Source organism: Anomaloglossus baeobatrachus, chromosome 3, assembly GCF_048569485.1.
Source record: "Anomaloglossus baeobatrachus isolate aAnoBae1 chromosome 3, aAnoBae1.hap1, whole genome shotgun sequence".
NCBI lineage: Eukaryota > Metazoa > Chordata > Amphibia > Anura > Aromobatidae > Anomaloglossus > Anomaloglossus baeobatrachus.
The window spans coordinates 695087947-695223976 of NC_134355.1; the positions used below are offsets into that span (position 1 = coordinate 695087947).

Consider the following 136030-nt stretch of genomic DNA (forward strand, 5'->3'; position numbering starts at 1 on the left):
GGTCTTATGAACTATAACCGCAACACTGTCCTATCTTATGAATTATAATCTCAACACCGTGTATGCTTATGAACTATAACTGATTAACTCTGGCCACCATAATGTTCCTACTTCTGCTGTTTCTCTCCTGTCTCTCCTCATGTTGTTCTTATATCAATACTGTGCTCTCACACTGTACCCCTGTACTGCCACCTCTCTATATTATCTCCCCACTTTCCGCTCTATACTGTGCCGCCACATTGCCCCTTTCAATACTGTGCCAACTCTCATACTTTCCACCATCTACTTTGCCTTTTGAACCCATATGATATCTTCTCATTAACAGCCCTTCCCCACACCTACAATAAAATACCCCACAGAGCACTTACCTCCTCGTCATCCTTACTATTCTGTGCAGCAGTAGTGATGTCAGCAGTTTGATGGTGACATCATCATGCCACTTCTGCCAACCCTCATCTCTGCAACTGTATTTGTGTCTGAAAGATGTGTATGTGATTATATGTAGACAGTGTGGAATCACCACTCTACCTCATCTCTGAGCCAATTGTCGAACACCTGATAGATAGATAATAGACAGAGGGATAGAGGGATAGATAGATAATAGATGGATAGATGGATGGATGGATGGATAGATAGATAATAGATGGATAGATAGATAGATGGATAGATAATAGATAGATCCCACCCACCATTCCTAGGAGTAAGCAGCATCAAAGATGAGCTCCTGAGGTTTTCATAATTTATACCTTGTAATGAGCGAACAGTAAGACAAAACCTGGAAAAATTGAACTCCGTGGAAGAGAAAAGCGAGCTGGACTGAGCTGGACTAAAGATTTTTATGAAAAAAGAGGAAATAGAGGATTTAAAGGACATAAGAAAAAACCTGTTGAAGGACAGATTACATACAACAGGAGGCCTCCAGACTGACACCCAGAGATCTGCACATTCAAAGGTAGGACCATCCTCCATCCATACCACAACCTACAGACAGTGCTGAACTTACATCTCTGATAAATAAGGATTATTATAAAAATGGAAAATATAAATGTAGAACAAGAAATTGGGCAGAGAGCAGAGCTGGAGACACAGGACAGCAGGGGGTCAGACCTTCTGGAGATCACATACTCTGAGGGGCACAAGAGCATTCAAGCAAAGAAAGCCATAAAATATGCCAGAATTAGAGAACATCCAGAGACCCTCTTTGCTGATTTTACCTCTAAAGAGGAAGATAAAAGAAAAAACAATTTTTTATTCTACACAGACCAACCCTTAGCCTGGCACACCGCTCTGTGCAATCAATATAAGTATATATCCAAGAACGGCATTAATAAGGGCCGGCAGATCAGAATTAGAAACCAAAACGAAGACGATACCAACTCACTGACCATAAATCTGTACGATAATGGCAAAATCCTGGTACAATGGACTGAGGAAAACTTACAGAAATTTGAAGACAGTTTTTCTCAAATTAAACTCCAGGCACAAAATTGGAAGGAACAGCAAACCCCAGCAGCCACCATCACCTCTACAGAGACCTCCAGAGACAGAACTGCAGCCCCCAACACCTCACATCCCTCACCCAAGACCCTCAGAGACTGTTTATCTCAACTAGAAAGAGACTTTGTACAATTTAAAGAAGAGCTTCAAAGAAACCTTGGTGACATAAATGCAAGTGACCAAGTAATGAAAGAAATAAACAAACTGAAATGTGAATACAGGTCGGCTCTGCAGGAAATAAGAAGTGAAATGTATGAACTGCAGCAAAAAAATACCCGACTGAGACAAGAGATAACAGAGCTGAAGACTCCTGGACACCTGAAACAGGAGGACGCCATAGAAACACAGAGGAGTGAAGACAACATGGCCTCCACTGGCCAGGAGGGAGCTATGGTAACTAACACCAGTACAGACACCATGGCCTCCACTGGCCAGGAGGGAGCTATGGTAGCTAACACCAGTACAGACACCATGGCCTCCACTGGCCAGGAGGGAGCTATGGTAACTAACACCAGTACAGACACCATGGCCTCCACTGGCCAGGAGGGAGCTATGGTAGCTAACACCAGTACAGACACCATGGCCTCCACTGGCCAGGAGGGAGCTATGTTAACTAACACCAGTACAGACAACATGGCCTCCACTGACCAGAACACTGAGATACCAAATAACTCCAACAATATGAATGCTCCTGAAAATAACATAACTGAACCACAAACCAGAGAAATAGAAAAGAAAAGAGAACCAGCCACCAGCAAAATCTCCAGCACAGACCCCCAGCTTCACCCACGTACCCCACCCGTGACCTCACAAAGTTTTGATACCATCTTAATAATGGACTCAAATGGGAAATACCTGAATACACGGCGACTATTCCCAGGAACAAGGGTCAATAAAATCCGCTGTGCAACTATTGAGCATGTGACAGAAGTCATCAATAACCCACGGTAAGCCCAAATCATATTTTTATACACACAGGAACAAACAATCTGCCAGTCCAACACCAGCAGATCGCAGGACAACTGACCCAACTAGTAAAGATGGCAAAACTAAAATTCCCGGACAGCAAAATAATTCTATCATCTCTGCTCCCAAGAAATGATGTATCCAGCCAAACTACCCAGAGCATCAACACGGACCTGACCACCAGAATCAAGGCTGTGCCCGACGTGATCCTGGCACAACACCCCTCCATAAATCACCAACACCTCTATGACGACAAGCACCTAAACAAACAAGGGGTCAGCCTACTGGCCAAAGAGCTGAAGGACATTATACTAAACAGAGACCCCATGCCTGGACTCAACAACAACCAAAATCCCATGGAAAGACCCCCAACAATAAAAAGACAGGAAACCCCAATTTCATCACAGGATGCCAAAAACAAAGCCCTTCACCCAAAATCGGGCCCCCAGAGGAGGAGACCATCAGCCCCACACAGAGACATGTAGGGCAGAGATACTGAAGAGATTAGAACCCTGCTCAGCACATTGTGCAAGAAACTAATGTGACTGGATCAAACCTAACACATCTATAAACCTGTTGTAAATCCAGAGTGTCTTACACAGCCACACTTATTACAAGGTATATTGTCACGCTCCACGGGTCCTCGGATCCCCTCCCCGGGTCCCCTGCTCCGATCCCCGGGTCCTCAGCTCCGCTCCCCGGCTCACCTGCCACGCTCCCCGCTCTCCAGCCTCCGGTGCCCGCACTTCCCAGGCCCCCTGGTCTCCGCTCCCGGCGCCCGACGGCTTCCCAGTTCCTGGCCGGCTCCCCTGCGTCCTCCCTTCAGCTTCCTGCCCTGGCTTCTGGCACCCGGGCTGCGCGCACGCGCATTAGGGCGCGCGCGCGGTCACTGAACCTTTCTTAAAGGGCCAGTGTCAATTAACAGGAAATCATGCACTCAGGTACAGGGTATATAGGGGGTTAATGTCCAAGGGAGCGGGGCCTGTTCTTCATGTTTTCCCAAGCTAGGAGTCAGGTCTCCTTGTGTTCTATGAGATACTTACCTCTCTGTCTTCTAGAGCCGACCCTGCATCGCCATCCGGTCCTGCGGTACCTCGAACCCCGAACGCTGCCCATCTGCCATCCTGACAGTCCGTACCATCTCTGATCCCTGCGGTGACCCGTCATCTCGCTCCAACGGTTCCGGACCCCGCCTGACACCATCACGGCTTCCGAACCTGAGCTCCGTCACCCGGACCACCATCAGTGACCTCGTGGTCCCAGGGACTTCTCCATTTGCTCTCAGTGCACGGACTGTCCTGCTACCTACAGTGCTCCGGCTACCGGACTCCTTTCCCTCATCCGGGAGTTCGGCCCAGTGGATCCACCTCCAGGGTCTACCCGTCCATCTGGCCCTAACAGTAAGAACAGGCCATGGATCCCGCCGAAGCACTAGCGGCCTTGCATGAGGAACTCCAACGCCAGCGTGAAGTCCAGACCCGCATGCTGAACTTTATGACTTCCGTGGACACCCGCCTGACCACGCTACAAGCGGCAGTAACGTCTTCGACATCCCGAGCCTCCACTAGTCAAGCCACGACCCCCGCTCCCGTGGCCGCCTCTTCGGATGCTTCCAGACTGCGTTTGGCCTCACCACCCCGGTACACTGGAGATCCCAAGACCTGCAGGGGGTTTATAAACCAATGCTCCCTCCATTTCACGCAGCTGCCACATCTGTTTGCCTCCGACCAAGCCAAGGTCGCCTTCATCATGTCTCACCTAGAGGGCGAGGCACTGGCGTGGATGAACCCCTTGTGGGAGAAGGAGGAACCTATGACCAAGAACCTCCAGGAGTTCCTGCAGGCCTTTCGCAGCACTTTTGACGAACCCGGACGCGCCTCCGCGTCTGCGTCTTCACTTCTCCGGTTACGTCAGGGAACACTGACGGTGGGTCAATACGCCATCCGTTTCCGCACCTTGGCTTCAGAACTCGGGTGGAATAACGAGGCCCTAACCGCCGCCTTCTGGGAAGGACTATCGGGTCGAATCAAAGATGAGCTGGCTGGACGTGATGTACCGTCCACTCTGGACGCCCTGATTACCCTAGCGACTCGAGTGGACATACGCTTTCAGGAGCGGTCCAAAGAACTGTCCCGTGAGAGACGTCCGGTAAGGCATTCCTCTCCTCCACCGAAGCCCACCGTACTCCAGTCAACGGCCTCTGGTGTCTCCGTCCATGAGCCCATGCAGGTCGACCGTGTGCGACAGTCGGAACAACGTCGAGCAGAGCGGCTCGCCAAGGGTCTCTGCTTTTACTGCGGAGAGGGCACACACCTGCTACGCGCCTGTCCAGAGAGGCCGGGAAACTCCAAAGCCTAGGGTTGGTAGGAGAGGCCACCCTAGGTGCTGGAACTCTCTCAGACCCAGTTACATGGACTGTGCAAGTGACAACGGGAGAGACGCGGTTTACGGCTGAGGCGTACCTCGATTCTGGGGCAGCAGGCAATTTCATCCAGCAGGCCACGGTGGACAAGTACCAGGTGCCTGTTACTCCACTCGACAAGCCCCTAGTGATTGCCTCTGTGGATGGGAGACCCCTCTCTGACACCATCTCCTGGATCACCAAGCCGCTTGAACTGCGTATCGGTGCTCTGCACACCGAGAACATCGCTCTCTACGTCCTCCCACACATGTCACATCAAATCCTGCTGGGACTTCCCTGGTTGCGGACACACGAGCCTTCAGTCAGCTGGGGCACTGGCGATATCACTCGATGGGGGTCTTCTTGCCATGAGAGATGTCTGAAGACCATACAACCCATCCGGCGACCTCCGGTTCCCGAGTCCCTACCGGGACTGCCCTCAGCCTATTGGTCCTTCGTGGACGTCTTTGATAAGAAGGAGTCCGAAGTACTCCCGCCACATCATCCTTACGATTGTGCCATTGACCTGCTCCCGGGAACTACACCACCTCGAGGACGGATATATCCACTATCTCCAGCCGAAACAAGGGCTATGTCTACGTACATCACAGAGAGCCTGGCTAAGGGATTCATCCGGAGATCCTCCTCTCCTGCTGGAGCAGGCTTCTTCTTCGTAAAGAAGAAAGAGGGCGACCTACGCCCATGTATAGACTACCGGGGATTGAACCTAATCACCGTGAAAAACAAGTACCCCCTGCCGCTCATCCCCGAATTGTTTGATCGGCTCAGAGGAGCTCGTGTGTTTACCAAGTTGGATCTTCGGGGTGCCTACAACCTGGTCCGTATCCGTTCAGGGGATGAATGGAAGACCGCGTTCAACACTCGTGATGGGCACTATGAATACTGCGTGATGCCCTTCGGCCTGTGCAACGCACCAGCAGTCTTCCAAGAATTAGTGAACGATGTGTTTCGGGACCTTCTCTACGTCTGTGTGGTGGTATATCTGGATGACATCCTTGTCTTCTCTCCGGACCTCCAGACCCACCGAGAGAACGTGCAACTGGTTCTACAACGACTGAGAGAGAATTGTCTGTACGCCAAGTACGAGAAGTGTGTCTTCGAACAGTCTTCTCTCCCCTTCCTGGGGTACCTCATCACCGATACCGGACTGCAGATGGATCCCAAGAAGGTCTCCTCCATTCTCAACTGGCCTCCTCCTTCTGGACTGAAGGCAATCCAACGTTTTCTGGGATTCGCTAACTATTACCGCCAGTTCATTCCTCACTTCTCGGCTCTGACTGCTCCTCTCTCCGCCTTGACCAAGAAGGGGGCTAATCCAAAGGACTGGTCACCTGCAGCCGACGCCGCGTTTGGCGCTCTAAAGCGAGCCTTTGCCTCCTCTCCTGTACTCCACCGTCCAGAGTTAAACCGCCAGTTCACCTTGGAGGTTGATGCCTCCTCCTCGGGAGCCGGAGCAGTGCTCATGCAGAAGTCCTCCTCCGGGAAGATGGTGACGTGCGGTTTCTTCTCCAAGAGCTTCTCCGCGCCTGAACGCAATTACACCATCGGTGACCGAGAGCTATTAGCGGTCAAACTGGCTCTGGAGGAATGGCGCTATCTTCTGGAAGGAGCAGTGTACCCTGTCATTGTTTACACGGACCACAAAAACCTGGAATACCTGCGGACTGCTCAGCGACTGAACCCACGGCAAGCCAGGTGGTCCTTGTTCTTTGCCCGGTTCGACTTCCAGCTTCATTTCCGACCCGCGAACAAGAATGTACGCGCTGATGCCTTGTCTAGGTCTTTCGTGCCCCTGGAACAGGAGGAAGAGACATCTCAACCCATCATCTGTCCAAGTAAGATTATTCCGGTGGCTCCTGTCACCCTGGCCCAGATACCACCTGGGAAGACTTATGTCTCTGAGGCTGACAGGCAAAAAGTGTTACACTGGGGCCATGCCTCGAAAACAGCCGGTCATGCAGGTCAGAAGAAAACATGGAGCGCTATTGTACGTCATTACTGGTGGCCATCCCTGCGCACGGACGTCGCCTCTTTTGTCTCTGCCTGCTCCTCCTGTGCCAGGAACAAGACACCCAAACACCTGCCATACGGCCGTCTTCTGCCTCTGCCCATACCCTCAGTTCCCTGGCAACACATAGCGATGGACTTTATTACGGACTTGCCATTATCCTCCGGACACACAGTTATATGGGTCGTGGTGGATCGGTTCTCTAAAATGGCCCATTTCGTTCCTATGGCTGGACTGCCCTCTGCTCAGGAACTCGCGGACGCCTATATACAGCACATCTTCCGCTTGCATGGCTTTCCATCACACATAGTGTCCGACAGAGGAACCCAGTTCACCTCCCGCTTCTGGAGGGCTCTCTGCAAACATCTGGGAGTGACTCTGGACTTCTCCTCAGCCTACCATCCTCAGTCGAATGGCCAAGTGGAACGGATCAATCAGATATTGACCTCTTTCTTGCGTCACTACGTGAACGCCCATCATGACGATTGGTCCACGCTTCTTCCTTGGGCTGAATTCTCCCATAATCACCACGTCAGTGAGTCCTCCTCCAGCTCTCCCTTCCATGTCGTCTACGGACTTCAGCCGTCTGTCCCATTGCCTGTATCCTCTTCCTCGGACATCCCTGCTGCTGATGCAGTACTCCGTGACTTTACATCCATTTGGGACTCAGTTAAGGCCTCCCTTGCACGTGCCTCCCTGCGGATGAAGAGACATGCGGACAAGAGACGTCTGGATCCTCCGTGTTTCTCTCCGGGAGATCTCGTCTGGCTTGCTTCCAAATACATCCGACTGAAGATACCATCCTACAAGCTGGGACCTCGCTACATCGGACCATTTAAAGTCCTCGGCAAGATCAATGAGGTCTCCTACAAACTGCAGCTCCCGGCCACGATGAGAATACCCAACTCCTTTCACGTCTCTCTGCTCAAGCCGGTTGTCCTTGGTCCCTTCTCCGCTGCCGCCAGTCCGGCCCCTCCTCCTATTGCTGAGGACGACATCTATGCGGTAAGAGATATCGTGGCCATGAAGACCGTACGTGGTCGACAGTTTTTCCTGGTGGACTGGGAAGGGTATGGTCCTGAGGATAGATCCTGGGAGCCCAGGGAGAACGTGGGCACTCCTCTGATCCGTGCCTTCCTGTCCCGGTTGCGGGGAGGGGGGCGTGGGGGGGGAGGTACTGTCACGCTCCCCGGGTCCTCAGATCCCCTCCCCGGGTCCCCTGCTCCGATCCCCGGGTCCTCAGCTCCGCTCCCCGGCTCACCTGCCACGCTCCCCGCTCTCCAGCCTCCGGTGCCCGCACTTCCCAGGCCCCCTGGTCTCCGCTCCCGGCGCCCGACGGCTTCCCAGTTCCTGGCCGGCTCCCCTGCGTCCTCCCTTCAGCTTCCTGCCCTGGCTTCTGGCACCCGGGCTGCGCGCACGCGCATTAGGGCGCGCGCGCGGTCACTGAACCTTTCTTAAAGGGCCAGTGTCAATTAACAGGAAATCATGCACTCAGGTACAGGGTATATAGGGGGTTAATGTCCAAGGGAGCGGGGCCTGTTCTTCGTGTTTTCCCAAGCTAGGAGTCAGGTCTCCTTGTGTTCTATGAGATACTTACCTCTCTGTCTTCTAGAGCCGACCCTGCATCGCCATCCGGTCCTGCGGTACCTCGAACCCCGAACGCTGCCCATCTGCCATCCTGACAGTCCGTAGCATCTCTGATCCCTGCGGTGACCCGTCATCTCGCTCCAACGGTTCCGGACCCCGCCTGACACCATCACGGCTTCCGAACCTGAGCTCCGTCACCCGGACCACCATCAGTGACCTCGTGGTCCCAGGGACTTCTCCATTTGCTCTCAGTGCACGGACTGTCCTGCTACCTACAGTGCTCCGGCTACCGGACTCCTTTCCCTCATCCGGGAGTTCGGCCCAGTGGATCCACCTCCAGGGTCTACCCGTCCATCTGGCCCTAACATATATACACATGAGGTATATAGAAAAAAAAAAATGACCTCATTCACAATCAGCAGCTGGAACATCCAAGGCCTGAGCACCTCGGCCTTTGGATGTAAAACAAATGACCCCGACTTTATTCAAAGACTCAAAAATATAGATATTCAGATCCTCCTGGAAACATGGGCCAGAGCTGAAAACGAATCTCTGGTTCCAATCGGATACAGGGAAATCTCTGTCCCTGCCCTGAAAAATAAAAACATCAAACAGGGCCGCTGCTCAGGGGGAATATTGATCTGGTATAAAGAAGAGCTCCACCAGTACATCAAACCAGTGAAGAGAGGAGGCAGCCACATATGGATCAGAATCAGCAGCTCCATCCTCACCTCTCAGTCCGATGTCTACCTCTGCGCCACCTATATACCACCGCCAGAGTCCCCCTACTTCAATCCAGACAGCTTTGAGACCTTACAAGAAGAAGCCACCCATTATCAGGTCCTGGGCAAAGTTCTCTTCTTTGGAGACCTCAATGCAAGAACAGGGAGAGAAAAAGACTTTCTGACCACAGATGGAAACATCTACATATTTGGGGCAGAGAATGACAGTCACGAGTCAGAACACTCAGAGAAAAACAGCTATGACAGTACAGTCAACAAAAGTGGCAAAAAGCTCCTGAACTTATGTAAAAGTTTAGGTCTTCATATTCTTAATGGACTTACAAAGGGAGACTCACTGGGAAGATATACACTAAACTCCCATGTAGGAAGGAGTGTAGTAGACTACGCCATTACAGATATGGACCCGGCAAATATTAGCGCCTTCATAGTCACCCCACAAACGCACCTGTCAGACCACAGCCAACTCCTCCTGTACATGAAATCTACAGAGAAACCATCCACACAAAAGCCACAGCAGAGCAGCCTCTACAAGCGACCTCCATCCTATAAATGGTCCAAGACGTCAGAAATAAAATATAAAGAGGCTCCCAACAGACCGGAATTACAGGAGATGCTCCACAACTTCTACAGCTACAAATACAAGTCAAACCCAGAAGGAGTGAATCAAGCTGCAAAAGACCTCAACAAAATATTCCACACCATGGCCAAATTGTCCGACCTCAAACAAGTCAACTACAAGAGGCCAAAAGAAAAGCAGATCAATGGTTGGTTTGACAAAGAGTGTAAAGCTGTTCGAAAGACCCTGAGAACAGCCTCAAACAATAAACACAGAGACCCCAACAACCCAGACCTGAGGTAAGCCTATGACACCATACAAAAGCAGTACAAAACCATCCTCAGGAGGAAGAAGCAGAGCTACATCTCTACCAAACTTAGCCAACTCCAAGATGCCCTCCAAGACAACTTCTTCTGGGAAATATGGAACCACATGGACACGAAGAGCAAGAAAAAGAATGACACCCATATCCAAAATGGCAACATCTGGCTCCAGTACTTCAGAGACCTCTACAAAGACATCCCAAAAGAAGGACTAAGCCAAGAGCAGGAAAACATAACATCAAAACTAAAGGCAATGGAGGAGAAAATCAAAAATTTCCAAAACCCACTGGACACACCAATTACATTACAGGAAGTTGCAGAGAAAATCACTTCCATAAAGTGTAAAAAATCTAGTGGTCTGGATGGAATCCTCCCAGAGATGCTGAAGTACAGCCCACCAGAAATTCAAGCTGCAATGGTTAAACTTTTCAACATTGTGCTGAGTGCTGGCTACTTCCCTCGTACCTGGAACCAAGGACTCATTACACCGATCCACAAGAGTGGGGACAGGTATGACCCTGCCAACTACAGAGGCATATGTGTCAGCAGCAACCTGGGAAAACTGTTCAACAGCATCCTAAACAAAAGGATCATCAGTTTCCTTACCGAGCACAATGTCCTGAACAAAAGCCAAGCAGGGTTCGTGCCAAACCACCGCACCACGCCTTGCACAGTCTCATTCAGAGCCACGTCCACAATACAAAGCATGGGAAGATATACGCCTGCTTTGTAGACTTTAAAACGGCCCTTGACTCAAGTGTGGCATACGGGCTTGTTCTTGAAATTGCTGGAGAGCGGAATAGGAGGAAAGACCTACGATGTCATCAAAAGCTCCTACACCGAGAACCTCTGCTGTGTGAGTGTGAACGGTACAAGAACGGCCTATTTCCAGCAGAGCCGAGGAGTCAGACAGGGCTGCAGCCTAAAGGTACCGTCACACTAAGCAACATCGCTAGCAACATCGCTGCTGAGGCACAACTTGCTAGCGATGTTGCTTAGTGTGACATCCAGCAACAACCTGGCCTCTGCTGTGAGGTCATTGGTTGTTGCTGAATGTCCTGGACCATTTTTTAGTTGTTGCTGTCCCGCTGTGAAGCACACATCGCTGTGTGTGACAGCGAAAGAGCAACAACTAAATGTGCAGGCAGCAGGAGCCGGCTTCTGCGGAGGCTGGTAACCACGGTAAACAGCGGGTAACCAAGAAGCCCTTTCCTTGGTTACCCGATATTTACCTTCGTTACCAGCGTCCGCTGCTCTCAGCTGTCAGTGCCGGCTCCCTGCTCTCTGCACACGTAGCCGGAGTACACATCGGGTAATTAACCCGATGTGTACTGTGGCTATGTGTGCAGGGAACAGGGAGCCGGCACAGGCAGTGTGAGAGCGGCGGACGCTGGTAACGAAGGTAAATATCGGGTAATCAAGGGAAGGGCTTCTTGGTTACCTGATGTTTACCGTGGTTACCAGCGTACGCAGAAGCCGGTTCCCTGCTGCCTGCACACGTAGCAGAGTACACATCGGGTAATTAACCCGATGTGTACTGTGGCTAGGTGTGCAGGGAGCCAGCGCTAAGCGGTGTGCGCTGGTAACCAAGGTAAATATCGGGTTGGTTACCTGATATTTACCTTAGTTACCAAGCGCAGCATGCTTCCACGTGTAGCGACGCACCAGCGATCCCTGCCAGGTCAGGTTGCTGGTGGGATCGCTGGAGCGTCGCTTAGTGTGACATCTCACCAGCGACCTCCTAGCAACTTACCAGCGATCCCTATCAAGTTGTTTAGTGCGACTGGGCCTTTAGTCCAACGCTCTTCAATATCTACATCAATGAGCTGGCTACTGCTCTGGAATCTTCACCTGTTCCAGGTCTCACACTCCATGACGCCCAGGTGAAATTCTTGCTCTATGCAGATGACTTACTGCTGCTGTCACCAACCGAGAAAGGCCTCCAAGACAACCTACAAATCTTGGAGAAATTCAGCTCCACATGGGCACTACCGATCAACCTAAAGAAAACCAACATCATGGTGTTCCAGAAGAGAAAAAGGAGATTTGACCAGCATCCTCCATTTGTCCTAAACAACTGCACTCTAACAGGAACAGACAAATACACCTACTTGGGCCTGGAAATTCACCAGTCAGGGAGCTTCAAACAAGCCATAGAGACCCTGAAAAACAAGGCCTCCAAGACCTTCTATGCCATCCGAAGGAAACTCTATCATCTGAAGCCTCCAGTGAGGGTCTGGCTAAAAATCTTCAATTCCAACATCGCCCCAATCCTCCTGTATGGCAGTGAAGTCTGGGGCCCTCACACTTACCCAAATTGGTCAAGGTGGGATTCCAGCCCAACAGAAATATTCCACCTGGAATTTTGTAAGCACCTTCTCCAGGTCCATTGAAGCACTTCCAACAGCACCTGTCAGGCCGAGCTGGGCAGATTCCCTCTACACCTAGCGGTTCTGAAGAGGGCACTATCATTTCGGGCTCATCTACAGAGTAGCAATCAAAGCTCCCATCACCACAAAGCTCTGATATATATACGTGGTCCAGATGAACCAGGACCCCTGGCACAGCTGTCCCAAACCCAACTGGACAAAATAACCAATCACAGCAGCCTGACAAGAACCAGAATCAGGAAGATAGTAGACGAGGGCCAGGAGAGGTGTCAGTGACTGGAGGACCGACATCAACACCTCACAGAAACTGACCACGTACCAGAGACTACAGAGAGACTACAGACTGGCCCCATATCTGGAAAAACTCCCGGACCCCAGAGACCGCAGGACCCTGAGCCGATATAGACTCAGTGCCCACAGTCTAGCCATCGAATCCGGCCGACACAAGCAGAGCTACAAGCCCAGGGAGGACAGACTGTGCCAACACTGTGACCTGGAGGCCCTGGAGGATGAAACCCACTTCCTGCTACACTGCACCAAGTACTCAGCAGTGAGGGACACTCACTTCAGGAGACTCTCCCATCTCTTCCCGGATTTCAGCTCCATGAAGGAGGAAGAGAAAATATATATCCTGCTGGGGGAAGAAGAGAGCGCAGTGGAGATAGCAGCGCGGTATGTGAGCGAATGTCATAGACTTCCAGAAAGAGAACTATGATAAGCCATGGACTTCCATAGCCCCCAACGTCCCCACCCTAGATGTGCCCCCATCCTTCCTTCCTACAGTCCCCACACCGGATATACCCTCATCCATCCTTCCTACAGTCCCCACCCTGGATGTGCCCCATCCATCCTACCTACAGTCCCCACCCTGGATGTGCCCCATCCATCCTTACTATGGTCCCTACCCATCATCCCCACAGTCCCAGTCCCTAATGTACACTTGCTTTGGCAAAACTAATTTGTATTTGGTCCTGCCAATAAAGCTTATTTGATTTGATGGATAGATAGATAATATATGGATAGATAGATAGATGATGGATAGATAGATAGATAATACATGGATAGATAGCTGGATAGATAGATGACTAGATAATAGATAGATAGAGGGATAGATAGATGGATAGAGGGATAGATAGATAGATGGATAGATAGAGGGATGGATAGATAATAGATGGATAGAGGGATAGATAGAGGGATAGATAGATAGATGAATGGATAGATAGAGGGATAGATAGAGGGATAGATAGATAGATGATAGAGAGATAGATAGATAGAGGGATGGATAGATAGAGGGATAGATAAATAGATAGATAGATAGATAGATAGAGGGATATATAGATAGAGGGATAGATAGATAGATAGATAGAGGGATAGATATAGGGATAGATAGATAGATAGATAGATGGATGGATGGATAATAGATGGATAGATAGATGGATGGATAGATAGAAAATGGATAGATAGATAGACAGATGGATAGATAATAGATGGATAGATGGATAGAGGGATAGATAGATGGATGGATAGATAATAGACGGATAGCTAGAAAGATAACAGATGGATAGATAGATAATAGATGGATAGATAGATGGATAGATAGATAATAGATAGATAGATGGATAGATAGATAATAGATAGATAGATAGATGGATAGATAATAGATGGATAGATAGATAATAGATGGATAGATAGATCGATAGATGGATAGATAGATAGATAGATAATAGATGGATAGATAGATAATAGATGGATAGATAGATTGATAGATAGAAAGATAATATATTGATAGATAATAGACGGATAGCTAGAAAGATAACAGATGGATAGATAGATAATAGATGGATAGATAGAAAGATAATATATTGATAGATAGATGGATAGATAAATAATAAATGGATAGATAGATAATAGATGGATAGATAGATGGATAGATAGATAATAGATAGATATATAGATAGATAGATGGATAGATAGATAATAGATGGATAGATAGATCGATAGATAATAGATGGATAGATAGATCGATAGATAATAGATGGATAGATAGATCGATAGATAGATAATAGATGGATAGATAGATAATAGATGGATAGATAGATGGATGGATAGATAGAGGGATAGATAGATAATAGATGGATAAATAGATGGATGGATAGATAGATAATAGATTAATAGATAGATAATGGATTGGTTGATAGATACTACAGCTTTTATTTATGATGAATGTGTTTCCCCGCCCCGACAGTATTTCTCATAGAGCAATGACCCTGTGGGACCTTGGGTCTGAGTTCTCGCAGGGTCACTGCCTGTCGGTGACGTCACTCTATTTCTCATCGACCGTGAGAAATGACCTAGAGTTACCTCTGCAGCCTTGTTCACGGGGTTGCATTGAGTGCTATGTCAGACACCGCTGGATCAGTATGCAAGCATCGTGGGACATCGTGTGGATTACACCGGACCTGGAGGGGTATTTGGGAATTTTAACAAAGTGGTGAAAGAGGGGGATTTTTTGTGTTTTATTTTAAATAAAGGATTTTTCGGTGTATGTGTTTATTTATTGTCACAGATTAGTCATGGCGTGTCATAGACGCTGCCATTACTAATCTTGGACTTAGTGGCAGCTATGGGCTGCCATTAACTCCTTATTACACCAATTGCCACTGCATCACGGCAATCGGGATGAGTCGTGTAGAGTCCCGGGACTGTCACATCTAACAGATGCGGCAATTCTGGGCGGCTGCTGACTGATATTTTTAGGCTGTGGGGCTCCCCATAACGTGGGTCTCCCCATCCTGAGAATACCAGCCTTCAGCCATGCGGCTTTATCTTGGCTAGTATCAAAATTGGAGGGGACCGCACGCCGTTTTTTTAAAATTATTTATTTATTGACTGCACGATATAGATTCGCCCACCGACGGCTGTGATTGGTTGCAGTGAGACAGCTGTCACTCAGCGTGGGGGCTCGTCTGAATGCAACCAATCACAGCCACCAGTGAGCAGGAAAGGCGGGAATATGTTATGAGGCTAATGAGCGGCGGTTCAGGAAGATGAAAGAGCTGCCGCGGGAGCAGTGTGACAGCCGCCCGGTGATCAGTAAGTATGAAGCGCTTGCTCCTTACTCCTTTGCGCCCGATTCTGGTCCCCATAGACTTTATATGGGGAGCAGTATCTGGCCAAATACCAGCCCTCCGAATGTATGTTGCCTGATTTCTATGTGTCTGTGTATGATACATGTACAGTACAGACCAAACGTTTGGACACACCTTCTCATCTCTAGAAAAACTATTAAGAGGAGACTCTGTGCAGCAGCCTTTATGGTAAAATAGCTGCTAGAAAACCACTGCTAAGGACAGGCAACAAGCAGAAGAGACTTGTTTGGGTAAAGAACACAAGGAATGGACATTAGACCAGTGGAAATCTGTGCTTTGGTCTGATGAGTCCAAATTTGAGATCTTTGGCTCCAACCACCGTGTCTTTGTAGAAAAGGTGAACGGATGGACTCTACATGGCTGGTTCCCACAGTGAAGCATGGAGGAGGAGGGGTGATGGTGTGGGGGGGCTTTGCTGGTGACACTGTTGGGGATTTATTAAAAATTGAAGGCATACAGGGCCAGCATGGCTACCACAGCATCTTGCAGCGGCGTGCTATTCCATCCGGTTTGTGTTTAGTTGGACCATCATTTATTTTTGAACAGGACAATGACCCCAAACACACCTCCAGGCTGTGTAAGGGCTATGTGACTAAGAAGGAGAGTGATGGGGTGCTACTCCAGATGACCTGGCCTCCACAGTCACCAGACCTGAACCCAATCGAGATGGTTTGGGGTGAGCTGGACCGCAGAGTGAAGGTAAAAGGGCCAACAAGTGCTAAGCATCTCTGGGAACTCCTTCAAACTGTAAAACCATTTCCGGTGACTACCTCTAGAAGCTCATCAAGAGAATGCCAAGAGTGTGCAAAGCAGTAATCAAAGTAAAAGGCGGCTACTGAAGAACCTAGAATATAAGACATATTTTTAGTTGTTTCACACTTTTTTAAGTATTTCATTCCACATGTTTTCGTTCATAGTTTTGATGTCTTCATTGTTAATCTACAAATTTTAGAGTCATGAAAATAAAGAAAACTCTTTGAATGAGAAGGTGTGTCCAAACTTTTGGTCTGTACTGTATGTGTCTGTGTGTGAGTGTGATATGTGTGTGTTTACTGTCTGATCAATTTGATATTCCTCTTCTAGTGACATCACTTCCTTGCAAAACGCAGGGAAGTGATGATCATTACGTCCCGAAAAATGCGGAATAACGCAGGAAAACGCAATGAAACGCACAGAATTTGCTACCTACGTTATTTCCTGCGGTATTTCAGGATTACATTACAGTCAATGGAGTGAAATACCGCAGGGACCTGTGGAAAAGAATTGACATGCAATTCTTTTTGCTGCAGAAAACATGCAGCAAAACCTGTAGTTGACAAAAACCGCAGTGTGCGCACAGCATTTTTTTTTACCATAGGTTTTGCTGGGGAAAGATTGCAGCAAGGTTATGAACCGTTTCTGCAGCAAAACCGCGGCAAAAATCGCAGCGTGCGCACAGGGCCTAATGCTCATCTTGCCTTATGGTAGAAGCAGCCATGACTGGTATGCCGGCAGGTACTCATGATATGGTTATTATGATGGTCACGTTTAGATGGAGCACCATGACTATCACTGTTATTGGACACTTTAGATGTCACCGTTTTAGGGGATACAGTTGCTCTCACATTTAGGAGGCACCATGATTGTCATTGATTTTGGTAAAAAGTAGTTAGGCCTGGCTCAATTGTCTGTGTGTGGAGGTCGCCTGAGCTATAGCTTGTTTGCTCAAACGTAATAAGAATATCTGTGTATATAAATAATCAAAATGTAGATGTAGATGCATAATTATCTGTCTGTCTATGTAGCCATCGCATGGACCCATAGTATAATTCAAAGTTTTATAATCATGAAGGAGTTAACCAGAGATGATGAAGCCAGAATGTGAAGCTGTAAAAGTGTTATCAGTAATGTTCACACAGAAGGAATGTACGGGAGGGCAGGCAATGTGATGTGAGAAATTGGGGAGTGAAAGCACTCCTTGTTAGCTTCAAAGTTATTCATGCTTACTTACTGTATAATTGGATCTATCGAATTAAACTAGCTCAGTTGATGACGCTGGCCAAGAGAGAGCATGTCTGTGTGTTCATTGTCTTATATACATTGATATATATTGGCACTGATATACAGCTAATACGGCACCGTCTCTGGATATCCCAAACGAGGACTCCATTAGCAGTCTTCAACCAAATTCCTCCCTTGACATGTATAGGTGCTCCGAAGTAAAAAATACTGGATAGATCATGATCCATAGTCCTGGATTCATGCCTTTGAGCATATATCACAAATAAAGAGCAAACTAAATAAAGATATCTTCTCCATTCCCTTCTTACCTTCTGAGTGACGAAGTTAACGATTTATGATGTCACTGATTTTTGGGCCTGTTGGATGGGCCTTACAACTTTTATAAGGTACAGTGGATATCAGTGTTAGAGAAGCTTTGTGGTGCTCACAGATATGATGGTACTTATGTAGGTATTGAGGCTTTCATTGCTATTGAGGTACAGTTGTTGACAATGTTTTAGGAGCATCGTTGATTGCACATTTTGCCATTTTTGTCTTAGGCACCCAGAGGGCTGGTCTTGTCATAACCCATCTACGTCTAGTAGACTAGTTATCAACTGAACACTTACCTTAGGCAGATTCAGAGCAGTCTTCTTGGTTAAAAGGCTACTGTTGTAGGTGAAGTTGACAGACAGGTGTCCTGGTGACATTTCTGCCTTCTCAGTAGCTTGAGTGAGAATATTCCCAAGACTCACTGAAAGAAGTTCAGTTCTAATAAGTTTCATAAGTTTCTACACCGATTCCTGGAACTGAAATGTCCCATCCGACTCCACGTGGTTTCCTGAATGCCAAAACCGTCCTTCCAGTTCCATGGAATAAAGCATTAAGACCCCACCAAACTCACTGGACTCTCATATCCAAGATGCAGTTCACATGAAATGAGCACCATCATGGTGGCATCTGCGACATACTGCTTACTCGTGACACTGTGGTGGTATGCAGAAGAACTATCACTACATAACGAGGTGGTAGCAGGATCTCATCTTATTCTCTATCAACAAAACAGGTAAGAAGTGTGTGATCAACGATGGTTAAGGGGATCTGACCACTGGGACCCTCAGGAGGTCACAAAAAGGTTCTAAGATCAATAGGGCACAGGGTCCAGCATGCATACTGCTGATCCTGTCATAGTTTATAGAGGCAGACGGCACTGTACTCCGCTATCTCCATCGGTACTACAGACTTTTCTTGGTTACCACTCCATTTAAACATGGGACTATAGAACTGTACTGTTAAAGAAGCAGGTCCACTAAGTTTCTTATTCATCTAATGTGTGTGTATGTGCTTGTATTGTAGTGTAAGTGTATTAATATTCAGCCGGTTAAATAAGTATTGAAAACGTCATAACATTTCTAAGTAAATATATCTCTAAAGGTGCTATGGACATGAATTTCTCACCAGATGTCGGTAACAACCCATCCAATCCACACAGGCAAAGAAATCACCAGAGATGTCCATAATTGTAGTGATGTGTAATAATGAGAAACGACACAGGGAATAAGTATTGAACAAGTTACTGAAATTTATTGAATACTTGGTGCATTCTTAGTTGGTGATGAAGCCTCCAAACTCCTCATGTATGGAGACACTAGTCTCCTGCATTTCTCAGGTGGATTTTGGCCATTCTTCCACACACACTCCTCACATCCTGTATGGAGACACTAGTCGCCTGCATTGCTCAGGTGGATTTTGGCCATTCTTCCGCACACACTCCTCACATCCTGTATGGAGACACTAGTCTCCTGCATTTCTCAGGTGGATTTTGGGCCATTCTTCCGCACACACTCCTCACATCCTGTATGGAGACACTAGTCGCCTGCATTGCTCAGGTGGATTTTGGCTCAGGTGGATTTTGGCCCAGTCTTCCGCACACACTCCTCACATCCTGTATGGAGACACTAGTCACCTGCATTGCTCAGGTGGATTTTGGCTCAGGTGGATTTTGGCCCAGTCTTCCGCACACACTCCTCACATCCTGTATGGAGACACTAGTCGCCTGCATTGCTCAGGTGGATTTTGGCTCAGGTGGATTTTGGCCCAGTCTTCCGCACACACTCCTCACATCCTGTATGGAGACACTAGTCACCTGCATTGCTCAGGTGGATTTTGGCCCAGTCTTCCGCACACACTTCTCACATCCTGTATGGAGACACTAGTCGCCTGCATTGCTCAGGTGGATTTTGGCCCATTCTTCCGCACACACTCCTCACATCCTGTATGGAGACACTAGTCACCTGCATTGCTCAGGTGGATTTTGGCCCATTCTTCCGCACACACTCCTCACATCCTGTATGGAGACACTAGTCTCCTGCATTGCTCAGGTGGATTTTGGCCCATTCTTCCGCACACACTCCTCACATCCTGTATGGAGACACTAATCACCTGCATTTCTCAGGTGGATTTTGGCCCATTCTTCCGCACACACTCCTCACATCCTGTATGGAGACACTAGTCTCCTGCATTTCTCAGGTGGATTTTGGACCATTCTTCCGCACACACTCCTCACATCCTGTATGGAGACACTAGTCGCCTGCATTGCTCAGGTGGATTTTGGTCCATTCTTCCGCACACACTCCACACATCCTGTATGGAGACACTAGTCACCTGCATTGCTCAGGTGGATTTTGGCCCATTTTTCCGCACACACTCCTCACATCCTGTATGGAGACACTAGTCTCCTGCATTGCTCAGGTGGATTTTGGTCCATTCTTCCGCACACACTCCACACATCCTGTATGGAGACACTAGTCACCTGCATTGCTCAGGTGGATTTTGGTCCATTCTTCCGCACACACTCCTCACATCCTGTATGGAGACACTAGTCTCCTGCATTGCTCAGGTGGATTTTGGCCCATTCGTCCGCACACACTCCTCACATCCTGTATGGAGACACTAGTCACCTGCATTTCTCAGGTGGATTTTGGCCCATTCTTCCGCACACACTCCTCACATCCTGTATGGAGACACTAGTCTCCTGCATTTCTCAGGTGGATTTTGGACCATTCTTCCGCACACACTCCTCACATCCTGTATGGAGACACTAGTCGCCTGCATTGCTCAGGTGGATTTTGGTCCATTCTTCCGCACACACTCCACACATCCTGTATGGAGACACTAGTCACCTGCATTGCTCAGGTGGATTTTGGCCCATTTTTCCGCACACACTCCTCACATCCTGTATGGAGATACTAGTCTCCTGCATTGCTCAGGTGGGGTTTGGCCTATTCTTCCACACACACTCATCACATCCTGTATGGAGACACTAGTCCCTGCATTGCTCAGGTGGATTTTGGCCCATTCTTCTGCACACACTCCTCACATCCTGTATGGAGACACTAGTCATCTGCATTGCTCAGGTGGATTTTGGCCCATTCTTCCGCACACACTCCTCACATCCTGTATGGAGACACTAGTCGCCTGCATTGCTCAGGTGGATTTTGGCCCATTCTTCCACACACACTCCTCACATCCTGTATGGAGACACTAGTCTCCTGCATTTCTCAGGTGGATTTTGGCCCATTCTTCCACACACACACTCCTCACATCCTGTATGGAGACACTAGTCGCCTGCATTGCTCAGGTGGATTTTGGTCCATTCTTCCGCACACACTCCTCCCATACTGTATGGAGACACTAGTCTCCTGCATTTCTCAGGTGGATTTTGGTCCATTCTTCCACACACACACACTCCTCACAGCCTGTATGGAGACACTAGTCACCTGCATTGCTCAGGTGGATTTTGGCCCATTCTTCCGCACACACTCCTCACATCCTGTATGGAGACACTAGTCACCTGCATTGCTCAGGTGGATTTTGGCCCACTCTTCCGCACACACTCCTCACATCCTGTATGGAGACACTAGTCGCCTGCATTGCTCAGGTGGATTTTGGCCCATTCTTCCGCACACACTCCTCACATCCTGTATGGAGACACTAGTCGCCTGCACTGCTCAGGTGGATTTTGGCCCATTCTTCCGCACACACTCCTCACATCCTGTATGGAGACACTAGTCGCCTGCATTGCTCAGGTGGATTTTGGCCCATTCTTCCGCACACACTCCTCACATCCTGTATGGAGACACTAGTCGCCTGCATTGCTCAGGTGGATTTTGGCCCATTCTTCCACACACACACTCCTCACATCCTGTATGGAGACACTAGTCGCCTGCATTGCTCAGGTGGATTCTGGCCATTCTTCCGCACACACTCCTCACATCCTGTATGGAGACACTAGTCGCCTGCATTGCTCAGGTGGATTTTGGTCCATTCTTCCGCACACACTCCTCACATCCTGTATGGAGACACTAGTCACCTGCATTGCTCAGGTAGATTTTGGCCCATTCTTCCGCACACACTCCTCACATCCTGTATGGAGACACTAGTCTCCTGCATTGCTCAGGTGGATTTTGGCCCATTCTTCCGCACACACTCCTCACATCCTGTATGGAGACACTAGTCGCCTGCATTGCTCAGGTGGATTTTGGCCCATTCTTCCACACACACTCCTCACATCCTGTATGGAGACACTAGTCTCCTGCATTGCTCAGGTGGATTTTGGCCCATTCTTCCGCACACACTCCTCCCATTCTGTATGGAGACACTAGTCGCCTGCATTGATCAGGTGGGATTTTGGCCCATTCTTCCGCACACACTCCTCACATCCAGTATGGAGACACTAGTCGCCTGCATTGCTCAGGTGGGATTTTGGCCCATTCTTCCGCACACACACTTATCATATCCAGTATGGAGACACTAGTCGCGTGCAGTGCTCAGGTGGAATTTTGGCCCATTCTTCCACACACACACTCCTCACATCCTGTATGGAGACATTAGTTGCCTGCATTGATCAGGTGGAATTTTGGCCCATTCTTCCACACACACTCCTCATATCCAGTATGGAGACACTAGTCGCCTGCATTGCTCAGGTGGAATATTGGTCCATTCTTCCACACACACACACACACACGCACACACACACACACACACACACTCCTCATATCCAGTATGGAGACACTAGTCACCTGCATTGCTCAGGTGGATTTTGGCCCATTCTTCCACCCACACACACACACACACACTCCTCACATCCTGTATGGAGACACTAGTCGCCTGCATTGCTCAGGTGGATTTTGGCCCATTCTTCCGCACACACTCCTCACATCCTGTATGGAGACACTAGTCACCTGCATTGCTCAGGTGGAATTTTGGCCCATTCTTCCACACACACTCCTCATATCCAGTATGGAGACACTAGTCGCCTGCAGTGCTCAGGTGGAATTTTGGCCCATTCTTCCACACACACACACTCCTCACATCCTGTATGGAGACATTAGTTGCCTGCATTGATCAGGTGGAATTTTGGCCCATTCTTCCACACACACTCCTCATATCCAGTATGGAGACATTAGTTGCCTGCATTGCTCAGGTGGATTTTGGCCCATTCTTCCACACACACGCACACACACACACACACACACACTCCTCACATCCTGTATGGAGACACTAGTTGCCTGCATTGATCAGGTGGAGCTTTGGCCCATTCTTCCATACACACTCCTCATATCCAGTATGGCGACACTAGTCACCTGCATTGCTCAGGTGGATCTTGGCCCATTCTTACACACACACACACACACACACACACACTCCTCACATCCTGTATGGAGACACTAGTTGCCTGCATTGATCAGGTGGAATTTTGGCCCATTCTTCCATACACACTCCTCATATCCAGTATGGCGACACTAGTCACCTGCATTGCTCAGGTGGATGTTGGCCCATTCTTACACACACACACACACACACACACACACTCCTCACATCCTGTATGGAGACACTAGTCACCTGCATTGCTCAGGTGGATGTTGGCCCATTCTTACACACACACACACACACACACACACACACTCCTCACATCCCGTATGGAGACACTAGTTGCCTGCATTTATCAGGTGGGATTTTGGCCCATTCTTCCACACACACTCCTCACTCCTGTAGGTCCCGGCTCCTTCTATGATCTCTGAGCTTTACTTCCTTCCAGACATTTTCTATTGGATTCAGCTCCAGTGATCGGCTCGGCCATTCATGCAGCTTTATTTTCTCTCCGAAACAAGTTGAGAGTTTCCTTGGCTGTGTGTTTGGGATCATTTTCTTACTGGAATCTCCACCTTCGTTTCATCCTCATCATCCTTGTAGATGGCAGCAGATTTTTATCACGAATGTCTCAGTACATTTTTCCATTAATCCTTTCTTTAATTATATGAAGGTTTCCAGTGCCGTCTGTTGAAAAAAAGCCTCACACCATGATGTTCCCACCTCCACACTTCATTGTTGTTATAGTGTTTTGGGGGCAATTTGCCTTTCGGCCTCAAAACATGTTGAGTTCAACTTTGGTCTCATCACAAAACAAGGAAAAAACGCACAGCTCCTAATAACAATGTAATTAATATCAGGGGGTGCTGAAATGCTAAGTAAATGATTCAGAACAACGAAAAACAGCACTTAGCATATAAGAATAGTACTCACTCCAGGCGGTAATAAAAGATACTCAAATTTTATTAGTAAAGCAAATAAAAAAACCCACATAAAGACAAACACATGTATATCAAAACAGATGATTTTGGTCTCATCTGACCAGACTATATTCTCCCAGTATTTCACAGGCTCGTATAAATGTTGTTCTGTAAACTTTAAATGTGCTTGAACCTGCTTTTTGTTCAGTAATGGAATCTTGCGTGGTGAGCGTCCATACAGCCCATGGAGAGGGAGTGCATTACTTGTAGTGCTCACAGGGAGAGCAAGGGATTAGTGGACCCACTGGTCCAGAGCACACAGAAAACCTAAAGGAGCTTGACTACGGAAACACCTGTTTTTCACCAGAACCTCTGATGGTGAGGGTGTTGAGCTGCAGGTGGCAGACCGGGTGCCACTCAGGAACACTGATGCTGCGACAGCCGGCCCCAGGGGTACGAACACTAACAGTCTCTAATGGTAGAAGCAGCAGCCGATGTTGTGAATATGGCCAGGATGGATGGATGGATGAAGAAGCAGCGGCCAGCATGGATACACTGTAGCTGGCGGTGAGTATAGTTGCAGCAGCAGCAGACTTGTCATGCACTGAAAGACAGGTAGGAATCAGCAACAGCACAGTCACAGCAGCGGCAGCACAGAGGGACCTGAGAACTAGCAACGAATAGAACTCGTTGCCCAGGCATCTTCCATAAGGGGAATGTACCTTAAATACCTGACACCTCTTAGCCGAGCTGAGAGGCACTTCCGGGTAATGGCGTACTGATCCTTTAAGAAATAGGGCGTGTCCGTGCACGCACCTTATGGGCATTCCCAGGACGCCTGTGTGGCATGCGTAGGCCCTGGGAGATATCAGCAGGGATAGGGGACAGAGCAGCCCCCGCTGTGCGGCTAGGAAGTTGAGAGTGCCGACGTTACACCACCTTTTCCAGGAATCTCTCAAGAAGAAGAGGGACATTAATATTCTCCCTGGGCTCCCATGACCTCTCCTAGGGGCCAAACCCCATCCAGTTCACCAAGAAGTAGGTTTTGTCTAGGAACCTTTTCATAGCGACGATGGATTTTAACTCAGAGGTGTACATCACCGACTGAAGGAGGCAAGGCACAAATCCCTGTAGTAGCGGCTCCGGATGACAACTTTCAGAAGCAACACATGAAATGACTTGGGACTTTATAAGGAGGCCGGGAGCTTCAACTTGTAGGATACCTTGTTAATTCACTGGACCACCTTGATGGGACCGATAAAGCGAGGAACCAACTTGTAGGAAAGCAACTTGAGGTGGAAGTACTTAGAAGAGACATGTTTCTGTCCACCCATAAATTGGAGGGGTTTTTTTTATCCCAAAGAGAGGTATTAGGATAGGCAGGGACATAACAAAAAGAGGTTGCTTTGCTGTTGGGCTCACATAAAACTCGCCATTTTAGTGTGACAAGTATCTCAGTTTTTACATATTTTTCATAGCAATAATGCAAGTCTATATTCTCATATATGATTCACATATCTTAGCACTGCAGTGTGCAACTGTCTCCTTTTTGTTACTATGTTTCATGTTCAGTTTGCAACTGTTCACATTAGAAAGGTAGGATGTGATGTGGCATCAGTCTTTTTCTTAGATTACAGAGTCATACCTTCTGATTGAGCACTCCTGCTCTTCAGCCTCAGGCGATTTTAATTTTTCATTTGCGGGTTCCTGTCCGCCCATAAATTGAAGGGTTTTTATAACCCAAAGAGAGGCATTAGAGTAGGCAGGGACCCAACAAAAAGAGGCCACCTTGCAGTTTGCTGTTGGACTCACATAAAACTGGCCATTTTTGTGTGATAGGTATCTCAACATTTACATGTTTTCCATAGCAGTAATGTATGTCTATATTCCCATATTTGCTCTACAAAGTACAACTGTCTCCTTTTTATTACTATGTTTCATGTTCAGTTTGCACCTGTTCCCATTAGAAAGGTAGGATGTGCCATCAGTCTTTTTCTTAGAGTACTTGGAAGAGAGTCGTACCTTGTCTCCGGGCTGGAATTTGTCCACATGCCTCTTCATACAGATGGAGGATTGTTCCAGGGAGGACTTGGTCTCTACCCAGATATCGGAGAAAGTTTTGACGAGGGAATCGGCAGTAGTATTGTCGGAGGTGAGCGCCACAGGGAATGGGATTTTGGGTCGCTGTCCATACACTATGTGAAATGGAGACTTGGCGGAGGATTCACTCACGATTCTTATACGAGAACTCCGCCCATGGAAGGAACTTGACCCAGTCGTTATGGTGCTCATTGATGAAGTGCCACAGGATGTTTGTCAGGAGCAGATTAATCCGTTCCACTTCGCCATTAGACTATGGATATTTGGCCAACAAGAAGTGCAAGGTGACATCGAGTAGCTTGCAGGTGACCCTCCAGAACTGAGACGTAAGTGAACTCCTCTGTCAGACACAATGTAGATCGATAGACTGCAGCCGGAAAATATGCTGAACTAAGTGCTCAGCAAGCACTGATGCAGAGTGCAACCCAGTAAGTGGCGTGAAATGGGCCATTTTTTGAAAAACTGTCTATTACCACCTAGACGGCAGTGTAAGAGGAGGACATCGGCAGGTCGGTGATAAATTTCATATAAATATGTTGCCAAGGAGCAGATAGCACTGGTAGAGGAAGCAGTCGCCCAGCCGGAAGCTTCTTTGGGGTCTTCTTGAGGGCACATGAAGGACAGGCCGACATAAACTCCAAAACATCTTGTCGCAGCTTAATAATGCAGAGAAATCAGCTGAAGGGACGACTTCTGTCCAGCATGGCCGGCCAGTTTAGAGAAATTACTCCACTGAAGAACTCGCTTTCTGTCTGCTTCAGCAACGAACGTCTTACTGGGATGGACTCGAGATATGTTTATGGGAGCCATCAACAGCATCATGGAACGCTCAATAATATGCTGAGGTTCCTCCTCTTGGTCGGCCGACAGCAACGACTGAGACAGCGCATAGGACTTGACATTCTCAACAGGGTGGATATGTACAAAGAAATCAAAATGGGCGAAGAATAATGACCACCGGGCTTAGCGCGGATTCAACCCCTGAGCCGACTGTAGGTAGGCCAAGTTCTTGTGGTTGGTGTAGATGATGACTGGATGCACCACTCCCAGGAGCAGATATCGACATTATTCCAGAGCCAACAGTGCTCGGTCGCCCATCGGGTAGTTTGGCTGGGAAGGAGAGAAGGCCCTGGAAAAGAATCCACAAGTTACTGTCTTACCAGGAGGCATTGGAGGATGAAAAATCTACTTCCAGGATGAACGGCTTACTAGTCTCTGGTATATGCAGCGCTGGAGCCGAAAAGAACGTCTGCTTGAGGGTGACAAATGCGTCTCCTTCTTCTGGAGTCAACACCTTTGGATTCTCCCCGTTGTGGGTCAGAGCCGACATGGGAAGAAGTTGGAATGAGAATTGCGGGATGAACTCCCTATAATTGGTGAAACTGAGGAACCACTGGATCGCTTTCAAACTGTCGGGCCTTGGCCACTTCAGCACTGCTGATACAGTCATATGAAAAAGTTTGGGCACCCCTATTAATGTTAACCTTTTTTCTTTATAACAATTGGGGTTTTTGCTATTTCAGTGTCATATATCTAATAACTGATGGACTGAGTAATATTTCTGGTTTGAAATGAGGTTTATTGTACTAACAGAAAATGTGCAATCCGCATCTAAACAACATTTGACCGATGCAAAAGTATGGGCACCTCAACATAAAAGTGACATTAATATTTTGTAGATCCTCCTTTTGCAGAAATCACAGCCTCTAGTCGCTTCCTGTAGCTTTTAATGAGTTCCTGGATCCTGGATGAAGGTATATTTGACCATTCCTCTTTACAAAACAATTCCAGTTCAGTTAAGTTTGATGGTTGCCGAGCATGGACAGCCGCTTCACCTCATCCCACAGATGTTCAATGCTATTCAGGTCTGGGGACTGGGATGGCCATTCCAGAACATTGTGATTGTTCCTCTGCATGAATGCCTGAGTAGATTTGGAGCGGTGTTTTGGATCATTGTCTTGCTGAAATATTCATCCCCTGCGTAACTTCAACTTCGTCACTGATTCTTGCACATTATTGTCATGAATCTGCTGATTCTGAGTTGAATCCATGCGACCCTCAACTTTAACAAGATTCCCGGTGTTGGCATTGGCCACACAGCCCCAAAGCATGATGGAACCTCCACCAAATTTTACTGTGGGTAGCAAGTGCTTTTCTTGGAATGCCGTGTTTTTTTGCCTCCATGCATAACACCTTTTTGTATGACCAAACAACTCAATCTTTGTTTCATCAGTCCACAGGACCTTCTTCCAAAATGTAACTGGCTTGTCCAAATGTGCTTTTGTATACCTCAGGTGACTCTGTTTGTGGCGTGCTTGCAGAAACGGCTTCTTTCGCATCACTCTCCCATACAGCTTCTCCTTGTGTAACGTGCGCTGTATTGCTGACCGATGCACATTGACACCATCTGCAGCAAGATGAAGCTGCAGGTCTTTGGAGGTGGTCTGTGGATTGTCCTTGACTGTTCTCACCATTCTTCTTCTCTGGCTTTCTGATATTTTTCTTGGCCTGCCACTTCTGGGCTTAACAAGAACTGTACCTGTGTTCTTCCATTTCCTTACTATGTTCCTCACAATGGAAACTGACAGTTTAAATCTCTGAGACAACTTTTTGTACCTTCCCCTGAACAACTATGTTGAAAAATCTTTATTTTCAGATCATTTGAGAGTTGTTTTGAGGAGCCCATGATGCCACTCTTCATAGGAGATTCAAATAGGAGAACAACTTGCAAGTGGCCACCTTAAATATCTTTTCTCATGATTGGATACACCTGCCTATGAAGTTCAAAGCTCAATGAGGTTACAAAACCAATTTAGTGCTTTAGTAAGTCAGTAAAACGTAGTTAGGAGTGTTCAAATCAAGAAATTGATAAGGGTACACATACTGTTGCACCGGTCAAGTTTTGTTTAAATGCGGATTACACATTTTCTGTTAGTACAATAAACCTCATTTCAATCCAGAAATATTACTCAGTCCATCAGTTATTAGATATATGAAACTGAAATAGCAAAAACCCAAATTGTTATAAAGAAAAAAGGATAACATTAATAGGGGTGCCCAAACTTTTTCATATGACTGTACCTTGTCTGGATTCTTCCTCAGGCTGGTATCTGAGATTATATAGCCTTGGAATGGTAGGGGAGATTGCTCGAAGAGGCACTTTTCGTATTTGGCATAGAGACTATTCTCCCTTAGTCTCTGCAGCACCTGGCTAACATCTCTCCTGCCTGTGGGAAGATCGGAAGAAAACACCAAGATATCATCCAGGTACATTACCAAGCATAAGTAGAGCAGATCTCAGAATATATCGTTGACAAATTCCTGGAAGACTACCGATGCATTGCTAAGCCAAACGGCATGACTCATAATGGCTGTTTCGGGTATTGAAGGCCGTATTCCATTTGTCACCCAACCATATCTGCACGAGGTTATACACATTACGGAGGTCAAGTTTGTTGAAAATCCTGGAACCTCGGAAGTGGTCGAACAATTTCAGTATAAGTGGCAGCGGTATTTATTCTTACTGTAATTTGGTTGAGACCTCTATAGTCAGTACATGGCTGAAGAGACCCGTTTCTTTACAAAGAAGAATCTGGCTCTGGATAGTGAGGAGGACTTTTGGATGACTCTTGTTCCAGATTCTCCTTAATGTACAGTCTCAGCCTGAGACAGAGGGTAGATACGACCACGAGGAGGAGTGGAACCGAGGAGGTCAATAGGACGGTCATACGACCTATGTGGTGGCAAGATCTCAGCCTGTTTTTTGTTGAAAATGTCTCGTTGAACACCTTGTGGAATGTTGACAAGAAGGCCGGCAGGTTCTGGATCATTGTCTCACTTCTCTCCCACAGTGGGTTAATTCAAGCCAGAACTTTGCCACTCAGGTGCGATATCATAAAGGCCACTTTGGTCCGATCTGAAGAGAACAGATGTGACAGCAGCTCGAAGTGCAAGGATCACCGGTTTATGAAGCCTCTGCATAATTGGGGATCAACATCAAATTGTGGAGGAGACAACAAATGGAGCTGGATTTGTTGCTAGAGTACGAACCATATCCGATACCGAGTTCGACAGAGAAATGGCTTGGAAGCGGGTGTCCAGTGACCGAAGATGAGATGGCAACCGGTCCTATTGTTCACGTTGCTGGACCAACTCTTGCTGCAGGAATTGAGCAGCACTGGGACTAGCGAGATCCATGGCCTGGGCAAACTGTAGTGCTCGCAGGGAAAGCAATGGATTAGTGGACCCCTGGGGCCACAGCACACAGAAAACCTAAAGGGGTTTGACTATGGAAACACACCTAGTTTTCACTAGAGCCTTTAATGGTGAGGGTTTTGCGCTGCAGGTGTGAGACTGGGTGCCACTCATGAAGACTGATTGTGCGACAGCTGGCTCCAGGGGAAAGAACACTGACAGTCTCTGACAGTAGAAGTAGCAGCAGCAGCCTGTGTCGTGGATTCGACCGGGATTGATGAAGTAGCAGCAGCAGATGTGGATACTTGCAGCAGAGGATATCGTAGGAGGCAGGCTGGTGTAGATACTTGCAACAGCGGATATAGTGGAAGCGGCTGGCAAGGATAGTTGCAGCAGCAGCAGACTTGTCATGCACTGAAGCACAGATAGGAATCAGCACACAGCACAGTAACAGCAGCACAGAAAAGGGACCTGAGAACTAACAACGTATACAACTCATTGCCCAGGCACCTACCATAAAGGGGAAGGTGCCATAAATACCTGATGCCTCTCAGTCGAGATGAGAGGCACTTCCGGGTCAGAGCGTACTGGCCCTTGAAGAAAAGGGGCGTTTCCGCGCATGCACCCTACGGGCATTCTCAGGAGCCCTGTGCGGCATGCGCAGGCCTTGGGAGACAGCAGAAGGGAACGGGGACACAGCAGCCACTGCGGGCGTTAGAATTACGTATTGTTTCCTTTAAAACAATTGTATGTGCTGATTCCAGGTCTTTCTGTAGCTCTCCACATGTAGTTCTTGGCTCTTGGATAACTCTTCTGATATTTTTTTTTTACTTCTCTCTCTTGTGGAGAGCTCCTGGTCGTGGCCAGCTTATGACGAAATGATGTTCTTTACACTTCTGAATTATGGCCCCAAAGTGCTCACTGGAGCCTTCAGTAGTTTAGAAATTCTTCCGTAACCAATGCCATTAGTATGTTTTGCAACAATAGGGCTGCGAACGGCTTGAGACAGCTCACTGATTTAGCTCATTATGAGATGTTTCTTGTGTGGCACCTTGATAATGAGACACCTTTCAATAGGCCATCAGTTAAACCAGCTGATATTATTTTTCACTAAGTGACAGAATTGCTTTCTAATTACTGATAGATGTCAGCTGGTGTCAGGACTTTCCAGGGCTTTTTGCACCTCTCTTTCTTCATGTATTCAATACTTTTTCCCTGTGTCATTTCTCATTATTATACATCACTTAATTTATGACATCTATGGTTTGATTTATTTGCCTGTGTGGATTGGTTGGGTTGTTAATGACAACTGGTGAGAAATATATTTACATAGAAAATTGGTGATGTGTTTAATAGAGATGAGCGGACCCGTGGAAGTTTAGTTCAGCCGGACTCTAATGTTCGGTTTGGGACTCGGATTTGACCTGAATCCCAATGGAAGTCACTAATTGGGCAATTCAGGTCTCCGCCCACATGCATCCAGCCATAAACAAATCACTGCCAGGGGCAGGGTTTATCCATTATTTTTTTTTAGTGCACACTACATCCGATCATGCTGTTGTTACCCACAGCGCAAGCCACTTAAACACTGCAAGTGGCTTGCACAGGGCTGAGTACCGAGCATACCAGAGCACAGCGATGCTCGCGCAAGTGGTGTGCATGTATAATGCACCTGAACTCTTTATTTTTGGGAAAAGTCTGTGTTCGGTATGAATACTGAACCTCGGGTTCACTCATCTCTAGTGTTTAATACTTATTTCCCTCACTGTACTTGCCTACCGATGCGGTCTTCAGGATCTAGCGACATTCTTCACCACTCCTCTGTGACGTCACTTCGATTGCGACTAACCGTCTCACTCTATACCCTATGCGTGACCCAGAAGTGACACTTACAATATAAGCCTTCAAGCTGTAAGTCTCGTTCTGACGCCGCTTAGGCCTACTTTGTGAAAGTCACTTCCAGGTCAGGCACAGCGTAGCGTAACCTGGACAGTCTGCACAGCGGTGACAGGAGGAGAAGATTCTGGAAAAAGCAGCGGTAGGTGAGCAGATTAATACACACACACTACATTACATGCGCATACACACACATTTAATGAATAAACAATTAGTAGGAGTGCTTCTTTAAGGTCAGAGGAGGTGTCTGAATTTGGACGTTTATCAATCACACTTATCACATATCCAGTTATACGTCAAACACTGACTTTAGGGCCCTTTTACTGTAGAGCCCACAGAAGGGTAAAATTAAGTTCTTGGATCCAGTATTTAAATTTTAACTTTCCCCCATGTACCGTTTATAATATTGATGTCTTCTATGGCAGGGACCCTTTAGCACCAGGACCTGAATGAGACTGCTACATCTGCCTCCAGTAGACGTACGGTACAATGCCATAAGAAACAAAAACCACAAATTCTATTCTTCTCCCACATTCTTACAGGCTGAACAGGTTTTGATATGCCAGAACAGGATCCTCTAAATTAGGGCTTAATGATTTCCCAAAAACAATGGGGCCATGAAAAAACACTCTGAACTTAGTCATATGCATGTCAAAGTGTCCAATGGTAGGAATCTGGAGATGTTTGCCATTAACCGTTATTGTCAAGGATTGGCATGACTTTATGGCTGGAAATTTGTACCGATCTTTGTACAAAATATTTTGAATCAGACTTGAAATGAACTTTGGTGAAATTAAGGAATCTCCACACTATGTTTCAATTCAAGATCCCACTCTCCCCAGAAAAGACCCCTAGTCCCGAATCTTTTCTACTAGAAGTTCTGCAGCCTACTGCCTAGATGGGTCCGCTGGTGAGTCTTTAGATGATGTGACTGGACGAAACTCTTAGAGCACTGGGTGCACTTGTAGGGTCGTTCTCCTGTGTGAATTCGCTGATGAACCTTCAAGATCGAGTTCTTGATGAACTTTTTACCGCACACGGTGCACTGGTACGGCTTTTCTCCAGTGTGAACTCTCTGGTGAACCATGAGCTCATAGGGTTGTCGGAATGTCTTCACGCAGTGACGGCAGTGGTATGGTCTTCCCCCTGTGTGACCAATCTGGTGTCTTAAGAAACGGGATAAGTCTGAGAAAGTTTTAGGACATTCACTGCACTCATATGGCCTGTCTCTTCTGTGCTGGGGCAGAGGAGATAGGATGCCAACGTGATTGTGCAAACTGCTCCACCGATAGAGTGAGCCGTTGATGAAGCAATGTGTGTCAGCTGGCTCATCCACAGTCGTCATCTCTTCTCTGTTCTCTGTAAATATAAGACACCACTCTGTTATAGAGTATACACTCCCAGCCCATTCAGGCCCCCAAAGCTACAAAGAAGAAAATCCGTTGTATGATTTGGCATGATTGGGCAAACCTGGTCACAGTTTAATAACCTGGAATGGTTTGGGTGTGACTGGACAAACTGGTGCACCTTTCTAACACATTAGCTGACTTGGGCATGGTTTAGGCATATCTGGCCATCAAGCCAGACCTGGACATGACTTGGGCACGGCTGAGTATGAATAGTGTTGAACTGACTAGTTTAGGCAGTAATGGCTGAACTTGGCCTTGGCTTAGGTAGACGAGTTTAGGTGGACATGGACATATGAGCTAAAATCAGGCACCAGCTTACTACATAAGATTGGGATATCATTGGGTTTTACTGGGTATAGTTTGGACAGACATATGCATCCTGGAAGCATAAGTATGCTGTTGGCAGGTTTGGAGGTAATGGTTATGGTGTCTTTTCATTCACCTTGGTTGGAATATTCGGCAGTTTCTGTATCTTCCGAGGTTTGGTTTATCCAAATGTCTGTCATCTCTTGTATCCTGGAAGCTGAATTACTGTCTATGGAGCAAGAGAGAAGAGCAGAAGATAAATTATCTGCAGGATAATAGTCAAAAGGGGCAAAAGTCGTCTTGGAGAGGAGTCAGCAACCGAATTTGTCACTTTAAGTCGACCTTTAACCATTAGACATCAATAGCACTTGATTCTTATTGTCCTGATTTTACCAAAATATGCTTTAAAGAAACTCTCCAATCCTTACAGATCATTTTAATTCACTTAGCTGACCCAAGGTCCTGAACTTAGCACTCGGCTCTTTTTAAAGGGTTGCCGTCTCTCACTATTTTCTTAGTTTACAATCAAAGTATGGATGCAAATCAGGTCAGTGGAACGAAGAATCAAAAATAACAATGAGCACCAAGACCCCTTTCATTACGGGGGTAGAAAGCATAACAAGGCTGTGGTTTTCTTTTCATTACCATTTTCCATTGGTAAGATCAAAGATGGTTTTATTAATGAAAAAGAAGGGAATGTCCAACATCAGGGCCTTGATAATGCTATGATCAAATGTCTTGGCTGTGTGCACCAACAATAAATCTCCATACTTTAAATAGAAGGCTTGATTTAAAGTAAATGAACCATAGAAGGATTATATCTCCGTCACAATATAATCAGCACCAACTGATGACTATTACCATAATTTTACACATCAGAATCGCATTCCAGGATGTAACACCATTAGTCTATTACATTGTCAGCTGGTAAATAGTTTGATAGGGAAAATCACTGCAGCAGGCTAATCCGCAGAGAGCCAAACCAAATGTAGAACCAAAACTTCCCCTCAACTAAAGCCAAGAATAAAAAAAAATGTCCATCCCATGAAGAACCTAGCTCCAAGCTAGGCTTCACCTTATGGAAAACCAAACTTCAACCCATGAAGAGCCAAATTCCAACCCATGAAGAACAAGACTCCACCGCATAAAGAACCAGACTCCACTGCATAAAGAAACATTCTTCAGTCCATGAAGAACCAAACTCCATAAAGAACCACTCTTCAGCCCATGAAGAACCAAATTCCAACCCATGAAGAATGAAACTCCACCGCATAAACAACCACTCTTCAGCCCATGAAGAACCAAATTCCAAGCCATGAAGAATGAAACTCCATCGCATACAGAACCAAACTCCACTGCATAAAGATCCAAACTCCAACCCCTGAAAAACAACTCTCCAGCCCATGAAGCATTACATCTCATTAGGGAGATTGGAGCACACAAATTGGGTTGAAAACATTCACAAAATATTTCTGTGTAATCAGTAAGCAGTCATAGTGAATATAAATGTGAGATATTGGTTGTGACTCCAGGATCATGTGACACATTGGGCCAGGCAGGAGTTGCTGAATTCACCACCACTTGGGCATGTATAGGATAGGCTAAAGACGACAAAAAAACTGGGTCTTTAACCGCTAGCTACATCATCAAATATGTACTGGATGATGGGCAGGACAAGTGCCAACTTTAAGACAGAAAACGATATATTTTCCAAGGTGGCCAGCTAACGTTTGTAAGCCCTTATCTTGACCTGAAATTAGCTCCGTGGTCCCTGCTATAAAGCCCAGAGCTAGTAGTACTTAAATAATCAAACAGTGCATCAGAAAAGACAAGTTGAGCAGAGAGGATCACAAACGAGTGGTGCCCTAGGACAGAATGGTGAATACTGGCCATTTTATTGTCATAGTGTTGGAGATGCTGAAGCCACTAGAAATGAGGCCCATATGACCACAATCCTGTCCAAGTCTAAAATTAGTACAGACTAGATCTCTGTCTGGCACATTATGGCAGGTACCATCAGTTGCGCACAAATTTCACTAGTCAGATGGGCAACTAGAGCAGTAACCCTGGCAGGGTAAATGAGCTTCTCTATCCTCATCCTACACATTAGGCACTTGTACCCTACTATATTCTGAAAAATGCCATGGTATTTAAGGGGACTCATCAGCTCACACAACGCTTTCTCTCCATCATTCGCTAAACACGAGAAATAAAAAAATTCTCATTTGTTTTTAAAACTTGTTTATTTTAAACAACAATCAAATATTTTTTTAATTCATAGACATTTCTAAAAAATAATCACCAGAACCCCCCCAAAAAACAATGAAAGTGAAACCGATATATTTATGAGGTTGGGTAAGGCGTTGACTAGGTAATTTTTCTTTTGGGAGGAACAGGCTGATCGGCACGGCTTATGGTCATCAACTGCCGCCGCAGACCTGTGTGGACATTGGGCTGCTCTGTGGTCCGATCATTGGGCGATGTACATGAGGAAGGGCGTATGACCTCAATGCCCCTTTGTATAATATTGCCCAGGGTGGCCAGTCCATCTGTCTGTTGGATCTGTAGAAGATTCAAAGAATATGCAATCTGAGACAAGATGGCATTCTGCTCCTGCATGAGGAGGTTAGACTCCCGTTGGTGAGAGGTCAGGTTGTGCAGAGTGCTGCTTATAGTGGACAACTGGTGGTGGTCACGTGGCTCGGGGCTTAACTCCGCAGAGGTCTCTCTTACTCCAATTACATCCGTGGGCTGATGCTGACTGTCTGGTGATATGATGGATGGTTCTTCTGAAGAGTCTTTACTGGAGTCCTCAGCTGCATCCTGGCATTGAGGAGAAAATCTGCAGGCCGCTTCTGAATGGACGCATTCGATGGGCTCTAAACACAGAAAAGTTATTGCGTTACTATAGGAAAGAATTGCAAGTCAATCAACTCTTCACATCGTTGTCAGGTTTCAACCATTCCTCTAATCCCAAGACAATTACAATTTCTACAAATCCTATATGATTGAGACACTGGCATCTTCTATGGCATCTTCACTCATTTCATTCCATTCGTCCCAACATGCAGTCCTATAATCTTACTGGATCAGGTAGCATGTAGGATTAGAAATTCTGGCTATAACATAATTCTTTTGTTGTCATGTTTCTGTAATCCTAGACCTTCATCTTCACCATCTCTGACAATCTCTCCAATCCTATAACTCCAAAGTCTGGATTCAACTAATATTATTATTGCAAATCTTTCTTTAAAAGGGTATTCCCATCTTGTACATTTATGGTGTAGTGACAGGACACGCCACAAATGAGTGATACCTTTGCCGAGAAAGTGAGAATTCTCCAAGCTCCGATAGAAAGGAATGGGACAAGCTGCACAAAGACAACCACTACTTCATTCCTGACGACAGGGCCTACTTTTCTTCATAGATGAAAGTCATATCCTTTAAATAAATGCCATAAATGCTCCAGATGGGACAACTCTCTAATGCAGCTAAATCCCAGTGACCTGCACAATTCCCCTTTATTCTGCTGGAGTCACAGTTCATAACATTAAAGGGGTTGCCCACTACTAGGACAATCTCCCAGATGTTCTATGCTTCCCTTCAGTGTTGGTCCCGTTCCAGCGTTTTGATGTCACACGAGCCCAGTGTCCAATCAGCATCTGCTTTGGCCTCCCTGCCTTCGGACGAAACAAGCAATCAACAGGAAGTGAGCACAGCCACAGCGCTCACTTCCTGTTGATTAACTCGTTTGGTCCAAGAGACAGAAGGTGGCACTGATTGACACAGCGCTCGTGTGACGTCACAAGAGCGAGACTTATGGAGCTCAAACTGTGTCACCACTGGAAAAGCGCCGGTGTGGAAAGTCAGTATAGGCTTTATTATTTTACCTGGGAACATAGGGAATCAGAAGGGGTTGTTCTAGTAGTGGACAATCCTTTTAAGCTTCTCTCATTCCAGTATTTCCACAATCCCGTGTATGTCAGTGACCCCCATTATTTTCAGTTCCTTCCCTCCCTCTACCACAATGTCAAATATTTCACATATTGTACTTCCACACATTATAATTCTTGATGTTCATCCTTGCCTGTACGAGCTGTTGAGATGAACCCCAACTTTACGACTCCTAACTCTGGCTATGCAGTAGAGACTTTCTTTTTGAATGACTGGTTGACCTGTGAAGGTCGATATCTTGGTCAACAATGTGCAATGCCTTGTTACAATGGCAAAACACACTGGCGGCCGTTACGGTGATCTGTGTCCTGGTTTGGATCTCCACTGATGGCATAAAGATTTGTTTTGCATAACCAAACTGCTGAACGCAAGCCAGCAAAATTGGAAAAATTTACTGACATCTTGTTCAATCAAATCACAAAAAGGTGCAAATTGGCAAAAAAAAATAATATTGATTGAAATCAACCTTTTTGGCTGCTAAAAACTTCTATTATATCAGACTACCTTAGGTCCAGAAGGAACAAGGATTTCCTAAATACATACTGAATCCTGCACAGCCCTTTGTTAGTTACAATCTGCAGCCCACAGGTAACTTGTTTGAAGGAATAAATGCACTAGATACCAAAGAAATAATTATTATCCCTGTATTTTGTTGGTTTAAATTTATTTACAAACCCACTACAGGTACTTAATATTATCCCTTGTGTTTATATCTAGTGAGTTAATATCAACTGACTAGATAATAGAGATATAATTCTGAGCTTAGGCCCCAGAGATAATCTCATATACTTAGAAAGCATGAGTATCACTAAAGGTCCAGTCACACTAAGCAACTTACCAGCGATCCCAACAACGATAGGAATTGCTGGTAAGTTGCTAGGAGATTGCTGGTGAGATGTCACACTGCGACGCTCCAGCGATCCCACCAGCAACCTGACCTGGCAGGGATTGCTGGAGCGTGGCTACACGAGTTGCTGGTGAGCTCACCAGCAACCAGTGACCAGCCCCCAGCGCCGCGTGGAAGATGCTGCGCTTAGTAACTAAGGTAAATATCGGGTAACCAACCCGATATTTACCTTGGTTACCAGCGCACGGAGCTACACGTGCAGAGAGCAGGGAGCAGCGCACACTGAGCGCTGGCTCCCTGCTCTCCTAGTTACAGCACACATCGGGTTAATTACCCGATGTGTGCTGCAGCTAAATGTGCACAGAGCAGGGAGCAGCGCACAATGCTTAGCGCTGGCTCCCTGCTCTCCTAGCTACAGCACACATCGGGTTAATTAACCCGATGTGTCCTGCAGCTACATGTGCACAGAGCAGGAGCCGGCACTGACAGTGAGAGCGGCGGAGGCTGGTAACAAAGGTAAATATCGGGTAACCAAGGACAGGGCTTCTTGGTTACCCGATGTTTACTGTGGTTACCAGCCTCCGCAGAAGCCGGCTCCTGCTGCCTGCACATTTAGTTGTTGCTGTCTCGCTGTCACACACAGCTATCTGTGCTTCACAGCGGGACAGCAACAACTAAAAAATGGCCCAGGACATTCAGCAACAACCAACGACCTCACAGCAGGGGCCAGGTTGTTGCTGGATGTCACACACAGCAACATCGCTAGCAACGTCACAAAAGTTGTCCGTTAGCAGCGATGTTGCTAGCGATGTTGCTTAGTGTGACGGGGCCTTTAAACCCTCAGAGACACCAGGAATATTAATATTATCTTAATAGAAGTCCTAGTTAGTATATCTAACCCTCTCGATACCAAAAATATAATTATCCTAGGAGAAAATATGTAGCATATGTAATGCCAGCATCCCTGCACAGCTCTTCTCTGCTCCTTGCCTCTGCTCCATTCGGAGAGCTTCCTTGGCCCCGAGTTACCACGGACCAAAATCTGCACACGTCGCGCTGGTCTCCTGGTATGATCCTTAGCACATGCTCCCTGCCTATTAAAGGGACAAGGCGTGCACATTCTAAAATGTCCCCAGCCTATGGCTAGGAGTCTGTGTATTTAAGGCACCTTCCCCTGTAGAGAAGTGCCTGAGCAATTAGGTTCCTTGTGTGCCTAGACCTGCTAGTACTCTAGTCTGTTGTTCCTATCCCGTATACAGTACTCACTCTGTCCCGCCTGCCCTTCTGTTCTGTTCCTCAATCCTTGACTCTTGGGTCAGCTCCTGCAGTACAGAGGACTGCCCTGCAGTGGTAGCTCATGTCCAACGGCAGCCCAGTCCATTCTCATCATCAGAAGTTCTGACTTCTTAAGTCATGATTAAGAGCAAGTCTATTGCTCGAAACACATAGACGGACATCTGGTCTACATATGCTTTAAAGATGAAGTTGTCATACTGTTTTTAAGGATTTTTTTTTCATTAAAGCTATGTTTTAAACTTATTAAGCAGATGCTGGATTTTTCCTACCAATTTTCTGCAGTGAGTCCACACCCAGTAGAGTGACAGCTTGCTCAGGCTATGGACCGCGCTGACTCCAATCCCCCTCTGCTCTCAGAATTATTTTGTTGACCCGCCAACGAAAAACAGCAAGATCAAATCCTATCCATCCTGCAAATGGTGAATGTCCGTTTGAACGACCTGACCACAGTCGCACCCCTACTCCACCAGTCCTTGCCGGCACCAGCCCCGGCTGTTACTGCCCAGTCTGTCCTATTCGCTCATGGATCCAGTCCACTTCTGTCTGCCCCTCCACAACTCAACGGTGATTCTAACCTATGCCGAGGTTTCATCAATCAGTGCACATTGCATTTTGAACTGCTGGCCCAACAGTTCACCTGAGGCTGGTTTCAGACGTTTGTGTTTCAGGTACGTGTGACATCCGTTTTTAACACGGATGCCACACGTACCCATGTTATTATTTGCTGTTACTCACACGTCCGTGTTTTCACACGGACCGTGTGACCCCGCACGCACACACTCAGGCATGTCCGTTATTTCTCCGGCAGCACGGGTGTCACACGGATCGCGAACTGATGTGATCCGTGTGACATCAGTGTGACACGTACCGGAGTAAACACGGGTCTTTTTAATAAAAATATTTTCTATATTTAGCGATGCTCTCTCCGGCTCTGCTGCCTCCCGCTCCTGACCCCAGCTCATTATACTCACTGAATATTCAGTGCCCTGTGGAGCTGGAAGCAGGAGCAGCAGGGGGACATCAGTGCCGGAGAACCGCACCGCTGGGTGGGTATACAGCAGAGTGTGTGTGTGGGTGTGTTCAGTGTATACATGCATGTGCACTGTGTGTATGTGCTCGGTGTATCGATGTGTGTCTGCTATGTGTATATACATATGTGTTTATATGTGCTTAGTGGATACGTGTGTGTAGTGAGAACCTGGAAGCCGGAGCATAACGGGAACAGCATCGGGGACTCATCACAGTTCCTAATGAACTCTGATGAACCTGTGAAGCTGTAGCGCGGGTGTCATCAGGATGTCATCAGAGTTCATTGGGAACTCCGATGACCTCCTGGATGTCCCTTTACTTGCAGAATACTCACCTGTCCCCGCGTTGCTGTCCTCGGTGATGCTGTACCCAGCGCTGTCCCAAGTGCTGCTCCAGGTTCCAGGTCCTGAGTGCGGTGAATAATCAATAAATATAATGAGCGGCGGTTAAGAGCGGGAGGCAGCAAAGCCGAAGAAAGCAGGTAAATATGGAAAATCTTTTTATTTCACAGACCCGTATTTTCTCCGGTACCTGTGTCACATGTATGCAAACACTGATGTCACACGTGTGACACACGCGTGACACTCGTGTGACACATGTATTACACACACACATATGACATGTGTGACACACGTATGAAAATAACCATGCATGTGACATGTACCTGATTAAACACGGACGTCTGAAACTGGCCTCAGACCGAGCCAAGGTGGCCTTTAGAATGTCCCACTTGGACGGAAAGGCTCTTAACCTCCTTTGGGAGAAAGAAGACCCTATCACCTCGGACATTTGGGTCATCTTGGAGGCCTTCAGTAAGGTCTGATGTCTTGGGTTGCGTTTCCTCTGTAGCATTTTTCCTTCTCAGGCTGCATTAGGGTAGCCATTCTGTGGGACAATATGAGATATACTGTGGAATTCCGTACCTTTTCCTCTGAACTTAAATGGAATAAGGAGGCGCTGGTAGCCACCTTCTGGGAAGGTCTTTCCAGGAGGATGAAGGACGAATTGGCTGTGTATGATACCCCTGCTAATCTTGATGATCTAATTTCTCTGGCTATCCGGATCGATCTCAGATTCCAGGAATTGTCCATAGAGGTCACAAGTGAGAGAAGACTTCTAGAGACCGCTAACTTCTCAGTCATTTGTGACTGCTTCAGAACCGATGCAGGTAGACCGTGTTAAACTAACCTAGCAACAGGAACACAGTCGTGCCAAGGGCCTGTGCTATACTGCGGTAGCGTGGGACATCTCACCCGTTCAGGTTCCATGAAGTCAAAAACTTACAAGCCTAAGGCGGGCTTTGCACGCTGCGATGTCGCACGCGATAGTCTCCGCCCCCGTCGCAGGTACGATATCTTGTGATAGCTGGCGTAGCGAACATTATCGCTACGGCAGCTTCACATGCACTCACCTGCCCTGCGACCGTCGCTCTGGCCGGCGACCCGCCTCCTTCCTAAGGGGGCGGGTCGTGCAGCGTCATAGCGACGTCACACGGCAGGCGACCAATAGCGGCGGAGGGGCGGAGATGAGCAGGATGTAAACATCCCGCCCACCTCCTTCCTTCCGCATAGCCGCCGGCGGCAGGTAAGGAGATGTTCCTCGCTCCTGCGGCTTCATACACAGCGATGTGTGCTGCCGCAGGAACGAGGAACTACATCGTACCTGTCGCGGCACCGGCATTATGGAAATGTTTGAGAATACACCGATGATATGCTCGTTAAATGTATCATCTAGCATTTACACACTACGATGTCGAAAGTGACGCCGGATGTGCGTCACTTTCGATTTGACCCCACCGACATCGCACGTGCGATGTTGCAACGTGCAAAGCCGCCCTTAAGCCTGCTGGAAAGGTTGAAGTGGATGAAAATAATTCCTCTCCGCTGACTGACAGTTTTGTTTGGTGATACCTGATTCTATGAGATGGAACTATGGGATTCAGGATTGGCAGGAAATTTCCTGCAGCAAGCTGTGGTGCATTGGTATCAGATTTCTGTTCGATGCCTCCAGAGTCCTTTGATGGTGATGTCCATCGATGGAAGGGCCTTAACCAACTCCGTACACTTTGCTACTGAACAAGTGGAACTACAGATAGGAACTTTGCATACGAAGATGATCTCCATTCTGGGGCTTCCAAACTTGTCTCGCCCTCTCCTCCTGGGACTGCCTTGGCTCCGTACCATGAACCCGACAGACTGGAGCTTTAGAGAGGTGCTCTGTAGGGATCAATCCACTTACAAAGGGTGTCTTATCTCCATACAGGCAGTCCGACTTCCTGCAACGCTATGTAACCTACTGGGCTTGCTTCCTGTCAGGTCGGTCATTTGCGGACGTCTTCAACAAAGATGAAGACTGAGATGTTGCCTCCACACAGGCCATACGATTGTCTCAATTGCTTGCTTTCGGGCTCCTCGCCCCCTAAAGGCAGTATCTACCCTCTTTCACAGGTAGAGAACCAAGCCATGTCTGATTACGTCAAAAAGAATCTAACATGAGGGCTCATCTAAAAATTGTCTTCGTTGGCAGGAGCGGGTTTCTGCTTTGTGAAGAAAAAGGATAGAATTCTACGGCCTTGTATTAATTACAGAGGTCTCAACCGGATCATGGTGAAGAACAAAATATCCATTGCTAATATTCCCGGAATTGTTTGACCATCTAAGAGGGGCTAAGATCTTCACAACTTAATTTTAATTCTTCAAGGAGATAAATGGAAAAAACTGCTTTTAACAACCAGGACAGGTACTATGAATATCCTGTTATGCCATTTGGGCTCAGTAATGCTCCAGCTATTTTTAAAGGGTTCATAAATGACATCTTTAAAAACCTGCTCTACTCTTGCGTGGTTGTGTATATTGATGATATCTTGATCTTCTCACCAGATTGTACCCCTCATAGAAGGAACATCCACCAGGTCTTGCAAAGACTTAGGGAGAATCGACTATGTGCCAAATTTAAGAAGTGCATCTTTGAACAGTCTTCACTTCTTTTCCTAAGCTAAATTATCTCAGACACCAGTCTTAAGGTGGATCCTGAAAAAACTGTCATCAATTCTCATACGGTCCTGTCCTTCTAGCATTTAAGCAATTCAATGCTTTTTAGGATCTGCCAACTACTGCTGCTAATTTCTTATTTCTCGACTCTTATGCTCCGATCTCAATAATGACCTGCAAGGGTGCAAATCCGAAGATTTGGATTATGGAGGCTAACACTGTATTTCTCTCCCTAAAACAGACCTTCGCCTCTGCTGCCTTGCTTCATAAATGCGAGATGAAAAAACAGTTCTTCCTGGAGATAGATACTACATCTTCTGGAGCTGGGGCGGTACATAAGCAGAAGTCACCCTCTGGCTGAACGGTCACCTGTGGCTTTTTCTCCAAGCTTTCTCTGCTCCTGAGCGCAACTATTCGATTGGGGATCGAGAGTTGCTGGCAATAAAAATGGCTCCGGAGGAGTGGTGATACCTGCTGAAGGGTGCCATTCATCCAGTTATTATTTACGCAGATCATGAGAACCTAGCCTATCTTCAGTCTGCACAGAGGCTGAATCCGTGCCAAGCTAGATGATCTCTGTTCTTTGCTCGTTTTAACATCATCCTTCATTTTCGTCCAGCAGACAAAAGCATCAAGGCAGATGCACTCTCTAGTTCCTTTCCACCCACCAACCAGCGGCAGGAGCTCCAACACAAAATCGAGCCCACCAAAATGATTACTCTGGCTTCAGTGGACTTGTCACAAATTCCCCCTGGCAAGACTTTCATGTCTGAAGCTGATAGAAAGGAAATCTTATTGTGGGGTCACTCTTCTAAAATAGCTGTTCATGCTAGGCAGAGAAAGATCATTCAAATTACCACACGACATTACCGGTGGCCATCCATGTGAATGGACATTCTGGAATTCGTTTCTGCTTGCCCTTCTTGAACTCTGAATAAGACTCCCAAGCAACGACAGTCTGGATTGCTTCCACCACTTCCTGTTCCTATGGCTCCCTTGCAGCACATACCCTGTTTCCCCAAAAATAAGACACAGTCTGATATTTTTTGCCCCGACAAAAGCACTAGGTGTTATTTTCAGGGGAAACATGGTTGGGGGGTAAGTTTACCCCCCCCCCCCAAAAATGCAGATCCCCTTTCCAGGATCGTCATACTTACCAGATCCTGGGCATCTGCGTGGCTCCCAGGTCCTCCTGCGATCTCTGGTGGGAGCTCCAAGAAGGAATGCTGCGCGCCGTCCTCCCCTCCTTCTGGCCGACACTCACACATCAGATCACACACACGAGATCGCACATACAATCGCGCAGCGCACGCTCACCACATCCGGTGATATCACTTGTTTCCAGCCAGCAGGGGACTCTCTTCTCTTGTCTCTATGACGCGTTCCACCCACAGGTCCTGGAGCTCCACTGTACAGCTTCAGCGTCACAGGTTCTTATGCCGCCCAAAAGCAAATCAGTATAGCTAGATGTGGTGACTGTGTGTGTGCAATCTGATGTGTGATCTTTTGCGTGTGTGTGATCTGATGTGTATGGGTGTGCGTCCCAGCACAGGTCCTTGATGCGTTCCACTGCTCCCGGTCGGCGTCTGGTGAGTATGATCGCAGCATCTTCTCTCTTCGGTCTTCTTTCTTTTAGGGGTGTCTGCTGTCTATAATGAAGTGTCCTGCAGTATTCTTTAACTTTTTTTAGCTGCATGGACGCTTCATTATTGAACTGTGACTAAGTCTTATTTTCGGGGGTAAGGGGGGGGTGTTTTCTTATATTTAAGCCTTGTTAAAAACTCCCACTAGAGATTATTTTCAGGGAAACACAGTAGCAATAGATATTATTATGGATCTTCTGGTGTCCTCTGGGTTTTCCGTCATCTGGGTGGTAGTGGACCGCTTCTCAAAGATAGCTCACTTTATCCCACTGCCTGATCTCCCATCAGCTTTCGTGCTTGCAAAGGAGTTTATCTAGCATATCTGCCGTCTTCAAGGGTTCCATCTTCATATCGTGTCCGACAGGGGCATCCAGTTCACTTCCAGATTTTGGAGTGCCACTTGTAGACTTCGGAACATGTCCTTGGATTTATCATCCGCTTACCATTCAAAGTCCAACAGCCAGGTAGAGCGGATCAACCAGATTCTGACAACTTTTCTGCGGCATTTCACGAATGCGCACCACAAAGACTGGGATAAGCTATTGCCATATGTTAGCAAGGCTTCAATTAAGTCATCTTTATAGTTTATGGTCAGGAGCCTAACATACCTCTCTCTGTGTCAACTATCGCTCATATTCCAGCAGCAGACAGTTTCTCCAGGGCTTTCTCTAAAATCTGGGAGGTCACTAAAACTGCTCTTAAAAAATCTTCAGAGCAGATGAAGAAACATGCTGACAAAAGTAACAGACTAGATGCCTTTTACGTCTTGGGGATAAGGTATGGCTCTCCTCAAAATATACTCGACTCAGGGATCCATCCTAGAAGTTCGATCCATGCTTCATCGGTCCCTTCAAGATCATCAAGCAGATCAACACTGCATCCTACAAGTTTCTAACTGCTTTACGTGTGCCCAATTCCTTCCCTGTATCCTTACTGAAGCCAGTCATCATGAACCACTTCTTCAAAGATCCTTGCTTGAAGCCTATTTCGGTCTGTTCTGAAAATGTCTTTGAAGTGCAGAATATCTTGGCTATGAAGAAGGATAAAAGTAAAACTATTCCTGGTTGACTGGAAAGGATTTGCTCCCGTAAAGAGGTTGTGGGAACCCAGAGAGAAAAGAAGGCACCAATTCTTTTGAAGAAATTTTTGGGAGGCATGGAGAAGAAAGGACATAAAAAGGGGGTACTGTAACACCAGCGTCCTTGCACTGCCCTGTGGTATCTCCCTGGCAGGGATGTTGAGATGTTCACCGCCGCAGCTGGCCGTCAGAGTTCTCTCGGCTCCTTGCCTTTGCTCCGTCTTGGGAGGCTTATCGCGCAGATTTCTTAGTATAAAGGCCGCTTTACACGCTGCGATATCGTGACCGATATCGCTAGCGTGGGTACCCACCCCCATCGGTTGTGCGACACAGGCAAAATCGCTGCCCGTGGCGCACAACATCGCCCAGACCCGGCACGCTACTTACCTGCCCTGCGACGTTGCTGTGACCGGCGAAACGCCTCCTTTATAAGGGGGCAGTTCGTTCAGCGTCACAGCGACGTCACAGCTGTGTCACTGAACCGCCGCCCAATAGAAGCGGAGGGGCGGAGATTAGCGGGACGAACATCCAGCCCACCTTCTTTCTTCCGCATTGCGGGCGGGAGGCAGGTAAGGAGAGTTTCCTCGTTCCTGCGGTGTCACACGGAGCGATGTGTGCTGCCACAGGAACGAGGAACAATTTTGTTACTGCTGCAGCAACGATATTAGAGAATGGACCCCCATGTCACCGATGAGCAATTTTGCACGTTTTTGCAATGATGCAAAATCGCTGAAAGGTGTCACACGCAACGGCATCGCTAAAGCGACCGGATGTGCGTCTCAAATTCTGTGACCCCAACGAGATCGCTTGAGCGATATCGCAGCGTGAAAAGCGGCCTTTATGTTTAGGGCACACGCGTGCTCCCTGCTTCAAAGGAATAGCGTGCGCACATTCTGAAATGTTGCCAGCTTATGACTGGGAGTCTTAGTGTATTTAAGGCTCGTTCCCCTTTAGAGAGGTGCCTGAGCAATTAGGTTCCTAGAGTGATTGTACCTGCTAGTACTCTAGTCTGTTGTTCCCATCTAGTCTAGTCATTCTCTGGTTCAGTTTCCTTCAGATTGCGCCGATCCAGTCCTGCTTGTCTCCAGTACCCGCTCTGGCCTGCCTGCCATTCCATACCTGTGCCCCTGACCCTTGGGTCAGCTACTGCAGTATCAGGAACTGCCCTGGAGTGCTACCTAGTGTCTACTGGTAGCCCAGTCCATCCTCACCATCAGAGGATTTGGTAAAAACCCAGTAGGCACTTAAGCGGGCTTTACACGCAGCGACATCGCTAGCGATGTTGCTGGTGAAAGCACCCGCCCCCATCGGTTGTGCGTCATGGGCAAATCGCTGCCAGTGGCGCACAACATTGCTAGGAGCCGTCACATGTACTTCCCTGCTTAGCGACGTCAATGTAGCCGGCGAACCGCCTCCTTTCTAACTGGGCGATCGTTCAGTGTCACAGCGGCATCACTAAGCGGCCGCCCAATAGAAGCGGAGGGGCGGAGATGAGCGGGCGGAACATCCCGCCCACCTTCTTCCTTCCTCATTGCGGGCGGCCGCAGGTACGGTGGTGTCATACATAGCGATGTATGCTGCCGCAGGAACGATGAACAACCTGCGTCCTGCAACAGCAACGATAATCGGGATTAGAACGACTGGTCAACGATCAACAATTAGGTGAGTAATTTTGATTGTTAACAGTCGTTCGTGAGTTTCACATGCAACGACGTCGCTAACGAGGCCGGATGTGCGTCACGAATTCCGTGACCCCAACGACATCTCGTTAGTGATGTCGTTGCGTGTAAAGCCCGCTTTAGTCACACCCCTCCAGGGTGAGACCGTTACGTGGTGCAAGGATCCACACCCGATAGTGTGATAGTATAAATAATGCACTAAACATCAGGGATATTAATATTAACCCTCTGCACTCCAGGAATACTGTATTATAGTGTAAAATATGGGTAGTATTATCAAACCTCTAAACATCAGGGATAGCATTACTAGCACACTAGAAAATATAAGTAGTATTACTAATACTCTAGACAGTGATATTCCTTCCAGACTCAAAAACATATACAGACCCATATACTGTTAACCTACTAGAAAACATGTTTAGCATTACTAATTCCCCAGACATCAGGGCTATTGTTATTATCTAACTAGAAAACATGAGTAGTATTTTTTATCCCTCTGGATAATACATTTTAAAACATGGGTAGTATTACTAACCCTCTAGAGACAGGGATATTATATTATATAGGGTAATTATGCTAACCCACTAGATTAAGGGGACAAGTCGTGCGGCGTCACAGCAACGTCACACGGCAGGCGGCCAATAGCAGCGGAGGGGCGGAGATGAGCAGGATGTAAACATCCCGCCCACCTTCTTCCTTCCGAATTGCAGCCGGGACGCAGGTAAGGAGATGTTCCTCGCTCCTGCGGCTTCACACACAGCGATGTGTGCGGCCACAGTTACGAGGAACTACATCGTACCTGTCGCTGCACCGGCATTATGGAAATGTCGGACCCTACACCGATGATACGATAACGACGCTTTTGCGCTCGTTAATCGTATCAAAAAGGATTTGCACACTAAGATATCGTCTGCGACGCCGGATGTGTGTCACTTTCGATTTGACCACACCGACATCGCACCTGCGATGTCGTAGTGTGCAAAGACCCCATAAGAATGATAAAAAGCTGGATGGTCCCTGTCCTTGACAAGCTGGATGGTCCCTGTCCTCGATAATAAGCTGGATGGTCCCGGTTCTCGATAAGCTAGATGGTTCCTGTCCTCAATAACAAGCTAGATGGTCCCTGTCCTCGATAACAAGCTGGATGGTCCCTGTCCTTGATAATAAGCTGGATGGTCCCTGTTCTCGATAAGCTAGATGGTTCCTGTCCTCGATAACAAGCTAGATGGTCCCTGTCCTCAATAACAAGCTGGATGGTCCCTGTCCTTGATAATAAGCTGGATGGTCCCTGTTCTCGATAAGCTAGATGGTTCCTGTCCTCGATAACAAGCTAGATGGTCCCTGTCCTCAATAACAAGCTGGATGGTCCCTGTCCTTGATAATAAGCTGGATGGTCCCTGTTCTCGATAAGCTAGATGGTTCCTGTCCTCGATAACAAGCTAGATGGTCCCTGTCCTCAATAACAAGCTGGATGGTCCCTGTCCTCGATGATAAGCTGGATTGATCCCTGTCCTCGATAAGCTAGATGGTCCCTATCCTTGATAACAAGCTAGATGGTCCTTGTTCTCGATACGTTGGATGGTCCCTGTCCTTGATAACAAGCAGTGTCCAGGGTTTCCAAAAATATTTTCACATTTTGATTGATCTGACCACAGAACAGTTTCCCATTTTGCCTCGGTCTATTATAAATGAGCTTTGGCCTAGAGAAGGCAGCAGGGTTTCTGGACTGCGGTGATATTTGTCTTCTTTTTTACCTGATAGAGCCTTCACTTGCATTTGTGTATTGAACAATGTTTTCAGATAATAATTTCTGGAAGTTTTCCTGAGCCCATACAGGGATTTGCACAACCAAATTATGCCTGTATTTAATGCAGCGAAGCCTGAAGGCCCATAGATCATGAGCATCTAATATTGCTTGCCGACCTAGTCCCTTGTGCACATGGTTTTCTCCAGAATCTGAATCTTTTTATATTCTGCACTACAGATGGTGAATGTTCAAAAGTCCTAGCAATTTTATGTTGAAGAACATTTTTCTGAAATTCTTCCAAAATGTGTTCACAGTCGGTGACCTCTGACCATCTTTGCTTTTAAGAGACTCTGCCTCTCACTCTTTTTATACACATTGCTTAGTTGAATAATGTCCAACATTCAACTTCTGATCTGTGGTCTATGTTACATTATATGGCAATAAGAGATTTCTAAGTCCTTACATTCTTGGTTTCATTCCATTTTACACAGCAGCCCAACTTTTTGGGGAATTTGAGCAGTATTACCATAGTGGAAGACATTGGTAGTATAACTAAACCTCTCGATTACAGGAATATTATCAACCAACATGGGTTTTATTACCCACCTTATACACCTCAGGGATATCAGCTTACTAGAAAGTATTCATAGCATACTAACCCAATAGACGCCAAGGACAATTCTGATAACCTATTATTACCTGCTAGAGACCAGAGGTGTTGTATTGGACATTAATGACTCTGACGTGTGGCGCCGGGGTAACCAGTCATATATTGTGGTTATGATTTTAGTAAAATGTTCCATAACCCAACGTCTCACATTTGGTCATTAGACTCTTGCATTTCATAAGGAGTCTACCATAACAATATATAACAGAATTCTCAGAAACAACAACTTCTACACAATACAGAAAATAAGACTATTTACCGGCTTCCACCTCCTCGGGGAGATCTTCCTTGTCTCGGTTCCAGTCAACCTCTTTGCTGTATTCTGGCTTGAAGAAATCTCTCAGTCTCTGCTCGTACGGTGCCAGCCTCAGGTGCGGTGGGGGTCGGCGCCCCGTTTCGGCAAGATGAGCCACGGCTTCACTCAGCTTCTCATTCATTTTCCGCTTAGCATCCTTCCACCTCTTCTTGACTTTATCGCTGGTGCGTGAAGCCACCCCTACTGTGCTCACCTCGTTGGCTATGGCCTGCCACATGGCATTCTTCGCCATATTGGAGGTAATATCAGCTTCGTTGCCAAAAAGCTTGGAGTAGTTTTCTATCACCAGGTCCACAAGGACATCGAGTTCCTTCTCAGTGAACTTTACAATTCGCAGACGCGGGACTCCGGAAGAGGGAGATGAAGCCGATTGAGATCCGAAGGAGTTCGAGACCTGAGTCACGGGGAATTGTGAGGGCGACGCAGTATCACAGATATGCAAGATCGGCTCACCTGTATCTGTCATTTTGGTACAGAACAAAGTAAATTTTAGAGTTGGTGGGCACATTCACCTGTACAGAGGACAATCACTATTGAGACCACCATTGGTGAATCTGTCCTGGTGAGATAGTGTGAGGGGCCACAAACTATAACAACATATCAAAACGCATCAACTTTCAAACCTCAATCAAAAATCATACAAAAGACACTGGCAAGCCTCTGGTCCATCAACACATCGCTCTAATGATGGACACCATTTATGGATTACAGCACAGATAAACCACCATCCACTCTATTATGTCCTTACATTCTCTACTTCTATGGCCAACACTAACGTTTCATTACTAGACTGAGAAAGCGCAAGGAAGGAGAAGACAACCAAGGAAGAAGGTGAGCAACATACACTTGAATCTGGGATGTATAAGGAGTAAACCCATCTGTTAGAGATGACTACCAAGGAATAATTACTCTTGTGTGTGGTGGTCAGAGATTATTAATCCATCAATGGAAGGGTTTCTGCCTCCATGGCTTAACCTAGCCACAGAATTGGTGACAACTTGCAGGTTGCTCTTACACTCCCACCCTCCCCCCAACATCCCGGAGATGACCTCTGAAGTGCTGTCTGAATACAGCAATAGTTGTAGAGTTATATGCAAATTAATAGCAGTCTAGCTTCACTAATGTGTTTAATCTTTCTTTTTGGGAGAAAAAAAAAATATCAAACAAAAATGATAAAAAATTCATTGCTAGGTATATGCGAGTAATGGGCGACCAACAGTACACTGTGTGCAGAATTATTAGGCAAGTTGTATTTTTGAGGATTTTTTTTTATTATTGATCAACAACTATGTTCTCAATCAACCCAAAAGACTCAAATATTAAAGCTTAATATTTTTGGCAGTTGGAGTGGTTTTTTTTTAGATTTGGGTATTTTAGGAGGATCTGTTTGTGCAGGTGACTATTACTGTGCAGAATTATTAGGCAACTTAATAAAAACCAAATCTATTCCCATCTCACTTGTTTATTTTCTCCTGGTAAACCAATAGAAATAAACATTTCTGACATGCAAAAACAAAACCGCCAAAAATGAGTGCCCAATTTCGCCCCCTTTCTTTCTGATGACACTCAGCAGCCGAACATCCATAGATTCTGTCATTGCTTGCTCTGTTTACGATCAACATTGCGTGCAGCAGCCACCACAGCCCCCAGACACCACAGCCCCCAGACACCACAGCCTCCAGACACCACAGCCTCCAGACACTGCTCCCAGAGGTGGACTGTTTTCCCTCACTGTAGATCTTACATTTTATGAGGGACCACAGGTTCTCTATGGGGTTCAGATTATGTGAACAAGGGGGTCATGTCATTATTTTTTCATCTTTTAGACCTTTACTGGCCAGCCACGCTGGGGAGTAGTTGGATGCATGCGATGGAGCATTGTCCTGCATGAAAATCATGTTTTTCTTGAACGATAACGACTTCTTCCTGTACCACTGCTTGAAACTGGCAGTAGATCTGGGAGTTGAGCTTCACTCCATCCTCAACCTGATAAGGTCCCACAAGTTGATCTTTCATGATACAGCCCATAGCAGTACCCCACCTCCACCTTGCTGGTGTCTGAGTGGGAGTGGAGCTCTCTGCCCTTTACTGATCCAGCCTCTGGCCCATCCATCTGGCCCATCAAGAGTCACTCTCATTTTATCAGTCCATAAACCTTTGAAAAATCAGTCTTAAGATATTTCTTGGCCCAGTCTTGAGGTTTTATCTTATGCTTCTTGTTCAGAGGTGGTGGTTTTTCAGCCTTCCTTACCTTGGCCATGTCCCTGAGTATGGCACACCTTGTGCTTTATGATACTCCAGTAACGTTGCAGCTCTGAAATATGGCCAAACTGGTGGCAAATGGCATCTTGGCAGCTTCACGCTTGATTTTTCTAAATTCATGGGCAGTTATTTTGCAAATTTTTTGCCCAATCCCCTTCTTGCGACCCTGTTGGCTATTTGCCATGAAACACTTGATTGTTCGGTGATCAGGCTTCAAAAGTTTGGCAATTTCAAGACTGCTGCGTCCCTCTGCAAGACATCGCACAATATGGACTTTTCAGAGCCCGTCAAATCTCTCTTCTGACCCATTTTGCCAAAGGAAAGGAAGTTGCCAAATAATTAAGCACACCTTATATAGGGTGTTGATGTCATTACACCAGACCCCTCCTCATTACAGAGAGGCACAGCACCGGATTTACTTCATTGGTAGTTGGCTCTCAGCCTATACAGCTTGGAGTAGGACGACGTGTATAAAAAGTATCATGTGATCACAATACTCATTTGCCTAATAATTCTGCACACAGTGTAATGACATGAACGCTGTTAATTGGGTGAAGTGACTTATTTAATGAAATCGGCTGCTCTTATTAATAGCAGGGCTATTATAGAGGTAATTAATTCTGAGAAGAGACAGGTGTCAATTATGACCCTTATTTAAAAGGAAACTTCTCACCAGATTTGGGTCCTATAAGCTGCGGCCACCATGATGTAGGACGTATCATGCACACCGGCTTCAGAAGAAAGAAGACCAAGATAGCCGAAAGAGGAGGCGCCAATCCCGGAGAACGGTGCCACCCATCTGACGCTGTGCACCGGAGCGACCGCCTAGGTGAGTATTATAAAGTGTTTTTTATGTTCTATACAGCGGCCTGTGCACTTATTTACAGCATGTTAGATTGCTGTATATAATAGCCCACTGGTGCTGGCCGCAGCTTATAGGCCTCAAATCTGGTGACAGGTTCCCTTTAAAAAGGAGAGGAGCCAATGTTGGACTTGCTGGTTTTAGCCTTTGCTCAGTGAGTAAAATGGGTCGTTACAGAAATTGTATTGAAGGAGAGAGAACTTTGATCAAGAACACAGAAGATCTTCACTTACTTGAGTCCTGCAACCATCAGAAGACGCCGACGTGAACTCTAAACAAAAAACCCTAGTAGAGAACCATTGCTGAAAAAAAAGACGCGTATGGCCGCTCTCACATCAGCGGTATTCTGCCGCAATGCCGGATCCGGCACAAATGCGTTTCACTTCAATGCATTTCCTATGGACTTGTGGCAAGTTCCGGTCACATGTGGTTGCGTGCGTCATACCCAACCGCATGTGACCGGGACTTGCTGCGAGTCCAGAGGAAACGCATTTGTGCCGGATCTGGCATTGCGGCAGAATACCGCTGATGTGAAGCCCGCCTAAAAAAGGTTTTAGTTGGCCAAAAAGCACACTGACTGGCCTAAAGAGAAGAGGAGCCACATTGCATGGACAGATGAGAGAAGATAGTTCTAAAGGCCACTTTACAAGCTGCGACATCGCTCAAGCGATCTCGTTGGGGTCACGGAATTTGTGACGCACATCCGGTCGCTTTAGCGATGTCGTTGCGTGTGACACCTTTGAGCGATTTTGCATTGTTGCAAAAACGTGCAAAATCGCTCATCGGTGACATGGGGGTCCATTCTCGAATATCGTTGCTGCAGCAGTAACGATGTTGTTCCTCGTTCCTGCGGCAGCACACATCGCTCCGTGTGACACCGCAGCAACGAGGAACCTCTCCTTACCTGCCTCCCGCCCGCAATGTGGAAGGAAGGAGGTGGGCGGGATGTTCGTCCCGCTCATCTCTGCCCCTCCGCTTCTATTGGGCGGCAGTTCAGTGACGCTGCTGTGACATCGCTGTGACGCTGAACAAACCGCCCCCTTAGAAAGGAGATGGATCGCCGGTCACAGCGACGTCGCAGGGCAGGTAAGTATGTGTGAAGGGTCAGGCCGATGCTGTGCGCCACGGGCAGCAATTTGCCCATGTCGCACAACCGATGGGGACGGGTACCCACGCTAGCGATATCGGTCACGATATCGCAGCGTGTAAAGCGGCCTTTACTGGGTCTAAAGACAGTTTTTGAGACATCCCAGGAACACCGAATTTAGCCACAGACACTGTGAAGACTGGAAAACATGGAGTAGCCATCAGATACCAGGCACCATGGACCAGTGTGAATGTATCAAAATACTAGAAGGGGGCTTGTTGCCTTTTGCGGTGGAAGAAATTACTTTGAAAAGGGTGTTTCGCCAGGATGACCCCCGCAAGTGGGCAACATCCTGGTTCCAGGACAACAAGGTTGATGTTATGAAGTCAGGTGTTGGTTGACTCCGCGCAGATGTAAAAGGTTATACAACCAAAAATTAGGTCAGTGACTAACAGAAAGGCAAAGTCTGGAAACAAATTTCAGTTTATACTGTGACTATTCGAGTTTGCAATTGAAGATATAGACACCGCTATTTTTTGGGAATAGCCTATTATTCCTTTTTTTATTTTGTTCATGGCTTCATTTGGAATGGAATGCACAGCGCTCCCAGTGCCTTTGTGTAAAAGGGAAATAAATGCTATTAGGAGGATTGAGCCTTTTCTCAGTTGTTTTAAACACAATGCTATTATTTTGCATATAACTGTTGACTATGGGATTGTTGAAAATAACCAAGTGCAGCAGTTTGGCACACAGCTGGTTAACCAAACTAACATCTCACTGCTCGCTTCTCCGGCCACCTTCGGGGGTCGCTCTCCTATTTATAGTCCTCTGCATATCATCAATTGCTCCATGTTCTGGTCGCAACTAGGCTTGAGACGATCCTGCACGTCCTGGGCGCGTTCTGGCCTAGTCACAGCCAGAAGATCTGGCCTAGTGTGCATGTCATAAGTTCACAGAGCACATTATGATTAGAGATGAGTAAACCTTAGATTTGGGCTCAGAAAATTTACATGAAAATCACCAAGGTGAATCAAAAGCGCTGTGCTCCTGTGTGAGTGAGGTGCAGCATTGTGTGCGCTGCGGTTGGCGTTTGTTCGGCTCAAATTTGGCTTACATTCAGCTATCTCAGGTGTCTTGTTAATGGAGATTTTTAAAAAAAACAAAACAAAAAAGAAACAAAACCCCCACCCACCTTCGGAAATGTTTGGCTATGGGCTAAAAGCAAAACACTTCCAGAGGTAGGTGGGCGGTGGTTTTTTTTTTTTTTTATTCTTTGTAAACAAAACATCTGAGAACACTGAATGTAAGCCAAATTTGAGCCAAACAAAGACTAACCACACTGCGCACAGTGCAGGGCATCACTCACACACGAGCACAGCGCTTGACTCACCTTGGTGATTTTCATGTCATTTTTCGAGCCCATACTTAAGGTTCACTCATCTCTAATAATGTTGTCACTGCAACCTCATAACACGTATGCACAGAAGACATCTCAGGCCCCTGAAGTACAAGACACTAAATCCTGGGCCTAGCAGTGGCCAGAACTCCCAGTCTGGAGTGCAAGACACTCAATGCTGGGTCTAGCAGTCGCCAGAATTACCAACCTGGAGTGCAAGACATTCAATCCCAGGCCTAGCAGCAGCCAGAAGTCCCAGCCTGGAGTGCAAGACACTCAATTCCAGGCCTAGCAGCAGCCAGAATTCCCAAGCTGGAGTGCAAGACATTCAATTCCAGGCCTAGCAGCGGCCAGAAGTCCCAGACTGGAGTGCAAGACATTCAATCCCAGGCCTAGCAGCGGCCAGAAGTTCCAGCCTGGAGTGCAAGACATTCAATTCCAGGCCTAGCAGCGGCCAGAAGTCCCAGCCTGGAGTGCAAGACACTTATTCTCTGAAAATCTGGAGTTTCAGAGAAAATATACTTTATAGATCCAACTAGGTAACACAGCCGGAGACCAGACAAGTCTGGCTCTTCCAAGTGCTGCCGTAAATCACTGACAGGTCTCTGCGTACCCGGTTTCACCCGAAAATGAGCCCTAGCAGGATTTTTTTTGGAGTATTCTTAAAATATTAGCTCTACTCCAAAAATAAGCCCTAGTTGTGATTCAATAAAGGAAATGTCCAAAATACAGTAGGACTCTTCATCAAAGAAAGCAGACACCCCTAAAAGAAAATAGACACCCCTCCCCCCCAAAAAAAAACATTTGCACTCACCAGACCCCAAAAATTACAGTTGATAAGTGGCGATGGTGGATGGGCTCTCACACAGAGATCTGCGTCGCTGTCAGGTTCCTCACCGTTCCAGCTCCATTGCACTGCAGCTCTCAAAAAACAGATCGGGGACAAGTGTAACTCTGCGTGAGTGATACCGCTTCCAGTCATCGGGGAAGCCAACCGCTGTAGAACGCAGGGGGAACCGACAATGACGCAGATTTGTATGTGAGAGCCCATTCACTTGCCAACTCTAATTGTTTGGCGGCTGGTAAATGTGATTCTTTTAGGGGGTGTCTGCTTTATTTGGGGGGGTAAACTTAGTAGTACATAGAGAATAATACAATTTAAGAAGGTAATTTATACCATTGTAAATATGGTATGTACCCACCACTGTAGGACTGGTTCTGCACCATGAATACAGAAGATCAGATAAGAATATGTGCATCTGGCCTGTAATAGGATGAACACAAAATTTTGATGTTCCAGAATATGATGACGTTATATTTGATATGTGGATTGTTGTTCATGGGAAAATGTAAGACATCCACTGAAAATAAGCCATAGCGCATGTTTCGGAGCAAAAAAATAATATAAGTCCCTGTCTTATTTTCGGGGAAACATGGTATATACTGTTTGTGCACACGATGGGGCAATGAGATGCCTGCCAGACACAGTGCTGATCCAGCCACAAGTCTAAAGTATACCTTCTCTGAAATGCCAGAAGGAGTTAGTCAATAATGTATGCTCCATCAGTCACGCGGCGAGGCCATGCTGCCCACTGTTTGGGCAGAATGAATCAGATGACAGATTCCCTTTAAACAGTTTTGCACCTTTTGGCTTCAAAATTTTTTAATGAACCCAATTAGTAGAAAAAAAAAACTGACTGAAAGTGCGGCATAGTAGGAGGAGAGGTCTTTGAATCGGCTGTGAGGAGGTGGGGGGCTCTGGCAAGTCCAGGAGGGGAGGGGGTGAAATGACCTGAAGTCACAACAGCAACATCTCAGTGATGACTGACGGAAATAATAAAGTGATCTGTGCTCCCTGGTCTAGGACATGACCAGTAATGTCCAGAGGAGTCGCGTGTCTACGTTAGATACGTTCTCGATGGTTTCTTACCTCTTGTTGGCACTGTGGTATTGAGCGGCCCTTGGCCTCCTACTGACACCTTGACGTACTCCGGTTCCTCTTGTTTGATCGGCTTTGTGGTCACCGGGCCTGGATACATAACCAAACAACACATCACCAGGGACCACCAACGAAAACGTTTCTCATAAGTAGGGAGCATTAGAGGGGTCGATCTGGAACGGAGCCATCAGGGCTTCGGGGGGAGCACAGCTACTATAAAATTACCCCAAACTCACCAGTCAATCCTTTATGTTACTTCGTTACTATTGTCAAATGATAGAATATATACTTCTGTGCGTCTATGTATGTATATATGCATTGTGTAAGTGTATATGTATCAAAAATTAATTCAATACCATGCTGCAATAATTAGTACACCCCGATGAAACGTAAGGTTTGGACTAAAAAATTCTAATTAAAAAGAATTCATCCAGAGGTCAGTCTAATTCTTCATTACACTGGTGTCCAGCAAACGGAAGACTATAAAAGGGTGATTCTTAAAGAAAACACCTTCCCATTACATATCAGATATGGCACCACATGGAAGAGAAATGTCACCAGACCTGAGAAAGAAAACAATTTCTGTACACAAGAAAGGTGAAGGCTACAAGAAGATCAGCAAAGCTTTATTTATCAGTCAGATAGTGGAGCAAAAGTGATACAAAAATTTAAGAACGATGGAACCAAAGAGACAATCGACAGGAGCGTCTGGTGATGAGAAGGGGGGAAGAAAATCTATATGCAAAATTTATGCAGTTAAGTAGAAAGCCAAATAGGGTGTGTTTCCAGTGGCATAATACAGCGCACACTGCAGATGAGTGGTGTGTTTGGGGGGGGGGGGGTGTCATCCACGAAGAAAGTAGCTCCCAAAGCCCATGCACACAAGGCCGCCTACAAATGTGCCAGTGCGCATGTTAAAAAATATGAAGACTAGTGGTACTATGAACAGAAAAGACCAAGACAAATGGCATCGCAAAGGTGCGGAGGACAAAGAATACCTAGTGCCTCCAGTGAGAACGGGTGGTGCCAGTTTCCTTATGTGGGGCACGCGACCTGTCAGTGTCCAGAAGGCACATGAGTTGCCAGTGGGCACAAGGGTTGCCAGTGTCAGGGGTGGGGGGCACATGAGCTGCCAGTATCGGGGTGGGGGGGCAGTGTCAGGGGTGCACATGAGCTGCAGGTGTTGGGGGGTGGGGGGGCACGTGAGCAGCCGGTGCATCAGAGGCACATAAGCTGCCAGTGTTGGGGGCACATGAGCTACTGATGTGTATGTTATATGAAACTCAGCCTTTTATAAAAAAATTTTTTTAAATGACTTGATTACAATCTTACTGGTCATAGGGGGTGTACTCATTTATGATCACCACTGTTTATTGTGTAAATGTGTTTATGTATATATGTGTATCTATGCTCTGTAAAATGAAGAGAATACATGGCTGTGATAATCTGGAAATCTCATTGCCATAGTTTAGTCACACAGGACCCAGATCAGAAGTTGAGCGTTGGACATTTTTCCATTTGGTAGTGAAAAAATTAACTAATTTAGAAATTGATGGTAGAGACATATCTCAGACCAGCTGTGCCCGGGCAGTGTCCACCATTCTGCCCCGTTACCTTTTGTTCTTACACCAGTCTGTAAACATTGGGGAAGAGAGGAGACAATTGTTGGGAGATGAATGTTGCACTGTTCTTGTACGATGTCAGTTCTTGCTGCTCCACAGTTCGGATCTTTGCCGGATTTTTTGTTTCATGATGTGCCAAGTGTTTTGGAACGGTGACCAGTAGGGACTCCAGGCGGCCAGCTCATGACCTGAATTCTCCATCTGCGGAGCCATGCTGGTGTGATGGATGCAATATGTGATATACCAATGTCCGTTTTGTCCACATTGAGTTTTACAAAGTGCGATAAACCGATCGCTGCGGTGGATGTGGCTCAGATGGGCGTCTTCGTCCTCCGGTGCCGGCACCGCCTCTTTCGGCCATCTGCCGTCCTTCTGAAGTCGCGATGGATGACGCGTCCGACATCCGCGTCCCTGAGCAGGGCAGATCAAAGTATGGTACTGCGCATGCGCGGGATCAGCGAGTGTGTATGACGTAGTCACATCATGCACCACGGCTTCAGAAGGCGGACAACGATGGCCGAAAGAGGCGGCGCCGGCACCGGAGAACGGAGATGCCCATCTGAGCCACATCCACCCCAGCGACCGATTTAGGTGAGTATTATAAAGTGTAATGTTGTACACAGCGGCCTGGGCTCTTATATACAGCATGTTAGAATGCTGTATATAAGAGCCCATTGGTGGTGGCCGCAGCTTATAGGGCAAATAAGTGGTGACAGGTTCCCTTTAATGTGGTGCTGCCTGAGGAGGCCCCATAGATAATGAGCATCCAGTATATTGACAATCGGCCTTGTAACGGGCCAATGGACTTCCTCAGAATCTCTTGATGATATATGCTGTAGATGGTGGGATATTCAAAAGCAATTTGTAATTTTTCATTGAAGAATATTTTTTCGGAAATTGTTTCAGAATTTTTAGATGCAGTTGTTCATGGCATGGTGACCTCTGACCATCTTTGTTTCGGAGAGACTCTGCCTCTCTCACTTGCTCTTTTTAAGCACAGTCATGTGTCTTAGCTGAAAATTGACCCTCCGGTTGCTTTTCATTAGTATACTTACTTTTTCAGCCTTTGTTATCCCTGTCCCAATTGTTCCAACATGTTTCGTTACCATAACTTTCTACATTATTTTTTAGCAAATGAAATGGACAAATGTCGATCATTCAACTTCTGATCTGTGAGCTACACTAAACAAAAATATAACTGCAACACTAGTTTTGCTCCCTGCAATACTGTACTTAAGGGAGACGCTGAAGCTACAGTGTAGCTTCAGAGTGCAGTTGGCGGGCAAACCACCAGAGAGCAGTAGTCAGTGAGCCGTGTCTGCAGCGGGAGGGCTCGACAATGGTACAGGGATAATCAAATCGTGGTCAGGTGATAGCCGAGGGTCAGAAGCCGAGAAGTCAAGGATTTAGCAGGACGGAGAGCCAGAGGCCGGAGTCAGGAACATGGATACAAGTCAGATGCCGGGAAGTCCAAGTACAAACAAGGAAAGAAGACAAACAGGCTGGGACCGGGATAAGACAGACAGGGAAGGGTACACTGTACACAGGAGCAGGTAGTCAGGGCCCGGTTGAACGGACGAACGGAGGGGGGTACGAGTCAGAACAAGGTACCGGGGAGGCAGGATAGATCTGTTAACTCACCAGAGCCAGTAACATACGCAGGAGAGCATAAACTATCACTGGCGCTGAATAGGAGGTGCAGCGCCAGGACATAGTGTCCCGGAAATCGGAGCGAGGCAGGGAGGAGTTAACCCCTGACGTGACCAGGCCAGAGCTGAGTGGAATAATAAAACCACAGCGGCCGATGCAGGCCTGGATCATGACACTCCCATTTTTCATGAGCTGAATTCAAAGATGTAGGACTTTTTCTCTCAAATACTGTTCACAAATTTGTCTAAATCTGTGTGAGTGAGCACTTCTCTGTCGAGATAATCCATCCACCTCACAGGTGTGGCAGATCAAGATGCTGATCGGACAGCATGATTATTGCACAGGTGTGCCTTAGGCTGGCCACCAGAAAAGGCCACTCTAAATTGTCCAGTTTTACAGTATTGGGGTGGATTCGGTTGGTGGCTGGTGTGACCACCATTTTCCTCATGCAGTGTAACATGTTCACCAGGTGGTTGATTGTGGCTATGGATTGTTGGTCCACTTTTCTTCAGTGGCTGCGAAGTTGCTGGATATTGGGTAGGAACTTGAACACGCTGTCATATACGCCAATTGAGAGCCTCACGAACTTGCTCAACGGGTGACATGAGCGGTGAGTATACCATATATATGGGCAGAGAATTATCAGCTGCAACATGAGGTGATGGTCATGGATGAGACACAACAATGGTCTCAGGATCTCGTCACGATATCTCTGTGCAATCAATATGGCATCAACAAAATGCACCTGAGATGGTTGTCCATATCATATGGCTGCCCATAACATAACCCCACCGCCACCATGGGCCACTCTATTCACAATGTAGACATCAGCAAACCGCTCACCTACGCGATGCCTTACATGAGTCTGCCATCTACCCTGTACATTGAAAAGAGTTATTCATCCGTGAAGAGAAAACACCTCTCCAACATGCCAGACGACATCGAACGTGACTATTTGACCACTCAAGACGGTTACAATGACCAAATGCAGTCAAGTGGAGACCCCTATGGAGACGAGAAGCTGCAGTCAGGTGGAGGCCCCGATGAGGACAATGAGCAGCAGATGAGCTTCCCTGCGATGGTTTCTGACAGTTTGTGCAGAAATTCTTTGGTGTTGCACCGATTGTACCAGCAGCAGTCTGGGTGGCTGGTCTCAGACGAGATTTGGAGGTCCTGGGCTGGTGGTCTGCGGTTGTGAAACTGGTTAAATGTTCTGCCAAATTCTCTGAAAAAGCCTTTGTAGACGACTTATGGTAGAGAAATGAACATTCAATTAATGGGAGCAGCTTTGGTGACATTCCTGCAGTCAGCCTAGTGCACACTGCCTCAGAACTTGGGACATATGTGGCATTATGCTGTGTGATAAAACATTTGAAAGTGGCCTTTTATTGTGGCCGGCCTAAGGCACACCTGTGCAATAATCATGCTGTGTAATCAGCACCTTATCTGCCACACCTGTAAGGTGGATGGATTATCTGCAGAGGAGAAGTGCTCACTAACAGATTTATACACATTTATGAACAGTATTTGAGATAAAACGGCCTTCTATTGTTGAGGGTAAGAACTGAGTAACCTAAAATACTTAATTCAGCCATTTCACAGACTCAGATGCATAGTTTAGTTGATGTAACCTAACATACAGTTAGGTCCAGAAATATTTGGAGACAGTGACACAAGTTTTGTTATTTTAGCTGTTTACAAAAACATGTTCAGAAATACAATTATATATATAATATGGGCTGAAAGTGCACACTCCCAGCTGCAATATGAGAGTTTTCACATCCAAATCGGAGAAAGGGTTTAGGAATCATAGCTCTGTAATGCATAGCCTCCTCTTTTTAAAGGGACCAAAAGTAATTGGACAAGGGACTCTAAGGGCTGCAATTAACTCTGAAGGCGTCTCCCTCGTTAACCTGTAATCAATGAAGTAGTTAAAAGGTCTGGGGTTGATTACAGGTGTGTGGTTTTGCATTTGGAAGCTGTTGCTGTGACCAGACAACATGCGGTCTAAGGAACTCTCAATTGAGGTGAAGCAGAACATCCTGAGGCTGAAAAAAAAAGAAAAAATCCATCAGAGAGATAGCAGACATGCTTGGAGTAGCAAAATCAACAGTCGGGTACATTCTGAGAAAAAAGGAATTGACTGGTGAGCTTGGGAACTCAAAAAGGCCTGGGCGTCCACGGATGACAACAGTGGTGGATGATCGCCGCATACTTTCTTTGGTGAAGGAGAACCCGTTCACAACATCAACTGAAGTCCAGAACACTCTCAGTGAAGTAGGTGTATCTGTCTCTAAGTCAACAGTAAAGAGAAGACTCCATGAAAGTAAATACAAAGGGTTCACATCTAGATGCAAACCATTCATCAATTCCAAAAATAGACAGGCCAGAGTTACATTTGCTGAAAAACACCTCATGAAGCCAGCTCAGTTCTGGAAAAGTATTCTATGGACAGATGAGACCAAGATCAACCTGTACCAGAATGATGGGAAGAAAAAAGTTTGGAGAAGAAAGGGAACGGCACATGATCCAAGGCACACCACATCCTCTGTAAAACATGGTGGAGGCAACGTGATGGCATGGGCATGCATGGCTTTCAATGGCACTGGGTCACTTGTGTTTATTGATGACATAACAGCAGACAAGAGTAGCCGGATGAATTCTGAAGTGTACCGGGATATACTTTCAGCCCAGATTCAGCCAAATGCCGCAAAGTTGATCGGACGGCGCTTCATAGTACAGATGGACAATGACCCCAAGCATATAGCCAAAGCTACCCAGGAGTTCATGAGTGCAAAAAAGTGGAGCATTCTGCAATGGCCAAGTCAATCACCAGATCTTAACCCAATTGAGCATGCATTTCACTTGCTCAAATACAGACTTAAGACGGAAAGACCCACAAACAAGCAAGACCTGAAGGCTGCGGCTGTAAAGGCCTGGCAAAGCATTAAGAAGGAGGAAACCCAGCGTTTGGTGATGTCCATGGGTTCCAGACCTAAGGCAGTGATTGCCTCCAAAGGATTCGCAACAAAATATTGAAAATAAAAATATTTTGTTTGGGTTTGGTTTATTTGTCCAATTACTTTTGACCTCCTAAAATGTGGAGTGTTTGTAAAGAAATGTGTACAATTGCTACAATTTCTATCAGATATTTTTGTTCAAACCTTCAAATTAAATGTTACAATCTGCACTTGAATTCTGTTGTAGAGGTTTCATTTCAAATCCAATGTGGTGGCATGCAGAGCCCAACTCGCCAAAATTGTGTCACTGGCCAAATATTTTTGGACCTAACTGTACATATTTATGAATGCTTTTGTATTCTACTAACACATATAAATATATTCAGTGATTTTCCTTAACAGAAAATGCCAGCACATGTAACTCAAAGATGGCACCTGCATCGTGGACAACGCCTAAGGTGATAAGGAGATGGAAAACATCCAAAGTTTGGAACAACCAATCCAGTAGAGACAATGCAAACTGCTACACGCCCCGAGCCCGACCTGCGATATTTGATTGGACTACATTTTATTTTGTCTACACCCTTTTCTTATCTAGAACTATAAAAGTTTTGTGACCAATAAACGAGCAGAATCTCACTGGCGTTCGTCATGAGAGGAAGCTATTAACCGACCCGCAGTCTGTTATTTCTCTCTCGTGTGCACACATGACATTCCAGATAATCTGAAAAGGGCAGTCAGACCTTGTGAGACCCCCCTGGTGTCTCCCCTGAACACTGTGTCTTAGATCTTAAAGTTCAACTTATGAAAAATAGCAGCAAAAACAAAAAAAGTGTTGTGTTTAAATTTTTGTTCAGTTTGTGTTCGGTAGCGAAAAAATATTTCGGTAAACGATTTCCAGATTATTGCTTTCTTGTTTTCTTTATACAGTCATATGAAAAAGTTTGGCCCCCCTATTAATGTTACCCGTTTTTCTTTATAACAATTTGGGGTTTTGCTATTTCAGTGTCATATCTAATAACTGATGGACTGAGTAATATTTCTGGATTGAAATGAGGTTTATTGTACTAACAGAAAATGTGCAATCCGCATTTAAACTAAATTTGACCGGTGCATAAGTATGGGCACCCTTATCAATTTCTTGATTTGAACACTCCTAACTACTTTTTACTGACTTACTAAAGAACTAAATTGGTTTTGTAACCTCATTGAGCTTTGAACTTCAGAGGCAGGTGGATCCAATCATGAGAAAAGGTATTTAAGGTGGCCACTTGCAAGTTGTTCTCCTATGTGAATCTCCTATGAAGAGTGGCATCATGGGCTCCTCAAAACAACTCTCAAATGATCTGAAATCAAAGATTATTCAACATAGTTGTTCAGGGGAAGGTACAAAAAGTTGTCTCAGAGATTTAAGCTGTCAGTCTCAACTGTGAGGAACATAGTAAGGAAATGGAAGAACACAGGTACAGTTCTTGTTAAGCCCAGAAGTGGCAGGCCAAGAAAAATATCAGAAAGGCAGAGAAGAAGAATGGTGAGAACAGTCAAGGACAATCCACAGACCACCTCCAAAGACCTGCAGCATCATCTTGCTGCAGATGGTGTCACTGTGCATCGGTCACAATACAACGCACGTTGCACAAGGAGAAGCTGTATGGGAGAGTGATGCGAAAGAAGCCGTTTCTGCAAACACGCCACAAACAGAGTCGCCTGAGGTATGCAAAAGCACATTTGGACAAGCCAGTTACATTTTGGAAGAAGGTCCTGTGGACTGATGAAACAAAGATTGAGTTGTTTGGTCATACAAAAAGGCGTTATGCATGGAGGCAAAAAAACACGGCATTCCAAGAAAAGCACTTGCTACCCACAGAAACATTTGGTGTAGGTTCCATCATGCTTTGGGGCTGTGTGGCCAATGCCGGCATCGGGAATCTTGTTAAAGTTGAGGGTCGCATGGATTCAACTCAGTATCAGCAGATTCTTGACCATAATGTGCAAGAATCAGTGACGAAGTTGAAGTTACGCAGGGGATGGATATTTCAGCAAGACAATGATCCAAAACCCCACTCCAAATCTACTCAGGCATTCATGCAGAGGAACAATTACAATGTTCTGGAATGGCCATCCCAGTCCCCAGACCTGAATATCATTGAACATCTGTGGGATGATGTGAAGCGGCTGTCCATGCTCGGCGACCATCAAACTTACCTGAACTGGAATTGTTTTGTAAACAGGAATGGTCAAATCTACCTTCATCCAGGATCCAGGAACTCATTAAAAGCTACAGGAAGCGACTAGAGGCTGTGATTTCTGCAAAAGGAGGATCTACAAAATATTAATGTCACTTTTATGTTGAGGTGCCCATACTTTTGCACCGGTCAAATTTTGTTTAAAGGCGGATTGCACATTTTCTGTTAGTACAATAAACCTCATTTCAATCCAGAAATATTACTCAGTCCATCAGTTATTAGATATATGAAACTGAAATAGCAAAAACCCAAATTGTTATAAAGAAAAAAGGTTAATATTAATAGGGGTGCCCAACTTTTTCATATGACTGTATTTTACACAGCAACCCAACTTTTTGGGTGGAAATGGGCTTGGGCTTATCTGTATGGATAAACGGTATGTCTTTGTATGCATTGTGTATTGACGTGTCTATGCATGTGTGCTTTTGCTTATGCGTATGTGTATTTATTTCACTCGTTTATACAGAACCATTAATCAGCGCTTTCCAGACATCACTGTCCTCATTGGGGCTCACAATGTAAATTCCCCAATCAGTATGTCTTCAGAGTGTGGAAGTGAATGCAGAGAGAACATGGAAAACTCCTTGCAGATGTCATTGATGGGATTAGAACCCAAGGTCTCATATCTGACATCGTGTCTCCGCCTCATAGGTGGCTCAGGTAAGGTATCACCACCTAACATATGTCTTTCTGAGTTACAATTCTGTTCCATCACCATTACTGCTTAATTGGTTCCCACAGTTCCTCCTGTTACCGACCAGCCACAACCGCCTCTTTAGTTCTGAGGTCGCCCCTCTGCATCAATATCATCAGTTCATGTTGAGCATCAACTGCTCTTGCAGACCCTGTAGCATCAAGGGTCCACTTCACCAGGTGGGACATACCAGAATGCTCAAGCTGTGGCTCACAACAGTGCGAAAGGATGGACCTTCCTTTTAAGTGGTCTTGTGAAATTGTCTGGACAAGAAACTCTTCGAGTCAATGGAACCTCAGGGTTCAGGAGGTCCGTGACCTGGCAGTACTGATGGATACTCAAGTCCAGTAGTATCCCCACCTCCACTTGCGCCCAAGTTCACAGGAAACCCTGTTCTGTGCACTTTGAACATATAAGTTTCCTTCTGATAGGTCTAGGGTGGCCTACGTCCGCTTTACTCTGGAGAGTGATTAGTAATTTGGGACTGCTGTGGTTGAGCCAAAACTTTCTGGTTTTTGATGCTCTCCTGATCAGATGATTGATGGGGGTTCTTTCTTTCTGTGCGGTATTTTGGGTAGTCCTCATCGTTGTTCCATGTTGCTCTGTTCAGCCTGCTTAGTGTCTACTATTACAACTCAAAACCAGGACTTTATAGATGTGATTACCAAACAAAGAGCCGAGACTCTGCCACCTCCACCCCCATACAACTGTGCAATTACTCATCGTCCTGGGTGAGAACCAACTTATGTCTATTCTTTACCCTGAAACAGGTCTCCTTATTAGAGTTGATTGAATGCCCAAAAATCCGGTACCGACGGATCACTGCCAGATTTTAAAAGGTGTCCGATCCGCTCCGGAATCCGGTGCCCATATAAGTCAATGGGGACTGGAATACGGAGGTTAAAAATGTTTGTGGAGGGTATAGGGAGGTAGGAGCAAGCGCGGCATACTCACCAAGGTGCTGTCATGGCGGCACACTCCTTGCGGGTCACGCTATTCCCTTCCGGAGCCTACAATTCAATATTCATTGTTTTCCCTGCCCACCGGCGTGTGTAATTGGTTGCAGCTAGACACGCCCCCATCCTGAATGGCAGCGTGTCAGCTGACTGCAACCAATCACAGGCACCAGGATGGCCAGTGGGCGGGGAAAACAGTGCAAGTGTCTGCCGGTAAGCATGGTGGTAAAAAATAAACACTCGGCAGCACAGATATAGCGTGCAGCTGCAGCCCCAGATGTCGGGCTGTATCTGTGCTGTGTATCCAGTCCCACGTGCGAGGCTTTGCCAGGTGATGCCATGGCAGACTCGCGCGAGTCCGTTACATGTGTAACTCTGGTGAAATCGCATGCGGCTTTTTTTTTTTTATTTAAATAAATAATAAGAAGAAAAAAAACAAAAAAAAAAAAAACTTTGTGCGGTTCCCCCTACTCTTCATCCCCAGCCAAGATAACGCCGGCTGGGAGCTGGTATTCCAGCCCACAGCTGCCCGGTATTGCTGCATCTATTAGATCTCACAATCCCGGTGCAATACCAGTGGCGTGATGCGGAGCCAATCGGGGTAATAGCAGGGGTTAATAACAGTACACAGCTGCTACTAAACCCTAGGTTAGTGATCAAGAAGATAAGGGAGAGTCCAGCTCACCAAGGACTGACCTGCTGGTTGCAATCAGGGATCCTGCGCAGGAAATGAGGCTCGGTAACCATCCAATTGAAAATAGAAAAAGAGGTTTCCAGCGCCAGGAATAAGTTAAAAATCCTTTTTTATTGAAAATAAGGTAATAAAAATCCAGCAGATACCATAATAGATGTCAGAAAGATGGCAGAACAACGCGTTTCGACGCTTCAGGTCTTAGTCATGTTCTAAGACCTGAAGCGTCAAAACGCGTTGTTCTGCCATCTTTCTGACATCTATTATGGTATCTGCTGGATTTTTATTACCTTATTTTCAATAAAAAAGGATTTTTTAACTTATTCCTGGCGCTGGAAACCTCTTTTTCTAGGTTAGTGATGGTACAGGCGTCTATCAGATACCTGCATCACACAAACCTGTACATGAATGTAAATAAACACAGACACAGAGAAAAATCCTTTATTTGAAATAAAATACAAACACCCCCTCCTTCACCTCTTTATTAACCCCCCAAAACACCCTGCAGCTCTGACGTAATCCACACGAGGTCCCGTAATCCACACGAGGTCCCACACAAGTTCAGCTCTGCTACATCTGAATATCACAGAGAAAGGCCATAGAGCATGACCGCTCTCTGTGATCTCCAGAGAATGAATGAGCTGCGCATTGAGCGGTGACGTCACTCAGGTAATTTGCGGTCACAGCTGGAGGTTCCCACGGTCCTTCATCTGTGATCGCAGGTAACCTGACCTCAGGTGGAGGTCACTGAGTTCACAGACTTGCATCTCCTAGCAGAAAAATTGCAGTTTTTTTGGCCAAGAGATGCAAATTTGGTGTTGAAATTTTTACACCAAATTCCTGCATTCAATCTACACCTCCTGGAAAAAACCTCGGTGTTTTGACACATTTTTTTTGCCGCAGTTATTTTTCTGCGATTTTGGCTAGGAAGTACTCATTTGGTGCTGGAGTCATCTGCACCAGCTTTCAGCACCAAATTTCCACTTGCAGGCAGATTTTTTTTTTCTTTTTCCAGCCTGAACATCCAGTCTCTGAACATGAACTGCATGTACCTAGAAACACATGCACGCTCCTGTCTGTCAGAGGAGTGCTGCTGTGCCGGTGATGTCAGACTCGTGCGGGTCTGCCAAACACGACATCATCCGGCACAGCCTGCTGTTCTCTGAGGATGAGCATGCATGTACCTAGAAACACATGCACGCTCCTGTCTGTCAGAGGAGTGCTGCTGTGCCGGTGATGTCAGACTCGTGCGGGTCTGCCAAACACGACATCATCCGGCACAGCCTGCTGTTCTCTGAGGATGAGCATGCATGTACCTAGAAACACATGCACGCTCCTGTCTGTCAGAGGAGTGCTGCTGTGCCGGTGATGTCAGACTCGTGCGGGTCTGCCAAACACGACATCATCCGGCACAGCCTGCTGTTCTCTGAGGATGAGCATGCATGTACCTAGAAACACATGTACGCTCCTGTCAGAAGTGTGCGGCTGTGCTGCGATGTCAGACTCGTGGGAGTCCCTCACAAGTGTGATGCGGTTACATCAGTTTTTTCCATCAGGCACAATACGGAAAAAACGGATCCGGCGCCGGATCCATTTTATCCCCGTTGATTTGTATTAGCCCCAGGTTGTGCTGGATGGCATTGCGTTGCGGCATAATTGGCTAAATGTGGCAGCCGGATGGAACGTCTCTTGTTATGTTATTTTGTCTCTGATAAAAAAACCGCATTGCGCCGGATCCAGCGCCGTACGGCTTTTTTTTTATAATGGAAGCCTATGGGGGCTGGATTCGTCGTCATCCGTCATATGCCGGAAACCGGCGCCGGTCTCCATTTTTTGTTTCTGGGCATGCCCAGACATTGTGTAAATAGTCTCTCTCTGTCGGTCGGTCTCTCCCTCCCTCCTTTATACGCACCGATCACGGGCGCGGCGCTGCACAGCTGTCACACTGCTCTGGCGGCTTCTCCTCTTTTGAAAATGCCGGCCGCTCATTATTCCATCTCGTATTCCCTGCTTCCCCCGCGCACCGGCGCCTATGATTGCAGTCAGACACGCCCCCATGCTGAGTGACATGCCGACGTCCGGACCCTTCTAATTTTGATAAAGCTAATATAGCCAGGTAAAGCCACATGGTTGAAGGCTGGTATTCTCAGGATGGGGGAGCTCCACGTTATGGGGAGCCCCCCAGCCTAAAAATATCAGCCAGCGGCAGCCCGGAATTGCTGCATCCATAGATGCGACAGTCCCGGGACTCTACCCGGCTCATCCCGAATTGCCCTGGTGCGGTGGCAATCGAGGTAATAAGGATTTAATGGCAGCCCATAGCTGCCACTAAGTCCTAGGTTAATCATGGCAGGCGTCAATGAGACACCCCCAATGATTAACCTGCAAGTTAAAGTAAATAAACACACACACCCGAAAAACCCTTTATTTGAAGAAGGGAATTTTGTTACTTACCGTAAATTCCTTTTCTTCTAGCTCTTATTGGGAGACCCAGACGATTGGGGTATAGCTACTGCCCTCCGGAGGCCACACAAAGCACTACACTAAAAAGTGCAAGGCCCCTCCCCTTCTGGCTATACCCCCCCGTGGTATCACGGGTTCTCCAGTTTTAGTGCCAAAGCAAGAAGGAGGAAGCCAATAACTGGTTTAAACAAATTAACTCCGAATAACGTCGGATAACTGAAAAACCGTTCAACATGAACAACATGTGTACCCGCAAACAACCAAGAAATCCCGAAGGACAACAGGGCGGGTGCTGGGTCTCCCAATAAGAGCTAGAAGAAAAGGAATTTACGGTAAGTAACAAAATTCCCTTCTTCTTCAGCGCTCTATTGGGAGACCCAGACGATTGGGACGTCCAAAAGCTGTCCCTGGGTGGGTAAAGAGATACCTCATGTTAGAGCTGCAAAACAGCCCTCCCCTACGGGGATGTCACTGCCGCCTGCAGGACTCTTCTACCTAAGCTGGCATCCGCCGAAGCATAGGTATGCCCTGATAATGTTTGGTGAAAGTGTGCAGACTCGACCAGGTAGCTGCCTGGCACACCTGTTGAGCCGAAGCCTGGTGTCGTAGCGCCCAGGACGCACCCACGGCTCTGGTTGAATGGGCTTTCAGCCCTGAAAGAACCGGAAGCCCTGCAGAACGGTAGGCTTCAAGAATTGGTTCTTTGATCCATCGAGCCAGGGTGGCTTTAGAAGCCTGCAACCTCTTGCGCGTACCAGCGACAAGGGCATCGGAACGGCGTATGGGCGCCGTGCGGGAAATGTAGATACTGAGTGCTCTCACCAGATCTAGCAAACGTAAATCATTCTCATACCGGTGAACCGGATGAGTGCAAAAGGACGGTAAGGAGATATCCTGATTAAGATGAAACGAGGATACGACCTTAGGGAGAAACTCCGGAATGAGGCGCAGCACTACCTTGTCCTGGTGAAACACCAGGAAGGGAGCCTTGGATGACAGAGCTGCCAGCTCAGACACTCGCCGAAGCGATGTGATCGCAACGAGAAACGCCACCTTCTGTGACAGGCGAGAAAAGGAAACTTCCTTCAGAGGCTCGAAAGGCGGCTTCTGGAGAGCAACTAGAACCCTGTTCAGATCCCATGGATCTAACGGCCGCTTGTACGGGGGTATGAAATGGCAAACCCCCTGCGGGAACGTGCGCACCTTAGAAAGACGTGCTAGACGCTTCTGAAAAAACACGGATAGTGCTGAGACTTGCCCTTTGAGGGAGTCTAGCGACAAGCCCTTTTCTAACTCCTATTGTAGGAAGGAAAGAAAAGTAGGCAATGCAAATGGCCAGGGAGACACTCCCTGAGTAGAGCACCAGATTAAGAAAATCTTCCACGTTCTGTGGTAGATCTTAGCAGACGTGGGCTTCCTAGCCTGTCTCATGGTGGCAACGACCCCTTGAGATAATCCTGAAGACGCTAGGATCCAGGACACAAAGGCCACACAGTCAGGTTCAGGGCCGCAGAATTCCGATGGAGAAAACGGCCCTCGGGACAGTAAGTCTGGTCGGTCTGGTAGTGACCCCGGTCGGCCGACCGTGAGATGCCACAGATCCGGGTACCACGATCTCCTCGGCCAGTCTGGTGCGACGAGTATGACGCGGCTGCAATCGGATCTGATTTTTGCGCAGTACTCTGGGCAAGAGTGCCAGAGGTGGAAACACATATGTGAGCCGGAACTGCGACCAATCTTGCACTAAGGCGTCTGCCGCCAGAGCTCTGTGATCGCGCGATCGTGCCATAAATGCCGGGACCTTGTTGGTGTGCCGAGACGCCATTAGGTCGACGTCCGGCACCCTCCAGCGGCAACAGATTTCCTGAAACACGTCCGGGTGAAGGGACCATTCCCCCGCGTCCATGCCCTAGCGACTGAGGAAGTCTGCTTCCCAGTTTTCTACGCCCGGGATGTGAACTGCGGATATGGTGGATGCTGTGTCCTCCACCCACATGAGGATTCGCCGGACTTCCTGGAAGGCTTGCCGACTGCGTGTCCCTCCTTGGTGGTTGATGTATGCCACCGCTGTGGAGTTGTCCGACTGGATTCGGATCTGCTCTCTTTCTAGCCACTTCTGGAAAGCTAATAGGGTAAGATACCCTGCCCCGATTTCCAGAACATCGATCTGAAGGGTGGACTCCTGCTGAGTCCACGTCCCCTGAGCCATGTGGCGGAGACAAGCTGCTCCCCACCCTGACAGACTCGTATCTGTCGTGACCACTGCCCAGGATGGGGGCTATGACAATGAGGTGGGAATAAGCCACTATTGCAGAGAGTCCTCGGCCGTCAGTGAAAGGGAGACTTCCCTGTCCAGGGAGGTTGACTGCCCGTCCCTTTGGCGGAGAATGTCCCATTGCCGTTGGCGCAGAAGAAACTGCGCAAAGAGAACTGCCTCGATGGCTGCCACCATCTTCCTTAGGAAGTGCATGAGGCGCCTTAAGGGGTGCGACTGGCCTTGACGGAGAGACTGCACCTCTGTCTGCAGTGAACGCTGCTGGTTCAGCGGAAGCTTCACTATTGCTGATAGAGTATGAAAACTCCATGCCGAGATACGTTAGTGATTGAGTCGGAGACAGATTTGACCTTGCCAAATTGATGATCCACCCGAAAGTCTGGAGAGTCTCCAGCGTAACATTCAGGCTGCGTTGGCATGCCTCGAGGGAGGGTGCTTTGACGAGTAGATCGTCCAAGTACGGGATCACCGGGTGTCCCTGAGAGTGCAAGACTGCTACCACTGCTGCCATGACCTTGGTGAACACCCGTGGGGCTGTCGCCAGACTGAATGGCAGAGCTACGAACTGAAGATGTTCGTCTCCTATCACAAAACGTAGAAAACGTTGGTGCTCCGTAGCAATTGGCACGTGGAGATAGGCATCTTTGATGTCTGTTGAGGCAAGGAAGTCTCCTCGAGACATTGAGGCAATGACGGATCGGAGGGATCCCATCCGGAACCGCCTGGCGTTCGCATGCTCGTTGAGCAGTTTCAGGGCTAGAACAGGACGGAAGGAACCGTCCATTTTTGGAGCCACAAAGAGATTGGAGTACAAACCCTCGCCCTCGTTCCTGAGGGGGGACAGGGATCACCACTCCTTCTGCTCTTAGAGCGTCCACCGCCTGCAGCAGGGCATCTGCTCGGTGGAGAGGTGGGGCCGTTCTGAAGAATGGAGTCGGAGGACGAGAACAGAACACTGTCCTGTGCACGTGAGCACAATGTCCGTCACCCACCGGTCTGTGACCTGTGGCAGCTAAATGTCGCCAAAGGCGGGGGAGTCTGCCATGGTAGCGGTTCCTCCGACTGCCTTCCTTGGGCGAGATTGAGCCCGGCCGGAATCTGAGCCCGTCTGAGGTTTTGTAGCCCTTTTGCACGAGGACAATTGGGACCTGCCGGAGCTTGGGAAGGACCGAAACCTCGACTGTACTTTTAGGACAGTATTAACAGGGTAAGTCGCAGTGCAGACATTGCGGGGTTACGGACGCCTCTGCGGTACAGATGTCCCTGCTCAAGGTCAGCTGCGCAAGAACAGCTGAAAAGGTTAGGTTGCCAATACGGCTGTGGATGCCGGAGCAACCGACACGCCGATAGCCTCCTAGACAGATTTCAACCAGAGTCCATCTGTCTGTGAATGGCATCTTTAAGTGAAGCCCCATCTCCAGTGCAACTATGGCTCTAGATGAAAGCCTGGAGATTGGAGAATCCACCTTTGGACCCTGGGTCCAGCGCTGACCACGTCAGGGGAAAAGGGATAACGTGTATCCTAAAAACGTTTGGAGAAGACGCTTATCTGGTAAGCGTGGTGTTCCTGGACTGCTTCTCTGAAGTCAGCGTGGCCAGAAAAAGACTCAATATCTGCGTGAGATACTGAAAAGGAACTTCTCCTGTTCGTCTCCTATCTCCACTGGGGGAGCTGAGGGAGAAAGATCCAACCTTCCATTGATGGACGGTATAGGATCATTCCGTATGGTGTTACCACCCGGTGTATCCGGATTGAGAGCGATGTCAGTATCAAAGCCCTGAAGAGCTGCCTTTTGGTCAAGTAGATTGCCCATGGGTGCAAGTCTCTATATTATGACTACTCCGTCCCTGTCCATGGACAGGGTTGACAGGAGGTTTCTTTGGCCACAACTAGTAGAGCCCCGGCAGACGAAGTGCTAGAGACCCCGGCAGACGACGTGCTACAGGGGAGCATGCACACAATGGGACGGTGTCATGAACAGCATCCCATGTAGTAAAAACAGCACTGACATCTGTGTTGCTTTTTTGCCGCTGCCGACTAGCTATCTAGAAGTATATAGCCAAGATTGGTGACCGTACAGTGCAATGTATAGCATACAGGCATAAAGTACAAATGACCACTGCAGCACAAGCAATACAAGCAGCATAGAAGCCTGTGCCCTGGCACCCCTGCTCTTCTGCTGCTGTATACTAGTCATCTAGGGGAATATAGCCCAGAAGAGTGACCCTACAGTGCAATGTATAGCATACAAGCACAAGTACAAATGAACACTGCAGCACATGCAATACAAGCAGCATAGAAGCCTGTGCCCTGGCACCCCAGCTCTTCTGCTGCTGTAGACTGGTCATCTCGGGGAATATGGCCCAGAAGAGTGACCATACAGTGCTATGTATAGCATACAAGCACAAGTACAAATGCACACTGCAGCCCATGCAATACAAGCAGCATAGAAAAAAACCTGTGCCCCAGCACCCTTGGTTTTCTGCTGCTGTAGTCTAGCCATTTCATGAGAATATAGCTAAGACTAGCGACTGTACAGTGCAATGTATAGCATATAAGCATAAACACAAATGAACACCTCAGTCGTGCAATACAAGCAGCCTAGAAAGCCTGTGCCTTAGCACACCTGCTTTCCTGCTGCTGATGTGTCGCTCCCCCAGCGGGCATATAGCGACCTATGCAGTTAAAAACAACACATGTACACACTGCAGTTATATCGTGGTCAGCACTATGTGTGCCGCTTACCGCCCGCCTATAAGCGGGTGTATGATCGCCACCGTCCTGCCTTGGTGCCGAAAGTCCGAGCTCGGACTGCAGTAATGGCTGCCGGCTTCTTCCCCAGCTCGTGTGAGGAGGGGCGGGCCGTGGGCGTGCCCCCAAGGCAGAGCGGGAATCCGGCGTCCGACAGTGTGCAGTGAGAGGGCTGGAGCATGTAAAAAGGCTCCAGCCCTCGGCGCTGCTGATTGCTCAGCGCCTGTCCCCTTCCCTGAGTGACAGGGAGGGGGCGGGAACGAAGCGGCACTAGGCCGCAGAAGCCGGGGACTGGATTTATAAGCGCCGCCGCCGTAAAAGCGCGGTCGGCGCCCAGTCCCCGGCGAACTACAAGTCCCAGCCGCGCCGCCGCTCCCGGAGCGTCCGGCGCGGTAGTTCCCAAAACACAAAGTCACTCAGCAAAGCTGCAGTGACTGTAACCCATTACTGTCCCCGGCGCACTAGCACACCCAGCAAGTCTGGAGTGTGCTGTGCCTGTGTGTACGGGGACACAGAGTACCTGTAATGGTGCAGGGCCATATCCCTGAACGGTACTCCAGCTCCGTATCCAGCAGGTTCAAATGGGTCTGTGGATGGAGCCCGGCGTCAGAGCTTTGAGGCCGGCAGGATCCCACTTCCACAGAGCCCCTCAGGGGGATGTGGAAGGAAAGCAGCATGTGGGCTCCAGCCTCCGTACCAGCAATAGGTACCTCAACCTTACAACACCATCAACGGGTGAGAAGGGAGCATGCTGGGGGCCCTATATGGGCCCTCTTTTCTTCCATCCGAAATAGTCAGCAGCTACTGCTGACTAAAATCTGTGGAGCTATGCGTGGATGTCTGACCTCCTTCGCACAAAGCTTGAAAACTGGAGAACCCGTGATACCACGGGGGGGTATAGCCAGAAGGGGAGGGGCCTTGCACTTTTTAGTGTAGTGCTTTGTGTGGCCTCCGGAGGGCAGTAGCTATACCCCAATCGTCTGGGTCTCCCAATAGAGTGCTGAAGAAATAAAAGACAAAAAACACCCTCATTCACCACTTTATTAGCCCCCAAATACACCTCCAGGTCCTACGTAATCCACACAAGGTCCCGCGACGCTTTCAGCTCTGCTACATGAAGCTGACAGGAGCGGCAGTAGAACGCCGCCTCTCCTGTGAGCTCCACGCAGAAACTGCAGTGAGTCGCGCTGTCTCCGCCCAGTAATGCCTCCTCCTACTTGACTAAAAAGAAATCTGCGTAAATGAGCGGTCAGTCAAGACGAAGGCTGGGGAGGGCAGAGGCGTGGGGGAAGGGGGGGCTTGGGTTAGCGCCAAAAGCACTTCAGCCTAATTTAGCAATTTCTCGGTAGCAGAGAAAAGGACTATTTGGTATTGATGGACTCGTAGTTACAAGTTAATTTGGAGGGAGGAATCCGACTGACAGATTCCCTTCATCTATTCTGCAGATCTGGTCTGGTCTGCATAATGGGGGTGTATTCTTCTTCTTTAAAGTGGACGCCTCTTGTAGCCATTCCTGATGTTTATTCTCCTCAAATATTCTGCTGTTGATAATTGTTCCTTTGAAGAATGAGAATTCCTATTAAATTCACCTCGCAGGAGCGGAGACGTCGTCTGGAAAGAGCCAAGTTACCGCGGACAATTCATATCGGCAAAGAAAATCTCCAATATCCTGAAACATGTATGTATGTGTATATGTGAATGCTTGTGTGTATGTATATGTGAACACATGTATGTGGTGGTAATGGAGGACTGGGAGCAGCGTGCACAATGAATGCAGCCCTGATTAATATACTGGAAACCAATGCAACAGACCCTGGCAGACCAGTCAGTGGCCGCCCTGCTGCATGGCTCAGGATGTCCCCTAGGTCAATGGGTTTAAGACTTGGGGTGCTGCCACTAATGATGTAGGTCCAGGGCTGGTCTCACCTCTGGATGTGGCCCCAGTACGGTCTGAGATCAGGCCGCCCGCTGACACCTTCATATAATCCAGCTCTTCATTATTCACCATTTGCAATGACTGACGACCTGTAACGAGAGGAAGAAGGGGAGTCCCACACTGAACCCCAAGAACCTGAACTGCTAGAGCTGCGGTGCCTCCGATACCGGAGCAGGAGGACAAGTCAGTCCCAGAACTGCAGTCACAATCCCACCTGTGTCATGCTGTATCTCACATCCTCCTGGTTTACAGCACATAGGAGTAGGGATGATGGGAGTGATACACTGAGTCAGTGGGGGTTAGATCGTCAGCTCCTGTGGTTAGGGATGATGGGAGTGATACATTGTTAGACAGTGGGGATTAGATTGTCAGCTCCTGTGGTCAGGGATGATGGTGGTGGAGTCCCTACTCCTGAAGATGCCAAACGTGTTCCTTAGAGACTATATTATATATCTGTATTATAAGATATGGAGTAATGTTATGTAGGAAAGTATAGTGAAAGGTATTGTAATGTATAAGATGTAGCAGAGTTGAGAATGTTCCTATGTGTCGGTGCAGCAGTGCTGATGATGTAGTGTATGTGTATTGGTATATGGTGTAATGTTATGTAGTATATAATGTACAATGCTTAGTAAGGTATAAGTGGTGTTATAGTTATGTAGGTGAAAGGTTAAATCTGCTCAGCAACAGACAGTTGGGATTTTGGGATTAGCCTATAGGAGAGGAGCTAGTGCTGAGGGAGAGAGACGGTTTCTGTGGTAATGTCAATCAGGGTCCGGCCTGTGACCTCAGGTCTGAGGAGCAGCAGAGCCACATGACGTGGGTGTCCTGAACAGAGGGAGCAAAGTTTATATTGTTCAGTAAAACTATGTTTTTAATGAATTTGTGGTCTCCCTCAATGACCTGTGCACCATCTCATCCTGGCCAGACAAAACCAAACCAAACCAAACCATCGGCAACAGGCGGCCTACAAAGATGCATTACCTCTGTAGTGCAACCCACACACCCATCCAAGACCTCCATCTTCATGTAGTGCGGCAGACGATTACTTCGTCCACGACTATCATCCCGCGCCACGCTACACTTGGCGTAGGTAGCAGGATCGGGCCTTGCGTCAAGAAAACCAGCATGATGCGGGGAAGGTTCGATCCACAGTGAAAACTGCGACCGTTTCGTGGTCAAAGATGCGCACTGAGCATAGGCACTAAGAAGGCAGATGATGGCGCAGGTCTAAAAGAAGACCCCACTCATTCTGGGTGGAAACAGAGTGGAAGCATTGCAAGGTCCACGCAGCCCTCCAAAAGGCTGTGCCTGAAAAAGGGGCGGCGTACCTGAAGAAATGGGCAGTTAAGGCTGAAGAGGCAGAGCAGAATAGAAAAATGCCTGCAACAGAGCAGGATGACGCCATTGTGGGAGAGCGTGTAGGAGAAAGAAGGAGTCGGTATGCCAAGATCCATGTTGCACACATTGTGCCTTGGGATGGAGGAACAAAAGTCCAGGACTCCTCTTGGCCGAAGATGGCTGATAATTCGGTTTGTTTTTTCCCTTGTTTACTCTTCTACTGGATTAAAGAACTGTGGGCTGTGAGTATGTACTACGCCCTTCACATGGACTTTACCTTATCCATGCATGGACTCTGTTCCTATTGCTCACATGGACTCAATCAGTCCCCCATATGGGCTCCCCCCGGTCCACTTCAGACTCTGCCCCACCATCATGGCCAATGTTGGGACACATTACGGTGGAAGCATGTCACTCTCCTCAGGTTGAGGACGGGTGGACAGTTCTTGACGAGAAAGGGATTAGCGGAAATGCATAACCCGATGTGCCTGCTGGGTCCATGGTTTCAGACTTTGGCTTTTTTTCAAGGAAGGACTGCAATGTGCAAATCCTTGGGACTTTTGGGCTATTGTGAAATATTTAAGGTCTGTGCCCTCATCTTGTGCTAGATGGGAGAGCTGGACTATGGCATACATTTAAAAAAAAAAAAAAAAATGGACACTTGCTCCGGGGTCCCAACCCAGTGGGACCAGGCACGTACCGATCTGAAAGAGGGGGGGACCCCTCTTCAGTATCCAGAATGGAGAGTGTCATTTTTAGTGTTTATGTATGCTTGTTGTTTGGGGTTTTACAGGTCGAGACATTGACGGGGACGACCATGTTCAAGAGGGGAGGAATGTAAGATGGTGGTCGAGTTCCTACCACTGAAACGCCAAATGTGTTCCTTATATATGTGATAAGATATGGAATAATGTATGTAAGAAAGTATGGTGTAAGGTATTTTATAAGATGTAGCAGAGTTGACAATGTTACTCTGTAGAGGTGTAGCAGTATTGATGATATAATGTATGAGTATAAGGGTTGATGTTATGTAGTATATAAAGTAGGATAGTTAATAAGGTATTATGAGTGTTATAGATATGCAGGTGAAAGGTTAAATCTGCCCGGCAACAGATAGTTAACAGTTGGGATTAGCCTATAGGGGAGGAGCTAGTGGTGAGGGATAGAAATGGTTTTTGTGGTAACGTCAGTTAGGGCCAATCCTGTGACAGAAACAGACCTCAGGTCTGAGCAGCAGCAGAGCAGCATGACGTGGGTGTCCTGAAGAGAGGGAGCAAAGCTTATGTTGTTCAGTACAACTACGTTTTTATGATCTTGTGGCCTCAATGAACTGTGCACCATTTTGTCCTGGCCGGCCAAAACCATCAGCAATAGGTGGCCTGCAAGGGCGTATCGCCTCTGGAGTGCAACACCACACACCCAGCCAGGACCTCCATCTTCATGTAGTGTGCCGGGGTGCAGCAGACAATTACCTCGACCACGTCCACCATCCCACGGCACGTATCAGGAGCAATACACTGTGAGACAGTGGGGGTTAGATCGTCAGCTCCTGTGGTCAGGGATGATGGGAGTAAAATAAGAAGAGGAGACCATCATCTCCAGAGGATGAGAATCAGCAAACTGTGATTGGGTGTCTCAGGACTGGACCTGCCTGCCGGACGTTGCCTGACCTCACCTGTGGGGGGCGCTGTGCAGCAGTCTGACACTTCATCGCCTACTGACACTTTGATGTAATCCGCCTTCTCTTGTTTGATAGTTGGAGCAGACAACCGTCCTACAAAAGGAGGAGACAAGAAGCAGAAATAATGAGCAGTCGCGGTCCAGAGCCCCCAACTGTAGCCATAGCAGCCGCGGCACAGAGCACCCAACGGTAGTCAAAGCAGCCGTGGCATAGAGCCCCCAATTGTAACCAAAGCAGCCACGGTACAGAGCCCCCAACTGTAACCAGAGCAGCAGCGGCACGTAGCCCCCAACTGTAGTCACAGCAGCCACAGTACAGAGCCACCAACTGTAGCCACAGCAGCCGCGACACAGATCCCCCAACTGTAACCACAGCAGCTGTGGTACAGAGCCCCCAACTGTAGCCACAGCAGCCACGGTACAGAGCCCCCAACTGTAGCCACAGCAGCCACGGTACAGAGCCCCCAACTGTAGCCACAGCATCCACGGTACAGAGCCCCCAACTGTAGCCACAGCAGCCGCGACACATATCCCCCAACTGTAACCACAGCAGCTGTGGTACAGATCCCCCAACTGTAGCCACAGCAGCTGTGGTACAGAGCCCCCAACTGTAGCCACAGCAGCCGTGGTACAGAGCCCCCAACTGTAGCCACAGCAGCTACGGCACAGAGCAACCAACTGTAGTCACAGCAGCCGTGGTACAGAGCCCCCAACTGTAGCCACAGCAGCCACGGTACAGAGCCCCCAACTGTAGCCACAGCATCCACGGTACAGAGCCCCCAACTGTAGTCACACCAGCCGTGGTACAGATCCCCCAACTGTAGCCACAGCAGTCGCGGTACAGATCCCCCAACTGTAGCCACAGCAGCCGTGATACAGATCCCCCAACTGTAGCCACAGCAGCCGCGGTCCAGTGCCCCCAACTGTAGCCACAGCAGCCGCGGTACACAACCCCCAACTGTAGCCACAGCAGCCGCGGTACACAACCCCCAACTGTAGCCACAGCAGCCGTGGTACAGAGCTCCCAACTGTAGCCACAGCAGCCGTGGTACAGAGCTCCCAACTGTAGCCACAGCAGCCGCGGTACAGAGCTCCCAACTGTAGCCACAGCAGCCGCGGTACAGAGCTCCCAACTGTAGCCACAGCAGCCGCGGTACACAACCCCCAACTGTAGCCACAGCAGCCGTGGTCCAGTGCCCCCAACTGTAGCCACAGCAGCCGCGGTACAGAGCCCCCAACTGTAACCACAGCAGCCGTGGTACAGATCCCCCAACTGTAGCCACAGCAGCCGTGGTACAGAGCCCCCAACTGTAGCCACAGCAGCTACGGTACAGAGCAACCAACTGTAGTCACAGCAGCCGTGGTACAGAGCCCCCAACTGTAGCCACAGCAGCCGCGGTCCAGTGCCCCCAACTGTAGTCACAGCAGCCGCGATACAGATCCCCCAACTGTAGCCACAGCAGCCGCGGTACAGAGCCCCCAACTGTAGCCACAGCAGCCGCGGTACACAACCCCCAACTGTAGTCACAGCACCCCTGGTACAGAGCCCCCAACTGTAGCCACAGCAGCCGCGGTACAGAGCCCCCAACTGTAGCCACAGCAGCCATGGTACAGAGCCCCCAACTGTAGTCACAGCAGCTGCGGTACAGAGCCCCCAACTGTAGTCACAGCAGCCGTGGTACAGAGCCCCCAACTGTAGCCACAGCAGCCGCGGTACAGAGCAACCAACTGTAGCCACAGCAGCCGTGGTACAGAGCCCCCAACTGTAGCCACAGCAGCCGCGGTCCAGTGCCCCCAACTGTAGCCACAGCAGCCGCGGTACAGAGCCCCCAACTGTAGCCACAGCAGCCGCGGTACAGATCCCCCAACTGTAGCCACAGCAGCCGCGGTACACAACCCCCAACTGTAGCCACAGCAGCCTAGCCACAGCAGCCGCGGTCCAGTGCCCCCAACTGTAGCCACAGCAGCCATGGTACAGAGCCCCCAACTGTAGCCACAGCAGCCGCGGTACAGAGCCCCCAACTGTAGCCACAGCAGCCGCGGTACAGAGCCCCCAACTGTAGCCACAGCAGCCGCGGTACAGAGCCCCCAACTGTAGCCACAGCAGCCGCGGTACAGAGTCCCCAACTGTAGCCACAGCAGCCGCGGTACAGAGCCCCCAACTGTAGCCACAGCAGCCGCGGTACAGAGCCCCCAACTGTAGCCACAGCATCCACGGTACAGAGACCCCAACTGTAGCCACAGCAGCCGCGGTCCAGTGCCCCCAACTGTAGCCACAGCAGCCGCGGTACAGAGCCCCCAACTGTAGCCACAGCAGCCGCGGTACAGATCCCCCAACTGTAGCCACAGCAGCCGCGGTACACAACCCCCAACTGTAGCCACAGCAGCCGCGGTACACAACCCCCAACTGTAGCCACAGCAGCCATGGTACAGAGCCCCCAACTGTAGCCACAGCAGCCGCGGTACAGAGCCCCCAACTGTAGCCACAGCAGCCGCGGTACAGAGCCCCCAACTGTAGCCACAGCAGCCGCGGTACAGAGCCCCCAACTGTAGCCACAGCAGCCGCGGTACAGAGCCCCCAACTGTAGCCACAGCCAAAGATGCACATCCCGCTGTATTACTGATATCATAAAGAAATACACTGGGATATGGGGATCTGATGAGAGTATGTGTGACCCGCAGTCCCATGTAACACCACAGAGAACATAGTGATATCTCTCTGAGTACAGATAATGTAGTAGATGTCACCTGCAGTCCCATGTAACACACAGATTGTGTGTCTGTACTATTACAGGGATGTGCTCAGTGCAGTTATGAACAGGTTAACACTTGGAGGCGCCGTCCTCGGATGGATATATGGATAATGACAGCCTGTGCCATGTCCCCGAGGCGGCAGCGGGTGCTGATGTCTCTATAATCAGCCGGCAGCTCTCGGCAGGCACAGGCCGGCGTCCCAGAAGATGGCGCGCGCCTCCCCTGTGCTCCAAGGCTCAGCTGCTGGATGGAGAGGTAAACATGGCGGTCAGCAGGGACGTCCGCCCACCGCAAACAAGGATAAGTGAGGAATACACCTGAGAAAGCAGCAGAAAATAGCTGCACATCCTGGCGAGCAGCACCGCAGAGGTCACCTATCCAACACCCGGAACATAACAGAATAAAACAATACCGCATAATGTACGAGCCGCAGGGCTCAGCATAAATAAGTACACCTCAACTTTTTATTTCCTTTCTGAACATTTTCTGTTGGATATCATACTACAGTAAACTCCCAACTCCTACAAACGTCGGCCATTGATTGCAAACAAGGCTTGGTATTTTACATCCAAAAAAGTTAATTTCCTAAAAAAATTCTTACAAGATCATATTGCAAAAATGAGTACACCCCAAAGAAGAAGGGAATTTTGTTACTTACCGTAAATTCCTTTTCTTCTAGCTCTTATTGGGAGACCCAGACGATTGGGTGTATAGCACTGCCTCCGGAGGCCACACAAAGCATTACACTAAAAAGTGTAAGGCCCCTCCCCTTCTGGCTATACACCCCCAGTGGGATCACTGGCTCACCAGTTTTAGTGCAAAAGCAAGAAGGAGGAAAGCCAAGAACTGGTTTAAACAAATTCACTCCGAAGTAACATCGGAGAACTGAAAACCATTCAACATGAACAACATGTGTACCCGAAAAACAACCAAAAATCCCGAAGGACAACAGGGCGGGTGCTGGGTCTCCCAATAGGAGCTAGAAGAAAAGGAATTTACGGTAAGTAACAAAATTCCCTTCTTCTTCGGCGCTCCATTGGGAGACCCAGACGATTGGGACGTCCAAAAGCTGTCCCTGGGTGGGTAAAGAAATACCTCATGTTAGAGCTGCAAAGACAGCCCTCCCCTACGGGGAGGCAACTGCCGCCTGCAGGACTCTTCTACCTAGGCTGGCGTCCGCCGAAGCATAGGTATGCACCTGATAATGTTTGGTGAAAATGTGCAGACTCGACCAGGTAGCTGCCTGGCACACCTGTTGAGCCGTAGCCTGGTGTCGTAATGCCCAGGACGCACCCACGGCTCTGGTAGAATGGGCCTTCAGCCCTGATGGAACCGGAAGCCCAGCAGAACGGTAGGCTTCAAGAATTGGTTCTTTGATCCATCGAGCCAGGGTGGCTTTGGAAGCCTGCGACCCTTTGCGCTTACCAGCGACAAGGACAAAGAGTGCATCCGAGCGGCGCAGGGGCGCCGTGCGGGAAATGTAGATTCTGAGTGCTCTCACCAGATCCAACAGATGTAAATCCTTTTCATACCGATGAACTGCATGCGGATAAAAGGAAGGCAAGGAGATATCCTGATTAAGATGAAAAGAGGATACCACCTTAGGGAGAAACTCCTGAATGGGACGCAGCACTACCTTGTCCTGGTGGAACACCAGGAAAGGAGCTTTGGATGACAGCGCTGCTAGTTCAGACACTCTCCGAAGAGACGTGACCGCTACCAGAAAGGCCACTTTCTGTGAGAGTCGAGAAAGTGACACATCCCTCAGAGGCTCGAAGGGCGGCTTCTGGAGAGTAACAAGGACCTTGTTTAGATCCCACGGATCTAACGGCCGCCTGTACGGAGGTACGATATGACAAACCCCCTGCAGGAACGTGCGCACCTGAGAAAGTCGTGCTAGACGCTTCTGAAAAAACACGGATAGTGCCGAGAGTTGCCCTTTAAGGGAGCCGAGCGACAAGCCCTTTTCCAACCCAGATTGTAGGAAGGAAAGAAAGACAGGTAACGCGAATGGCCAGGGAGATACTCCTTGTGCAGAGCACCAGGATAAGAAAATCTTCCACGTTCTGTGGTAGATCTTAGCAGAAGTGGACTTCCTAGCCTGTCTCATGGTGGCAACGACCCCTTGGGATAATCCTGAAGACGCTAGGATCCAGGACTCAATGGCCACACAGTCAGGTTCAGGGCCGCAGAATTCCGATGGAAAAACGGCCCTTGGGACAGTAAGTCTGGTCGGTCTGGTAGTGCCCACGGTTGGCCGACCGTGAGATGCCACAGATCCGGGTACCACGACCTCCTCGGCCAGTCTGGGGCGACGAGTATGACGCGGCTGCAATCGGATCTGATCTTGCGTAACACTCTGGGCAAGAGTGCCAGAGGTGGAAACACATAAGGGAGCCGGAACTGCGACCAATCTTGCACTAAGGCGTCTGCCGCCAGAGCTCTTTGATCGCGAGACCGCGCTATGAAGGTCGGGACCTTGTTGTTGTGCCGAGACGCCATTAGGTCGACGTCCGGCACCCCCCAGCGGCGGCAGATTTCCTGAAACACGTCCGGGTGAAGGGACCATTCCCCTGCGTCCATGCCCTGGCGACTGAGGAAGTCTGCTTCCCAGTTTTCTACGCCCGGGATGTGAACTGCTGATATGGTGGAAGCTCTTTCCTCTACCCACATGAGAATTCGCCTGACTTCCTGGAAGGCTTGCCGACTGCGTGTCCCTCCTTGGTGGTTGATGTATGCCACCGCTGTGGAGTTGTCCGACTGAATTCGGATCTGCTTTCCTTCCAGCCACTGCTGGAAGGCTAATAGGGCAAGATACACTGCCCTGATTTCCAGAACATTGATCTGAAGGGTGGACTCCTGCTGAGTCCACGTCCCTTGAGCCCTGTGGTGGAGAAAAACTGCTCCCCACCCTGACAGACTCGCGTCTGTCGTGACCACTGCCCAGGATGGGGGCAGGAATGATCTTCCCTGCGTTAATGAGGTGGGAAGGAGCCACCATAGCAGAGAATCCTTGGCCGTCTGAGAAAGGGAGACTTTCCTGTCTAGGGAAGTTGTCTTCCCGTCCCACTGGCGGAGAATGTCCCATTGAAGTGGACGCAGATGAAACTGCGCGAACGGGACTGCCTCCATTGCTGCCACCATCTTCCCTAGGAAGTGCATGAGGCGCCTTAAGGGGTGCGACTGACCCTGAAGGAGCGACTGCACCCCTGTCCGTAGAGACCGCTGCTTGTCCAGCGGAAGCTTCACTATCGCTGAGAGAGTATGAAACTCCATGCCAAGATACGTTAGTGATTGAGTCGGTGCCAGGTTTGACTTTGAAAAGTTGATGATCCACCCGAAAGTCTGGAGAGTCTCCAGCGCAACATTCAGGCTGTGTTGGCATGCCTCTTGAGAGGGTGCTTTGACAAGTAGATCGTCTAAGTAAGGGATCACCGAATGACCCTGAGAATGCAAGACTGCTACCACTGCCGCCATGACCTTGGTGAAAACCCGTGGGGCTGTCGCCAGACCAAATGGCAGAGCTACGAACTGGAGATGGTCGTCTCCTATCACGAAACGTAGGAAACGTTGGTGCTCTGTAGCAATCGGCACGTGGAGATAAGCATCTTTGATGTCTATTGATGCAAGGAAATCTCCTTGAGACATTGAGGCAATGACAGAGCGGAGGGATTCCATCCGGAACCGCCTGGCGTTCACATGCTTGTTGAGCAGCTTTAGGTCCAGAACAGGACGGAACGAGCCGTCCTTTTTTGGAACCACGAAGAGATTGGAGTAAAAACCTTGCCCTTGTTCCTGCAGAGGAACAGGGATCACCACTCCTTCTGCTTTTAGTGAGCACACCGCCTGCAGAAGGGCATCTGCTCGGTCGGGATGTTTGGAGGTTCTGAAGAACCGAGGCGGAGGACGAGAACTGAATTCTATCCTGTACCCGTGAGACAAAATGTCTGCTACCCACCGGTCTTTGACCTGTGGCAGCCAAATGTCGCAAAAGCGGGAGAGCCTGCCACCGACCGAGGATGCGGAGGGCTGAGGCCGAAAGTCATGAGGCAGCCGCCTTGGAAGCGGTTCCTCCGGTTGCTTTCTTGGGGCGTGACTGAGCCCGCCAGGAATCTGAGCTCCTTTGCTCCTTCTGAGTCCCTTTGGACGAGGAGAAATGGGTCTTGCTGGAGCCTCGAAAGGACCGAAACCTCGACTGCCACTTCCTCTGTTGAGGTTTGCTTGATCTGGGCTGGGGTAAGGAGGAGTCCTTACCCTTGGATTGCTTAATGATTTCAGCCAATTGTTCACCAAACAGTCTATCTACAGATAGCGGCAAGCTGGTTAAACATTTTTTGGAAGCAGAATCCGCTTTCCATTCCTTTAACCACAAGGCTCTGCGCAAGACAACAGAGTTGGCAGACGCAATTGAGGTACGGCTTGTAGAGTCCAGGACAGCGTTGATAGCGTAAGTCGCAAACGCAGACATTTGCGAGGTTAGGGACGCTACTCGCGGCACTGCTGGACATATGATAGAGTCCACCTGTGCCAGGCCAGCTGAAATAGCTTGGAGTGCCCACACGGCCGCGAATGCTGGAGCAAACGACGCGCCAATAGCTTCATAGACAGACTTTAACCAAAGGTCCATCTGTCTGTCATTGGCATCTTTAAGTGAAGCCCCATCTTCCACTGCAACTATGGATCTAGCTGCAAGCCTGGAGATTGGGGGATCCACCTTTGGACACTGGGTCCAGCGTTTGACCACGTCAGGGGGAAAGGGATAACGTGTATCCTTAAGACGTTTGGAGAAACGCTTATCTGGGTAGGCATGGTGTTTCTGGACTGATTCTCTGAAGTCAGCGTGGTCCAGAAAAGTACTCAGTTTAGGCTTGGGATACCTGAAATGGAACTTCTCCTGCTGTGCCGCTGCCTCCTCTGCAGAAGGGGCTGGGGGAGAAATATCCAACAGTCTATTGATGGCCGCTATAAGGTCATTTACCATGGCGTCACCATCAGGAGTATCCAGATTGAGAGCGGTTTCAGGATTAGACTCCTGATCACCCTCCTCTGTCTCATCATGTAGAGACTCTTCTCGCTGAGACCCTGATCCGCGTGATGACGTGGGGGGTCTCTCCCAGCGAGCACGCTTAGGCTGCCTGGGACTGTCATCTGAATCAGAGCCGTCAGGCTGAGATGCCTGGGACCCCCTTGAAGCACTGATTAACTCCAACTGAGGGGGACCGGGGAACATTGCCGCAGCAGTGTTCATGGACTGAGTAACTGGCCTGGCCTGCAAGGTCTCTAGGATTTTTGTCATAGTGACAGACATCCTGTCAGCGAAAACAGCAAACTCTGTCCCCGTCACCGGGACAGGGTTCACCGGCGACTCTGCCTGGGCCACTACCACCATAGGCTCCGGCTGACGAAGTGGCACAGGGACCGAACATTGCACACAATGGGGGTCATTGTAACCTGCCGGTAGATTAGCCCCACAAGCAGCACAAGCAGCGTTCACAGCCTGTGTCTTGGCACCCTTGCGTTTTGCAGATGACATGTTGTCGTCTCCTCAGAGCAATAGGGGTATACAGCCAAGAAGCGACCTTACAGTGCAATATATATAGATATATCTGGTACAGGAAAAAGTACACCAAATAACACTGTGGCACTAGTGGGGCCAGCACGAATGTGCTGCTTACCGCCCGCTTAACGCGGGTGTGTGGTCGCCAGAAATCCCTTGTCTGGGTCTCCCAGAGCCTGTGTCCGTTCCCCAGCCAGACTGCATGCAGGAATGGCTGCCGGCGTCTCTGTGGAGGGGGGGCGGGCCCTGGGCGTGTGCAGACAAAGAGCGGGAAACCTGCGTCCCACTGTGCCCAGTGAGAGGGCTGGAGCATGTAAATAAGGCTCCAGCCCTCGGCGCTGACGATTGCACAACGCCTGTCCCCTTCCCTGATTGACAGGGAGGGGGCGGGAACGAAGCGGAGCTAGGCCGCAAAAGCCGGGGACTAGATTTATAAGCGCCGCCGTCGTAAAAGCACGGTCGGCGCTAAGTCCCCGGCGCACTACAAGTCCCAGCCGCGCCGCCGCTCCCGGAGCGGCCGGCGCGGTAGTTCCCAACACATAAAGTCACTCAGCCAAGCTGCAGTGACTCAAACCCCAGCGCGCAGCGCTACTGTCCCCGGCGCACTAGCACACCCAGCAAGTCTGGAGTGTGCGCGGCCAGTCCATAGGGGGACACAGAGTACCTGAATGTTGCAGGGCCTTGTCCCTGAACGGTACCCCGGCTCCTTATCCAGCAGGTTCAATGGGTCTGTGGACGGAGCCCGGCCTCAGGGCTTGGAGGCCGGTAAGATCCCACTTCCTCAGAGCCCCTCAGGGGGATGGGGAAGGAAAACAGCATGTGGGCTCCCGCCTCCGTACCCGCAATGGGTACCTCAACCTTACAAACCGCAAGTGGGGTGAGAAGGGAGCATGCTGGGGGCCCTAGTATGGGCCCTCTTTTCTTCCATCCGACATAGTCAGCAGCTGCTGCTGACTAAACAGTGGAGCTATGCGTGGATGTCTGACCTCCTTCGCACAAAGCAGAAAACTGGTGAGCCAGTGATCCCACTGGGGGTGTATAGCCAGAAGGGGAGGGGCCTTACACTTTTTAGTGTAATGCTTTGTGTGGCCTCCGGAGGCAGTGCTATACACCCAATCGTCTGGGTCTCCCAATGGAGCGCCGAAGAAAGTCTTAGTAGCAAAGATAACGTTTAGACTACAAAATTTAAATTATAAGAATTCACCCACAGGCGAGTCTAAGGGTTCACTACACTGATGTCCAGCAGATGGGGACTATAAAAGCACCAAACTCAGCTAAGAAAACCCATTTCATGGGTTCAATGGCACCACATGGAAGAGAAATGTCACATGACGTGAGAAAGAAAATCATTTCTGTACACAGGAAAGGTGAATGCTACTAGAAGAACACAAAGCTTCCCTTATCAGTCAGATCCTGGAGCAAAAGTGATAAAAAAATATATAAGAAAGATGGAATCACAGCATCTCAGACACATTCGGGCGACCATGGAAGTCACAACCGAAATAGGAGCGTCTGCTGGAGAGAAGGGAAGAACATCCACATGGACGTTCTGCTCCAAAAGCACCGGCACAAAAAAATGCCTATGATGTGCCACGGCTCCTGTGGAAGTGTATAAAGGTACTGGGACTCTGTACTCCGGAGGGAGCAGACTGACGCTTTCAAAACTGTCCAGTGTCCCAAAGGTGAGGAGCACAAACAAAAGAAGGGAATTCTGTTTACTTACCGTAAATTCCTTTTCTTCTAGCTCCTATTGGGAGACCCAGACAATTGGGTGTATAGCTTCTGCCTCCGGAGGCCACACAAAGTATTACACTTTAAAAAGTGTAACCCCTCCCCTCTGCTATACACCCTCCCGTGCATCACGGGCCCATCAGTTTTGGTGCCAAAGCAGGAAGGAGGAAACTTATAAATTGGTCTAAGGTAAATTCAATCCGAAGGATGTTCGGAGAACTGAACCATGAACCAAAGAACAATGAACATGAACAACATGTGTACACAAAAGAACAACAGCCCGAAGGGAACAGGGGCGGGTGCTGGGTCTCCCAATAGGAGCTAGAAGAAAAGGAATTTACGGTAAGTAAACAAAATTCCCTTCTTCTTTGTCGCTCCATTGGGAGACCCAGACAATTGGGATGTCCAAAAGCAATCCCTGGGTGGGTAAAAGAATACCTCGATAAAAAGAGCCGAAAAAACGGCCTCTTCTTACAGGTGTGCAACTGCCGCCTGAAGGACTCGCCTACCTAGGGCGGCATCTGCCGAAGCATATGCATGCACCTGATAGTGTTTTGTAAAAGTGTGCAGACTCGACCAGGTAGCCGCCTGACACACCTGCTGAGCAATAGCCTGGTGCCGCAATGCCCAGGACGCACCTACGGCTCTGGTAGAATGGGCTTTCAGCCCTGAAGGAATCGGAAGCCCAGAGGAACGGTAGGCTTCGAGAATCGGTTCCTTGATCCATCTAGCCAAGGTTGACTTGGAAGCCTGCGACCCCTTACGCTGGCCAGCGACAAGGACAAAAAGTGCATCAGAACGGCGCAGGGGCGCCGTGCGTGAAATGTAGAGCCTGAGTGCTCTCACGAGATCTAACAAGTGCAAATCCTTTTCACATTGGTGAACTGGATGAGGGCAAAAAGAAGGTAAGGAGATATCCTGATTAAGATGAAAAGGGGATACCACCTTAGGGAGAAATTCCGGAACCGGACGCAGAACCACCTTGTCCTGGTGGAACACCAGGAAGGGGGCTTTGCATGACAGTGCAGCCAGCTCCGACACTCTCCGAAGTGATGTGACTGCCACTAGGAAGACCACCTTTTGTGAAAGGCGTGAAAGAGAAATCTCTCTCATTGGCTCGAAAGGTGGTTTCTGAAGAGCCGTTAGCACCCTGTTCAGATCCCAAGGTTCTAGCAGACGCTTGTAAGGAGGGACTATGTGACAAACTCCCTGCAGGAACGTGCGGACCTGCGGAAGCCTGGCTAGACGCTTTTGAAAAAACACAGATAGCGCCGATACTTGTCCCTTAAGGGAGCCGAGAGACAAACCCTTTTCCAGTCCGGATTGAAGGAAGGACAGAAAAGTGGGCAAGGCAAATGGCCAGGGAGAAAAACCCTGATCAGAGCACCAGGATAAGAAGATTCTCCACGTCCTGTGGTAGATCTTGGCGGACGTTGGTTTCCTGGCCTGTCTCGTAGTGGTAATGACCTCTTGAGATAACCCTGAAGACGCTAGGATCCAGGACTCAATGGCCACACAGTCAGGTTGAGGGCCGCAGAATTCAGATGGAAAAATGGCCCTTGAGACAGTAAGTCTGGACGGTCTGGCAGTGCCCACGGTTGACCCACCGTGAGATGCCACAGATCTGGGTACCACGACCTCCTCGGCCAGTCTGGGGCGATGAGGATGGCGCGGCTGCAGTCGGACCTGATCTTGCGTAATACTCTGGGCAGTAGGGCCAGAGGAGGAAATACATAAGGCAGTCGAAACTGTGACCAATCCTGAACTAGCGCGTCTGCTGCCAGAGCTTTGTGATCTTGAGACCGTGCCATGAATGCCGGGACCTTGTTGTTGTGCCGGGACGCCATTAGGTCGACGTCCGGCTTCCCCCAGCGGCAACAGATCTCTTGAAACACTTCTGGGTGAAGAGACCATTCCCCTGCATCCATGCCCTGGCGACTGAGAAAGTCTGCTTCCCAGTTTTCTACGCCCGGGATGTGAACTGCGGAGATGGTGGAGGCTGTGGCTTCCACCCACAGCAGAATCCGCCGAACTTCCTGGAAGGCTTGCCGACTGCGTGTGCCGCCTTGGTGGTTGATGTATGCCACTGCCGTGGCATTGTCCGACTGAATTCGGATCTGCCTGCCCTCCAGCCACGGCTGGAACGCCTTTAGGGCTAGATACACTGCCCTTATCTCCAGAACATTGATCTGCAGGGAGGACTCTGGCTGAGTCCAGGTACCCTGAGCCTTGTGGTGGAGGAAGACCGCTCCCCACCCTGACAGACTCGCATCCGTCGTGACCACCGCCCAGGATGGGGGCAGAAATGATTTCCCCTTCGACAAAGACGTGGGAAGAAGCCACCACTGAAGAGAGGCCTTGGCTGTCCGAGACAGGGAGACGTTCCTGTCGAGAGACGTCGACTTCCTGTCCCATTTTCGGAGAATGTCCCATTGAAGTGGACGCAGATGAAACTGCGCAAATGGAACTGCCTCCATTGCCGCCACCATCTTCCCTAGGAAGTGCATGAGGCGTCTCAAGGGGTGCGACTGGGCTCGAAGGAGAGATTGCACCCCTGTCCGTAGTGAACGTTGTTTGTCCAGCGGAAGTTTCACTATCGCTGAGAGAGTGTGAAACTCCATCCCGAGATATGTCAGCGATTGGGTCGGAGTCAATTTTGACTTTGGGAAATTGATGATCCACCCGAATCTCTGGAGAGTCTCCAGAGCAATGTTCAGGCTGTGTTGGCATGCCACCTGAGAGGGGGCCTTGACCAGGAGATCGTCTAAGTAAGGGATCACCGAGTGTCCCTGCGAGTGCAGGACCGCTACCACTGTTGCCATGACCTTGGTGAAGACCCGAGGGGCTGTCGCCAGGCCAAAGGGCAGCGCCACGAACTGAAAGTGTTCGTCCCCGATGGCGAAACGCAGGAAGCGCTGATGCTCTGGTGCAATCGGCATGTGGAGATAAGCATCTCTGATGTCGATTGATGCTAGGAAATCTCCTTGGGACATCGAGGCGATGACGGAGCGGAGGGATTCCATCCGGAACCGCCTGGCGTTCACATGTTTGTTGAGCAGCTTGAGGTCCAGGACGGGACGGAAAGATCCGTCCTTTTTTGGCACTACAAACAAGTTGGAGTAGAAACCTTGACCCCATTGCTGAAGGGGAACCGGGATCACCACTCCTTCTGTTTTCAGAGTGCTCACCGCCTGAAGAAGAGCATCGGCTCGCTCGGGGGGCGGAGATGTTCTGAAGAAACGAGTCGGAGGACGAGAGCGGAATTCTATCTTGTAACCGTGAGACAGAATGTCTCTCACCCATCGGTCTTGGACATGTGGCAACCAGGCGTCGCAAAAGTGGGAGAGCCTGCCACCGACCGAGGATGCGGTTTGGGGAGGCCGAAAGTCATGAGGAGGCCGCTTTGGGAGCGGTTCCTCCGACGGTCTTTTTAGGACGTGACTTAGACCGCCATGAGTCAGAGTTCCTCTGACCCTTCTGTGGCCTGTTGGACGAGGAGAATTGAGACTTGGCTGAGGTCCGAAAGGACCGAAATCTCGATTGCACCTTCCTTTGTGGAGGTCTGTTGGGTTTGGACTGGGGCAAGGACGATTCCTTTCCCTTGGATTGTTTAATGATTTCATCCAATTGCTCTCCAAACAGGCGGTCGCCAGAAAATGGCAAACCGGTTAAGAACTTCTTGGAAGCAGAGTCTGCCTTCCATTCACGTAGCCACATAGCCCTGCGGACTGCCACCGAATTGGCGGATGCTACCGCCGTACGGCTCGCAGAGTCCAGGACAGCATTCATGGCGTAGGACGCAAACGCCGATGCCTGAGAGGTTAAGGACACAACCTGCGGAGTAGAGGCACGTGTAACTGCATTAATCTCAGACTGACAAGCTGAGATAGCTTGGAGTGCCCATACGGCTGCAAATGCCGGAGCAAAAGACGCGCCTATAGCCTCATAGATGGATTTCATCAGGAGCTCTATCTGCCTGTCAGTGGCATCCTTGAGTGATGCACCATCTGCCACTGGAACTATGGATCTAGCCGCCAGTCTGGAGACTGGAGGATCCACCTTGGGACACTGAGCCCAACCCTTGACTACGTCAGGGGGAAAGGGATAACGTGTGTCATTAAGGCGCTTAGTAAAGCGCTTATCTGGAAAAGCTCGGTGTTTCTGGACTGTATCTCTGAAGTCGGAGTGATCAAGAAATGCACTCCGTGCTCGTTTAGGAAACCTAAAATGGAATTTCTCCTGCTGAGAAGCTGACTCCTCAATCTGAGGAGTTGGAGGAGAAAGATCTAACACCTGATTGATGGACGCTATAAGGTCATTTACTATGGCGTCCCCTTCAGGTGTATCAAGGTTGAGAGCGACGTCAGAATCAGAGCCCTGATCTGCCACCTCCGCTTCATCCTCCAGAGAGTCCTCATGCTGAGACCCTGAACACTGTGATGAGGTCGAGGGAAGCTCCAGGCGAGCCCGCTTAGGTGGCCTGGGACTGCGGTCCGTGTCATAGTCCTCACCGTGGGAGCTATGAGTCGCCCCAGGAGCACTTTGCTGCTCCAACCTAGGGGGACCTGGGGCAATGATTCAACAGTGCCCGGGATCTGTGTTACTAGTCTGGACTGCAAAGCCTCTAGAATCTTAGCAGACCATCTATCCATAGACTCAGAAAGTTTGTCAGCAAATACTGCAAACTCTGTCCCTGTCACCTGGACAGTGGCAGCCGATTGTTCTACCTGGGCCGAGGGTCCCACCAGTGGCAAAGGCTCCGGCTGAGTGAGTGTCACAGAGGCCGAGCATTGCACACAATGAGGGTAGGTGGAACCTGCAGGTAGCATAGCCGCACATGAGGTACAGGTTGCAAAGTAAACCTGTGCCCTGGCACCCTTGCTTTTTTCGGACGACATGCTGTTGTCTCCTTTTAGAGCAATCAGAGAGGGTATATAGCCAAGGCAACAGTGCAGCCGTACAGAGTAAATGTATACACTATAAGCATATAAATATACACTTCTGCACCCAGGGGAGCAAGCACCTAGTAACAGGTGCTGCTTACCGACCGCCCTCAGCGTTTGTGTGACCACCAGATTCCCTGCCTGGGCTCCCAGCGCTGTTGGAGCTCTCTCTGAAGATCCCCAGCGTCAGCCGTGCTGCTAGTAATGGCTGCTAGCGTTCTGAGAGGAAGAGGGAGCCGTGGGCGTGCACTAAAAAGTGCGGGAATCTGGTGCCCCACTGTGCACAGTGAGGGGGGAGGAGGATACAAAGTATGCTCCTGCCCTCAGCGCTGACGTTCCGTGCAGCGTCCCGCCCTTACTCCTGACTGGCAGGCCCGGGGGCGGGAATATGCGGCACTAGGCCGCAAAAGCCGGGGACTCGAGTTATAAGCGCGGCCGGCAAACAAGCGCGGCCAGCGCGGTAGTCCCGGCGCACCAACACACCCAGCAGCTGCTGCAGCGTGTATCAGACAGGCGCTCTATGCGCCGTCCCCAAGGGGACACAGAGTACCTCAGAGTAGCAGGGCCATGTCCCTGACGATACCCGGGCTCCTGTCCAGCAGATTCCCCCAGGGGCTGCGGAGGGAGCACGGTCCCCTGTGCCTGGAGACCGTTTAGGATCCCACTTCACCCAGAGCCCTGTAAGGGATGGGGAAGGAAAACGGCATGTGGCTCCTGCCTGTGTACCCGCAATGGGTACCTCAACCTTAACAGCACCGCCGACTCAGAGTGGGGTGAGAAGGGAGCATGCCGGGGGCCCTATATGGGCCCTCTTTTCTTCCATCCGACATAGTCAGCAGCTGCTGCTGACTAATTTGTGGAGCTTGCGTGCATGTGTGCCTCCTTCAACACAAAGCATAAAAACTGATGGGCCCGTGATGCACGGGGGGGGGGGGGGGGGTGTATAGCAGAGGGGAGGGGTTACACTTTTTAAAGTGTAATACTTTGTGTGGCCTCCGGAGGCAGAAGCTATACACCCAATTGTCTGGGTCTCCCAATGGAGCGACAAAGAAATGCCTGGTGCCTCCACTGAGGCCTGGTGGTGCTGGTGTCCTTATGTGCGGTATATGAGCTGCACAGGGGCAAACGAGCTGCTGGCGTCAGTGGGGGGGGGGAGGAGGGGCACACGAGCTGCCGGCGTCAGTGGGTGGGAGGGGGGGGGGACGGCACACGAGCTGTCAGCGTCAGAGCGGGCCACACGAGCTGCCAACATAAGTGGGGGAGGGGCACACGAGCTGCCGGCGTCGGGGGGGGGGGGCACACGAATTGCTGGCGTCAGTGCGGGGCACACGAGCTGGCGGCGTCAGTGGGAGGTGGGGGGCACACGAGCTGGCGGCGTCAGTGGGAGGTGGGGGGCACACGAGCTGCCGGCATCAGTGGGTGGTGGGGGGCACACGAGCTGCCGGCGTCAGTGGGAGGTGGGGGGCACACGAGCTGCCGGCGTCAGTGGGAGGCACACAAGCTGACGGCGACAGTGGGAGGGGGGGGGGGCACACGAGCTGAAGGCGACAGTGAGAGGGGGGGGGCACACGAGCTGACGGCGACAGTGGGAGGGGGGGCACACGAGCTGACGGCGACAGTGAGGGGGGGGGGCACACGAGCTGACGGCGACAGTGAGGGGGGGGGCACACGAGCTGACGGCGACAGTGGGAGGGGGGGGCACACGAGCTGACGGCGACAGTGGGGGGGGGCACACTAGCTGCCGGCGTCCGTGGGGGGCACACGAGCTGCCGGCGTCGCGGGGGCACACGACCTGCTGGTGTCGGAGGACTCACTGTGCGCGGGGACAGATCGGCCCCCCACACCATCACATATCAGAAGAGCACACGGTGCAGGACTCACTGTGCGAGGGGACGGAGCGGCCCCCACACCATCACATATCAGAAGAGCACACGGTGCAGGACTCACTGTGCGCGGGGACGGAGCGGCCCCCCACACCATCACATATCAGAAGAGCACACGGTGCAGGACTGACTGTGCGAGGGGACGGAGCGGCCCCCACACCATCACATATCAGAAGAGCACACGGTGCAGGACTCACTGTGCGAGGGGACGGAGCGGCCCCCCACACCATCACATATCAGAAGAGCACACGGTGCAGGACTCACTGTGCGCGGGGACGGAGCGGCCCCCACACCATCACATATCAGAAGAGCACACGGTGCAGGACTCACTGTGCGAGGGGACGGAGCGGCCCCCACACCATCACATATCAGAAGAGCACACGGTGCAGGACTCACTGTGCGAGGGGACGGAGCGGCCCCCACACCATCACATATCAGAAGAGCACACGGTGCAGGACTCACTGTGCGTGGGGACGGAGCGGCCCCCCACACCATCACATATCAGAAGAGCACACGGTGCAGGACTCGCTGTGCGAGGGGACGGAGCGGCCCCCACACCATCACATATCAGAAGAGCACACGGTGCAGGACTCATTGTGCGTGGGGACGGAGCGGCCCCCCACACCATCACATATCAGAAGAGCACACGGTGCAGGACTCACTGTGCGAGGGGACGGAGCGGCCCCCACACCATCACATATCAGAAGAGCACACGGTGCAGGACTCACTGTGCGAGGGGACGGAGCGGCCCCCACACCATCACATATCAGAAGAGCACACGGTGCAGGACTCACTGTGCGAGGGGACGGAGCGGCCCCCACACCATCACATATCAGAAGAGCACACGTGCAGGACTCACTGTGCGAGGGGACGGAGCGGCCCCCCACACCATCACATATCAGAAGAGCACACGGTGCAGGACTCACTGTGCGAGGGGACGGAGCGGCCCCCACACCATCACATATCAGAAGAGCACACGGTGCAGGACTCACTGTGCGAGGGGACGGAGCGGCCCCCACACCATCACATATCAGAAGAGCACACGGTGCAGGACTCACTGTGCGCGGGGACAGATCGGCCCCCCACACAATCACATATCAGAAGAGCACACGGTGCAGGACTCACTGTGCGAGGGGACGGAGCGGCCCCCACACCATCACATATCAGAAGAGCACACGGTGCAGGACTCACTGTGCGAGGGGACGGAGCGGCCCCCACACCATCACATATCAGAAGAGCACACGGTGCAGGACTCACTGTGCGAGGGGACGGAGCGGCCCCCCACACCATCACATATCAGAAGAGCACACGGTGCAGGACTCACTGTGCGCGGGGACGGAGCGGCCCCCACACCATCACATATCAGAAGAGCACACGGTGCAGGACTCGCTGTGCGAGGGGACGGAGCGGCCCCCACACCATCACATATCAGAAGAGCACACGTGCAGGACTCACTGTGCGAGGGGACGGAGCGGCCCCCACACCATCACATATCAGAAGAGCACACGGTGCAGGACTCGCTGTGCGAGGGGACGGAGCGGCCCCCACACCATCACATATCAGAAGAGCACACGGTGCAGGACTCACTGTGCGAGGGGACGGAGCGGCCCCCCACACCATCACATATCAGAAGAGCACACGGTGCAGGACTCACTGTGCGAGGGGACGGAGCGGCCCCCACACCATCACATATCAGAAGAGCACACGGTGCAGGACTCACTGTGCGAGGGGACGGAGCGGCCCCCACACCATCACATATCAGAAGAGCACACGTGCAGGACTCACTGTGCGTGGGGACGGAGCGGCCCCCACACCATCACATATCAGAAGAGCACACGGTGCAGGACTCACTGTGCGCGGGGACAGATCGGCCCCCCACACCATCACATATCAGAAGAGCACACGTGCAGGACTCACTGTGCGTGGGGACGGAGCGGCCCCCACACCATCACATATCAGAAGAGCACACGGTGCAGGACTCACTGTGCGAGGGGACGGAGCGGCCCCCCACACCATCACATATCAGAAGAGCACGCGGTGCAGGACTCACTGTGCGCGGGGACGGAGCGGCCCCCACACCATCACATATCAGAAGAGCACACGGTGCAGGACTCACTGTGCGAGGGGACGGAGCGGCCCCCACACCATCACATATCAGAAGAGCACACGGTGCAGGACTCACTGTGCGTGGGGACGGAGCGGCCCCCCACACCATCACATATCAGAAGAGCACACGGTGCAGGACTCGCTGTGCGAGGGGACGGAGCGGCCCCCACACCATCACATATCAGAAGAGCACACGGTGCAGGACTCACTGTGCGAGGGGACGGAGCGGCCCCCACACCATCACATATCAGAAGAGCACACGTGCAGGACTCACTGTGCGTGGGGACGGAGCGGCCCCCACACCATCACATATCAGAAGAGCACACGGTGCAGGACTCACTGTGCGCGGGGACAGATCGGCCCCCCACACCATCACATATCAGAAGAGCACACGGTGCAGGACTCACTGTGCGAGGGGACGGAGCGGCCCCCACACCATCACATATCAGAAGAGCACACGGTGCAGGACTCACTGTGCGAGGGGACGGAGCGGCCCCCACACCATCACATATCAGAAGAGCACACGGTGCAGGACTCACTGTGCGAGGGGACGGAGCGGCCCCCACACCATCACATATCAGAAGAGCACACGGTGCAGGACTCGCTGTGCGAGGGGACGGAGCGGCCCCCACACCATCACATATCAGAAGAGCACACGGTGCAGGACTCACTGTGCGAGGGGACGGAGCGGCCCCCACACCATCACATATCAGAAGAGCACACGGTGCAGGACTCACTGTGCGAGGGGACGGAGCGGCCCCCACACCATCACATATCAGAAGAGCACACGTGCAGGACTCACTGTGCGCGGGGACGGAGCGGCCCCCCACACCATCACATATCAGAAGAGCACACGGTGCAGGACTCACTGTGCGTGGGGACGGAGCGGCCCCCACACCATCACATATCAGAAGAGCACACGGTGCAGGACTCACTGTGCGAGGGGACGGAGCGGCCCCCCACACCATCACATATCAGAAGAGCACGCGGTGCAGGACTCACTGTGCGCGGGGACGGAGCGGCCCCCACACCATCACATATCAGAAGAGCACACGTGCAGGACTCACTGTGCGTGGGGACGGAGCGGCCCCCACACCATCACATATCAGAAGACCACACGGTGCAGGACTCACTGTGCGAGGGGACGGAGCGGCCCTCACACCATCACATATCAGAAGAGCACATGGTGCAGGACTCACTGTGCGTGGGGACGGAGCGGCCCCCACACCATCACATATCAGAAGAGCACACGGTGCAGGACTCACTGTGCGAGGGGACGGAGCGGCCCCCACACCATCACATATCAGAAGAGCACACGGTGCAGGACTCACTGTGCGTGGGGACAGATCGGCCCCCCACACCATCACATATCAGAAGAGCACACGTGCAGGACTCACTGTGCGTGGGGACGGAGCGGCCCCCACACCATCACATATCAGAAGAGCACACGGTGCAGGACTCACTGTGCGAGGGGACGGAGCGGCCCCCACACCATCACATATCAGAAGAGCACACGGTGCAGGACTCACTGTGCGAGGGCACGGAGCGGCCCCCACACCATCACATATCAGAAGAGCACACGTGCAGGACTCACTGTGCGTGGGGACGGAGCGGCCCCCACACCATCACATATCAGAAGAGCACACGGTGCAGGACTCACTGTGCGTGGGGACGGAGCGGCCCCCCACACCATCACATATCAGAAGAGCACACGGTGCAGGACTCACTGTGCGCGGGGACGGAGCGGCCCTCTGTGCTGTCTGCAGGGTGAAGCTCGTCTTTATCCTTCAGTGAGAAGATGGAGGTGACGGCAGGTTTGGCTGTGTACAGAGGAGACACCATTATACGCAGCTTGTTTAGGATCTACAGGCGGATCATATAGCCGGGTCATGGTCTATAGTCCGGGACTGAGAATGAGATGAGGGATGAATGAAAGCTGAATATAAAAGAATTACAGGCAGCGACGGCATCACTTACGCCCATCTGTCATTAGACCCCAATCACATCTGTGTGCACCAGAAGGAACAACCAGACTGTGCCCACCCACCGGACCCCCATTGCATAAGTAAAGCACCCGAACACTGAACCCGAACTCTTGTTTTGGGGGAAAAGTCTGTGTTCTGTACGAACACCGACCCTCAGGTTCACTCCTCTCTACTGGAGAGTCATCCCCCCATTCTGCACCCATTAGATAATCCTATTAGCGTCGCCTCACGATAAGATGATTGTACAACAATGGAGGTCACCCCGAAACTCTACAAGGAAGACAGTGTGGAGGCAAGAAATGGTACTATCTACAGATGGAGGTCTGATCTGGCCTGATCGTCTGAGTCATGGGTGGTCAACTGTAGGGACCACCAGAGAGAGAAGAGTCAGGGTGGTCACCTCTAAGAGGCATCAGTGAAAGGCTCAGAGTGGTCACCTGTAGGGGACATTGAAGAGGGGTCAGGAGTGGTCAACTGTAGGGATCACCAAAGAGGGGGTCAGGGAAGTCAACTGTAGTGATCACCATAGATGGGTCACCTATAGGGGGCATCAAAAATGGAGTCAGAGTGGTCACCTGTAGTGAGCACCAGAGAGGGAGTCAGGGGGCGTCACCTATAAGGGGCTCAGAGTGGTCACATGTAGTGGACACCAAAGAGGGTGGGTCACCTGTGGGGACACCAGAGAGGGTCTTGGAGTGGTCACCTTTAGAAGGCACAAGAGAGGGGGAGGGGGAGGGTCACCTATAAGGGGCACACGAGGGGGGGGTTTCAGGGTGGTCACCAGAGTGGGTGTTCGGGTGGTCACCTATAGGGGACACTGGAGTGGGAGTCAAGGTGGTCTCCTATGGAGGGCTACAGAGAGAAGGGGGGCGGGGGGGGGGGTCACATGTAGAGGTAACCACAGAGGTGGTGGAAGGGGGAAGGTTACCTATAGGGGGTCAGGGTGGTCACCAGTAGAGGGTACTAGAGATGAGGGGGGGGTCACCAGTCCCAGAGGGACACGTGCTCCCTCCCCCTCACATATCCCAGAGGGACACGACACCTCCCCCTCACATATCCCAGAGGGACACGACACCCCCACCATCCCCCTCACTTATCCAGGAGGGACACAACATCCCCCCCACACGTTCTGGAGGGACATGAGCCACCTCCCCCTTACACATCCCAGAGGGACACGACAACCCCCTCACATGTCCCAGAGGGACACGACACACCATCTCACAATTCCCAGAGGGACACGACACCCCACTCATACGTTTGAGGCACACGACAGCCCCCATCACATGTCCCGGTGGCTCTGCATTTATGGATGGTCACTGACACGAGCACACAAGGCAGAGGCATCACATGAAGCATATGTGGATGTCAGAGGGAGTTGGTGCGGGGCGGACACAGGGGTGGTCATGCTGACAGTCCCATACAGGACGAGACTTTGGGCCACCATCCGTACTCACCGCTGCAGTACGGGGGGCTCTGGTGCGTCCGCTCGTCCTGCTTGATCCTTAGCAGTAAATCGGGGCTACAGCCTGTGAAGACAGAAGACGTCAGGCTCATCTCCTGGATATCTGACCATTCTGGAGACATCTAGGGCACGGCTGATGAGGGGCTGCAGGTTCTCACCACCCTACAGTCCGGCGGATACAGTTACCTATAGTCCAATATATGACCCCACCTTGGAGCGCGGGGGACCTGACCCCCTTCTTCTGGCAGGAGTCCAGGGGACCTCTCTCTTGCTTCAGCCCCATGATTTGTCCCGGATCTCGGGCAGTGGCGGCGGCTGGAGGAGACACCAGAGAACAATAGTGTGAGGCGTTACAACTGTCCGGCCTCCATGTCGGACATCCTTCGGCGTGCGGCTCCAGACATGCTGCCGAGCTCTACACGTCCGGCGACCGTCCCCCCTCCTCACCTGCACTGCCGATGGCTCGGCCCGTCTCGCAGATGTCGATGTACAGGTCCTTCACCTTCTTAACGCAGAACAAGACGTCTCGGTTCAAGATCTCAAAGCCTAAGACAGGGGGAGAAGGTGAGTGGGTGACATCCCACGGAGCCCTCCGCAGCGGGTCCTAAGGAAACGTTTCCTGATCCGTAGAGCTCATTATCACAACAGAAACAGGGCTCTCCTCACCGATCCCAGGTCCACCATCGAGTCTCACCACTGCTCCTGGTTTCTGGCATTGGCTGTGGTGCTGACAAAAAGACATCAGTGCCACAGCCTGATATCAAGAGCATTATGGCAATTTGCCAGGGGACCTGGGAAAGGTGAGGACAGCACGGTTTGGGGTTTAAGATAACCTTCATGTTCTGAACTTGCTCATTTCTTTTCTTGTAGACGTCTCCTCACTATCAGCGAATGGAAACGCTGCCACAGCCCATACAGGATGAAGGTTTCTCACAGCTGAGGGTCTGTTACACTGTAACAACGGTGAGGACAGGGGACAAACTGACATATAAAATGGTCTGCAGACAATTGCAACAAACCCTCAGCTGTGAGAAGAGATCGGCCTGGACACGTTTTCAGCCTTTGGACATGAATCAGATTGTCGTCATTCACTGACAGACAGCAGAGATTGTAATAAAACGTGAAACTTCCAGACTGAAGGAATCAAAGCAAAATGATCCAGTCCAACTGAGCAGCTCCTACAATTGTGGCCATCACAGTGGCCGCCCCTTTAAGAACCAATGCAACTGGTAAGACTGGAAGCGACCAGACCGAGTGCAACCGAGCAGCCGCCCCCCCGAGGAGACATCCGGGGTCTCACCCATCGCCTCCAGTGCAGAGTGGATCTCCAGCATCACATTCTTATACAGCGACCTCTGCCAGTCATCCAGCCCGCCCCACTCCTCCGCCGAGAAGCAGGCCGCCACGTCATGGAACGTCACCGACACCTGCAGGGGAGGAGATCACACGAAGCGTCACCAGTGTGTGCAGAATGGAGAGCGCAGCTCTGAGGTATAATACAGGAGGAAACTCAGGATCAGTAATGTATGTACACAGTGACTGCACCAGCAGAATAGTGAGTGCAGCTCTGGAGTATAATACAGGAGGTAACTCAGGATCAGTAATGTAATGTATGTACACAGTGACTGCACCAGCAGAATAGTGAGTGCAGCTCTGGAGTATAATACAGGAGGTCACTCAGGATCAGTAATGTAATGTATGTACACAGTGACTGCACCAGCAGAATAGTGAGTGCAGCTCTGGAGTATAATACAGGAGGTAACTCAGGATCAGTAATGTATGTACACAGTGACTGCACCAGCAGAATAGTGAGTGCAGCTCTGGAGTATAATACAGGAGGTCACTCAGGATCAGTAGTGTAATGTATGTACACAGTGACTGCACCAGCAGAATAGTGAGTGCAGCTCTGGAGTATAATACAGGAGGTAACTCAGGATCAGTAATGTAATGTATGTACACAGTGACTGCACCAGCAGAATAGTGAGGGCAGCTCTGGAGTATAATACAGGAGGTAACTCAGGATCAGTAATGTAATATATGTACACAGTGACTGCACCAGCAGAATGGAGAGCGCAGCTCTGAGGTATAATACAGGAGGAAACTCAGGATCAGTAATGTATGTACACAGTGACTGCAGCAGCAGAATAGTGAGCGCAGCTCTGAGGTATAATACAGGAGGAAACTCAGGATCAGTAATGTACGTACACAGTGACTGCACCAGCAGAATAGTGAGCGCAGCTCTGAGGTATAATACAGGAGGAAACTCAGGATCAGTATAGGATCAGTAATGTATGTACACAGTGACTGCACCAGCAGAATAATGAGTGCAGCTCTGGAGTATGATGCAGGAGGTAACTCAGGATCAGTAATGTAATGTATGTACACAGTGACTGCACCAGCAGAATAGTGAGTGCAGCTCTGGAGGATAATACAGGAGGTAACTCAGGATCAGTAATGTAATGTATGTACACAGTGACTGCACCAGCAGAATAGTGAGTGCAGCTCTGGAGGATAATACAGGAGGTAACTCAGGATCAGTAATGTAATGTATGTACACAGTGACTGCACCAGCAGAATAGTGAGTGCAGCTCTGGAGTATGATGCAGGAGGTTACTAGGTCAGTGAAAGGATTTTCAGATGCCAAATTTTAATGGATAAAACTTATACCTGTTATAGCCTATGGTGCGGTCCACATCTGTTATATATTAAACTGCACAAATTATTACGCAAATGCTTTTTTGTCCGCTTTTCCTAAATGGTGGATACAGAGGAGTTGGTATAAATGTTCAAATCATCAACTGATACAGGATAAATCACTCACATTTTATTGGACAAACCTCCCAATGATAACAGGATTTTTTGGCTCAAAACTCGCAGTGTCAGGACTACATCTGATGCGGCTTTTGAGTTGCACCGACCGGCTCAGGCATCGACCAGCTGTGCTCTGGTTGGTAACTGGGTTTGCAGGAGTTACTTTCTGCTAGCCTGTGGATTGCTGCTTGAGTCACATGTTGCAGGAGACCTATCACAGTCACCTCCGCCCTTTTTAAGTTAGTGGAGCATGGTCTCCCATGCCGATGATAGCTTATGAGGTCCCGGTCCTTGTGCTTTGATATCCAGTTGTTGGTGAACTTCTGGGTGCTGATTGGTGTATTGTGGAAATAGTCTTGTCTAATTATTCACTCCTGAGCACGTATTGTCTATACCCTCTGTGAGTGATGGCTGTGAGTTTGTTTTGGTTCCCTCCCCGTTTGTTTATTTGTGTGGGATTAATTCAATCCTGTCCAAGCTCTCTTCTGGATGGAGGAGGGAGGGGGGCCTGTTGTGAAGGTCATCCCAGTGGGTGCTGGTGTGGAGCTCCCTCTGGTGACCAGGAATGCTAATGAAGCTGAGTCTGAATCTGTGACTCAAACAGGTGATGGAATTAATTAGGAATTCAGGAAGTCCTATTGCAGATCAGCCTAGTGTATTTAGGAGAGCACTTTCTGCCTGGCGGCCGCCGGTGGTGAGGATGTTTCCTGCTGCTTCTGAAGATGGCTGGGAGTTTTCCCTTCAGTTTCTCCCATTTATTCTGTGCCTGAATCTACTCCAGATACGTTTTCTAGTTTCTGTGCTTAATTGCTGAAATTGCACTTAAGGGTGTTTCTGCTTAGTCCATTTGGTTCTGTGTTTAGTTTCTTGTATGTGAGAATCTGTCTCTCTGCTTTAGTGAGCAGGGCAATTCCTCCAGCAAGAAAGGGAGCTTGCTCTCTGCTCATGTTTGGATTATTTGCACTTTAGAATATTGTTTGTTCTGTGATTTTGTTTCTTCCCATTATATCTTCAGTTCTGATTAAAGTGTCTGGCACAAACGTACCTGATACAGTGGGGGAGAGACTGTGTGGTCTTAGTATTTTTTTCCTATCAGGAGTTCGGTATTTTTTGCAGGGATTTTTTCAGTTCTGTCCTGTCCTGTTGTATCTAGTAAGTCGGGCCTCACCTTTGCTAATCTATATTTCCTATCTGTGCATTGTGTTTTCTTACATCACCGTCGTTGCATGTTGGGGACTTGCTATTTCTTTGGGGACTGCTCTGAGGCAAGTTAGGATTCCTCATTTCTACCTTTGAGGTGCAGCAAGTTTCTCCAGCAGTGACGAGGTGTCTAGGTGTGTTAGGAACATGTTGTCCGATAGATAGGGAATTACGGTCAGCTTAGTTTCCAACTACTCTTGTGGTTTTGTTTTTTTCCTTATTAATGGGATTTTTTTTGATCGTCCACGATTACCAGTTCATAATAGGGGCCACTAGACCATGGTTGATCAGGAGCAAGTGCAAGGAAGGCAGCCCAAACATCACCCCCTTCAGACGTATGTTTGGGAACAGGGTCAGCCAGGGTTCGCCTAGCCTGAGGGCCAGTTTAGCCTCCCCTGTTCCTATTGATACTATCACACCCCATGATAATTTGTTGAATCTAAAGCATTTTTTTTTTTTTAAACAAAAGCTTTTCCAATCTCAAACATCTTACTGGTCAAGTTACAAGTCACATCGGACCCTTGTTTGTTACCTTCACAATTCTTGCTTCCATTGGACTTGAGTTTTGGGAGCGTTTCTGCTTGAATTCTTTGCAGAATGTCAGAATCTCCTCCCAGAGCAGCTGTTTGATGTGACCGGCCTCCCACCCTCATAGACCTTTTACTGAAGGATACTCCAAAGGCTCAAGTTGGGGGAGGTCGGTGGCCGCACCATCAATTTCTCTTCCTTTATGCACAGAGCAGCTCATTTTCTTTGCAGGATGAGACGATGCATTGTCAGTGCTAAGATGATTTTACTATGGATGCCACCATCCTCCTTTTTGTACCATGGAAGTAAGTGGTTAGTTAGAAACCAAATATACTTGCCAAGATCATTTTCACACCTGCAGTCACCCGAAAGGAGCTACCAGCTGTCTCCTCATGAATCCGCTGCCTCCTTGCTAACAACGAAACCTTGTTGGGACATGGTGGCTGTCCTACAACCATCCACCGACCGTCCCCTGCTCCGCGCACCAACCGACCCCTGCTCCGCGCACCAACCGTCCCCTGCTCCGCGCACCAACCGACCCCTGCTCCGCGCACCAACCGACCCCTGCTCCGCGCACCAACCGACCCCTGCTCCGCGCACCAACCGACCCCTGCTCCGCGCACCAACCGACCCCTGCTCCGCGCACCAACCGACCCCTGCTCCGCGCACCAACCGTCCCCTGCTCCGTCCATCTTGATCATCCAAGGTTGCCCGGCGCTCATCAGCAAAAAAAGACGGTTTTACAAATCAGTCTTCATCTATGTCGGGGCCACTGCACCCATTTCTGCTTGTCAGCGCTGTTTAGGGGAGGCTGAACACTAGCTTTGTGCACAACTGCAGCCTCTGGAGGATCCTCAACCCCGAGGTTTGCAGATTTTGGAGGTTCCAGCAGCTTCTAATACCGGTGTGCTGCTTTGTAATGGGATTTTACCAGCCAGATATAAAATATTAACACCAGCATCCACTAGCAGAACTAGAGCTATACTAATAGTTGCAGGAAAACCAATCAAGCCCAGTGTTGGCCTGACGAAAATGATAGTACCTGGAAAAGATGCGGTAAGTGGACCTGTATCTACCTCGTTGTTGGGACACTATACTTACCTGCCTCCGTCAGCAGAAGAATTATATTGTTAGTTTTGCTGATAAATCATTTCTGATGATTTTTATTTTGCCATATCATCTCTTTTGTGTTTGTTTCGTTAACCCAACAGCTTGCTTGTTCTTTATTGATTGTTTTAGCCATTTTTGTTTATTGTGTTACTTTTACAGCAGCATTAAAGCATTTTTTTGCAGGTATTTTAGCAGCTGCTGTCCTAATTCGATGAATTTGTCTGGCAGGAACCTTCCTCATTCTGCTTTTATCTGCACGGACACATCTGTGTTGTTTATCAGCGAAAAATATCTTCACACAATGATGACCACGCTGAGGTTTTTCGTGAAATATCTAATGTTTATGTTTTGATACCTTGTCCTAGCATTGCACGATTTGATACTTTTCTGTAGCAGAGATCCTTTTTCCTTCCAGATATTGCCTGTGACTACTTAATAATGTGGAACGTCCTTCTTAAGTAGTTTTCCGTTATTGGGCTCAGCAGGCAACTATTATCACAGGGGTCTGAGATGTCAGTGATCCAAAGACCCAACACACAAACACCCAGAAGGTAATGGGGAAAACAATAAAAAAAAAAAAAACAAAACACATTTATGACACTGAAATCCAATTTGCATAATAATTTGGAACACGGTACAGTCTATTCAAAACCGCGGTCAGTGAGAAGAAAACGGACAGCACTCCGACGCCATTCCAGTGTTCACCACTTCTCTCTGACTGTTTGTTAGGAGATGATTGAGAAACCTCCATTGTTTGTTGCATTTTTGGGGGGTTCTGAGACAAACTGATGAAAATCTGATCCAGCACAACGAAGAACGCTGGTCACGATTGTCTGAACGAGAGCTAAGATTTGTAAGGATGTGACCGCAGGATTATTCTATGAACTGGTAAAGCAACGTGTAATCTGTGAAAAACGCTCCAACCATTGATCGATGGTGATCCAGTCCCTACACCGTTGTCTTATGTAGCACTGAACGGGGGGCTCTGGGCATCATCTGCGACATGTTCAGTGACTCTTCTCTACCTTAATTTGCTGACTAACCTCCACGACATCACAGGAGAAATCACAGGAGAGGACCGTGGGAACCGACTGCTTTACTACTTTACCAAATTACTCTGTCATGTCCAAAGCTGTAATAACTCTGCTGTCTGTGATCAGAGAAGCTCTGGAAGAGAACTGCAATGTGGGAAATGTGCAGGATGGAAACTGCAGAACCTGGCAGACCGGAATGCGTGTAATGTGTACTGATCCTGAGCCGCAAGTGCTCATGGAAAGGTAGTCAATAGTGATGAGCGGGCACTACCATGAATCGGTGCTCAGTACTCGTGATGAGCGGGCACTACCATGCTCAGTACTCGTGATGAGCGGGCACTACCATGCTCAGGTGCTCAGTACTGGTAACTAGTGATGAGCGGACACTACCATGCTCGGGTGCTCAGTACTGGTAACTAGTGATGAGCGGACACTACCATGCTCGGGTGCTCGGTACTGGTAACTAGTGATGAGCGAGCACTACCATGCTCGGGTGCTCAGTACTGATAACTAGTGATGAGCGGGCACTACCATGCTCAGGTGCTCAGTACTGGTAACTAGTGATGAGCGGGCACTACCATGCTCGGGTGCTCAGTACTGGTAACTAGGGATGAGCGGGCACTACCATGCTCAGGTGCTCAGTACTGGTAACTAGTGATGAGCGGGCACTACCATGCTCGGGTGCTCAGTACTGGTAACTAGTGATGAGCGGGCACTACCATGCTCAGGTGTTCAGTACTGGTAACTAGTGATGAGCGGACACTACCATGCTCAGGTGCTCAGTACTGGTAACTAGTGATGAGCGGACACTACCATGCTCGGGTGCTCGGTACTGGTAACTAGTGATGAGCGAGCACTACCATGCTCGGGTGCTCAGTACTGATAACTAGTGATGAGCGGGCACTACCATGCTCAGGTGCTCAGTACTGGTAACTAGTGATGAGCGGGCACTACCATGCTCGGGTGCTCAGTACTGGTATCTAGTGATGAGCAGGCACTACCATGCTCGGGTGTTCAGTACTGGTAACTAGTGATGAGCGGGCACTACCATGCTCGGGTGCTCAGTACTGATAACTAGTGATGAGCGGGCACTACCATGCTCGGGTGCTCTGTACTGGTAACTAGTGATGAGCGAGCACTACCATGCTCGGGTGCTCAGTACTGGTAACTAGTGATGAGCGGGCACTACCATGCTCGGGTGCTCAGTACTGGTAACTAGGGATGAGCGGGCACTACCATGCTCGGGTGCTCAGTACTGGTAACTAGGGATGAGCGGGCACTACCATGCTCAGGTGCTCAGTACTGGTAACTAGTGATGAGCGGACACTACCATGCTCGGGTGCTCAGTACTGGTAACTAGTGATGAGCGGGCACTACCATGCTCAGGTGCTCAGTACTGGTAACTAGTGATGAGCGGACACTACCATGCTCGGGTGCTCAGTACTGGTAACTAGTGATGAGCGGACACTACCATGCTCAGGTGTTCAGTACTGGTAACTAGTGATGAGCGGACACTACCATGCTCAGGTGCTCAGTACTGGTAACTAGTGATGAGCGGACACTACCATGCTCGGGTGCTCGGTACTGGTAACTAGTGATGAGCGAGCACTACCATGCTCGGGTGCTCAGTACTGATAACTAGTGATGAGCGGGCACTACCATGCTCAGGTGCTCAGTACTGGTAACTAGTGATGAGCGGGCACTACCATGCTCGGGTGCTCAGTACTGGTATCTAGTGATGAGCAGGCACTACCATGCTCGGGTGTTCAGTACTGGTAACTAGTGATGAGCGGGCACTACCATGCTCGGGTGCTCAGTACTGATAACTAGTGATGAGCGGGCACTACCATGCTCGGGTGCTCTGTACTGGTAACTAGTGATGAGCGGGCACTACCATGCTCAGGTGCTCGGTACTGGTAACTAGTGATGAGCGGGCACTACCATGCTCAGGTGCTCAGTACTGGTAACTAGTGATGAGCGGGCACTACCATGCTCGGGTGCTCAGTACTCGTGATGAGCGGGCACTACCATGCTCGGGTGATCTGTACTGGTAACTAGTGATGAGCGGGCACTACCATGCTCAGGTGCTCAGTACTTGTAACTAGTGATGAGCGGGCACTACCATGCTCAGGTGCTCGGTACTGGTAACTAGTGATGAGCGGACACTACCATGCTCGGGTGCTCAGTACTCGTGATGAGCGGGCACTACCATGCTCGGGTGCTCTGTACTCGTAACTAGTGATGAGCGGGCACTACCATGCTCGGATGCTCAGTACTGGTAACTAGTGATGAGCGGGCACTACCATGCTCAGGTGCTCGGTACTGGTAACTAGTGATGAGCGGGCACTACCATGCTCAGGTGCTCAGTACTGGTAACTAGTGATGAGCGGGCACTACCATGCTCGGGTGCTCAGTACTCGTGATGAGCGGGCACTACCATGCTCGGGTGCTCAGTACTGGTAACTAGTGATGAGCGGGCACTACCATGCTCGGGTGCTCTGTACTGGTAACTAGTGATGAGCGGGCACTACCATGCTCAGGTGCTCAGTACTTGTAACTAGTGATGAGCAGGCACTACCATGCTCGGGTGTTCAGTACTGATAACTAGTGATGAGCGGGCACTACCATGCTCAGGTGCTCAGTACTTGTAACTAGTGATGAGCGGGCACTACCATGCTCAGGTGCTCGGTACTGGTAACTAGTGATGAGCGGGCACTACCATGCTCAGGTGCTCAGTACTGGTAACTAGTGATGAGCGGGCACTACCATGCTCGGGTGTTCAGTACTGGTAACTAGTGATGAGTGGGCACTACCATGCTCAGGTGCTCAGTACTGGTAACTAGTGATGAGCGGGCACTACCATGCTCGGGTGCTCAGTACTGGTAACTAGTGATGAGCGGGCACTACCATGCTCAGGTGCTCAGTACTGGTAACTAGTGATGAGCGGGCACTACCATGCTCGGGTGCTCAGTACTCTTAACAACTCATGTACTGAGTATAATGGAAGTCAATGGGGAACTCAAGCACTTTTTTCCAGAAATGTTACCGGAAAAATGCTTGCGTTGCCCACTGACTTCCATTATACTCAGGCACTCGAGTCACACCCATCCAAGTATCTCACTGCTTCTTGTAAGTACCACTCATCACTAGTTACCAGTACTGAGCACCTGAGCATGGTAGTGCCCGCTCATCACTAGTTACCAGTACTGAGCACCTGAGCATGGTAGTGCCCGCTCATCACTAGTTACCAGTACTGAGCACCCGAGCATGGTAGTGTCCGCTCATCACTAGTTACCAGTACTGAGCACCTGAGCATGGTAGTGCCCGCTCATCACTAGTTACCAGTACTGAGCACCTGAGCATGGTAGTGCCCGCTCATCACTAGTTACGAGTACTGAGCATCCGAGCATGGTAGTGCCCGCTCATCACTAGTTACCAGTACTGAGCACCTGAGCATGGTAGTGCCCGCTCATCACTAGTTACCAGTACTGAGCACCTGAGCATGGTAGTGCCCGCTCATCACTAGTTACGAGTACTGAGCATCCGAGCATGGTAGTGCCCGCTCATCACTAGTTACCAGTACTGAGCACCTGAGCATGGTAGTGCCCGCTCATCACTAGTTACCAGTACTGAGCACCTGAGCATGGTAGTGCCCGCTCATCACTAGTTACCAGTACTGAGCACCTGAGCATGGTAGTGCCCACTCATCACTAGTTACCAGTACTGAGCACCTGAGCATGGTAGTGACCACTCATCACTAGTTACCAGTACTGAGCACCTGAGCATGGTAGTGCCCGCTCATCACTAGTTACCAGTACTGAGCACCTGAGCATGGTAGTGCCCGCTCATCACTTGTTACCAGTACTGAGCACCTGAGCATGGTAGTGCCCGCTCATCACTAGTTACCAGTACTGAGCACCTGAGCATGGTAGTGCCCGCTCATCACTAGTTACCAGTACTGAGCACCTGAGCATGGTAGTGCCCGCTCATCACTAGTTACCAGTACTGAGCACCTGAGCATGGTAGTGCCCGCTCATCACTAGTTACCAGTACTGAGCACCCGAGCATGGTAGTGCCCGCTCATCACTAGTTACGAGTACTGAGCATCCGAGCATGGTAGTGCCCGCTCATCACTAGTTACCGGTACTGAGCACCCGAGCATGGTAGTGCCCGTTCATCACTAGTTACCAGTACTGAGCACCCGAGCATGGTAGTGCCCGCTCATCACTAGTTACCAGTACTGAGCACCTGAGCATGGTAGTGTCCGCTCATCACTAGTTACCAGTACTGAGCACCTGAGCATGGTAGTGCCCGCTCATCACTAGTTACCAGTACTGAGCACCTGAGCATGGTAGTGCCCGCTCATCACTAGTTACCAGTACTGAGCACCTGAGCATGGTAGTGCCCGCTCATCACTAGTTACCAGTACTGAGCACCTGAGCATGGTAGTGCCCGCTCATCACTAGTTACCAGTACTGAGCACCTGAGCATGGTAGTGCCCGCTCATCACTAGTTACCAGTACAGAGCACCCGAGCATGGTAGTGCCCGCTCATCGCTAGTTACCAGTACTGAGCACCCGAGCATGGTAGTGCCCGCTCATCACTAGTTACCAGTACTGAGCACCCGAGCATGGTAGTGCCCGCTCATCACTAGTTACCAGTACTGAGCACCTGAGCATGGTAGTGCCCGCTCATCACTAGTTACCAGTACTGAGCACCTGAGCATGGTAGTGCCCGCTCATCACTAGTAGTCAAATTTGGATTGCAGCATTGGATGTGATTAGAAAGAAAAACAAAAAAACATATGACATTTTGGTAGGAAAGTACTCACTGGGTAAGCAAGAGAAGACATGATGTCTTCAGGATGGATGATGGTGGGGTCTTCGGAGGCAGTGGCTGTTGAATACGCCGCGGGAGCAGAGCAGCGTTCAGACGTATATTCACCAGACAATGTTACACCCAGATCGGCCCATACAAGAACCTGGCAATGACAGGAGACGTTACATGAGCAACACCCAGTTATATTCTCTGCTACATGAGGAGGGGGTGAGCGGACCACAGAGAGAACCCAGTGCACACACCTATACATGGTCCCCGCTCTAATATTCTGAACCACGCACCCCCAGCCGTCTCAAGAATTCAACATGACTGTGCATTATGTGTGAATGGCTACTGATTTCCTGCAGGGGGCGCACACAACTTCCTCACCCGCTGTGAAAACAAATGATTGCAATCATGTTCAATAGAAAGGGTTAGTGACCAGGACCACAGAGTAAAAGGGGTCACATGTGAGATTGGGGAAGGTTTACCTAAACCCCCAATAGACTGCCAGAATGAGGGACCCAAACCTTCAGTCAGGAGGAGTGGAGTAGAGCGCAAAGTTACACGTGTGCCCTGAAATCCATTTATGTGGTGCTCAGTCTCCGGGATCTGAATGGAGCCACGGGGCATATGGGTCTATTCAACTCCCCCAGGCCACTGGCTCATCAGTTACTCCTAGAATGTATATGCTGTAGATGGTCACAGATTCACAGGATCTCGTTCCAGTGGCCTCGTCCGGCGGTCCACGGTTTTGAACATCCAATCTGCGGGCATCCTCAGCGCTTCTTCTGAGCGACACATTACTAAGCAGAAGAGGCAATGCCGGCGGTAGGAGGAGGCTCGCAGCTTTCCCATCTAGCGGCCACTATGCCAAGGGCCTTCACACTTTCTTTTTAAACCCCTTTAATACCATATTAGTTCTTCTAATAGACTTGCATCTAAGTCTGCTCCTCGGTCTCCGCACAAATGTTTCATTCCTGACACTGCATTTCAGCAAATGGAATTGTGGATGAGTTTGCGATTAGTCGTGTTCTCTATGAGAAATCCAGGCAGACGATTGTCCATCACGTGATACCGTCAGGAGAGGTCTGTTCAGCTGCAAATTTATTCTGCAGTTGGAAAACGACCCCAAAAATCCAGCCAATGCATTAACAGCGAGGAGTGCTTCTCCAAGGAAATGGTATCGAAACGACAAGAATTAATACACAAATAAGCTGGTACAATCCGGGGTAAACGCATTCTCTGTCAGGATGAACGCCGGACCTATGAAGCCACCATATCTGATATCAGTCCAAGCTCGAAATCAAAAAAAGCAAGAGGGGAAATCGCATGATGGCTCCCTTAGTCCTGGGGGGGGGGGGTATTAATGGATTTTAATATTTCTATGGTTACTGATGTACAGTTATAAACATTTCAGAAGGTTTTACAATGTTATGATTTTTCCAGACTTATGACTTTCCCCTCCCGGCGGCTGGATATCATCCTTGGGGCAGATCCTAATTGACGACCCGTTCTTGTCTCATCAGAACTCGGAGGTTATCACCATTTCTGGGTTTTGTCACTTCGAGAACCTGAGAGCAATCCTCGAAGGGTATAAGATCTGGTCACAAGCCCAAAATGTGAACATTATGTTCCCAAGAAACTTGTTTCTCGCTTTTGCCTTCTGACTTGGTCTCCATCATGGAGTGAAGAGCATCATCTCCACATTGTCCTGGATGAGGGGAGAAGCTGTTCTCGGAGGAGGTTTAGATCCTGATCTTTATTTTTGGCCATGTTCTTAGATATAATAGTCAGTAACCAAAGAAACAGAGTAAAAAAAGAGCAAAAAAACACAAGCTACAAAATATGAAAACCAAAATGTTTGTCAGTCTCAAAACCTTTGCCCATAATTGTAAAGCCTTGTTGTCCGCCCTCAGGGGCCCCCTATGTGTACGGCCCGGTGTCTGCCCTCGGGGGCCCCCTATGTGTACGGCCCGGTGTCTGCCCTCGGGGGCCCCCTATGTGTATGGCCCGGTGTCCGCCCTCAGGGGCCACCTATGTGTATGGCCCGGTGTCCGCCCTCAGGGGCCACCTATGAGTATGGCCCGGTGTCCGCCCTCAGGGGCCACCTATGAGTATGGCCCGGTGTCCGCCCTCAGGGGCCACCTATGAGTATGGCCCGGTGTCCGCCCTCAGGGGCCACCTATGAGTATGGCCCGGTGTCCGCCCTCAGGGGCCACCTATGAGTATGGCCCGGTGTCCGCCCTCAGGGGCCACCTATGAGTACGGCCCGGTGTCCGCCCTCAGGGGCCACCTATGAGTACGGCCCGGTGTCCGCCCTCAGGGGCCACCTATGAGTATGGCCCGGTGTCCGCCCTCAGGGACCCCTGTGTATGGCCCGGTGTCCGCCCTCAGGGGCCACCTATGAGTATGGCCCGGTGTCCGCCCTCAGGGACCCCTGTGTATAGCCCGGTGTCCGCCCTCAGGGGCCCCCTATGTGTACGGCCCAGTGTCCGCCCTCAGGGGCCACCTATGTGTATGGCCAGGTGTCCGCCCTCAGGGGCCCCCTATGTGTATGGCCCGGTGTCCGCCCTCAGGGGCCACCTATGTGTATGGCCCGGTATCCGCCCTCAGGGGCCCCCTATGTGTATGGCCCGGTGTCCGCCCTCAGGGGCCACCTATGTGTATGGCCCGGTGTCCGCCCTCAGGGGCCCCCTATGTGTATGGCCCGGTGTCCGCCCTCAGGGGCCACCTATGTGTATGGCCCGGTGTCCGCCCTCAGGGGCCACCTATGTGTATGGCCCGGTGTCCGCCCTCAGGGGCCACCTATGTGTATGGCCCGGTGTCCGCCCTCAGGGGCCACCTATGTGTATGGCCCGGTATCCGCCCTCAGGGGCCCCCTATGTGTATGGCCCGGTGTCCGCCCTCAGGGGCCACCTATGTGTATGGCCCGGTGTCCGCCCTCAGGGGCCCCCTATGTGTATGGCCCGGTGTCTGCCCTCAGGGGCCCCCTATGTGTATGGCCCGGTGTCCGCCCTCAGGGGCCCACACATATGTTCAGCCCTCACTGACGCTGTTATCAGTCACTGAAGAACAGCAATAAAACAGAAAATCCATATATAAGAGGCGTCCACTGTACACATATGGGCGGGGCCTCAGCTGTATACCGCGATGTGGTGACGTCACCATGTACACAACACACTACACATACATGAAGGGCGACAGGTGCCCGCGATGTATAAGATCAGGAGAGCTGAACCTGCCTCCGCGCTCACACCCCGGCCCTCATAACGGCTCCGGTTTCCCCGGGAGAAGAACTCGCAGCCGCCGGCTCCTTCAGGTCTCTTCAATCAACTCTCCGTACAATGGGCGCCGCCATGACAGATTGACTACGCATGCGCCAAACCATGCACTGGAGAAGACGTCAGATTGCGCGTTCACAGGACCCGTACACTAGGTCAACCGCGGCGGCGGCACCTGATTGGTTGCAGAGCACCTGTGGGCGGAGACTCAGTGATAGGCGGGAAAGTGAGGGCAGCGCGCGCTACAGGACAAACGGTGGAGTATTCTCCTCATAGAAGAAAAACTTCACAAACTGTAAACGCCTCACACGCCGTATACTCCTCACACACCGACCGTACACTCCTCACACGCCGTACACTCCTCACACACCGTACACTCCTCACACACCGTACACTCCTCACACACCGTACACTCCTCACACACCGACCGTACACTCCTCACACACCGACCGTACACTCCTCACACACCGTACACTCCTCACACACCGACCGTACACTCCTCACACGCCGTACACTCCTCACACGCCGTACACTCCTCACACTCCGTACACTCCTCACACGCCGTACACTCCTCACACACCGACCGTACACTCCTCACACTCCGTACACTCCTCACACGCCGTACACTCCTCACACGCCGTACACTCCTCACACTCCGTACACTCCTCACACGCCGTACACTCCTCACACGCCGTACACTCCTCACACGCCGTACACTCCTCACACGCCGTACACTCCTCACACGCCGTACACTCCTCACACTCCGTACACTCCTCACACGCCGTACACTCCTCACACACCGACCGTACACTCCTCACACTCCGTACACTCCTCACACGCCGTACACTCCTCACACGCCGTACACTCCTCACACGCCGTACACTCCTCACACACCGACCGTACACTCCTCACACTCCGTACACTCCTCACACGCCGTACACTCCTCACACGCCGTACACTCCTCACACGCCGTACACTCCTCACACGCCGTACACTCCTCACACGCCGTACACTCCGTATACTCCTCACACACCGTATACTCCTCACACGCCGTACACTCCTCACACTCCGTACACTCCTCACACACCGTATACTCCTCACACACCGTATACTCCTCACACGCCGTACACTCCTCACACGCCGTACACTCCTCACACGCCGTACACTCCTCACACTCCGTATACTCCTCACACGCCGTACACTCCTCACACGCCGTACACTCCTCACACGCCGTACACTCCTCACACGCCGTACACTCCTCACACGCCGTACACTCCTCACACTCCGTACACTCCTCACACACGCCGTACACTCCTCACACACGCCGTACACTCCTCACACACGCCGTACACTCCTCACACACGCCGTACACTCCTCACACACGCCGTACACTCCTCACACACGCCGTACACTCCTCACACACGCCGTACACTCCTCACACACGCCGTACACTCCTCACACACGCCGTACACTCCTCACACACACCGTACACTCCTCACACACACCGTACACTCCTCACACGCCGTACACTCCTCACACGCCGTACACTCCTCACACGCCGTACACTCCTCACACGCCGTACACTCCTCACACGCCGTACACTCCTCACACGCCGTACACTCCTCACACGCCGTACACTCCTCACACGCCGTACACTCCTCACACGCCGTACACTCCTCACACGCCGTACACTCCTCACACGCCGTACACTCCTCACACGCCGTACACTCCTCACACGCCGTACACTCCTCACACGCCGTACACTCCTCACACTCCGTACACTCCTCACACGCCGTACACTCCTCACACTCCTCACACGCCGTACACTCCTCACACTCCGTACACTCCTCACACGCCGTACACTCCTCACACGCCGTACACTCCTCACACGCCGTACACTCCTCACACGCCGTACACTCCTCACACGCCGTACACTCCTCACACGCCGTACACTCCTCACACGCCGTACACTCCTCACACGCCGTACACTCCTCACACGCCGTACACTCCTCACACGCCGTACACTCCTCACACGCCGTACACTCCTCACACGCCGTACACTCCTCACACGCCGTACACTCCTCACACGCCGTACACTCCTCACACGCCGTACACTCCTCACACGCCGTATACTCCTCACACACACCGTACACTCCTCACACACACCGTACACTCCTCACACACACCGTACACTCCTCACACACACCGTACACTCCTCACACGCCGTACACTCCTCACCGACCGTATACTCCTCACACACCGACCGTATACTCCTCACACGCCGTATACTCCTCACACGCCGTACACTCCTCACACGCCGTACACTCCTCACACGCCGTACACTCCTCACACGCCGTACACTCCTCACACGCCGTACACTCCTCACACGCCGTACACTCCTCACACGCCGTACACTCCTCACACGCCGTACACTCCTCACACGCCGTACACTCCTCACACGCCGTACACTCCTCACACGCCGTACACTCCTCACACACCGTATACTCCTCACACACCGTATACTCCTCACACACCGACCGTACACTCCTCACACACCGACCGTACACTCCTCACACACCGACCGTACACTCCTCACACACCGACCGTACACTCCTCACACACCGACCGTACACTCCTCACACACCGACCGTACACTCCTCACACGCCGTACACTCCTCACACGCCGTACACTCCTCACACGCCGTATACTCCTCACACTCCGTACACTCCTCACACGCCGTACACTCCTCACACGCCGTACACTCCTCACACGCCGTACACTCCTCACACGCCGTACACTCCTCACACGCCGTACACTCCTCACACTCCGTACACTCCTCACACTCCGTATACTCCTCACACGCCGTATACTCCTCACACGCCGTACACTCCTCACACGCCGTACACTCCTCACACTCCGTATACTCCTCACACGCCGTACACTCCTCACACGCCGTACACTCCTCACACGCCGTACACTCCGTATACTCCTCACACCGTATACTCCTCACACGCCGTACACTCCTCACACTCCGTACACTCCTCACACTCCGTACACTCCTCACACGCCGTACACTCCTCACACGCCGTACACTCCTCACACGCCGTACACTCCTCACACGCCGTACACTCCTCACACGCCGTATACTCCTCACACGCCGTATACTCCTCACACGCCGTACACTCCTCACACGCCGTACACTCCTCACACGCCGTACACTCCTCACACGCCGTACACTCCTCACACTCCGTATACTCCTCACACACCGTACACTCCTCACACGCAGTACACTCCTCACACGCCGTACACTCCTCACACACGCCGTACACTCCTCACACACACCGTACACTCCTCACGCACCGTATACTCCTCACGCACCGTATACTCCTCACGCACCGTATACTCCTCACGCACCGTATACTCCTCACGCACCGTACACTCCTCACGCACCGTACACTCCTCACACTCCGTATACTCCTCACACTCCGTATACTCCTCACACTCCGTATACTCCTCACACTCCGTATACTCCTCACACACCGTATACTCCTCACACACCGTATACTCCTCACACACCGTATACTCCTCACACTCCGTATACTCCTCACACACCGTATACTCCTCACACTCCGTATACTCCTCACACTCCGTATACTCCTCACACACAGCCGTCCTCCTCCGTATACTCCTCACACAGAGCCGTCCTCCTCCGTATACTCCTCACACAGAGCCGTCCTCCTCCGTATACTCCTCACACAGAGCCGTCCTCCTCCGTATACTCCTCACACACAGCCGTCCTCCTCCGTATACTCCCCACACAGAGCTGTCCTCCTCCGTATACTCCTCACACAGAGCCGTCCTCCTCCGTATACTCCTCACACAGAGCCGTCCTCCGTATACTCCCCACACAGAGCCGTCCTCCATATACTCCTCACACAGAGCCGTCCTCCTCCGTATACTCCTCACACAGCCGTCCTCCTCCGTATACTCACACAGCCGTCCTCGGTATACTGCTCACACACAGCCGTCCTCCTCCGTATACTCCCCACACAGAGCCGTCCTCCTCCGTATACTCCTCACACAGAGCCGTCCTCCTCCGTATACTCCCCACACAGAGCCGTCCTCCATATACTCCTCACACAGAGCCGTCCTCCTCCGTATACTCCTCACACAGCCGTCCTCCTCCGTATACTCCTCACACAGCCGTCCTCGGTATACTGCTCACACACAGCCGTCCTCCTCCGTATACTCCTCACACAGAGCCGTCCTCCGTATACTCCTCACACAGAGCCGTCCTCCGTATACTCCTCACACAGAGCCGTCCTCCGTATACTCCCCACACAGAGCCGTCCTCCGTATACTCCTCACACAGAGCCGTCCTCCGTATACTCCCCACACACAGCCGTCCTCCTCCGTATACTCCTCACACAGCCGTCCTCCGTATACTCACACAGAGCCGTCCTCCTCCGTATACTCCTCACACAGAGCCGTCCTCCTCCGTATACTCCCCACACACAGCCGTCCTCCTCCGTATACTCCCCACACACAGCCGTCCTCCTCCGTATACTCCTCACACAGAGCCGTCCTCCTCCGTATACTCCCCACACAGAGCCGTCCTCCTCCGTATACTCCTCACACAGCCGTCCTCCTCCGTATACTCCTCACACAGCTGTCCTCCTCCGTATACTCCTCACACAGAGCCGTCCTCCTCCGTATACTCCCCACACACAGCCGTCCTCCTCCGTATACTCACACACAGCCGTCCTCCTCCGTATACTCACACAGAGCCGTCCTCCTCCGTATACTCCTCACACAGAGCCGTCCTCCTCCGTATACTCCCCACACACAGCCGTCCTCCGTATACTCCTCACACAGCCGTCCTCCTCCGTATACTCCCCACACAGAGCCGTCCTCCTCCGTATACTCCTCACACAGCCGTCCTCCTCCGTATACTCACACAGAGCCGTCCTCCTCCGTATACTCACACAGAGCCGTCCTCCTCCGTATACTCCTCACACAGAGCCGTCCTCCTCCGTATACTCCCCACACACAGCCGTCCTCCTCCGTATACTCCTCACACAGCCGTCCTCCTCCGTATACGCCCCACACAGAGCCGTCCTCCTCCGTATACTCCTCACACAGCCGTCCTCCTCCGTATACTCCTCACACAGCCGTCCTCCTCCGTATACTCCTCACACAGCCGTCCTCGGTATACTGCTCACACACAGCCGTCCTCCTCCGTATACTCCTCACAGAGCCGTCCTCCTCCGTATACTCCCCACACAGAGCCGTCCTCCTCCGTATACTCCCCACACACAGCCGTCCTCCTCCGTATACTCCCCACACAGAGCCGTCCTCCTCCGTATACTCCTCACACAGAGCCGTCCTCCTCCGTATACTCCCCACACAGAGCCGTCCTCCATATACTCCTCACACAGAGCCGTCCTCCTCCGTATACTCCTCACACAGCCGTCCTCCTCCGTATACTCCTCACACAGCCGTCCTCGGTATACTGCTCACACACAGCCGTCCTCCTCCGTATACTCCCCACACAGAGCCGTCCTCCGTATACTCCTCACACAGAGCCGTCCTCCGTATACTCCCCACACACAGCCGTCCTCCTCCGTATACTCCTCACACAGCCGTCCTCCGTATACTCACACAGAGCCGTCCTCCTCCGTATACTCCTCACACAGAGCCGTCCTCCTCCGTATACTCCTCACACAGAGCCGTCCTCCTCCGTATACTCCCCACACACAGCCGTCCTCCTCCGTATACTCCTCACACACAGCCGTCCTCCTCCGTATACTCCCCACACACAGCCGTCCTCCTCCGTATACTCACACACAGCCGTCCTCCTCCGTATACTCACACAGAGCCGTCCTCCTCCGTATACTCCTCACACAGAGCCGTCCTCCTCCGTATACTCCCCACACACAGCCGTCCTCCGTATACTCCTCACACAGCCGTCCTCCTCCGTATACTCCCCACACAGAGCCGTCCTCCTCCGTATACTCCTCACACAGCCGTCCTCCTCCGTATACTCACACAGAGCCGTCCTCCTCCGTATACTCACACAGAGCCGTCCTCCTCCGTATACTCCTCACACAGAGCCGTCCTCCTCCGTATACTCCCCACACACAGCCGTCCTCCTCCGTATACTCCTCACACAGCCGTCCTCCTCCGTATACGCCCCACACAGAGCCGTCCTCCTCCGTATACGCCCCACACAGAGCCGTCCTCCTCCGTATACTCCTCACACAGCCGTCCTCCTCCGTATACTCCTCACACAGCCGTCCTCCTCCGTATACTCCTCACACAGCCGTCCTCGGTATACTGCTCACACACAGCCGTCCTCCTCCGTATACTCCTCACAGAGCCGTCCTCCTCCGTATACTCCCCACACAGAGCCGTCCTCCTCCGTATACTCCCCACACACAGCCGTCCTCCTCCGTATACTCCCCTCACACAGAGCCGTCCTCCGTATACTCCTCACACAGAGCCGTCCTCCTCCGTATACTCCCCACACAGAGCCGTCCTCCTCCATATACTCCCCACACACAGCCGTCCTCCTCCGTATACTCCTCACAGAGCCATCCTCCTCCGTATACTCCCCACACACAGCCGTCCTCCTCCGTATACTCCTCACAGAGCCGTCCTCCTCCGTATACTCCTCACAGAGCCGTCCTCCTCCGTATACTCCTCACACAGAGCCTTCCTCCTCCGTATACTCCTCACACACAGCCGTCCTCCTCCGTATACTCCTCACAGAGCCGTCCTCACAGAGCCGTCCTCCTCCGTATACTCCCCACACACAGCCGTCCTCCTCCGTATACTCCTCACAGAGCCGTCCTCCTCCGTATACTCCCCACACAGAGCCGTCCTCCTCCGTATACTCCTCACACAGCCGTCCTCCTCCGTATACTCACACAGAGCCGTCCTCCTCCGTATACTCCCCACACACAGCCGTCCTCCGTATACTCCTCACAGAGCCGTCCTCCTCCGTATACTCCCCACACACAGCCGTCCTCCTCCGTATACTCCTCACAGAGCCATCCTCCGTATACTCCTCACACAGAGCCGTCCTCCTCCGTATACTCCTCACACAGCCGTCCTCCTCCGTATACTCCTCACACAGAGCCGTCCTCCTCCGTATACTCCCCACACACAGCCGTCCTCCTCCGTATACTCCCCTCACACAGAGCCGTCCTCCGTATACTCCTCACACAGAGCCGTCCTCCTCCGTATACTCCCCACACAGAGCCGTCCTCCTCCATATACTCCCCACACACAGCCGTCCTCCTCCGTATACTCCTCACAGAGCCATCCTCCTCCGTATACTCCCCACACACAGCCGTCCTCCTCCGTATACTCCTCACAGAGCCGTCCTCCTCCGTATACTCCTCACAGAGCCGTCCTCCTCCGTATACTCCTCACACAGAGCCTTCCTCCTCCGTATACTCCTCACACACAGCCGTCCTCCTCCGTATACTCCTCACAGAGCCGTCCTCACAGAGCCGTCCTCCTCCGTATACTCCCCACACACAGCCGTCCTCCTCCGTATACTCCTCACAGAGCCGTCCTCCTCCGTATACTCCCCACACAGAGCCGTCCTCCTCCGTATACTCCTCACACAGCCGTCCTCCTCCGTATACTCACACAGAGCCGTCCTCCTCCGTATACTCCCCACACACAGCCGTCCTCCGTATACTCCTCACAGAGCCGTCCTCCTCCGTATACTCCCCACACACAGCCGTCCTCCTCCGTATACTCCTCACAGAGCCATCCTCCGTATACTCCTCACACAGAGCCGTCCTCCTCCGTATACTCCTCACACAGCCGTCCTCCTCCGTATACTCCTCACACAGAGCCGTCCTCCTCCGTATACTCCTCACACAGAGCCGTCCTCCTCCGTATACTCCCCACACATAGCCGTCCTCCTCCGTATACTCCTCACACAGCCGTCCTCCTCCGTATACTCCCCACACAGAGCCGTCCTCCTCCGTATACTCCTCACACAGCCGTCCTCCTCCGTATACTCCTCACACAGCCGTCCTCCTCCGTATACTCCTCACACAGAGCCGTCCTCCTCCGTATACTCCCCACACACAGCCGTCCTCCTCCGTATACTCACACACAGCCGTCCTCCTCCGTATACTCACACAGAGCCGTCCTCCTCCGTATACTCCTCACACAGAGCCGTCCTTCTCCGTATACTCCCCACACACAGCCGTCCTCCGTATACTCCTCACACAGCCGTCCTCCTCCGTATACTCCCCACACAGAGCCGTCCTCCTCCGTATACTCCTCACACAGCCGTCCTCCTCCGTATACTCACACAGAGCCGTCCTCCTCCGTATACTCACACAGAGCCGTCCTCCTCCGTATACTCCTCACACAGAGCCGTCCTCCTCCGTATACTCCCCACACACAGCCGTCCTCCTCCGTATACTCCTCACACAGCCGTCCTCCTCCGTATACGCCCCACACAGAGCCGTCCTCCTCCGTATACTCCTCACACAGCCGTCCTCCTCCGTATACTCCTCACACAGCCGTCCTCCTCCGTATACTCCTCACACAGCCGTCCTCCTCCGTATACTCCTCACACAGCCGTCCTCGGTATACTGCTCACACACAGCCGTCCTCCTCCGTATACTCCTCACAGAGCCGTCCTCCTCCGTATACTCCCCACACAGAGCCGTCCTCCTCCGTATACTCCCCACACACAGCCGTCCTCCTCCGTATACTCCCCACACAGAGCCGTCCTCCTCCGTATACTCCTCACACAGAGCCGTCCTCCTCCGTATACTCCCCACACAGAGCCGTCCTCCATATACTCCTCACACAGAGCCGTCCTCCTCCGTATACTCCTCACACAGCCGTCCTCCTCCGTATACTCCTCACACAGCCGTCCTCGGTATACTGCTCACACACAGCCGTCCTCCTCCGTATACTCCCCACACAGAGCCGTCCTCCGTATACTCCTCACACAGAGCCGTCCTCCGTATACTCCCCACACACAGCCGTCCTCCTCCGTATACTCCTCACACAGCCGTCCTCCGTATACTCACACAGAGCCGTCCTCCTCCGTATACTCCTCACACAGAGCCGTCCTCCTCCGTATACTCCCCACACACAGCCGTCCTCCTCCGTATACTCCTCACACAGCCGTCCTCCTCCGTATACTCCTCACACACAGCCGTCCTCCTCCGTATACTCACACAGAGCCGTCCTCCTCCGTATACTCACACAGAGCCGTCCTCCTCCGTATACTCCTCACACAGAGCCGTCCTCCTCCGTATACTCCCCACACACAGCCGTCCTCCTCCGTATACTCCTCACACAGCCGTCCTCCTCCGTATACTCCTCACACAGCCGTCCTCGGTATACTGCTCACACACAGCCGTCCTCCTCCGTATACTCCTCACAGAGCCGTCCTCCTCCGTATACTCCCCACACAGAGCCGTCCTCCTCCGTATACTCCCCACACACAGCCGTCCTCCTCCGTATACTCCCCACACAGAGCCGTCCTCCTCCGTATACTCCTCACACAGAGCCGTCCTCCTCCGTATACTCCCCACACAGAGCCGTCCTCCATATACTCCTCACACAGAGCCGTCCTCCTCCGTATACTCCTCACACAGCCGTCCTCCTCCGTATACTCCTCACACAGCCGTCCTCGGTATACTGCTCACACACAGCCGTCCTCCTCCGTATACTCCCCACACAGAGCCGTCCTCCGTATACTCCTCACACAGAGCCGTCCTCCGTATACTCCCCACACACAGCCGTCCTCCTCCGTATACTCCTCACACAGCCGTCCTCCGTATACTCACACAGAGCCGTCCTCCTCCGTATACTCCTCACACAGAGCCGTCCTCCTCCGTATACTCCCCACACACAGCCGTCCTCCTCCGTATACTCCTCACACAGAGCCGTCCTCCTCCGTATACTCCCCACACACAGCCGTCCTCCTCCGTATACTCACACAGAGCCGTCCTCCTCCGTATACTCACACAGAGCCGTCCTCCTCCGTATACTCCTCACACAGAGCCGTCCTCCTCCGTATACTCCCCACACACAGCCGTCCTCCTCCGTATACTCCTCACACAGCCGTCCTCCTCCGTATACTCCTCACACAGCCGTCCTCGGTATACTGCTCACACACAGCCGTCCTCCTCCGTATACTCCTCACAGAGCCGTCCTCCTCCGTATACTCCCCACACAGAGCCGTCCTCCTCCGTATACTCCCCACACACAGCCGTCCTCCTCCGTATACTCCCCACACAGAGCCGTCCTCCTCCGTATACTCCTCACACAGAGCCGTCCTCCTCCGTATACTCCCCACACAGAGCCGTCCTCCATATACTCCTCACACAGAGCCGTCCTCCTCCGTATACTCCTCACACAGCCGTCCTCCTCCGTATACTCCTCACACAGCCGTCCTCGGTATACTGCTCACACACAGCCGTCCTCCTCCGTATACTCCCCACACAGAGCCGTCCTCCGTATACTCCTCACACAGAGCCGTCCTCCGTATACTCCCCACACACAGCCGTCCTCCTCCGTATACTCCTCACACAGCCGTCCTCCGTATACTCACACAGAGCCGTCCTCCTCCGTATACTCCTCACACAGAGCCGTCCTCCTCCGTATACTCCCCACACACAGCCGTCCTCCTCCGTATACTCCTCACACAGCCGTCCTCCTCCGTATACTCCTCACACACAGCCGTCCTCCTCCGTATACTCCCCACACACAGCCGTCCTCCTCCGTATACTCACACACAGCCGTCCTCCTCCGTATACTCACACAGAGCCGTCCTCCTCCGTATACTCCTCACACAGAGCCGTCCTCCTCCGTATACTCCCCACACACAGCCGTCCTCCGTATACTCCTCACACAGCCGTCCTCCTCCGTATACTCCCCACACAGAGCCGTCCTCCTCCGTATACTCCTCACACAGCCGTCCTCCTCCGTATACTCACACAGAGCCGTCCTCCTCCGTATACTCACACAGAGCCGTCCTCCTCCGTATACTCCTCACACAGAGCCGTCCTCCTCCGTATACTCCTCACACAGCCGTCCTCCTCCGTATACTCCTCACACAGCCGTCCTCCTCCGTATACTCCTCACACAGCCGTCCTCCTCCGTATACGCCCCACACAGAGCCGTCCTCCTCCGTATACGCCCCACACAGAGCCGTCCTCCTCCGTATACGCCCCACACAGAGCCGTCCTCCTCCGTATACTCCTCACACAGCCGTCCTCCTCCGTATACTCCTCACACAGCCGTCCTCCTCCGTATACTCCTCACACAGCCGTCCTCCTCCGTATACTCCCCACACAGAGCCGTCCTCCTCCGTATACTCCCCACACACAGCCGTCCTCCTCCGTATACTCCTCACAGAGCCGTCCTCCTCCGTATACTCCCCACACAGAGCCGTCCTCCTCCGTATACTCCCCACACACAGCCGTCCTCCTCCGTATACTCCCCTCACACAGAGCCGTCCTCCGTATACTCCTCACACAGAGCCGTCCTCCGTATACTCCTCACACAGAGCCGTCCTCCGTATACTCCCCACACAGAGCCGTCCTCCTCCATATACTCCCCACACACAGCCGTCCTCCTCCGTATACTCCTCACAGAGCCATCCTCCTCCGTATACTCCCCACACACAGCCGTCCTCCTCCGTATACTCCTCACAGAGCCGTCCTCCTCCGTATACTCCTCACAGAGCCGTCCTCCTCCGTATACTCCTCACACAGAGCCTTCCTCCTCCGTATACTCCACACACAGCCGTCCTCCTCCGTATACTCCTCACAGAGCCGTCCTCACAGAGCCGTCCTCCTCCGTATACTCCCCACACACAGCCGTCCTCCTCCGTATACTCCTCACAGAGCCGTCCTCCTCCGTATACTCCCCACACAGAGCCGTCCTCCTCCGTATACTCCTCACACAGCCGTCCTCCTCCGTATACTCACACAGAGCCGTCCTCCTCCGTATACTCCCCACACACAGCCGTCCTCCGTATACTCCTCACAGAGCCGTCCTCCTCCGTATACTCCCCACACACAGCCGTCCTCCTCCGTATACTCCTCACAGAGCCATCCTCCGTATACTCCTCACACAGAGCCGTCCTCCTCCGTATACTCCCCACACACAGCCGTCCTCCTCCGTATACTCCTCACAGAGCCGTCCTCCTCCGTATACTCCTCACAGAGCCGTCCTCCTCCGTATACTCCTCACACAGAGCCTTCCTCCTCCGTATACTCCTCACACACAGCCGTCCTCCTCCGTATACTCCTCACAGAGCCGTCCTCACAGAGCCGTCCTCCTCCGTATACTCCCCACACACAGCCGTCCTCCTCCGTATACTCCTCACAGAGCCGTCCTCCTCCGTATACTCCCCACACAGAGCCGTCCTCCTCCGTATACTCCCCACAGAGCCGTCCTCCTCCGTATACTCCCCACAGAGCCGTCCTCCTCCGTATACTCCTCACACAGAGCCGTCCTCCGTATACTCCTCACACACAGCCGTCCTCCTCCGTATACTCCCCACACACAGCCGTCCTCCGTATACTCCTCACAGAGCCGTCCTCCTCCGTATACTCCCCACACACAGCCGTCCTCCTCCGTATACTCCTCACAGAGCCATCCTCCGTATACTCCTCACACAGAGCCGTCCTCCGTATACTCCTCACACACCGGCGTCCTCCATATATTCTTCACACACTGTCTTCCGTATACTTCACACAGAGCCACACAACGTATATTCCTCACACACAGCCATCCTCGCACTCCGTATACTCTTCACACACTGTATATTTCTCACACACCGCCATCCTCCATATATTCCTCACACACTGTCCTCCGTATACTCCTCAGTGTGTCCACTCATATCCTGCATAGAAGTGGTGTCTAGGTATAGTAAAGTAGCCATGCGCTGCACAATGAAACCACCTATTGCGCCACCTGGTGGAAAACAACGGAGTTAGCATTTTTATCTTGAAAACGGAACGAGAGAGAAAAAAAAAAGTGAATTACAAAGTTTTGGGTATCATCAATTCAATACGAATCCACACCTTGCATACAGAAATACTATGATATGAAACCCATGATCCCCCCCCTCCCCCCCAAAAAAATCATTGAATGCTGGTCACGTATATGGTGCAAATATATACAAATATTCCCAAATTACAAATTTTATTAGATTATAAAAATCACACCACCAGTGTAAATGAAAATTAGACCAAAAGGTCATGCATAAAAAAGCACAGTGTAAATATGACCAAACAGGTCATGCACATATACAGTTTGGTCCAGAAATATTTGGACAGTGACACAAGTTTTGTTATTTTAGCTGTTTACAAAAACATGTTCAGAAATACAATTATATATATAATATGGGCTGAAAGTGCACACTCCCAGCTGCAATATGAGAGTTTTCACATCCAAATCGGAGAAAGGGTTTAGGAATCATAGCTCTGTAATGCATAGCCTCCTCTTTTTCAAGGGACCAAAAGTAATTGGACAAGTGACTCTAAGGGCTGCAATTAACTCTGAAGGCGTCTCCCTCGTTAACCTGTAATCAATGAAGTAGTTAAAAGGTCTGGGGTTGATTACAGGTGTGTGGTTTTTTTTTTAAATTATAATTTTTATATTTTCAAAAGCAAACAAGTCATTACATAGAACAAATAATAATAATATCAGCAAAATGACAAGAAAATTGTATATCGCTCCATTTACATTTACAATTCAGTACAACATCTAATCAATGTTCACAGTATTCACAGTAAGACTCAGAATCTTTAATACCTCACGGAAACCCTTATAACTAACTCTATAAATGAATTTGCAACCATCCTGTGAAACTCTCCTTCCCCCCCCCTGAACCCCCCACTACTCAAAACCACCTAACTTCTCAGAGTGATACCACGCCGTCTCCTTAAATGGTGACATTAAGCGTTCTATTTCCTCCGAATTGAAGTAGGTTATAATGAACTCCCTCCACTTTTTGAAGTGACTGCCCAATCGTCCCGACTTCCTTCCAGCATCAAGGCTCTCTATCTCCATCAGCCGTTTTATATGGATTATTACTTCTTCGAACGAGGGTACTTTTGACTCCAACCAATATTTCAGTATCATCCTCTTTGTTGCAAGTATGATTACATGTATAAGCAAAGGGGGATGTCTACTCCTCCTCCCCTCGACGCTCACCCCCTCCCAAGCATGGAACAGAACCAGAGTAGGGGAGAGAAGGAGTTTGATGTCCCAGAGTTTAGCAACACACTTTGATACTTGGGCCCACAGTGGCTCAAGGTGGGGACACAGCCACAATCCATGGTAGAGATCCGTTGCTTCTAAATTGCATTTCGGACAACGAGTAATCCTCTCAGGATTCTCAAGCTTTCTGGGCAAATTGAATGCATAAATCGCCCGATGCATCACTTTATACTGAGTCTCCCGCCACTGTTCATTCAGTATTGCCTTTCGTAGGGCCCTCCACCCCTCCCTGGTCTTTGTTCCAATGTCGGGGTCCCCTAGTTGCTTTTCCCATGGCTTAAAGAAACTCTCTGGCTGATAGCCAGTCAACTGGTCTCGCATTGCCCCATATAAAGATGAAATTGACGAGGACGTTTGTGCCAACTTGACCAGGCCGTCAAATGTATTTAGTGACACCTCCGACGATATGTCTTGCAATTGAGCCATAACCTTATGCTTCACCTGATCATACTGGATTATTTGGTTAGGATTCAACCCATAATTGCCTACCAATTCTTCCCTCCCCAACCATCTTGGCTCAGAAGGATGAAAAAGATGGGAAACTCTCTGTATACCTTTCTGCCTCCATTCTTCAAATAGCTTATTGCTAATTCCCTGGCTGAACCCTGGATTATCCCATAGGGGTAGATATTTAGAAATTTTATATGACAACTTGTAATGCTTCCTCACTGCCCTCCAGGCTGCTATTGTATCCTTAAAAAGAGAAGAATGCTTAATTTTTTGGGGTAGATTAGCTTGACTGGTGTGAAGAAGGGATTTTAAATCCCATGGAAATGCATAATCTCTCTCAACTCCAAGGGACACGTGTTTCTGTGAGCCATGAATCCAATCCATCCAATACCTGGATAAACAGGCCAGATTGTAACCCCTAACATTTGGTAGGTTTAATCCCCCATCATCCTTTGATGCAGTCAGCTTCCTTATACCAATGCAAGCTCGTTTCCCCCTCCACACAAACCTTGAGAAACTTCTATTAAGAAGTTCAACATCCTTATGTTTCAAGAGCAAAGGTAGAGTTTGGATATGATACATCAACTTAGACATGGACATCATCTTAATTAATTGTGCTCTGCCCATGATGTTCAACGGGAGGTCCTGCCATCTCTGGAGGTCCTGAACTATTTGATTTATAAGAGGTGGGTAGTTTAGGTTATATAAAGAAGTTGGCCCCTTACCAATTTTAATGCCAAGATATGTAATGTATGATCTTGCTATAGAAATATGCTCACACTGGCCACCTTCCTGCAAATGAGCCTTCCCATTGCCCAGGAACAGCAATTCACATTTAGTTGGGTTAATTTTAAAGCCTGAGTAGCTCCCGTATTCTCGCAATATTTCCAATATAAGTGGTACCTGGGTATTAGGATCAGAGAGAAACAACAGTACATCGTCGGCAAAGAGTGTCGCCTGTATTCGCATCTTATTTATGGGGATCCCTTGAAAAGTGCGATGGTCAGTTAACAGCCTCGCCAGGGGCTCCAAAGCCAGGTTGAAGAGAAGTGGTGAAAGGGGACAGCCCTGCCTAGACCCCCTATGCAACTGAAAGGGAGTCGAGAGGAAACCTGGAATATAAACCTGTGCTCTAGGATTTGTATAAATCTCGCGTACCACATTGTAGAAAGACCCCGAGAATAGCATTGTGTGCAAAACTCTATAGAGCCAAGGCCACTCCACATTATCGAAGGCCTTCTCTGCATCTATTGTTAATAACGCTAGAGTCTCATTGACCAGATCCTTAGAGCTCACCCTATCAAGGGCCAATAAGACTTTACGAATGTTTTGCGTCGCTGATCTATTTTTAATGAAACCTGCTTGAGCTGGGGATATTAAATGGGGCAGGATTACCGCCAAGCAATTAGCCATTATTTTTGAGAGAAACTTTATGTCCAAATTAATGAGTGAAATTGGCCGGTAAGAGCCTGGGGATAGCGGATCTTTACCCTGTTTCGGAATTAATTTTATATAGGCTAGGTTACTATTGCGAAAAGACGTTTCACCCTCCAGGACCTTGTTGTATATTTCTAACAATATAGGAGAGGTCTCATCTACCAACGTCTTGTAAAATTCAGCCGTGAACCCGTCTGGCCCTGGCGCTTTGTTGTTCTGCATACTTTTGAGAGTGCCAACTACCTCTTCCCCTGAAATTTTAGTGTTCAAAAAAGTACGTTGTTTCTCTGTGATCCCAGGAAGGGTCACTTTAGTCAAAATATTGTTATCTGGAATTGTGACTGGTATGTCCCCCGTGTATAAGTCCTTGAAATATGCCCCCAATATTTCGATTATCCTCCCAGGATCATTGTGTACCTCACCTGTGCGATCCCTCATTTGCCTAGGTCCTTGCAGAGTCCCTCTAATTTTTACCAGATTAGCCATCAGTTTAC

At 50.0% G+C, this 136030-nt stretch overlaps 1 protein-coding gene across 6 annotated transcripts; it reads right to left on the minus strand.

Moving 5' to 3' along the window:
- Window positions 1–32623: 32623 nt before the first annotated feature.
- On the minus strand, window positions 32624–119471 carry LOC142297092 (uncharacterized). Of its 6 annotated transcripts, none has more exons than XM_075341347.1 (12): window positions 119324–119467; window positions 116092–116241; window positions 105878–106004; window positions 105025–105123; window positions 104788–104892; window positions 104570–104641; window positions 102858–102950; window positions 82152–82250; window positions 79126–79224; window positions 58882–58980; window positions 34235–34327; window positions 32624–33742 (listed from the first exon to the last, which is right to left on the minus strand). In XM_075341347.1, exons 2-12 carry the CDS (start codon window positions 116110–116112, stop codon window positions 33255–33257), a joined length of 1395 nt encoding a protein of 464 aa, XP_075197462.1. In that variant the 5' UTR covers window positions 116113–116241; window positions 119324–119467; the 3' UTR covers window positions 32624–33254. The 6 variants fall into 6 exon arrangements, with proteins under 6 accessions (XP_075197462.1, XP_075197458.1, XP_075197459.1 ...); XM_075341343.1 differs by lacking the exons at window positions 32624–33742; window positions 34235–34327 and adding exons at window positions 36323–36977; window positions 51288–51803 and having other exon boundaries at window positions 119324–119468; XM_075341344.1 differs by lacking the exons at window positions 32624–33742; window positions 34235–34327 and adding exons at window positions 36323–36977; window positions 51288–51803 and having other exon boundaries at window positions 119272–119468.
- Between the last annotated feature and the right edge of the window lie 16559 nt (window positions 119472–136030).

Coding starts and splice junctions, on each gene's coding strand:
- LOC142297092 (XM_075341343.1), bottom strand. CDS start 116,112: ATGTCTTCTCTTGCTTACCCA. Junction 102,951..104,569: donor GAGCCCCCCGTACTGCAGCG/GTGAGTACGGAT, acceptor CTCTGTACACAG/CCAAACCTGCCGTCACCTCC. Junction 79,225..82,151: donor CTGCACAGCGCCCCCCACAG/GTGAGGTCAGGC, acceptor CTCTCGTTACAG/GTCGTCAGTCATTGCAAATG.